The sequence below is a fragment of the Mustela putorius genome, unplaced genomic scaffold, assembly GCF_011764305.1.
Source record: "Mustela putorius furo isolate JIRA1106 unplaced genomic scaffold, ASM1176430v1.1 tig00003859_pilon_pilon_pilon, whole genome shotgun sequence".
In the NCBI taxonomy this organism is placed as follows: Eukaryota; Metazoa; Chordata; class Mammalia; order Carnivora; family Mustelidae; genus Mustela; species Mustela putorius.
The window spans coordinates 11029583-11173761 of record NW_025422011.1 but is presented as its reverse complement, the minus strand read 5'-3'; the positions used below and the strand labels follow the sequence as shown (position 1 = coordinate 11173761).

The 144179-nt window shown below is 43.2% G+C and overlaps 2 protein-coding genes and 1 long non-coding RNA gene across 4 annotated transcripts; 1 reads left to right on the top strand and 2 right to left on the bottom strand.

Annotated features, from left to right (window-relative positions):
• Positions 1 to 29042: 29042 nt before the first annotated feature.
• Positions 29043 to 46561, bottom strand: LOC101682891. Its single transcript, XR_199697.3, has 4 exons — positions 46453 to 46561; positions 44325 to 44417; positions 33419 to 33576; positions 29043 to 29709 (listed from the first exon to the last, which is right to left on the bottom strand). It is a non-coding gene; the product is annotated as an uncharacterized LOC101682891 (long non-coding RNA).
• Positions 46562 to 46632: 71 nt separating this feature from the next.
• On the top strand, positions 46633 to 85399 carry CAT (catalase). Its single transcript, XM_004755965.3, has 13 exons — positions 46633 to 46818; positions 62239 to 62410; positions 63465 to 63575; positions 64792 to 64922; positions 65379 to 65483; positions 66070 to 66195; positions 69168 to 69359; positions 70252 to 70404; positions 74015 to 74153; positions 76966 to 77096; positions 82722 to 82829; positions 84294 to 84377; positions 84703 to 85399. Exons 1-13 carry the CDS (start codon positions 46753 to 46755, stop codon positions 84766 to 84768), a joined length of 1584 nt encoding a protein of 527 aa, XP_004756022.1. The 5' UTR covers positions 46633 to 46752; the 3' UTR covers positions 84769 to 85399.
• Positions 85400 to 91839: 6440 nt separating this feature from the next.
• Positions 91840 to 122964, bottom strand: ELF5 (E74 like ETS transcription factor 5). Of its 2 annotated transcripts, none has more exons than XM_004755967.3 (7): positions 122845 to 122964; positions 115916 to 116040; positions 105645 to 105878; positions 102595 to 102645; positions 95271 to 95339; positions 93738 to 93933; positions 91840 to 93292 (listed from the first exon to the last, which is right to left on the bottom strand). In XM_004755967.3, exons 2-7 carry the CDS (start codon positions 116034 to 116036, stop codon positions 93196 to 93198), a joined length of 768 nt encoding a protein of 255 aa, XP_004756024.1. In that variant the 5' UTR covers positions 116037 to 116040; positions 122845 to 122964; the 3' UTR covers positions 91840 to 93195. The 2 variants fall into 2 exon arrangements, with proteins under 2 accessions (XP_004756024.1, XP_004756025.1); XM_004755968.3 differs by lacking the exon at positions 122845 to 122964 and adding an exon at positions 120816 to 121002.
• Positions 122965 to 144179: the final 21215 nt, after the last annotated feature.

Genomic DNA, 144179 nt, shown 5'->3' with positions numbered 1-144179 from the left:
TGTGTTCTCACCCTCTCTCTCAAATAAATAAACTCTTTTAAAAGTGGGGGGCACCTGGGTGGCTCAGTTGGTTAAGTGACTGCCTTTAGCTCAGGTTATGATCCTGGAGTCCCAGGATCAAGTCCTGCATTAGGCTCCTTACTGAGCAAGGAATCTGCTTCTCCCTCTGACCCTCCCTTCTCATACTCTCTCTCTCAAATAAGTAAATAAAATCTTAAAAAAGAAAAAAAGGACCTTGACTGATCCAAAATAGACACCAGTATATTGTCCAAAATAGTAGCTAACTGCTTCATGTGGCTATTTAAATCTTCACTTCAGTGGGGGGAAAAAAAAAAGGAAATAAAATTAAAATCCAGCACACAGCTCCTTGGTCACACCAGCTACATTTCAGGTGCTGAGTAGCAACATATGACTACAGGGGTCCCAGTGTTGGCTGGGTCAGATATGGAAAATTTCCATCACCCCAGAAAATTCTACTGGATAGCACTGATAGAATATTGACCATCCCTGGACATCCCTTTCTCCATCGGGCTGCTTCTTGCTTTTTTTTTTTTTTTTTTTTTTAAATCATTTTACCACCTTGGTAAGCACACAAAACAGTATGTTTTAAGTTCTGCCTATATTGAACTTTAAGATGTAACTTTGCAGTGTGTGTTTCTGCTATCTTGGTTCTAGGCTGTTTCGCACACCCACTCATATTTAACTAATGCGTGGTCACCATCATTGCTATCTAGTGTTCCCTCACATGGATATAATCCCAGCACAGGAAGAAACCCTTCTACGGCTGCTGGAGCCCAGCTTCCGGTCATGACAAACCACGTATATGCTTTGTTCTGAATTTGCGCGTAGGCGTATTCCTGGAGCAGAACTGGATTTCTGGGGCATAGAGTGTGCATTTCTTCCCCTTTAATAAATCATGTCAACCTGTCTTCCAGAGCAATCGAGCCAATTTACACTCCCATCAGCTGTGTGTGAAAATGCCTATTGCCTCACACCCTCAAACCACTTGGTATTTCAGGTGTCCTGATGTGCGCAGTGATATCTCCCTACGATTTTTAAATTGCATGCGCCTGTTTATCGATGAGGTCAGTACCTTTTAGGTCCAGTTTCATTTTTTCCCACATATATAGTTAAGTATCTTGGCATTATTAAAAAAACAAAACCAACAAACAAACAAAAACCTGTCCTTTCCCCATGCCCTGTGCTACTTGTGTCTAAATCAAAGTCCATAAAGGCATGGGTCCTTTTTTAGGATATGCTTTTCTTATCTGTTGGTTTCTTTATTGCTGTATCAGTTTCACACAGATTTAATTACTGTAGCTTTGATATCAACATATCTTGGTATCTGTTGGAGAAAATCCTCTGCCATTGTGCTTACGTGTGTGTGTGTGTGTGTTTGTGTTTCTTATTTAAGACTGTCTTGGACAAGGGTGCCTTGGATAAGTATGGCTTGGTTGGTTAAGTGTCTGTCTTCAATTCAAGTCGTGATCCCAGGTTCCTCAGATCGAGCCCCACGTTGGGCCCTGGCTCAGTGGAGAGTCTGCTTCTCTCTCTCCCTCTTCCCCCCTCTATTCATGTTTTTCTCACTTGCTCTGCTCTCTTTCTCTAAAAATAAATAATCTTTTAAAAAAAGATCACCTTTGATATATTTTGCCCTTTGTATTACCATATATGTACATTTTAAATTCAGCTTGTCAAATTCTAAAACAAAACAATACAGAACAAAACCCCCAAATTCTGTTGAGTGTTTTGGCCAATGAATATGGTATATCTTCCCATTTAACCAGGTCTTCTGTAATATACCTCAATATAATTTTATAATTTTCTCTGTAGAAATCTTGTATAATTTTAAAACCATTTGTTTCTAGGTACTTAGTAGTAACAATGTAATTGGTTATAGTATCACCTTTTCAGATTTTATTTTCTATTTGTTTTTGGTACAGAAATGTTGTTTATTTTTCTTTATTGACTTTGTATCCTAGCAACCTTGCTAAAATCTCTACCCTCCCTTGTAATATAAAATAGATTCTTTTGGATTTTTTAATGCCATTATTATATAATCTGTAAATGACTTTTTCTTTCTTCTTTCCTAATTGCTGTGTCTTTTCTTTATTTCTCTTGCTTTATCACACTATCTAGGGCCTCTAGTATACCCAACAACATTAAGTAGAGGTTATGATTAAAACTGTCTTTTTCTTATTTCCAGTCTCCAAGGGGAAGTCTTTAATGATACACTCAGCTGATTATTTGCTGGGGTTTTTTCCAGATACCATTTATTCGATTAAGATTAAGGAAGGTCCCTTTTATTCCTGATTTTTTGAGTTCTTTTTTTATTTAAATTATCAATGGATACTGAATTTTATCAAATCTCTTTTTTGTATTCATTGAGATGATCGTACATTTCCCCCGCCCCCACCATTACTTATGTACCAGCCTCAGAAAATTAGCTGGAGACTTTCTAGGTCTACTTTCTAATAAAAGTATGTTACAACGTGCATCTGTGGGCATATCAGTTTAGGCTCTCTCTTTTTTTTTTTTTAAGATTTTATTTATTTATTTGACAGAGAGACAGTGAGAAAGGGAACATAAGCAGGCAGAGTGGGAGAGGGAAAAGCAGGCTTCTTGCTGAGTAGGGAGCCTGATGCGGGCTTGACCCCAGGACCCTTGGACCATGACCCAAGCCAAAGGCAGACGATTAATGACTGAACCACCCAGGTGCCCCAGTTTAGGCTCTTTAGATTGCAAAAATAATGCAGGCCAAAAAGGGAGCTTACTGTCTCATTTAACCAAAACTTTGGCACAGGTGAATTTAAGCATCAAATTATGTCATCAGGACTCTTTCTCTTCATCACTGAGCTCTGCTCTTCTCTGTGTTGGCTTCCTTGCATCTCCTCTTCCCCCATCTGGGGCAAACAACTGCCAAAAGCCATGGGCAACTTCAAGCTTCAAGTTCAAGAGAATAAAGTTAGGTTTCTCTCAGCTTTCCCAGCAAAATTGTCATTGGTTGCAACTGGGTCATGTTCTCATGCCTAAAGCCATTACAATGGCGGTGTCATGTAATGACCTGACCCATCAGGCTTTAGTCATGAATCTGGGGGTGGCATCAACTCATCCGTAAGCATATGGATTGGGGGAGGGGCAGGCTGTAGGTGACTTCTGAGAGAAAAACTGGAGTGTGGTTATCAGAAAGAGAATAAAAAGATTTCTTACACTAACCTAGATCTTTGCTACTACCAGTATACTGGCTACATTTATTATAATCTTAACTTGCTGATTAGATTTTTGGTTTATGTGTTATTTGGGTTATTAAGTGCTTGGGCATTGTACTAAATGCTTTAGATGAGTTGCTCCTATTATTCTCACAATAACCTTAAGAAGTAAGTACAAATATCACCAACATTTATGAAATAAGGCCCAAGTGACAGAATTGAATGGACAGAACTGGGATTAAAACTCAAATCTATTTATCTTCAGGGTCTGGGCTTTTTACATCACCCAACACTGCTTTTCAAATCATCTAACTCTAAAATACAAGGATGCTGAAATTGGTAAACCTAATTTTCTAAATTTAAGCCCCTTTATCTGATTCCAACAGAATTTTGAAATATTTATCCCTGAAAAATGTTTTGTAATATAACATACCCCAGAGGAACATACAAATGGAAGGATATATGATTTGTCACAAAGGATGTGCTTCAACCAGAAAACTAAAGAAAACAAGGATCAGTACCAGCTTGCCCTGTTGCCCAGCCTTCATCGGTGGCATGGGGCCATTTCTGAATTTAGGTTTTCTTATGAATCAGCCGCCTATTTCCAGAACATCATCTTAAGGAAGTATTATCTGGTTGACAACAATGGCATAACAAGGGAAAAAGTCCTTAGGGCCATATAAACTGTTCCTGCCCTCACTTTCTCCATGTTGCTGCCTGAAGGGTGAGATTTTGTGGCGTCTAGTGCCTTGTGGTCCCCCATGCGCTGGAGCTCTTTATGTCTCACCATGACCCACCTTCTCTATGCCCTGGTTATCAGTGTCTGCTGCAGAGAAGCTGCCCTCTGATAATCAGCATAATTAGAGAATGAAACTCTACTGCTGTATTGCTGTACTACTGTACTGCTCTTTTCATCAAGAAAGTCTTATATTTAAAAAAAAAAGCTTATATTCTAACTAAAGTGGACTATATATCGTTCTGCTGTATTTCCTATCTAACTCAATGTTTCCTTTATTCTCTGTACCTAGAATGATGGGAAACTGGGTTAATTTAGGTTTTCTAGGACAAATTTTGCAAGGGCATAGGTTTTGGGGTTTTGTTTTTACTCATTTTACTGATGCACAGGTGTGAAGAACTGTTCCTGGCACATAATAGGTACTGAAAAAAAAATTAGCTCAAATACTGTACTGAGTGTCACAATTGATCTGGATTCTGGAATGAGCTCCTTACCTCATTACAGAGCAGTAACAAACAATTCATAAATGGGCACATGTCCTTGGCCCTCAATTTCAGTAGCCCCGATCTTATCCAGTGTTTCTCTATGTGTGACCCTCAGAAAAAACATAAGATGCCTAGCATGGGGGCTTCGAATGGGCAGTTTTTATGAGTAACCTGGGAAATTTTTATGCATATAAACATCTGAGATTCCTGGTCCAATATCTTATTTGATATCCAACATCTTATTTGATAAGGGAAGGGAAGTCCAATATCTTATTTGATACGGGAAGGGAAGTAACTCACCCCAAAGCACACATTTTAGGCTGTATTAGCCCTTGTTCCCTCTTCCTCTCTTCTGAATGGTATCCAGGATTTTATTGGAGCATACATCTCACTCACAGCCTGTGTGCTTTGGAGGAAGGTGAATAACATCCAGCTCAACTTCAAGGTTGTGCCCTGAATGGCATATTTAATCCCCCTGGACATAGAAAGGCTTAGAAGTAAACACATGACCCAAGCCAGTCCAATCAAGGTGAGTGTTAGCATTCTCACGTGGCACGCTGACATGTCAGCACTCTTTCTTTCTGGATAGCCTGGGATGGTCTTCAAGTCTGGAATAGTTGCAGCCATTCTGCATCATAGGGAAGCCAGGGACAAGAAAAAACTGATGAGGAGGCAAATAGGAGAGACAGGACGTGATGACATCACTGAGCTGCTGTTGAATCAGTCCAGCCGGGACATAGGCCTTTCTGTTAGCTATGTGACTGATTATTTGCCTTTATTATTTAAGCCAGTTAATTTGGATTTTCTGTTACTTGCAACCAAGTATGTCCTAACAGATATTATTAAGATGTTCAAAGCAGAGAATTTAAGAACTTCGGCTCTTTGTGATTCAGTTTTATAATTTGTAAATTAATAGATTGGAACACATCAGTGGCTTTTAAATATTTTTAGCCATCAAGCCCATTTATTTCAAGCAAAGTTTTACACAGAACATACAAATACGTAAACTAAATTTCAAAAAATCAAAAAATGGACTCCTTACTCAGTAATTCTCATTACTGATGGCAGATATTTCATAGTTTCTGGAATCCATGGAAACTTTTATTTTCCTTGGAGCACAATTCAAAGTCCATTAGCATAGACAATAAAATATGTATAATATATTATATATAATAATATATATATCTAAATAGCTGATATTTATTGCTCTAACTTTGTGCCAGGGATTGTGCTGGATGCTTTTTTTAATGCATGGCTTTATTTTAAATTCAACACAAATCCATGAAGTAGGTACTTGTATTTAATAAAGGGGAATCATGATACCTGCCTTGTGGAACTGTAGGGAAATTCAAACATGAGCCTAGACTGCAGGGTGAGTGACTTTTCATTGAACTTGAACCTAGGAGAATGAACACCTGAAAACCTTGCCTATTCATGGGACTTTTAACTTCAAATCAATAAATTTCCCTTGTATATGTGAGCCTTAACTGGCACAGATTCTTTCTGAACTTGAGCCTTGATATTCTCAGCAGCAAAAATGAGACTCGGGGTGCCTGGGTGGCTCAGTGGGTTAAAGCCTCTGCCTTTGGCTCAGGTCATGGGATCCAGCCCCGCATCAGGCTCTCTGCTCAGCAGGGAGCCTGCTTCCCTTCCTCTCTCTCTGGCTGCCTCTCTGCCTACCTGTGATCTCTGTCTGTCAAATAAATAAATAAAATCTTTAAAAAAAAAATGAGACTCAACTTGTTTCCTCTTTGACTCTGTCATGTGTGTCAGTTCTTTTGGCAGCAGAAAATCATACCATCAGCAGCAATACCTGAAGAGTGAAAACAATAATATTTTCATAGACACCACAGAATGCCAAAGCCCTCATAGTCATGTTAGTTTTAAGAGGAGTCACAGAGAGGTTTAACAGCTTCCCTGTGTTGCATAGTTCATTAGATTCGGAGTTGAGATTAAAATCCAGTGGTCTGGGGTGCCTGGGTGGCTCAGTGGGTTAAAGCCTCTGCCTTCGGCTCAGGTCATGATCCTGGGGCCCCTGGGATCGAGCCCCGCATTGGGCTCTCTGCTCAGCGGGGAGCCTGCTTCCCCCTCTCTCTCTGCCTGCCTCTCTGCCTACTTGTGATCTCTGTCAAATAAATGATAAAATCTTAAAAAAAAAAAATCCAGTGGTCTCTGACTTCTGTGCCAAGGCTCCTCACACCTGATACTGCTCCTAATTGACCTGGCCAGTCTTGGTCTCTAATAGCCACTGCATTTAGCCAATAAGAAAGAAACTCTGGTGGGTATTAACAGCAAGTATGTTCCAAATTTGATTTGTCAGGACTTTCAATGATTTTGCGAAGAAAAGAACATTTTGCACTCTGGTTTTCTGTGTACACAGAGGTGTGACTGAGGTTTTGGAATCTTGTTGCAAACCTTCACGTTGAAAGCTCAAGTACAGATCCACTCAAATAATACTTGGTAATTCTTTCTAGTTTTTGCCATTTCTCTATTAGGTAGAAAACTAATGTAATGCCCTCAACAGTTTAGACGTTATTTAACTTGCTTGAGTGTTCAATAGGTCCTCACAGTGTGTGTGTGTGTGTGTGTGTGTATTCAATGTATCAGAAAAATTGTTGCTAAGGTATTACTTATCTTTGATTAAATCCTCTCTAATGTGATTGTAAACTTTCTGAGGATGAGGCCATCTTTTTATCAAGTACATACAGTCTTATCATATTTTGCCTTATCATATTTTGATATTTTCCAAATATTTAAATATCATCCAGATGTTAGGTTAAGGCTCCCACTGCACATCTTTGCCAGAATTTCTGCACATTCCTAGTGAAATTTTGTTCTGGCCAGTTCCACCTCCCACAGGATTCTTGGTCTGACTTGAAGCTAATCTTTGTAGGGACCTGCCCCTAAACTGCATGGCCCAAGTCAGGACAGGCAATAAGAAGGGAGGCTCAAATACTATTTGCCTAAATATTTAACAAACTATTAAACTATTACATATTAAACTATAAAATAAAATTTATACTGTCCTCCTACCTTGACGAAGTTGCCTTCATAACAAACTATAAGGCCAGGTTGAAACAGAATTCTTGGACTTCTAGTTCCCTACTGGAATTTAGCAGCGTGGGGAGAGCCAGACCCTGCCCACCCATCTCCCACCGACTCCTAGTACACCTCCTTCTTTTCTTCCTATAGCCCTTCTTTCATCATCTCACACCATGGGAATTTTCATATGCAATCATGGACATCCCTGCGTGTCTAAGCTCTGTCACCTCACCCTCAAATAGCCACTCCTTGGAGTGGACCTCAGGCTTGGTGGTATGCATACCAGTAATGTGGTAGATTAGTCAGGAAGATGGACCTAGGGACAAAGCTTGTGCTATGCAACCCTTTGAGCATGATGCCCAGTGTATGGTCTAGAAAGGGAGAGAGTATGGTCCTCAGACCAGAAGCATCAACTCTACCTGGAAGCTTGTTGGATTTGCAGAATCTCAGATCCATCAATGCATTACAAATGGCAAGATTTCAGTCCCTATTTGTGGTTGAATAACATTCTAATATATATATTAGATATATACATATATCTAATATATATAAAAAATATATATATCAAAGATACCTATATATATACATCAAAGAGATATATATATCAAAGATATCTATGTGTGTATATATCTATATATATACACATAATCTATCAAAGAGATATATATTTCTTTGATATATATTAGATATATATATAGGAATGTTATTCAACCACAAATATATATCTATATCTTTGTATATATATATTAGAATGTTATTCAACCACAAAAAGAATGAAATCTTGCCATTTGCAACACATTGAAATATATATATATATATCTCACACAGTACTTGTTTATTTATTTATTTATTACTCTCTATACCCAGCATGGGGCTCAAATTCATGACCCTGAGATCAAGTGTTGGATGCTCTTTTGACTGAACCAGTCAGGCGCCCCTATATATACACCACACTTTCTTTATCCATTCATCCGTCAATGGATACTCAGGTTGTTTCCATATCTTGGCTATTATAAATAATGTTGCAGTAAAAATGAGGGGGGGGGCGTCTATATCTTTTTGATTTAGTGTTTTCATTTTATTTGGATGAGGACCCAGAGGTGGAATTATTAGATCAGATGGTAGTTCTGTTTTAATTTTTTGAGGAAGCTCCACACTATTTTCCATAGTGGCTGTACCAATTTATATTCTCACCAAGAGTACATAAGAGCTCCTTTTCTCCACAGTCTCATCAACATTTGTTATTTCTAGTGTTTTTGATAATAGCCATTCTAATAGGTGTGAGATGATATCTCCTTGTGGTTTGATTTGCATTTCCCTGACGATTAATGATGTAGAGCAACTTTTCATGTACGAGCTCACTGTCTGTATGTCTTTTCTGAAAAAATGTCTGTTCAGATCTGCCCACTTTTAATCAGGGCTTTTTTTTTTTTTTTTTGCAACTGAGTTGTAGGCATTCTTTATATATATGAATACTAATCCTTTATCAGATATATATACTTTACAAATATCTTCTTTCATTCAGTAGTTTGCCTTTTCATTTTGTTGATGTTTTACTTCATTGTGCAAAAGTTTTTTAGTTTGATGTAGTTCCACTTGTTTATTTTTGCTTTTGTTGCCTTTTCATTTGGTGTCGGATTAAAAAAATCATCACCGAGTCCTATGCCAAAGAGCTTACTGCCTATCTTTTCTTCTAAGAGGCTTTATGGCTTCATGTCTTATGTTCAAGTCTTTAATCTATTTTGAGTTAATTTTTGTGAATGGTATAAGATAGTGGTCCTGTTTCATTCCTTTGTATGTCATAAATAAGCTATAGATAGATGCATGGATTTATTTCTGAGCTTTCTATTCTGTTACATTAATCTAAGTCTCTGTTTCATTGAGCTGCATGTCTATTTTTATGCCAATACCATACTGTTTTAATTACTAAATCTTTGTAATAAAGTTTGAAATCGGGGAGTGCAATGCCTCCAGCTTTGTTCTTTCTCCAGACTTCTTGGACTATTCAGGATCTTTTATGGTTCCATAAAAATTTTAAGATTGTTTTTTCTAGTTCTGTGAAATAGAAATTTGGAATTTTGATAGTGATTGCACTCAATCTGTAGATAGCTTTGGGTAGTATGGACATTTCAATAATATTAATTCTTCCAATCCATGAGCATGGAATATATTTTTACTTATTTGTGTAGTCTTCAATTTCTTTCATTAATGTTTTATATTTTTCAATATATTGGTCTTCACTTCCTTGGTTAAATTGATTTGTAGGCTTTTTATTCTTTTTGATGCAATTGTAAATGGGATTGCTTTCTTAATTTCTCTTTATGATAGTTCTTTATTAGTGTATAGAAACAACAGATATTTGTGTATTGACTTTGTGTCCTATAACTTTCCTGAATTCATCTTTTTCTAACACTTTTTTAGGGTTTACTATGTATAATACCATGTCATCTGCAAATAGTGGCAGTTTTACTTCTTACTTTCCAGTAAGGATGCCTTCTATTTCTTTTTCTGGCTTAATTGCTGTGGCTAGGACTTTCAATACTATGCTGGATGAAAGTGCTGAGAATAGGCATCTTTACCTTGTTACTGATCTCATCTGCCTTAGGGTGAAGCTCAGAGGGAGCTGACTGCACCCAGGGTTAAAGTGAAAGAGGCTCACCTGCTTATATTAAAACACCAACCTGAGTGCAGGTATCTAATTTCACACACACACATCTAGGAGCCTGCTGGAAAACATGGGGATGGAGATTGGTGAGCATCATCTTTGTGCTCTCTTTGCCATGGTCTAGAGTACCAGCATCTCCCAGATGGGAGCTTTGACACATTTCTGGTTCTCTGAATTTTGTGGTTGCCATCTAGGGGCCCCTTCTGATTGCTTGGTTCTGGTGGCCAGGAGTGCTTTGCTTGCAGTTCCACAGGACTGTATCTATTTGTATATTTTAAAATTTGATGTCTGAGGGTCTGGCTTCTGGTCAGCCTGATCTAGGCACAGAGGTCTTTTGGGACAGTGACAGGTCTTAGCACACCCACAGCTATGGGATCTATTAGAAGTATAATAGGCTGCTTGGACAAGCACAAAGTTTTGAGAGACAACAAAGAGCTAGAGCAGGGTTGAAACACAGGGTTCATCTCTTAAATGAGTGCACTCCTTCTAAGACTAGGAGACATAGTTGTTTCATTTCCTGTATAGAAACACGTAAAGTCAACACATAAAGTCAAGCAAAATGAGGAAACAGGAATATATTCTAAATGAAGAGAAAACTTCAGGAAAAAAACTTAATGAAATGGAGGTGAGTAATTTACTCAATAAAGAGTTCAAAGTTATGGTCATAAAGATGTTCACCACTGGAAGAATGCAGTACAAACTATAACAAAGAGATGGGAAACATAAGAAGTATCAAATAGGGTGCCTGGATGACTCAGTCAGTTAAGCATCTGCCTTTGGCTCAGGTCATGATCCCAGGGTCCTGGGATCAAGTCCTGCATTAGGCTTCCTGCTCAGTAGGCAGTCTGCTTCTCCCTCTCTCTTTACCCCTCCCCCTGCTTGTGCTCCCTCTCCTTCTCAAATAAATAAATAAATAAATAAATAAATAAAATCTTTAAAAAAGAAGAAAAAAAGAGAAAGTATCAAATAGAAGTCACAGAGCTAAAGAATTTTAAACTAAACTGAAAAATATACTAGAGAAGTTCAATAGCAGACTAGATGAAGCAGAAGAAAGGATCAGTCAACTCATAGATATAGCAGTGAAACTCACCCAATCAGAGCAATAAAAAGAAAAAAGAATGAAAAAAGTTAGGATAGCTTAAGGGACCTATGGGACATATCAAACAGACTATCATTCAGATAAGGAAAAAGAAAAAAAAAGATAAGGAAAAAGAATGACAGAAAGTAGCAGAAATCTTATTTGAATAAATAATGAATGAAAGTTTTCTTAACTTGGGGAAGGAAAAAGATATCCACATACAGGAGCCCAGAGAGTTGTAAATAGAGAAACCCAAGGAAACCTATACCAAGATACATTATAATTAAAATGCCAAAGTCAAAAACAAGCAGAGAATATTAAAAGCAGCAAAAGAAAAACAACCTGTTACATGCAAGGGAACCTGATAAGACCATCAACAGATTTTTTCAACAGAAACTTTACATACCAGAAGAGAGTGGCATGTTATTTTCAAAATATTGAAAGAAAAAAAAACTTCCAACCAAGAATGGTAGCAAAGTTATCATTCAGAAGTAAAGGATAGATAAAGAATTTTCCAAGCAGGAAAGGGCTAAAGGAATTCATCACCACTAAACTGGCCTTACAAAAAATGTAAAGGGACTTTTCTAATTTGAAAATAAAGGGTGCTAAATAGTAATATAAACAAATATGGAAAGATAAATATCACTGGGAAGGTAAATATATAGTAAAGTTAGCGGATTGATCACTTGTAAAACTAGTATAAAGGATAAAAGACAAAAGTAGTAAAAATAACTATAATTACAATAATTAGTTAAGGATACACAAGATAAAAGGATAAAATGTGACATCAAAATCATAAAATGTGTGTGTGTGTGTGTGTGCGAGAGAGAGAGAGAGAGGGAGGGAGAGAGAGAGAGAGAATAATACAGTTGAACCCCTATTTTAAAATCGATAACTTGAGGGGTTGGGGTGGATTGTTCCTTCCAGCTTAGTCAATTGCCCTTTGGGAATGGATAATCTCCTAATTTCTGGAATGATGATATTGCTAACTGGAGAAAGAGTAGGTGTTAAGGTCTGTTGGGCAAAGACCATGACTATTTACTAACTGTTGAACCTGCATTGTCTGCATATGCAGATGCTCAATAAGTGTTTTGAATGCTGAACAACTGATGTCAGGCTAGCCACAAAATTCAATTTTCAGTTCAGAGCTAGCTCAACTTACAGCACTTAAGCTATGACTCAAAATGTTCATGATCAGTGTGCATTTGGAGAAACCACAAAGAAAAACAAATTCAATTACCAGTTTCCACTGGTGTTAAGGGCGAGGATTCCAATACTCCATCCTACTATCAACAGGTTAGATCACTTTATGACATACCCAAAGAGCATGACTTACACCGAAAACTCCATATGTTAAACAAAAGTCTTTTCTCAATGGAACAGATGTCTATTATATTGATGTTGCCCTAACTACCTAACCATAACTGACTTCCTCAATGGATCCATTTTTTCTTTCCCCCTTACCCGTGGTCTCTACCATCATCACTCTTCCCATATGCCATTTTCTGTGGGTCCAGATGTGAGATCAAACCCCAGGAAAAATTAAGGAGAAGCAGGGATTGTGTTATTGGTGCACATTGCTCTCACACTGATGCAGTACAACTTCAGCTCCACCCCGAGATCCAGTTTAACTAGATGTTCCATAACAAGGCTGCTCAGTGGGCTGGACACATCCCAGGAAGGGTGGGGAGAGTTACGAAAGCCATCTCTGCCCTTTGTCCAATCCAGCCAGTCAGCAGCAGAGGATACTGTTTTTCCTAAACTTCAGTTCTTAAAATAGGAGCACTTCTACCCTCAGAATTTAATAATATTGTTTAGCCCACAAACAATTATTAAACAATATGGCGGGGAGTCACAAGATTTATGCCAAGTATCTTTGAGGTTGGCCACATATTTGCCACTTAATTCTTTAAGTTCCTAACTCATGGGAATCATTATTGTAATTTTCTAAGGCAGTTTTATGTTTCATCATAACCACATTGTATCTAATGATTGATTGGCTATGTTGAGATTGAGAGTTCCAATATGCATTTCTCAACAAAATAAATCATAATTAGATATGTTTTCTTTATTTTTCTGATGCTGCCTTCAGAAATGAAGCTCAACATTATGGTATTTGACTCCCATTAACATTTGGATGAACCATACTGACATCTCATTAGGTAACTTCCAAAGTGACTCAAAGACAATTAATACTTCTTTAAGTAAACATTTAATTATGTTAAAGAATTAAAGAATTTTAGTATTACTAATATTTTAAGTTCTGCTTGCATGCTTCACTTAGTATATGTGGAAACTATGTTTTAAAAAAGTTAAATAATTTATTGCAGACCACATTGCTGGGAAATGGCAGAATTAGGACCAAAATGTAAGGATCTTGACTCTCAAATCAGTCTCTTCTGTATACCAGTGATTGATTCTCAAAGTGTTGTTCCCAAGTCCTTTTCAGGGGGCCTACGAGGTAAAGATTATCTTAGTAATACTAAGATATTATTTGCCTTTTTTGCTTTCGTTCTTTCAAAGGTATACGGTGGAGTCTCCCAAGAGTTACATGACATGATATTGCAAGAGATGGAATTCCAAGATCGGTATGAGAATCCGATTGCCCTTTGTTATGTTAGGCATAAAAGGATTTGCTAAAATGTAAAATGATATCATTATTCTCACTAATTATCTTGAAAATAGTTCTTTTTCATAACAATATATCATTTATATTAACATATATTAGGTTTATTGGTTTTATTTTAAAATAAAATAAATTTCTAAAAATTTTATCTGTGTGTGTGTATGTATGTGTGTGTATATATGTAATTCCAATATTAATAAAAGCCAACTCTTTGGAGTTCTCAATAATTTTTCAGGGTGTAAATGGGGTCTAAGTCCAAAAGTTTGAGAACTCCTGCCCTATATACCATGTTGGTTGGAGATAAATATGGATCAAGATAGGCCTATAATAGCTCCAGAAAATTTTCCTTAAAATGCATCACATTATTTTGCTTTTTTACAAGTTGTATCAGTCAGGATCACAGCAGGAGATAGCACATTCTGATGGGATCACTAAGGGAATTTTCATGAAGGACCTATACAAAAAGTGTGATTAGAGTTAAAGGAAAGCAAGGGGGGGAGATTAAACCACCTGTGATTATCAGGTAGGCTTTACCACCCTGGGTTAGAAGAGGCAAAGACAAAAAGTGGTTCCTGAAAATAATTACACTTGTAGCTGTAGGAAATGACTGCCCTGAGGAGCTGTGAGCCTGGAATGGTGTGTACAGACTTCCGGGGATCTAACACTTACATAATTTGCAGTACCTTTTAGGGAAAAGAAAACAAAACAGCCTTTATTTCTTTAAAAGAAATCACCAATTACAAACTTTGATAATCTGGTAAGTACCATAAACATCACAAAATCCTGCAAAATCACATATTTTACATGATAATATAAAACATATTTTTGATAACGACATTTAAAATTTATGAACTGTCAAATTGAGGAAAGCAACTTTATTTTATGTAGGATTTGTAAGATTTCAGGACATTTTAAATTGTTTTGTATCATGGCTAATTCCAAGTACTCCTTGGATTGATGATGTGTAATAACCGTTCTTGCTGTGATATTGCATTTTGAATTTTATGCCATCTTTAAGCTAGCAAGAAGTTAATAAGAACCTAAGTGATTGTGATTGAGGAAAATTATTTCAAGCCAAGGGAAGGCATGGGCAATGTGAGCAAGCTTCAGCAAAAACAAGAATTCTAGCTTGGTAGAGTGAAGAGTACAGGTAGACAGTAGTGGGAGATAAAACCCAGTAACAAGACCACAAAAGCATGCTGGAGTCTGAAGGGAGGTGGGAAAAGAGTGTCAAATGTTGGCAAGAGGCTGAGGAATCAAAGGCTCATTAATGATCACCAGACATGGGAAAGGCAATACAGATCCCTAGTATTAGAATCAGATGTAACTCTGCCACTTTTTAGCCTGTGAAGCCTTATGAACAATAACCTAACTATACAGGGAAGAGACTATGAACCACCATAATTAAATTCCACTAAACCCAATAAATCGAGTCTCCAGCTCAGTGTCTCCTTACCTGGATGCTAAAAATAACCAGAGCCCCTCCAATGACACCTGATAAAAGGATAGCATGATGGAAGGGAATTCAGGACGGAAAGAGACAATGGTTACATTCAATTGTGACTAAAGTATCTTGCTCTTTCTAATTTGATGAAAACACATTACATGTAAACACATCATGAGGACTCCTTCCAGAAGTTTGGCAGGAACATGCACACATGAGGAAGTTTAAGAATCATCACCTTTAGCTCTGCAGCTGAGGTATGAATGTCTTGGACTCTCCCTCCTACTAACCTTTCAACTCATGCCAGCCCCCTCCCCAACCAATGGCTGAACTCAGCAAGAGAACTCATGGGGCCAAGTGGATGATGAGGTCAAGATTCCTGAGTATAAATAGAGAAGGGTGGAGAGTGGATCTGGAGGAGCAAACGGAGAATGTCTACTTTCCAAGTGAAGCAGAGAAGCTAACTGATGACCTGGAGAAATATTGCAATTAATCCAACTTACAGTGGGAACTAAAAAGAACCAAAAGTCCTACTGCTGAACAGCAGAGGTCTGGGGAAACAAAGAGACGTGACGTATGCAGCAGTGGGTTCAGGAAATGGGAATTTATAAGGAACAACTGGAGAAACCATGTACATTATTGGATACTTGATAGTTCTTTATGGGCACTGTTTTTCTCTTTCTTCTTTAGATTCTCGAACAAGTCTGGTGATCACTGTGACTTGGCCAAAGTCTCTGGTCACTCTCAATGGCAACTTTCACTTATATGAACTTGAAATACTTTCTCATGACATCTATTTATTATTATTTTGGCCAAAAGTTGAAAAGTTTGGGAGGAACCCAGGAGAAATGACAGACGACAGGAGAGAGAGAAGTAGAGAAATGAGACAAAGCAGCAGCCAGCACTACGGAGCGGTCAGTGCATAGATCAGACATATCAGTGTGTTGCTACGCATAGCACTGGACTCAGGTGGTGGTAAACCATTGGCATATCACTCAGCCTACACTGAAGTGTAAAGAACCATTTTATAACGTGAGAACCACTTGAGCCATATGTTATGTTACAGTCCTCCATCATCTGTGATGGTTATAGTCAGATGGCAGAGCAGAATATTGCCTTCGAGAGACAAATCATCCTGAGAAATGGATTCAAAATCTCCACCCCTGAAAAGTGAGTCATAAGTATTAAAAAAAAAGTTTGTGTCAAATCTTAGAAGGCAAAATGTACTTGAAAAAGAAAATGTGGGTGGTTTAATCTATTTCTATCCAATGTGACCCTGTCACACAGCAGTAAATCAAGTACCTTTGGGTGCCTGCTATAAGATAATAGATTTTTTCCACCTCTATTTGTGTGCCCATTAATGCTACTGATGCTGAGAACATGGATATAATGAGGTACCTGGTGGGGCCAATGGTTTTTGTAAGACAGTGAAATGTCATTTGAAAGATGCAACCATTATACGTTTTCAGAAGTAAAAATTTTCATTTACTTCGGGTTAGATGTTTTGGGAAGGCTTTTGAATGGACTCCTTTATTTATACAATGACCTAAGTGGTAATACTCTAGATTAAGATGTCAAATGCTGTATTTAGGAGTATAATTTGAGTCCATCTTTAAAACAATGCTACTACAGACATGTTTTTTCCCTTAAAGCTTGAATTTTAATGCTCTATGCCAGAAAATGACCTCTTAGAAGATGTGTATTTCTTCTTGTCTAAACTGATAGGAGCTTAAACCTGATTAGGACCTGAGACCAGACCATGTGAGGACAAGGCACACAGCCTGATTGTCTCTTTGCCTCACACTGGAGGAAAGACCACAGTAAAGACCTGGCTGTCCTGGAGAGCTCACCCTACACTGAATAAAGGGGATCCTACACGGAATATCAAGACTAGCAACTTTGGGAAAATCACTATATCTTATTATCGTTTCTTGTCTGAGTTGTAAGTTAGCTTATACTCCTTGTGGGGAGGAGGAAACAATTTTCCCCTTAAGGAAATATTTTTATTCCCCCACCATTGATCATCCTGGAGTAGAAAAGGAGACTTGGATCATGGGAGGGAAGGATTTTTCTCCCCTTTTTGGGAAGCCAGGACATCAAGAAGAAAAGAGACCTTCTCATGTAGTTTGAGTGGGCCCCTTGCTACATGGAGGGCTTGTGGGTCCTAGGCAGGACTAGTAGGTTTATTTTCGATCTGGGGCTCCAACTTGGAGCAGTACTTGAAATTACTGTCACCAGTTTATGAACCAGGGTATAATAGTAAAGGCAACTTTATTTTTGTTTCTCTAAACCTAGGTGTAGTCCTTCCCCACTCCTGAATGAAAACTTGGACAATCAATAGTTATAGATAATAAAATGTTATGGTCACTTTAAGTTGTAAATTCAGCCTCAGTGTGGTATTTACGTTTTTTCTCTTCTCCCAGCTAGGGCCTACTGCAGATAAGAACATACCATCTAGGAGAGATAGAAGTTTCTTCTCTCTTTCTTCCTCCTTATCCTCTAGCTGTTCCACTAACCCCATTTGTGTGGAAGCAAGGGGAGGGAGGACAGGTCATGGGGATCAGAAAGGTCTTTCTTGGCCAGTATTATTGTAAGAATGCTTTGGGCATTCTGAACCTGGCAGACGTTTAAACACAGATTTTTCTCTCATGGGCACTTTTATAGGTTCTTCTTGCTTCCTTTCAAGATCCCTTTGAATGTTGCTCCATTGACATAGCTCTTCCAGATTCCCACCCAGCCCCTAGCATTCATGCAGTCAGTTTTATGGTTGGTGGTGGGTCCATTACTTCCTAGACACAGCCTTTACTCCACTGCCACAGGTTGCTTTCTCATATGTGAGTCACATATCTGTGTCTTGTGTCCCTGAACTTGATGGAACACATATGAAGTTCTCTGCTAAGGCCCCCTGGAGTCTCTCTCACAGACTTTACTTGTTTATTGAGATGCTCCCCAGCCCTTCTCTCTCATCACTTAGTATGCACTTAAAAAAAAAAAAAAGATCTACTTATTTGAGAGAGAAAGAGAGAGCAAGAGAGCACACAGGGAGTAGGGGCAGAAGGACAGGGACAGAATTCCAAACAGACTCCCTGCTAAGCATAGAGCTAGACTCGGGACTCTATCTCACAGCCCAAGATCATGACCTACGCAGACATCAAGAGTCGAATCCTCAACCAACTGAGCCACCCAGGTGCCCCAATTAATATGCACTTTTTAAAAAACCATTGATTTATTTCTTTTAGACAGAGAGAGCGAGCACAAGCAGTAAGGGCAGCGGGAGAGAGACTCTGAAGCCAACCCACACTGAACCCAGCGCCTGACTCGGGGATTGATCTGATGAGACTGAGATCACGACCTGAGCAGAAACCAAAAGTCAGTTGCTCAATCAACTGTGCCACCCAAGTGTCCCTTAATATGCACTTTAAAAAAAATCTGAAAACGAACATTTTTCTTCAATTATTGACCCTTTAACATTCTTTCTATTCCGTTCTATTCCTCTAGAGCCTAAAAAAAGGTATTTAGAGTGCCCTAAACTAGCCCCTATGTCTCTTAGTTTTCCATTCATGTTTTGATATCTTTATTTGTCTGTGTTATACTATCAGTAAATTTTTGCACTAGCTTCCAATATTTATGAACTCTTTCTTTGACTTTGTTCAGCCTAGGATCCAAGCCATCCTTGCCTTGCATGGTATCATGTTAAGAAATTTGTGCATATCTAACTGTGTCCTCAATGATCACAGAAGAATGCAAGTGAGGACACAGTTCTGATGTGCATATGTTGGGTTAACACTACACTGTGCAAAGTGAGGACTGCCTGTATATCCATTTCACCATGTTTCTCTTTCCAGGACTATTTCTAATTGGTTCTTTTCCATGCCCATTAGTTTTGAATTTAAGCTGCCCCTTTCTTACATTTTCTTATTTTTTTAAAAGTATATTATTGCTTCACATATTTTCTTGAATTTATGATATGCACTTATTTTAAAGTAATTTTGATAGCAGAATACCAGTTGCATTTTATAAGCAGTGAATTAATTTCTCCAATATACAGAATTCATTGGCTGATTATTTCCACGCATTCTCATTACATGCTCTAAAAATTTTATTTGAACATTTATCTTGAGTAGAAGTTTCTTCTCTCCTTTGCTCTGTCCTAAGTCTATCCTGTTCATGAATTTCTGAAGCTGCCTTCCACTAGTTTCAGGACCTGAAATCAAGAACTAGGAGTGCAATAGTAAGTTCAGGGCTCCTGTCCTATATAGTGATAGGATTCAGTCATTCAGCCAATGCAGAATTTGTCAGCTCTTTTCCACATAGCATTTTCTCCCTCCTCCAACAAACACATGTAGTTTACAACAACTCCTTTCCCTGTGGGTAAGCCCTGCTTCAGCTCCCATTTCATACCATGAGGCTGGATATGAATTTCTTCTGTGCATGGGGTGCTTTTGGTTCCTGTTATCCAGCTCTGCCTCTCTACTCAAAGGAGATCATCCAAAGCCTTATCAAGTCGCTTGATCTAATTTTGACACAAGGACCCCTCATGATGTTCAGTTCTCTCAGGTATAGCTCTGTGTGGTTAGATGAATTGCTGCTAATAGATGTTTGATCATCCCAATACCCCAACACAGAATGGTAGAGAAGGAAAGAATAACTATAATAAAAACAATTTAAACTCATTTAGAATAAGGCAGCATAGGAAACATTACACAATGGCCTCTGTTCCATAGCATGCATATCTTAATGGACAGGAATTACAAGATTTCGTTTTCTTGAGCAAGCTCATCTGGTTACCAATGGTGTCTTTTCTGAAGGGCACCCCTTGTCCATTGACAAATGTGGCCATATCTAAAAAGGACTTTGGAGGGGTGCCACAAGTGTGAGCAGTCCTGATAGGGGCCAGTGCCACCCCAAAGTGACTCCTGCCCCAGAGAAAGGGGAAGATAACCACACGCACGAGTTTGACTGTAGCCCCAGAAGTGGGCTGGGGGCAGACAGAAGGTCTAGTTGTGGGCCACACCCACCAATGAAAGCCCCCCAAGTGGATAACACACGCAGAGAACCCTACAGTTCAATGTAACCATAGCTCTGGCAAATGCCTGGTCTCACCCAAGTCAAGCTAAGATGGCCCTGGACTGGCCCATTAACAAAACAAGGACCAAATCCTGCCCACAACAGGTGAAGAGAGTCACTGAAGATGACTGGAAGGAAAAAGTAGCTCAGCCACAGCAGCAAGGTGCATGCCACATACATAGGAGACACCTCTGAAGCACCAGGTTCTGGTGAACAAGGGACATTGCATTGTGGGGCACCACAGGACCTCTTCTTCATAAGGCCACTACTTGCAAGAGCAGGAGACAGCTGACTTTCCTAACACAGAGAAACAGAGACAGACAGACAAAATGAGGCCACCGAGGAATATATCTCAAATAAAAGAGCAGAACAAAATCTCAACAAGAGAGCCAAATGGAGCAAAGATAAGTAATATGCCTGATAGAGAATTTAAAGTAATGATCATAAAAATACTCACTGGAGGGATGCCTGGGTGCTCAGTTAGTCAAGTGTCTGCCTTCAGCTCAGGTCATGATCTCTGGGTCCTGGCATTGAGCCCTGCACTGGGCTTCCTGCTCAACAGGGAGTCTGTTTCACCTTTCTCCCTCCCTCTCTCCACTCTCCCTGGCCATTATTCATTCTTAAGGTCTCTAATAAATTAAATCTTTTTTAAAAAGATAGTCACTGGACATGAGAAAAGAGTGAAGGATCTCAATGAGAACCTCTATAAAGAGATAGAAAACATAAAAAAGAACCAACCAAAGATGAAGAACTCAATAACTGACATTAAAGATGCATCAGATGGAATAAATAGTAGACTAGAGGAAACAGAAGAATGGATCAGTGCCTCAGAGGACAAAGTAATGGAAAGCAACCAAGCTGAACCTGAGAAAGAAAAACAATTAATAAAAAATGAGAATAGGTTAAAGGAACACAGTGACACCATCACACATAACAACATTCATATTATAGGAATCCCAGAAGGAGAAGAGAGAAAAGGGAACAGAAAATTTATTTAAGAAAATAATAGCTGAAAACTTCCCTACTCTGGGAAATAAAACAGAAATCCAGATCAAGGAGATGTAGAGAGACCCCAACAAACTAACCCAAAGAGGTCCACACCAAGACACATAGTAACTGAAATGCAGTGATAAGGAGCAAGAGAAAAGAAAATAGTTATATACAAGGGAAACCTCATAAGGCTATCAGCTGATTTTTCAGCAGAAACTTTGCAGGCCAGAAGAAAGTGGCATGATATATTCAAAGTGCTGAAAGAAAAAAAAAAAAAAAAACAAATACAAAACAAAACAAAAAAACCCTGCAATCAAGAATATCCTATCGAGCAAGCCTATTGTTCAAACTAGAAGGAGAGATAGAGTTTTCTAGACAATCAAATTTAAAGGAATTCATCAGAACTAAATCTGCCTTACAGGAAATGTTAAAGGCGACTCTTTGAATGGAAAGACCATAAGCAGGAGTAAGAAAACTAGGAACCACAAAAGTGGTAAAAAGTATATCCAGGGACACCTGGGTGGCCTAGTCAGTTAAGCTTCTGACTCTTAATCTCAGCTCAGGTCTTGATCCCAGGGTCATGAGTTCAAGCCCCATGTTGGTTTCCACAGCCAATTTACTTATTTAAAAAAAATTAAATTAAATTAAGTATATCTATAAAAGTCAAGGGAGTCACAAAATATAAGGATATAAAGTATGACACAATATACCTAAAATGTGGCAGGAGAAGAGTAAAAATTTAGTGTTTTTAGAATGGATTCACAGGTGCCTGCCTGGCTCAGTTGGTAGAGCATATGACTCAGTCTCAGGGTTGTGAGTTCAAGCCCCATGTTGGATGTAGAGATTACTTAAAAATTAAATCTTTTTAAAAAAAGTATCAATTCAAACTTAATAGACCATCAAATTAATATAGATTGTTTTTGCATAAGATGTTATATGTAAACCTAATGGTAACCACAAATTTAAAAAAGTGGTAATAGATATAGCAAAAAATAAAGTAAAGGAATCTAAGTATATCACTAAAGAAATCCAGCAAACCATGGGAAAAAACAGCAAGAGAAGAAAGGAACGGAGAAAAATAAAATCAGCAGTAAAACAAGTAACAAAATAGCAATAAGTATGTACCTATCAATAATTATTTTGTATGTAAATGAACTAAACACTCTGATCAAAAGTCACAGGTTAATGGAATGGATAAAAAAGCAAGGCCCATCTATTTCCTGCCTAAGATACTTATTTCAGAACTGAAGACACATGAAGATTGAAAGTGAAGGGTAGAAATATTTCTATTAGATAAAATAGACTTTAAAACAAAGACTATAACAAGAAACAAAGAAGGATACTACATAATCCAAAGGGAACAATCCAATAAGAAGATATAACAACTGTAAAAAATTCTATACCCAACATGGGAGCATCCAGATACATAAAACACCTACTAACAAACATAAAGGAAGTAAATGATAGTATGACAATAATAGTAGGGGACGTTAACACCCTACTTACATCAAAGGATGGATCCTCCAAACAGAATATCAATAAAGAAAGAGTGGCTTTGAATGACACATTGGAATAGATGGATCTAACAGATCAGAACATTCCATTCAGAACATTCCATCCTGAAACAGCAGAGAATGCATTCTTTTCAAGTGCAAATGGAACATTCTCCAGATTACATCACATGTTAGGCCACAAAACAAGTCTCAAAAAATTCAAAAAGACCAAAAACATACCATGCCTCTTTTCTGACCAGAGCACTATGAAACTAGAAATCAACCACAAGAAAAGAATCAGAAAAGAACCCAAATACATGGAAGTTAAATAATATGGTACTAAACAGTGAGTGGGCCAAGCAAGAAATCAAAGGGGAAATTTAAAAAAATACATGGAGACAAATAAAACTGAAAACACAACTGTCCAATTTTGGGATGCAGCAAAAGCTATTTTAAGAGGGAAATTTATAGCATACAGGCTTACCTCAAGAAACAAGAAAAATCTCAAATAAACAACCTTTTATTATTATTATTATTCTGTTACATTAGTCACCATACAGTACGTCATTGTTTTTGATGTAGCATTCCATGATTCATTGTTGGTGTATAACAACTTAACCTTACACCTAAAGGTGGTAGAAAAAGAACAAACAAAACCCAAATCAGTATAAGGAATGAAATAATAAAGATTAGAGCAGAAATAAACAAATCAGAAACTAAAAAAACAAAGAACAGATCAATGAAACCAGTAGCTGGTTCTTTGAAAACAGCAATAAAATTGATATGCTTTTAGCTAGACTCAGAAAAAGAAAGAGTGCACCTGGGTGGCTTAGTTAAGTGTCTGACTCTTGATTTTGGCTCAGATCATGATCTCAGAATCATAAGATTGAGCCCTGAGTTGGGCTCTATGCTCAGTGCAGAGTCTGCTTGGGATTCTCTCTTTCTCTTTCCCTCTTCTCCTCCCCCTGCTCTCTCTCTCTTTCTCTCAAATAAAATAAATAAATAAAATATTTTTTAAAAAATGGAAAAAGAGAGAGGATGCAAACAAAATCAGAAATGAAGGAGGAGAAATACAACTGACACCTCAGAAATATACCTCAGAAATATACAAAGAGAATATTATGAAAAATTATATGCCAAAAAATTGGACAATATAGAAGAAAAATGGATAAATTCCTAGAAACATATAACCTCTTAAAATTGAATCAGAAAAAAACAGAATAATTGAGCTGACCAATTACTGACAATGATATTGAATCAGTAATCAAAAAACTCCCTACAGGGGCACCTGGGTGGCTCGGTGGGTTAAAGCCTCTGGATTAGGCTCAGGTCATGATTCCAGGGTCCTTGGATCAAGCCCCGCATCGGGCCCTCTGCTCAGCAGGGAGCCTGCTTCCTCCTCTCTCTCTGCCTGCCTCTCTACCTACTTGTGATCTCTGTCAAATAAATAAATAAAATCTTTAAAAAACTCCCTACAAACAAAAGTCCAAGACCAGATGGCTTCACAGGTGAATTCCACTGCACATTTATTTTTATATTTATATATATATTTATTTATTAAAGATTAACTTTATTTATTTGAGAGAGAAGCATGTGAAAGTAGGGGGAGGGGCATAGGGAGAGGAAGAAGCAGACTCCCTGCTGAGCAGGGAGCCTGATGTAGGACTCAATCCCAGAACCCTGAGATCATGACCTGAGCTAAAGGCAAATGCTTAACCGACTCAGCCATTCAGGTGCCCTGAATTCTACCAAACACTTAAAGAAGAGTTAATACCTATTCTTCTCAGAAATAGAAGAGGAAGGAAATCTTACAAATTCATTCTATGAAGCCACCATTAGTCTAATACCAAACCAGATTAAAACAGTACAAAAAAAGGAGTACTACAGGTCAATATTTCTGATGAACATAGATGCAAAAATTCTCAACCATTAGCAAACCAAATCCAAAAGTACATTAAAAAAATCATTTACCATGATCAAGTAGTACTTATTCCTGGGATGTAAGTGTGGCTCAGTATTTGAAAATCAATCATTCTGAGAAATCACACCAACAGGAGAAAGGATAAAAACCATGTGATCATTTTGATAGATGCAAACAAAGCATTTGACAAAGTACAACATCCATTCATGATAAAAATCCTCAAAAAAGTAGGTTTAGAAGGAACATACCTTAACAAAATAAAACCATATATGAAAAGCCCATGGCTAACATCATCCTCAATGATGAAAAACTGGAAGCTTTCCCCCTAAGATCTGAACAAGATAAGGAAGTCCTCTCTCACCACTTTCATTCAGCGTAGTACTGGAAGTTCTAGCCATAGCACCAGACAAGAAAAAGAAAGGCTTCCACATTGGTAAGGAAGACATAAAACTTTCACTATTTACAGATGACAGGATACTATATATAGAAAACCCTAACAACTCCACCAAAACTGACTAGAACTGGTAAAACTGAATTCAGTAAAGTCATAGGACACAAAATCAATATACAGATATATGTTGCATTTCCATACACTAATAATGAAGTAGCAGAAAAAGAAATTAAGAAAACAATCCCAGTTACAATTGCACCAAAAAATAAACTTAACCAAGAAGATAGATGAAAGGTTTGTACTCTGAAAACAATAAAATACTGATGAAAGAAATTAAAGATGACACAAGCAAATGGAAAGATATTCCTTGCTTGTGGCTTGGAAGAACAGATAATATTAAAATGTCCATACTACCCAAAGCCATCTACAGACTTAATGCAATTCCTACCATAATACAAACAGCATTTTTCACAGAACTAGAACAAATAATCCTGAAGTTTATATGGAAGACCCCAAATAGCCAAACAAATCTTGAAAAAGAACAAAACTGAGGTATCACAGATTTCAAGATATACTACAAAGCTGTAGTAATCAAAACAATATGGTACTGGCACAAAAACAGACAAGCAGATCAACAGAACAGAATAGAGCCCAGAAATATACCTATGATTTGATTGTCAATCAATCTTTGACAAAGGAGGCAAAAATATGCAATGGGAAAAAGACTGTCTCTTCAACAAATGGTACTGGGAAAACTGGACAGCTTATATGCAAAAGAATAAAACTGAGCTACTTTCTTACACCATACAAAAAATAAAGTCAAAATGGATTGAAGACCTACATGTGAGACCTGAAACCATAAAAATCCTTGAGAAGACCATAGGCAGTAATGTCTCTAACATCAGCTATAGCAACATTTTTCTAGATATGTCTCCCGAGGCAAGGGAAACAAAAGCAAAAATAAATTATTGGGACTAGAAAATAAAAGCTTCTGCACAGCAAAGGAAATCATCAACAACACAAAAAGATAATCTACTGAATGGGAGAATATATTTGCAAATGATATATCTGCAAAGTGGTTACTATCCAAAATATATAAAGAACTTATACAACCTAACACCAAAAAGCCAAATAAACCAATTAAAAAATAGGCAGGAACCATGAACAGACATTACTTTGAAGAAGACATCCAGATGGCCAACAGACACATGGAAAGATGCTCAACATCACTAATCATCAGAGAAATGCAAATCAAAAGCATAATATCACCTCACACCTGTCAGAACAACCAAATCAAAAACACAAGAAACGGTAAGTGTTGGTGAAGGTGTGGAGAAAAAATAACCTTTGTGCACTGTTAGTGGGAATGCAAACTGGTGCAACCACTGCAGAAAACAGTCTGGAGTTTCCTTAAAGACTATGGACTCTGAAAAACAATCTGAGGGGTTTGAAGTGGTGGGGGTGTGGAAGGTTGGGGTACCAGGTGGTGGGTATTATAGAGGGCACGGATTGCATGGAGCACTGGGTGTGGTGAAAAAATAATGAATACTGTTATGCTGAAAATAAATAAATTAATAATAAATTTTTTAAAAAGTAAAAATAGAAATATCACATAATCCAGTAATTCTGCTACTGGCTATTTACTCAAAGAATATAAAACACTATTTTGAAAAAGTATATGCACTCTATGTTTATTGCAGCATTATTTACATTAACCAAAATATAGAAGGAATCCAAATGTCCACTGATAGATGAATGGGTACAGAAAATGTGGAGTGTTTATATATATATATATACGTATATATACATATATATATATCTAGTGTGTGTGTGTGTGTATACATGTATATATATATATAAATAATATCTGAATATTATTCAGTCATAAAAAAGAACAAAATCTTGCCATTTCCAGTAACATGGATGGATGTAGAGGGTAAATGCTACAGGAAATAAGTCAAGCCAGAAGAAGATGAACACCATAAAATTTCACTCATATGTGGAAACAAAACAAACAAAGCAAAAAGAGACAAAAAAACAGACTCTCAAACATAGAGAACAAACCAGCGGTTGCCAGAGGGGAGGCACCTGGGTGGGGGGGTTAGGTGAAATAGATCAAGGGGATTAACAGTACACTTACCATGATGAACAACTGAGTAATGTACAGAATTGGTGAATCAGTGTATTGTATACCTGAAACTAATATAATAGTGTACATTAATTATATTGGAATTAAAAATAATAAAAATAAAAAAGCTTTGGAGAAAAAGCTCTTGGTGGAGGGACGTGTATGAATTACAAGATCATTTTATACCTTATGGATTTAAGAGTTTGTGGATTGCCTTAATGACCAAGTAATTACAGGCTTTTATTGCTTGCAAGGCATGAATTTCTCTAGAAATACACATCTTTAAAAAAAAATAAATTTCAACCTCTTTCCATTTGCTTTATTCCAAGGTCAAGTAACCAAAGATTAGTCAGTCTTCAACTCTATGATCTGTGAGAATTTCTTTTTCCTAAGAATAGGTGGTGCTTTGCCCATCCCTCAGTCCTCAGTTGAACTTGGGTTCTGCCTTCATGTTCTATCACATGCTGTAAGGAGTAAAGGACTTTTAGAGACAAAGCTGTATCTTACTCAGTCTCTACTTTCCCATGGGCCAATTTCAACTGAAGGTTTTCTGTTGCTTACTGAAATTTTATCTAAGGATGGAAGACAAAAATAATTCAAGAAATAAATGCAAACAACAGACCATGAGTCCAACTCAGCAGAAACTGATTTTCTCTTTCTGATCCTAGGGAGGAGGTGAATTTGTATAAGGAGATCGTTTAACCACTTATCTAGAAGAAATGGTCTGGAGTAAGACTACAACAAATTTCTCAAATAGCGAAAGAAACCTGGGCTTTGGTGTCAGGGTGACCTGTCTCAGAACCCTGAGCTTCACTCACTGGCCGGGCAAGTCACCTCCTCATTGCTGGGCCCCTCTCATTGTCCCTACCCTTCCTAGGATGGTTGCAGGAACTAAATGACATATGGCTTACAAAGGAACCTTGCAACATGCATCACCAACTGTTGGCACCAGCCCGTCTGCCTCTCCTGGCACAAGCTGCCTAATGAAGGAGATATTGGTTAGGGAAGAGAATCTACTAAAATACTCAGAAATGCTTCCTACCCAGCACTGAGATGGGGAGTCAAAAATAAGGACTATTGGGGACTCCAAGAAGACAGTCTAGTTTATGACCTCAAAGTACCCACTTCCTTATCCACTATTTCTCAGTAGGCTCTTTCTCAGACCATCATTTTGAAAGTGTGTTTTATATTAACGACATGAATTCTTGCTTCTTTTTGCCTGGGCAGATCCCCTGAGCACAAAACAAAGTGGCCTGCTTCCAGTGAAACCAGCGAGGGGCAGCATGTAGATGAAAAATGGAAGCAGATGTGAATGGGGGAGAAGGACCATGGAGGTCTGACTTTGAAGACTGGTGTGACGGATACTTGGCCAGTGTGGGAGTTCTGTGTGTAGGAGGGAGGAGTTTTGCCATTCAACTTCTAAGAATTTCTCCTACAGGAAGACTTATGAAAGTATACAAAAGTGTACCGTTACGAGATAGACTTACGACAGTATTGTTTATAAAAATGAACATTGGAGACTACCTAATGCCTGTTACTCAGGGAATGGTTAAGTATATGATGGTGTGTGTATCCTATAGAACGTTATGTGGGGACCTAGAAGAACAAGGTGTAGTTGTCCATATTGACACAAAAGCACAGTCCCAAGGTATTTTTGAGTAACATAAGCAATTTTCAGATTAGTGTGCACCATATGATGGGGGGGTGGGAGAGAGAGAGAACATGAGCTTGGCAAAAGAGTGGGTCACGAAGGGGAAGGACTCTCACTTTTTGTACATTTTTATTTTGTTGCATCTTGTTTTATAAGAAGCACAGGTTATTCTTCTAAAGTAAACAAACAAAAAAACCCTCTTGGCTGATGTATAAATGTATTAAAGTTCAAACAAGTTAAAGGAGTAAGTTAAAAGAGTTGTCCCCACCCTGTACCTTGCCACATGTTCTTTTTACTCACACACGACAATCCGGGGGCACAGGATAGAGGGGTGCTGGATCAGCAAGCGGGCGCCCATCATTCGGTTAAGATTTGGTGGTTGTTTTCCAACAGGAGAGGAGTTGCTGGAATGGGGTCGTTCCTGGAGAGGTCGCTTTCTCCTTCATTTCTTTTGGAATCGCTTAGAATGAACCATTCAATCAATGTATAAATCTGTTTTCTGTGAACGGGGCACACCACCATCTCAAAATAGAGCTCATGGCTCTCTTGTCAGGAAGGTGCTAGGCATGATCTCCGCTCATAGCCCACTCACAGGGCCATAGGTGCCCAGCCAGCACAGAAAGCAGTCCCCTTCCCTGCAGCGCTGTGGGACAGCACTTCTGACTGCGGAAGTCAGTGTCCGGTAGGCATGTGATCAGGGACCCCCCAGAAATCTCACTCAAATCGCCAACATGCACAGTCTGGATGGAGACATGACACTTGAAGTCTGGCTTCTCAGATTCTCTAGAATAAAGCACAGCATAATTTTCAGATTTCTCTTCACACAACCAGGCTAGCAATCTGAAGCTCTGGAAAACTGACATGTTCCTGTCTCTCTTTCTAGGACATTTTTTCCTTTACGTAAATAAAAAGGGAAAGATATGGGATGTATGTGAAGAATGCACTTATCTGTTAGGGGTTTTGTACTAGAGTTACAACAACACTGACATTCCACAGTGACGTATTTTCTAGGTGTCATTGTGGTTTCACTTTCAAAGGCATTTAACTTCAGCAAGTTTCATATATATTTGAGTTGTATTGTTTATCGTGTTTTGCAAACATCATTAAATGATGTGTTAGATGTAATGCCCGGTCCTCATCGATTCTGCTTAATGGTCGCTCTAGAATCTGTCCCACTGCCGCTACTCTTCCTTCATTTTATCTGGACTCTTCTAGTGATCTTACGACTGCTCTTCTGATCTCTACTCTCCCCATTTTATCACCTCTTTTTATATGCTGACAAATTAATCTTCCTACAACACAGTGGCTGGGCATGTTTGTAAAAACATGGGTCCCACAGAACTTGAAAGAAGCCTTGTTTTCCAGACACCCTCCAATAACTTCCAGAGATCCTAAGTTTCAGGTAAACTGAATTCTCCCTGCATTCCCCATGCAGTACCTTACTTCTACCCTGGATTATGGGCTAATACAGTTATAACTGGACATTTCCTCAGACTTCACCAGCCTGAAGACGAATATGGAAGCACATTAGCATCAATGTCCCTGGTCTCAGTAGCTTCTCAGATACAGGAAGTCCCATATATTGAAAGGAGAATTGAGCTGACAGCCAGGCATGCTGCTGCTTCACTTTGCTGGGTTCCAGAGAAGCTCTCTGTGTTTCTGTCAGTGACACTGTCTTCCCCATGTCCTTCTGCTGGGCATCTTGAGCCGTCCTGAGGCCACGGTTGACCTTGGCAGAGTGAGAAGGAATGGCAGAAAGAATGGCTCTCTCTCTCTTTTGTCACAGTCTGTTGGCGGTATGTTAAAACTGTTGTCTGGGTTCTAGTATATTACAGAATATAGAGGAAGAATAATCTTTTATTTTGCAGTACTGTTGGAATTCAACTTGCACCCAAAGTCTGCCTGACGGCCCCCAGGCGATATTTAGAATTCCTACTTCTCTTTGATAATTCAGGTTTTTTTGTTCCTGGATCCTGCAGTTCATGCCTGGATTTCCTTCTCGTAGGAGGAGTGGTTCTGTAAGAGGTCTCTCAGGACCTCTGCAAAGAGATTTGGGCTGGACCTTGCTACCAGCCCATGACTGTGCACTCAACTGTGGTTCTGAATAGGAGACATTTTAGCCTCCAAGCAGGAGACTTCCTTTTTGCCTGCCCCAATACTCTGGCAGACATACCTACATCCCAAGTCCTACAGATGGACTCAGCTTGGGCAGTTTTCATGTTTACAAAAAAACCGCATACACTGTGGTATCATTTACATAAAGTTAAAAAATATGTGGGACCTGTTCCCCAAATACTTATAGAACATAGGTGTTTGGTTGAACTTAAAGACAAGCAAAGGGGAGGAGGGAAGTGTCAGGGATGGATGTATAAAAGACATTACCCATATTAGTAATGTTTGATTCTTTAGGCTAAGTGGTGGGTCCATGCTGTTTGATTTTGTTATTATTTATAATAATGTATATCCATTACATATATATGAATTATATCACATCCAAAATTTTAAATATGAATTGTGTCATAATTAAAAGTTTGTTCCGATTTAAGAAAACATCTAAGTATTGATTTGTACTTTGCACTGCTTTCTTATCCCTTTGCTTTGCTTTTTAGTACTCCTCCTCTTTGTTGTCTACAGTAATCTTCAAGTTCTGGAATGTTCTTTCATTTTTGCCGTCTTTTTCTTATCTTAAGGACTGACCTTCTGTTTTCTGCTATGATTTTTACCTCTGCTCCCATCATGACTGCTGGCTTCTTCATTTAGATTTTATCAATTTGTTTTCCACCTCTTGGGGCTATACTGCCAGTGGTGAGCAGGTGAATTACTTACTCCTCTCAGTTTTTGTTTTCTGGAACAGTTTTCTGTCTACATTACATGAGTCATTGTCTGTTAGAACAGACTTCTGGGTTTTCTATCCGCCCCCCCCCCTTTTTTTGCTGATGTTTGATAAAGATACACTTTTAGATATTTTATGGACTTTTATGGACTACTCTGTAAACATTTTTGGGAATTGGAGTTATGGCAGATTTTTAAGAGGTGCCAACAGTACAATGAAATGGAGATAGCCCCTAAGAAAAATCCTTTCTTAACAGTTTCTCCTTGGGAAATTTGTTTACTCCCTACTCCAGCTAAAGAACACCTAGAGTGGATACTCTCTGTAGCCATTAAAAATGATCATGTATATTATTATTTATTGACAAGGAAAGATGTTCATGACATATTAATGAAAAGAAATATAGCATGCACAATATTTATACATAACCTATATATAATTTCATTTTTATTTAAAGCCTTCTATATCTAAGTGCATATATAAGCATAGATAGAAGGACATAAACAACATTAATGTATCTAATTGATAAAAATATTAATAATGCTTATCTTTAGAGTGGTGGGATTTGGGATTATATTTTTGGTTAAGTTTATATGATTTTCTCTGTTTTCTAAAGCACTTGAAATGAGCCTATGTGGCTTTTATAAAAACTGGCCAATTAATTCCCATTTTGATTTAAAAAAAAAGGTTTTGATGAGATTAAGAAATTTCTCTTCAAAAGATTTCAGGTTTGTTTGTCTGTTTGTTTGTTTTAAATCTGCAAGTATACCTATCTGGAAGTATCCCTACTCTGTACTATTTAGCATAACATATTAGCATCTTAAAGTGGAAAAAAAAAAGAGTGAGAAATCCACATGGTATCTCACTGTACACATACTAAAAATGACAGTAAGTTATAGGTACAGGCCACATCACTCTGGTTGTGAGGGTAGGTCCTTCCCAAAGATAAGGGCACTGGGGGGAGAGCAGGATGGAGAGAGAGTGGACTGCACAGAGGAAGGGCAGCTTCCTAGGGTTGCAGAGTTCCATCTAGGGAAATGGAGGTGTGTGAGCTTCTCCAGAAGACCCAGCAGAGTGCCCTCAGGGTGGAGGAAAAATCTCCCCCAGTAGTTTTGCTTAGGGCAGAAGTATGCTTCTGATTCCATTCTTCCCACCTTGAATTCTCAGACACAAGCCAGCGGCCATGGCAGTTGTGACCACAAGTGGTGTGGGATGCCAATCGAGTCTGCTTTGCCTGGGACTTTCCTGTTTCAGCAGTGAGAGTCCTACATCCCTGGAAACCCCTTGGTCCCAGACAAAACGGGGACGTTGGTCTCCCTGTATGGTGGGAACATCAGCAGGGTTCAGGAGATGTACTTGGCAGAGCCACAAAAGGTTTTTAGAGGTCATGACAATCAGAAAAGAGAAGGTGGCAGTTGCCGTAGTGACTGTGAAGGGGTCTGTTAGAAGTGATGCCAAGATATGGTGGTGCCGTTGGCAGCAGCAGTAATCTGAGCTGCAAGAGAAGAGCTGTGCGGACAGCTCCAGAAGGAAATTGTTGTTACAACAACAATTTGTTGTTGTAATGAGGAAATCATTACAGCATGATTTGTTGGGATGGAGGAGGAGGACCAGGTGTGGTGGCGAGGACCCAAGAACTACATTGACAAAGATCACACTTACCTTACCATTCTTATCTCTCCAAAGCTCTTCAGTTGCCCTGCCCCAACACTTGGGACTAGGAAACACAAGTGGGTTCTTCCCAGACTTCATCTAGTTTTGGGGCCTAGAGTCACCTTTTGCTCATTTACACATCATCACTTATCTTTCTTGTTCACGTTCTGTTTAAAAAAAAAAAAAAAGTCAAGTATTTCTTGATTCACCAGGCACTGGAACATATATTACAGAAGAAATTCACTGAGTGGTTTTGCCAAGGGAAAAAGTCAGGAGTTGTTACCTGCTCCAAATCAAGGATTGAAAACTAGCACATGGATAGGAAAGAGTAAGTCCACAGACCTATATGCTGGTTGAACAGGAACTGTGGTTCCTGGGTCAAGAAATACTTTGCAGTCTGATGCCCTGAGGTCAAGTTTACAGTCCTAACCAGTTGTAGCTGCTGAGAACCAGTTATGATGAAACACGCAATGTTCCTCTCTGCTCTCCTAGGCAAGTGGTGCTTTAAATAGGACGTTTTCTAAGTGAAAACGTCTCTTGGAGCCAGACTTTGCTTCCTCCACCTCTCCATTTTAATTCCTGCTTTAGCCACCATTCCCAGGACCTTGCTGGAACACATTTTTATCTTTTTATTCCCACCATTCCCAGGACCTTGCTGGAACAAATTTTTATCTTTTTATTCTGGACAAATAGTACTTTCCAAGTTGAGTCTTGATTGCTGTTTATGTTCCCAAATTTTCTTTCTTCCCTCCTTCCTTCCTTTCTGTCTTTCCCCCACCCTCCTTCCTTCTGTCCTTCCTTTTTTTCTCTGATGAGGACAGCCTATTTAATCTCCATCAACTCACCCTTATCTCTTTAGTTCCTCCTAAGCTTCCTTTGCAGCAAGCTTCCCATAGCTACACTTGTTGTCCACCTGTGTGGCTTGGACTCTCAGGAAGGCACTAGCTTTGACCCCCAGGTCATCACTGCTTTTAGATCCACAAGAGTGTTAAATAATGACACATCTGCATTGAATTATGATTCAGCCTTCCTGGCCCCACAACCACAAATCTGTAATGCCCTGGAGGGAAGGAGAGTCTGCTACAAATATTGGCTGCAGTGACAATGTTTTGATCTGCTTTTCATTTTCTAGATGTAGTCATAAACTAGAGGGTGGCTAAAATGGTTGGAAGTGGAGTTTTTGGAGGATCTGACACGGTTTATTTTTTTAATTTTAATTTTTTAAAGATTTTATTTATTTATTTGACAGAGAGAGAGACAGCAAGAGAGGGAACACGAGCAGGAGGAGTGGGAGGGGGAGAAGCAGGCTTCCCGCTGAACAAGGAGCCTGATGTGGGGCTCCATCCCAGGGCTCTGGGATCAGGACTTGAGCCAAAGGCAGACACTTAACAACTGAGCCACCCTGGTGCCCCTGACATGGTTTAGACGGGGCTCTTCAGGGCTGCATACACAATTCCTTTTTTTTTTTTTTTAATTTGATCTTATTTTTTCAGTGTTCCGAGATTCATTGTTTATGCACCACACCCAGCAATCCATGCAATATGTGCCTTCCTTAATACCCACCACCAGGCTCACCCAACCCCTACGCTTCACTCTCCTCCAAAACCCTCAGTTTGTTTCTCAGAGTCCACAGTCTCTCATGGTTCATCTTCCCCTCTGATTTCCCCCAACTCACTTCTCTTCTCCATCTCCCAATGTCCTCCGTGTTATTCCTTAAGCTCCACAAGTAAGTGAAAACATATGATAATTGACTCTCTCTGCTTGACTTTTTTCCATTCAACATAATCTCTCCCAGTCCCATCCATGTTGATACAAAATTGGGTATTCATCCTTTCTAATGGAGGCATAAAACTCCATTGTACATATGGACCATATCTTTATCCATTCGCCTGTTGAAGGGCATCTTGGTCCTTTCCACAGTTTGGCTATTGTGGACCCTGCTGCTATGAACATTGGAGTACATATGACCCTTCATTTCACCACATCTGTATCTCTGGGGTAAATACCCAGTAGTGCTATTGCAGGGTCATCAGGTAGCTCTATTTTTAATTTTTTGAGGAATTTCCACAGTTTTCCAAAGTGGCTGCACCAACTTGCATTCCCACCAACAGTGTAAGAGGCTTCCCCTTTCTCCACATCCTCTCCAACGTTTTTTGCTTCCTGTCTTATTAATCTTGGCCATTCTAACTGGTGTAAGGTGGTATCTCAATGTGGTTTTGATTTGAATTTCCCTGATGGCTAATGATGATGAACATTTTTTCATGTGTCTGTTAGCCATTCCTGTGTCTTCTTTGGAGAAGTGACTGTTCATGTCTTCTGTCCATTTTTTGGCACAATTATCTGTTTTACACAATACTTTTTGTTATTCAGTTTCTTTCTTTACAGATATACTCCCCATCTCCACCCCCACCCCTGCCTTTCTTTTATACACTGGTACAGAACAACTAGAACTTTGACTTTGTTTCACAATTTATGTGGCTAATTTCTTTCTTTCTTTCTTTTTTTTATTTAAGATTATTTATTTATTTATTTGACAGAGAAAGATCACAAGTAGGCAGAAAGGCAGGCAGAGAGAGAGGGGGAAGAAGGCTCCCTGCTGAGCAGAGAGCCTGATGCCGGGCTGGATCCCAGGACCCTGGGATCATGACCTGAGCCGAAGGCAGAGGCTTTAACCCACTGAGCCATCCAGGCGTTCCTATGTCCCTATGTGGCTAATTCCATAAACTATTGTGTTCCATGTCATAGAGCATTTCTGAGAGTTACAAATAATTTTTTTTTTTTTTAATTTCAGGGCATAGGGCTTTGTGTGGGTATGTTTGGAAGGGACAAAGAGTAATAACATGGCAGAATACGATATAAGGAGGGCATATACTTTTCCTGGTACAGGCCATATACCTCCTGTGTCCCCAGCCCAAAGCCCTGCTTCTGTCCATAGTTTATGTTAAATTCCCTGTCCATGCAGCCTGTGATTAGCTACTGTTAGATCCTTCTTTCATCTGTGAGTTTCCCTGTGCTGTGAAGAGGAGTCTTGGTGACTGACATTTTGGCACCCTTTGCTTATTGTGGACTTCAGCTGACTGAACCTCTTTCCAATATCATGATACTTTGCTCTGCTCAAGATTTACTTTATGATTGATTTTTACTATAGACACTTGGATATCAGAAGTGAGACTGTTTAAGGAGTGCATGTTGCTAGAAGTAGGGTGAATCTCCCACACAATTAACTTCACACAGGACTTGTATTGCCAGGGTTCCTGTTAACAGAACAATATACAGAATAATCTCTAAACTTCAAGTGTGATCATATAGCAATATAGGTCATTTTCCAAACACCAACAAAGGTGGCCATAAAATCAGGGCCTGTTTTGAAGATAATAGTTGATATTCACTAAAATAATCAACTAAGTACACAATAATGAGAAGTCAAAAACAAATGTTCACTGGCAAGTAATTCCTTACCTCAGGATAATCACGTAAGCTAAGCTTACAGTACTTAAGGTTGGATGATCTCAGGGTTTTATAAGTACGAATATATTATATTTTATGATATATATAAGCATTGAGAAAATCGTATGGCCATTTCTCTGTGTAGCTTGATTGTCTGTGTTTATATTTTCTTACTTTTTAACTTATGTCTTTGTGTCTTAAATTGTTCCTACAAAAAAATCACTAGGTCCAAGGCAAAACTGTGACCTAGGTAAAGTTTGAATTCAGTGGCTTCTGCTTCCTCCTCATTTTCCTTTTTTTTCCCTTTTTTTTTTGTTCTTGATATGTCTTCACCCCCACATAAGGCCTAAACTGGGCCCCATTTTGGGCCTTGGTCAGCTACTACATTACTTATAATTAAGGTATTACCTGAGGAAATATTTATATATGACCTCTCTGAGGAATGTATTTACATTTCTTTGGTAAATATTTACTTTGATATATTAAAATTGCAGAAAGTTACAAAAATACTACAAATAACCCCAGTTTACCATTTACCAGAGTCAATAATTGTGTACATTTTCCTCTATTTGTTTTATCATTTGCTTGCTTCCTTTATTTGTATTTATGTATGTATGTATTTTTTCCTGAGCCATCTGATAGTGATTTGCAGACATCAAGCCTCTTTACCACTAAGGGCTTCAATATGTTATTTTCCAAGAACAAAACATCCTCTTCCGTAACCACAGTGCAATGATCAAAACCAGGAAATGTAACAGTGATACAATGTTATCATTCATACTAAATTTATAGTTTATATTAGGTCTCATAAATTATCCCAATAATATTCTTTAAGCCTTTCCACTCATTCCAGATGCAATCCAAGAACACACTTCCTACTTAATTGGCATAAAGAAGTCGCTTTAGTCTTCTTTAAATTGGGATAGCCTTAGAGTCTTTCTCTTTCATTTTCTTGATATTTTAAAAAAGTCTAGACCAGTGATTTTGTAGAATGTCCTTCAATCTGAGTTTGTTGGATGTTTCCTCCTGATTAGATTCAGGTTACGCGTGTTTGGTAGAAGTATCACACAAGTGATGTGTTCCTTTTGGTACAGCATATCAGAAGGCTCAGGATGGGTAGAACACATTTCTTTTTTAAAAGAGCACTCTTGAACATGAGAAAGCTTTCATATCCTGAAGGAAAATATATTTAAAAAGGAAATGAGAGGGTATAATGTATTTGAACTATTTCCCATTCTTCCTTTCAAAGATGCTCTCGAATGGAATGTCATTTTTTTGTGGTCTTTCTCAATTATGTGGGCTTCACAAGTGGTTTGATATGTCCTTCCCAAAAAGCCAGGTCTGCAGGTAGGTGGGAGGTGGTATGTTGCTTCAGTTGTGTTCTAAGAATGTGGGACACTCACCCCAGATCTTTCTGTATTCCTACTTGTTTTGTGGCAGGCAGGATCATGTCAGAGTTGAGATATGGCCTCCGGCCTGGTTTGAATCCTGGCCCTGCCACTAACTAGCTATGTGACTTTGGGAGGTTACTTTACCTTTCTGTATCTCAGTGTCCTCATATGTAGAGTGAAGATAATAAGAGTTCATACTTTATGGGGTTGTTGTAAAGATTCTGTGGGTTAATATCGGGAGATGCTTTTAGAGTAGAACATAGGACATTGTAGGAATCATATACCTGCCTATTAAATAAATACATAAAACAGGTTTGAGGTGACGGTTGTTGGAACAGGAAGGTTTGGTTTAGGGCAGTGGCTGGTTCTTGTCCATCACCATGTGGACCAGGAGCTACACTTGCAGTGGCCAGAGGCAGTCTCTTCACTCCACCACACTCTACAGGGGTGGGCTGTGATATAATACCTTAATGCCAAGTTTGCTGTATTTCCTCAACAGCTGTAGCCATCCATGAAAGAACCATGTGTGGCTCAAGAGCAATACTGGGAAATGCGAGGCACTAAGGCCCACTGTGTGCTCTATCTCTCTTGATCCTCGCAACAATCCAATGACATCAGTGAGGCAGATCCTGTCGGTTGACCACCAATCTCAATCTTCCCTTTCTTCTATTATCACAGAAGGCCTGAGTTTTGCCAAGCACATTGTTGCACAGCTGGTGTCTATATTCCCCAGCTTCCTGAATGGCTAAGCATGGCCATGTGACCAAATTCCAGCCAAGGGACTGTGAGCGGAAATCAAGTGTGCCGTTTCTAGGTCGTGCCTTCAAAAGGAACAGGCATATACTCCTTTTGTTCCTCTGTTCCCTTCTCATTGGTTGGCATACAGCTATGGCTGAAAGAGGGGGACTCAGAGAAAAAAGCTGCACATTGAGGATGGCTGAACTGCCTAACTAGCCATGCCATCTAGGTCTGAGATGTTTTGTGTGTGAGAAATACATTTTTACATTGTTTAAACCATGGTATTTTGAAAACAAACAAACAAACAAACAAACCAACCATGGTATTTTGGGGGGTTTCTTTTCATTTAGCAGCCTAGGTTAAACCTAATACAGAAGGTGTGACTACCTCCATCTCAAAAGTGAGAAGTGGAAGCTTAGAAAGATTAAGTGACCCAGTTTGTAAGAAGCTGTAGTGGGATTCAAACCCAAGTGCTCTGATGTTAGAGCTGAGACTTTTAACTATACCATGTTGTTTTGCCCCTTGGAGCCCTACTGGTCTATGATCTGGGCTCATGGGAGAAATAGGGGGAGAGAGACACCAGTCCCAGTTCTCCTGGTCTACATCCCATAGTTACACGCAACGTGTACAATTTATAACTATTATTTTCTTCACAGATACATAATTGTGTGGTCTCAACCATACTGATTGTGTTGATTTATCTATGAGGTTTTTGTCATTTTTCAAATTGTCAAAGCTTAACCAAGTCTGGTTTCTGCATACAGATTTAAGATCAGAGTAACGCACAAATGCAACAATTCATAGTTTACACCAAGGAGACCATTAAAATACCTCAAGGACAGCAGCCCTGGAAAATAACTCAAGCCAGACAAAATAATTCCAGTAGTTAACATGATGGACTTGCACAGCCCTTGCAAGGGAGGGAAAGATGAGGAAGCAGAGTGGATAAACAGCAGGAGCCAAAGCCAGTCTGAGTCAGATACAGCAGCTGGCGTGCTTGGGCAAACTTGAGAAAGGCTGAACCGCAGGTGCAAATGTTTGCTTGCTCTTCTCATACTAGACAAGGTGTCACAACACCATCACTGATGAAGTCAAGCTTTTAAGAAAGAACGGAAGAGATCTCTTTAGATTTCTGTGGCCACAGCGGGGCTAACAGAATGCTTATCTTGGCACTATACCTAATGCCCGTTGATCCTTCAAGATTCATTTGGCCATTATTTCCTCAAGGAAGCCTCCCATGATCTCTCAAGTTCAGGTTAGGTGACCTTCTTTGGTACCAACGCAGCAGCTCTATTTCCTTTCTCAGAACACTCTTCGCATAGTGTTATTTCCTGGCAGTTTTTTGAAAAAGATTATTTATTTATTTGACAGAGAGAGAGCGAGAGTGAGCACACAAGTAGGGGGAGCAGGAGAGGGAGAGAGAAGCAGGCTTTCTGTTGAGCAGGGAGCCCGACGCAGGGCTCAATCCCAGAGCCACCCAGGCGCCCCTCCTCATGGTTTTATTGTTTGTTTGTTTGTTTTTTTCTTTGCCCATGCCTATCTCCTTTAGTGCTATGTTTTTAAAGTCAAGCACACAGAGCACAAAGGACACTGCAGAGGTTCCCTAGACTAAATCCCATGGGGGTGGTGGTAATGGTTGAACAGAATACAAGAGGTGTTGTTCTTTCTCAACAATCTAAGAAGATATGCACTGTATAGGCATCTACAATCTAACTACTTACCTATCCTAAAATTTAATTTCCAGTCCTTACTCTCAGTGTTGATGAGTGTCAACCAGCTCAGTTTTGCAGAACACAATAGACCATATGTCAGGGGACTTCAAATGTTCATATGATTTGAACCAAAGTTACTTCTAGAAACACGTCCTCAGGAAGTAAATACAAATACAGAAGAAGGATGTTCACTGTACTATTATTTTTATTTTTTTTTAAAGATTTTATTTATTTATCAGAGGGAGAGAGAGTGAGCACAGGCAGACAGAGTGGCAGGCAGAGGGAGAAGCAGGCTCCCTGCTGAGCAAGGAGCCTGATGTGGGACTCGATCCCAGGACGCTGGGATCATGACCTGAGCCGAAGGCAGCTGCTTAACCAACTGAGCCACCCAGGCGTCCCTGTACTATTATTTATACCAGAAAAAAATTAAATGTTTCCAGTAAAGGAATGTGTAAATAAGGGATCAGTGTTTTGATTGCACATTGTGCAACTATGAAAAAACACATACACACACTTTCAGAGAATAATTAATTTTTAATGAATATTTAATTCAGGGAGAATTTAATCACATAAGGTTAAGCAAAAAAAAGCAGGACATAGGACATGGTTGCTCTGTCATGGTGCTGGAGAGGCTGGCAGGAACGTGGTGGACAGAGAGTTTGGGGATACATGGCAAGGGGGTTTCTCATCAGATTCAGGAATGAGAAATTTAAACCACAGTTGTGGTGACCTAACAATTCCAGGAGGAGCGTTCCCGACGGACAGGCTTTGCATTTGAAGAAAAAAGGAAGATTCAGCAAAATTACAAGAGGTTGCTATGGAAGAAGGCTCAAAGCTCATAAGAATTCCTGGTCGCAGGAGAGATGCCCTGACAACCTGGAACATCTCTAATTAGCTGAAGAAGGTAGGCTCAGGAAGTGATTTAGAAAAGTTAAGCAGCCTCTATCAGCAGAACAAGGTGTTTGTCCACTGCCGGGTGCACGGACCAGATTTTGTATGAAGAACAACGCAGGGTTGACCAGCCTCAGCCACGAGAGTGTAGCAAAAGCGTAGACTTCATTACCATTCCAAACAAACAAAAAAAATCATCAAATGAAAAGGCACAAGGAGGGGCGCCTGGGTGGCTCAGTGGGTTAAGCCGCTGCCTTCGGCTCAGGTCATAATCTCAGGGTCCTGGAATTGAGTCCCGCATCGGGCTCTCTGCTCAGCGGGGAGCCCGCTTCCCTCTCTCTCTCTCTGCCTGCCTCTCCATCTACTTGTGATTTCTCTCTGTCAAATAAATAAATAAAATCTTTAAAAAAAAAAAAAAGAAAAGGCACAAGGAAAACGTGAACAAGTACAAGCTAAGTGTGCTGCTAAGAAACAAGAATATGAGAGGAGAAAATGAGAGAGACAAAGTTCAAAAGCTCTACAAAATGAAAACAATGCAAGTGTTCAAAAGACTGAGCAAAAAGACTAAAAAGGGCCAAACCCGAATTTACAAATGGCATTATCTTTTAAGAAAAAAACTATAAAAAAACTGTCAGATGCTTTGTCCTTAATCAAGGATTAAGCTTTCTGCTGTCTATTGAGTTCTTTTTATGTATTTAATGTACTGCCTAACAATTAATTAAATTTATCAATATACACTGGGATGCTAAGCTACACTAAATATCATGTGCTTAGATATTTTTCTTCTTGTAAACAAAAATCTTCCATACATGATCTATAGAACACGCTTTTTTTCTTATTTATTTGCCTCTGAGGAAAGCTGGCTTGAAGAACAGAAAGAGCCTTCTATTTTGATGATAGGTTTAAGCCTGTAATACTTTTGTATCACGTGAAATTCAGGGGAAATGAAACGTTTTGAAAGTTTTGAAAAAGGGCAGCTTGTGGGCAAAGGCAGTGCCACTTTTGTGGTCCTGCAAATTTCCACTGTGGCCTAGGTGGGTGGGTAGGTGGGGGTCTTCACACCAAACATGTCTCCACTCTGCTTCTTGTCCATTTGCCACTTTAATGACCCCCCCTCCCCCAATAATTCAGCTTCTTGTGTCTCAGCCAGTGAGGGGAGGGCCCTTCCCCAGTACTAATGAGCAACATGAGAAGTGCTCTGTGCTAGTCTTTTTGGGCAGAGGGTGGCAGTAATACTTCAGCTTTCATCTCCCTGAGGGGCAAGGGGGTGGAGGAGGACCCAGGGTCTTTGGATGTGGGGGAAGGGCTCCAAGTGCCCGTAGGGCCTCCCTGTCTCTGATGGTGTATCCAACACTCAGACTGTTGTAAGCTGTTGTTGTTTGGTATGAATGAAATTGTCCTTACCAAACAGATTTAATGGTTGAAAAAAAAAAAAAAGCACACAAAATGCTCTATTATTAGTATGATCCATTATTAGTCTTTCTCTCTTTCTCACTCTCTCTCTCACACACACACATTACATACACGAGAGAAAATATAAGTAAAAAAGATATCTATTTATTACCACCCATAGAAAAGTGTTTATTTTACACATTATATTTCCAAGCCCCCATTAGTAGGCAGTCGTTACTTTTAAAATCAGAAAAAAAAGAAGTTAGGGTAATAATAAATTCCAAATTCTTATTTCTGTGTTTCCTTTTGCTCAAACACCCAGATCAATACATGGAACACGTGGCCTGGGGGAGAGAGAGCACATGGATTTTTTTCCCTCAGGATAGTTCCAACTATGGCCACTACCAGACGCCAAAGGACAGAGGGGCTACGTCCTCCAAAATAATTATTCTTATTAAAGCAGGAGTCAGGTGTGGTAAAGCAAAATAGGCAGAGTAGAGGGTGCATGTCACTGCCACATATAAAATCACTGGCACTTTTTGCAGATTCGGCTTGCCCGTCCTGTTTGCTCAGGCCTAGCCCACAGTGGGCTAGAAACACGCAGCTGTGATAGAGTTCACCATCCTTCCCTCCCAGGGCACTCTGGATTGCAAAACACCTCTTTTCTTTTACACTCTGGTCCTTCTGCCTCCTCCTCTATCCCCAAGTTACTCCATAAGACCATTGTGAAAAAAATGAAATAAAAATATGTGGAACATTCTCAGCTCCTAAGAGGGAAGCTGGAATCAGAACAGAAATAACAACCTTGGTGTGTGTTACTGTTCATGCTGCCCTGTGTACCTGTCTGTCAGCCAAGAAAACAGAATTCATCCTCTCCATTCTCTCCCTTCAAGTAAGTGATGAAAGAAAATTGATCAATAAAGGTGCCTAGCTGCATGGTCAGCCTTTTCACTTCAGCGTTTATTGTATGGCCTACTTTGTAAGCTTGGTTTTAGATTTGATTATCTAAGGATTCACAACATTCTGTTTTGTGCCAGGACATTTTTTTTCATTGGGTTCTGAATAATCAGAGAACAGCATTTTCTAAATAACAATTGTATTTAATACCCACGAAAATACTCCTATGTTTATGTTAATAAAATATACAAATCTGGTTTGTTTACAGAGCCAATCACTTGGAATTACCTTTAGGAATCACATAGATGTAATGTATTTTTTAACTAGGGCTGATTTTTAGAAGTATTTTCACTTAATCTGTATTAAGATTATAGTTGTGAGGTCAATGAATATAATACTAGGCATGTAACCAAAATAAATTCATTGTCATTACTTGAAAGCACGTACCTTATTTTAATGTACAAGATATGACATGATCTGAAAGTGTCTTGTTTCTCCATTTCTTTTTCTCTAGAAATTCCTTAGGAATCCAAACCAACACTAAAGGAAACAGAGGGAAAAAAAATAAAATAAACAGAGCAATGTTCACATAAAGAACAAAGGTTAACACATGAGGTCTCTTTTTATTTACTTTGTTGAAATTTGGTCACTGAAGAAAATGATTAATTTATTTTTTCAACATTTATTTACTCAACAAGCCATTAGCTCAGGAGATGATCAGGGCTAGACTCCTGACTCTCTGTCTTAATAACGGTGTAATCTTGGACAAGTTACTTATTTTAACCTCTCTATGCCTCAGATTCCTGAGTTGTGGGTAGTGAAAGACATCACACAAATCACACAGCGAAGAGCATCTTCACAGTTAAGTGTAATGAAGGAAAAATACAGGGAACTGAAGATTGATTTGGGGGCTGCTTTTTTTTTTTTTTTTTTAAGATTTTATTTATTTATTTGAGAGAGAGACAGTGAGAGAGAGCATGAGTGAGGAGAAGGTCAGAGGGAGAAGCAGACTCCCCATGGAGCTGGGAGCCGGATGTGGGACTCGATCCCAGAAATCCAGGATCATGACCTGAGCTGAAGGCAGTCGTCCAACCAACTGAGCCACCCAGGCGTCCCTGGGGGCTGCTTTTCAAAGAACTGCAAAAGTTAAACTTTTATGACAGATTCTTGATACCGCGCTTTTGTAAAATCATGATCTTCTGAAATTTCCATAGTCACATGCCCACCTATTATTTGTAGCTTTATTGAAAAAAGTCAAACTTAAAAGTTGAGCACTCTTGGGGCACCTGGGTGGCTTAGTGGGTTAAAGCCTCTGCCTTCGGCTCAGGTCATGATCCCAGGGTCCTGGGATCGAGCCCTGCATCCGGCTCTCTGCTCATCAGGGAGCCTGCTTCCCCCTTTCTCTCTGCCTGCGCCTCTGCCTACTTGGGATCTCTCTCTCTCTGTGTCAAATAAGTAAATAAAATCTTAAAAAAAAAAAAAAAGTTGAGCACTCTTGATCTGAAGATTATGGCAGGTTTATATGTATTAAGGTGTTTAAAGAGAAATCCTAGCACCTGAAGGGGAGAATAATTCAGTCCATTTGATTACAATGACAGACGAGTCAATAACTTACTAAGCATTTAATTTTCCAACACGGCTCTTTAAAAACACAGAGCCAAAGTTCCTGGGATTTTTCAAAATTCTTAATTCTTAGGAAGGCGGGATAGCCCAGGGGTTCAGGGCACAGGCTTTGAAAGCGGAAGACTCAGGATCTAGGCTCTGACATTCTGCGAGTATTTAAGCTTTGGGCAAGTTCCACCACCTCTCTTCAGCCTCGGAGCCTTCATATTTAAAGGGGGGGAGGGTAACTAGATTTTCATCACGAGGTTGTTGTAAGGATTAAATGACACAGTCTGGCAAACATCGAGCTGCATCTAGCATCTAGACACTCCAAAAAGGGCAGCCTGCTCAGCCAAAAGGGAACCTAAAAGGCTGAATGAACTTCCTTCTTAATGCATTTGAGACTATGACGAGTATTAAGAACCTGCCCGTGTTTCATTTTTCCAGTTTGACTATAAGGAGTATTAAGAACCTGTCAGTGTCTCATTTTTCCGGCTTGAGTATTAAGAGTATTAAGAACCTGTCAGAGTTTCATTTTTCTGGTTTGACTATTATGGATAGAGTCTGGGTCCAGGAAAACTGACGCGATATTTGAGAGTAAGATAAGTGGTTCAAACTTAACTGCGGAAGCAGCGTTTGCATTTATTCCAAATTCCCATCCGTCCCTCAGTGGCAGACGATTCGAACACTAGGTTAAGTCAAAAATTCGTTTTCCACAGAGGAATTCAACCCAGGATTTCTGACTTACTAGGAGCTGAGATCGCGTTTAAAGTGCAAAGCCCCACCCCTGCAGCGCCTCAACGTTCCCTCCTCAAAAACAGCCGGCCACCCGCCGGCGCGTCGCGGGGCAGCGTGAGGGATGCTGGTAACCCGAGGCGAGAGTCAGAGCCCCAGAGGTAGGGCCCAGCTCTGGGTTCATAAACCCCAGCCTGGCGGGGTCGGAGGGGCCGGGCTTCCCAACCTTTTCACCCACCTTTCTGGCCTCTCTCAGTCCCGAGGTTTCGTCTCCCCCGCAGAGGGGACACAGCGCCTTGTCCATCTCCTCCCGCCCGTATTTGGCTTCCAATCCCATCCTGCTTGGCGCTGGAGCGGCCAATCAGGAGACAGTCTCCCTGCAGGGGCGGGACAAGGGGCGGAGCTGAGGGGCGGAGTGACAGGCGGAGGCAGAAGTCGCCTACTTTATGTCGCGCGGCGGTAGTCGGCGTCGTCCGCTGAGGGTGGAGACGTGAGAACCGAGGCCACCTGCAACGTTCTGCAAAGCCAGTCACACACGATGGCGGACAGCCGGGATCCAGCCAGCGACCAGATGAAGTTCTGGAAGGAGCAGCGGGCCGCGCAGGTACAGCCCGCGTCCCCCGAGCGGGCCAGAAGGTTTGCGCAGGAAGCTGGGCGTCGGCGAGTAACGGCCCAGGCTTCGCCTACGCAGCGGCCGTGCGGGGGGCTGCACCACTGATCGCGGGCCGGGGTGGGCGCCGCTTTTCAGCCCCGGTGGACTGGTCCATTCTCGGGAGGAGGGGGAGAGGGTTCTGGGTTAGGGGGAAAGGCTGCTGCTGGTTTTGTCGTGGGCCGCAGAGCGTGGGTGATTGGCTCCAAGTTTTGCAGTTTTGCCAGCTGGGACAGAGGTCGCAGCTTGAGGGAGGAATGAAGCCTCACGGGGGAAAGAGGCAGAGAGCTACAGCTGCAAGAAAGGAAGTGAGGGAGGAAATGGGAACGGGGCTCCAGCCTTGACCTTGCTCAAGCACTTACTCCAAGGTTCCATATTTGCGGGGTGCCATGTGGGCAGGGGTCCTGTTTTTATCATCTCGGTAGCCCCAACAGCAGTCACAAGTACTCCGTATGCATGGCAGTCAACGACGAAATAAAGAATTTTTAGGGCCGTCATTCCATTTGCATTTTAAAAACACCATGCCTAGCATTTTGGAGCTAGAAGCGACATCAGGGCTTGCTTAATGCGTTTATTCACACGTATTCTTGGAGTGCCGGTCTGTGCTAGTCACCGTGCCGAGACGGGGTGTACAGATGCCAGTGAGGCAAGAACTAGAGCGTAGGGGAGCTCAAAGTCTAGTCAGGGAGACTGCACAGATAAACAGGTGATTACCATACAGCGTGGTGAGGGCTCTATTATAGGTTATCTGTAAGTGTGAAGGGAGTGACTGGACTTGGCTGGAAAGCTTCCCAAAGCACGTGACATCTGAACAAGAACTTTAAAGATGAGAAAGGAGTTCAGCTCCGTGGTGGTGGGTGAGGCGTTCCTGGCCTGTATCCAGGGGCGCAGAGTCTCAAAGAGCATCTTTGAGCAGGTTGGGTTAGTTGGGAGTGCTTCTGATCTCAGTCTTCTCTTGTCCTATTGGACCAGAGAGTCTTGAGGGACTTGCCCAGTTCCCATGGCAGAGAGAGGGCCAGAGCCATGCTTCTTCTCATCTTAATGCTCTTTCTCAAAATTGAGTTAGTTATTCATGAACTGGAGTATTAATGCTAACTGTGCTGTGGATCGCTTTATAATTCCCTGCTCTTGAGAAGGTTTTCGTGCCCCTCTTAGGGCCTAGCACTTCTCTCTCCTTGTATTGTCCTTTATTATATGCCAGGAGGGTAATTCAGTTTTTCATGATTTCCTAAAGAGAACCAGAGAGACTTGGAGTCTTAATCAAGGATGGGCAGCCAATTAGGGGCAGAGTCAGGATTAGAAATTACCTGCTGGGGGCCAGGATTCTTTCTGTATCTAGTGGTCTCTAAATCCTGATTCACAGGATTGTCCATATTGAGATTGTCCATATTGAGAGCAATATGGACAATGTAGTGAGTGTTTCATAAAGCACAATTTATTCATTTTTAAAGGACCCCTTTAAATTTTGTTCTGAAACTAGCTTACCTCTGTATTTTGAGAATCATTAACTATTGTTAAATCATTACAGCACTAATGGCGATTTACCCTATGTGGTTGCCCATGTGTGAAACATTGGGCTTACAAGAACACATCTATAATGGGGGGCTTATAGTTGAAATACTGTTGTCTTCTCTGCCGATGGCATGTCTGTGCGCTGTGTGGACGGTCCTGATTGGCAGTCACTTTAATGTCTTGTTCTTCATTTTTAGCTGCTCTTGGTGAAAATCCCTTATTTCTTTGAGATGACCTCCTCCTCCGGATCCTCCAAAGGGAATTTTGCATATGTCCCATAGCCTTTCTTATTCTCCAGTGCTTTTTTGGAAAATTTCATACATTCAGAAAAGTTGAAGGAATCCTGCTGTGTATACTTACATATATTCACCACATTTTGCTATGTATCCTTTATTACATGTTTTTTTAATTACATGTTATTGTAACTGTCCATTCCTTTGTATATCCCAGAGTAGGTTATAGCCATCAGTAGACTTTACCCCTAAACACTAAACATGCAAAACAGAATTCAGTATTTGTTTGTGTGTTTAAGTTAATATGTACAGTGAAATATACAAATATTCAGTGTACCATTCCATGATTTTTTAAAAAAGATTTTATTTATTTATTTGACAGAGAGAGGGAACACAGCAAAGGGAGTGTGAGAGGGAGAAGCAGGCTTCCCGCTGAGCAGGAAGCGGGGATTCCCAGGACCCTTGACCCTGGGCTCATTACCAGGGCTGAAGGCAGATGCTTAGTGGCTGAGCCACCCAGGCATCCCTCAGTGATATTTTGATACATATATACCAGTGAATCCTATTCCGTCCTCAAGGTACAGAGACAATTATTGTCACCCTGGAAAGTTCTCTCATGCTGTTTCCCAGTGATTTACTGCAACCTTTGCAGTCTTGCCCCAGGCAGCCTTCCTTTTTGATTTCTTTTTAGCCTTTCGCTTATGTGCTTTTTTTGTGTTAACACTTCCTTAATTCAGCAAAAATTTTTTGAGATTAAAACAAGAAAAAAGTGTTTTAAGATTCATTCATGATGGTGTTTGTATCAGCACTTTGTTATTTTTTATCTATTTATTTATTTATTTTAATTATTTATTTGACAGAGATCACAAGCAGGCAGAGAGGCAGGCAGAGAGAGAGAGGAGGAAGCAGGCTCCCTGCTGAGCAGAGAGCCTGATACGGGGCTTGATCCCAGGACCCTGAGATCGTGACCTGAGCCAAAGGCAGAGGCTTAACCCTCTGAGCCACCCAGGTGCCCCAGCACTTTGTTATTTTTATTGTGGACTAGTATTCCATTGCATGAATACAGCACCATTTGTATACACTGTTGCTGGGCATGTGGGCTATTTCCACTGTTTGGCTGTTAGAATAGAGCTGCAATGAAAAGTCTTAAACAGATGTTTTGTGCACATATGCTTTCATTTCTCTTAGGAAATGCCTGCAGTAGAGTTGTTGGGTCATAGGGTAAGTGAGTATTTTATAAGAAATGCTAAGACTTTTTCCAAAGCATTTATATCATTTAACACTTCTGTCAGCTGTGTGTGAGAGTGCCAGTTGCTCCATATTCTGTCAACTTTGGTGTTGTCAGTCTTTTAATTTTAGCCATTCTTGTGGGTACAAAGTGGTGTCTCACTGTGGTTGTAATTTGCACTATTCTCATGATCAGTGCAAATGAAGAGTCTTTCCATGTGCTTATTAACCATTGGGTTATGTTCTTCTGACATAGCTGTTCAACTATGTCCTTTAAAAAACTACTAGATTGTCTTTTTATTATTGATCCATAGCTCATCTTTGAAGTCATACGTGGGCTAAGGGCTGTAGTAATTCCGAAATGTATTATGGCATAAACATAATAGAAATTTATTTCTTACATGATGGGCCAAAGTGTTTTGGGATGAGTACCCTATGGCCTATAGTTATGGAGGGAGGGTTCCAGGCTTAGCTTTCAAGGTTGCCCTGGGCATCACTGCCCATCTGTAGAAGGTTAAGAACATGGAGAAGGGTATGTGGGGGGTTTAGGGACCAGGATAAAAGTGGTATAGGTCATTTCTACTCATTTTCCATTGGCTACATTGGCTCCAATGGCCTGTTACATGACCACACCTAATAGAGAGGGCAGCTGGGAAATGTAGTCTATCCCAATCTAGGTAACCGACTTACTATGTTATCCAAACCATACATTCCATGTGAAAATCTATGTAGTCATTTCCTGTGATATAGTGATAGGCAGGTGTAATCTTTTTTTTTTTTAAAATGTTATGTCATTTTTCTGTGTAAGTGGGCAGCTTTTTATCAACATCCTCCCTCCCACTCTCTGTTTTTTTCTTTTTCTATTCTTTCTCTCTCTCTCTCTCTCTCTCTTTTTTTTTTTTTTTGTGAGTAGGCTCCACACCCAGCGTAGAGCCCAACAGAGGGCCCGAAATCACGACCCTGAGATCAGGAGTCAGATACTCAACCAACTGAGCCACCAGGTGCCCTTTCAGTTTTTATTTTTATTTTTATTTTAAGGTTTCATTCTTGATAAGATTATTTTAAATATTTGCTAATGATTAAAAACCCATAGCAATGTTTTGACCATTTCTTGCTGGAAGCCTTGATAACTCATCAAGAAGAGGAAAAAAAAAAAAACCATTAACAACTGTTGTGACACAGGTACTAATATAAAACAGCCTGGCTTGAAAAACAAACTTTTCCTATTTGGGTGAAGGAGGGGGTGTTTTCAGTCTGTGTGTGCTCAGAGATACAGTGATATGACCTTTAAGTCTGACATTTATTTTCCTTGTAAAATGTAACTTTTATTTTATTTTTTTCTGGATTAAAACACCCACTAGTTCTGTTTCTGGCATCTTTCTTACTTTCTTGTGTCATTTGCTCCTTCTCCCTTCCCCCACTCAGTGCAACAGCATGGACAGGCAATTCTCTGCGTGCCTGATAGCACTTCTTGTTCTTGCTTAGGGCACTGTTGTTGGTCTAAGGCCATAAACGTTGCAGTTCTGGTAGCAGTTACTATGCTGAAAAGGCCTGTTTAGAAGCTTTCAATATACCCTATTTAGTACCAATAGGATCTTTTTTTTTTTTTTTTAAAGATTTTATTTATTTGACAGAGAGAGACACAGTAAGAAAGGGAACACAAGCAGGGGAAGTGGGAGAGGGAGAAGCAGGCTTCTCGCTGAGCAAGGAGCCCGCTGCGGGACTCAATCCCAGGACCCTGGGATCATGACCTGAGCTGAAGACAGACGCTTAGTGAATGACTGAGCCACTCAAGTGCCCCCATTTGTGTTCTTTATTAAGAACACAGTTTGAATATTATAGGAAAATAGTATGGTGACAGATGGTGACTACACTTATTTTGATGAACACTGAATATAGAATTGTGAAATCAGTATGTTGTATGAGTATGTTAATTAAAATTTTAAAAAAAGACTTGATTTTTTTTTACCCTTTTTGAAAAGATTTGACATTTTCCATGATATGTTATTTATTTATTTATTTTTTTGAGTGACCATACCCTAGGTGGAGGGAACAGGATAACTTAGACAATGAGTAAAGTAGAATGAAAATCAGTCTTGCTTCTCAAGCTTAGAATGACCTGTTGGCATTGACCTATACAAGGCACCTGGTGGCTTAACCATGATGAAGTTTGCTTACAGGACAAAGTGCATCCCAGTGAGAAGTCTCTGCGTGTAGCCCAGGAGGCATCCTTTTTGGTCATGAAGGCAATCAGAAACTTTTCCCAGTGTTACCACTTCATGTATTTTGATCTTGTGAATCGCCCTGGTGTGATGGGCCCTTAATTAAGGTCGGGCACCTTCTGATGCTTAGAATGTCTAAGGTTAATAATAACAATAACAATAATAAAAATAATAATAAAGCCCATCCAACTACATTTGGGATTTAGTATTAAATGGTCGTGGTAGTTAGGGTTTTCACATTTTCTCGTGATGGTAAGTGCTCTCTGGGCAGGAGCTGGCATTAACCATCTGGTCGATTGCGTAGTGTGTATTTTGTGTGCAGAGCTGAATTCAGCTCTTTGTTGTGACTCTAGGTGTCTGTAGGGAAAGAATTCAGTATGGAGTGGGGTCACAATGAGCACTCACTTGTTAGAGTTACTGATGCAGCCTGCCCTTTCTCTCCCTTCACCTTCTTCCCTGTTTCTTTTATTAGACATTTCTCCTTGATTCTTGATGTAAAAAAAAAACAAAAACAAAACAAAAAAAAAACACCCTGAGACTTTATATTGTGGAAAATTTGAAACCAGAACTGAAGTAGAGAGGATCATATAATGAACCTCATAAGTGCCTTTATCTCAAAAGATAATAACTCTGTAAGAATACCACTGTGACATCTACAACCTGAGCAGTAATCGCTTACCTCTCTCAGCCAGTCAGTGTGTTCACTTTCCCTGATTGTGCAGAAAAGCATTCACCTACAGACCAAAGTTGACTGTAGAAAAGCCTACTTGCAAGAGTGGCCCCTGGCTGGTGTCTAGAAGTTGGATTTCGGGAAGGCTCCCCTACCTGGGCTGGTAAGAGCGACTGACTCCCAGAGCTGTGCAAACAATGTAGTGTTTACTGAGTCCCTGCTTTCCTGCTGGGAGCCAGAGGGCACCTCCACCATTAGCTCCTTATATAAACTTCGTGTGCTGAGTCTCTAATGAGCTTCCCTGCTAGACAACATTTCACAGGTGTTGCCACATCTTGCTGGAGGGTTGAGTGTGTCCTGTGTGACCCCCCCCCCCCCCGCCCCCATCCCGGGAGAGGACTCTGGAAGCTTGCGATCTTTTCTTCCAGACTTCACTCCACATGGCTTTCTCCTTGCTGGGGTTTTGCTTTGTATTAAAATGCTATAATAAATTACAGCCTGAGTATGACTCAGTGCTGGGTCCCATGACTCCTCCTAGGGAATCACCTGGAGGTAGATGGTCTTGGGGACTCTTGGCACGTCTGTCTGTCTCTCTGTCTGCTTTTTAATGCTTTGTTTAAATGCAGTCTGAATAAGGTTCACATGTTGCATCGGTTGATATGTCTTTTAAGCCCTTCTTCTGGTAGTTATAAACACAGTTCTTAGTGGTTTTGTGAAGCAGTGAAGAGTCAGGCTTTACAGTCAGATAGGAGTCCGATTGTCACTTGACTCCTGGGCAGGTTGCTTCACCTCCCTCCCCCATGGTTTCTCCATATTAAATTTGGGCTAATAATCCTCCTTACCTTAAAGGATTATTGAGGACTCATTTATGTAATACATGCGTGTAAATTAATATATGTCAATTACCCAGCACATAGAATGCATACAGGACATGTTAGCTCTGTTGTTTTAAGAAATGCTATAGTATTGTGGTTAAGAGTTTGCATTCTTTTTTTTTTTAAAGATTTTATTTTATTTTTTATTTACTTATATGACAGACAGAGATCACAAGTAGGCAGAGAGGCAGGCAGAGAGAGAGGGAAGCAAGCTTCCTGCTGAGCCTAATGTGGGGCTCTATCCCAGGACTCTGGGATCATGACCTGAGCTGAAGGCAGAGGCTTAACCCACTGAGCCACAAGAGTTTGCATTCTTGAGCCAGTTTGCTTGGGTTCAGATTCTGATTCTGACCTTTTCTGTGTGGGTGACCTGGAGTAAATTGCATAACTTCTCTGTGCCTCAGTTTCCTCTTCTTTATAACGAAGGTATACTCATACTTCACACAGCTGGATTAAATGTGATAACCCAAGTAGAGTTTAGAATAATGCCTATATACTAAGCTGTTTTTGTTATTATGAGGTTTGAGAAAGTCCTGTAGGTGAGACCTCTCATACAAATTCCATACCCAAGCTGAAGCAATAATCAGCAGGATGAGTGAGTTCCAAGTGTTATTTTCATTACTGGTAGAGGCTTCGTTGGAGAATGTGGCTTAGGCGTTTTGGCCAAGAGGACTTGCTGAAATAACCCCTGTGTTGAATTTACCCCTTGCATTTAGGCAGTGGAGATTACCAGAGCAGCCCCTGGGAGAGCAGGATGTGTGCTGCCTGTGGTCACTGGCTTCCAAAGGGGAGAAGGGTGGGGACCTTGTGAGGCCTGGGTTCTTTTCCCAAATTGCCTAGTCCCTTGGAATGGGTCGGGAGGCTTGGAGCACTCTGGTCTCTCCCCTTCCCCCCAACGAAATTTGAGGGCCAAGACAGTCTTTGGGTTTCTGTACATGGGTGTGTACATTGTGCATATTTGATGAATCTTTGTTGAATAAATGTAGAATATTATAATTTACTAAAAAATACCGTATATTCTGTGTTGATCTCTGAGAATGACAAGATGTCCTTATGACTCCTTTGAGACTGAAAGTTAGGGATGGGCTGTATTACCATTCTTTGTCAATTAAAACATAGAAGAATGATGTTTAGTAAGTTCTTGGAACTTCTGTAAGCAGAGGGCACTAATAAATGGAAACTGTTGATAGAATATTTTATCAGAGAAAGCCAACCTTACTCCTCCCAGGAAAATTTCTTCATTCGTGTCTTAACTCCAGCCAAAAATAAGAAAGAGCAAAGCCAAAATGGAATTTTACTTTGAGTCCTTACTTTTGATCACGGTGTCAGTTTTTAGAAAAGTCAAAGTCCTTCTTTGCCAATTTCTGCAGCAGTTTTCATAACTTTTGTCTAAAGGTGTTTGATTGAATTTGAAGTTATAAATTCAAACATTTCCCATTTATTTTTGAGAGGGGAGATGCAGGGGGAGAGAGAGAGAGACTTTTGTTGCTTCTTTCTTCTACTTAGAAATAATCTTTCTTGGCCATTTTGTGTTGGTCCATAGCTTAATTTATTCACATGTTGAATCCACAAGCCTTTTTATCAGCACCACGCTAACCAACTGAGCTAACCGGCCAACCACTCCACAAGCCTTTTTAAAAAGATTTTTTTTTTAAAGATTTTTGTTTATTCGACAGACAGAGATCACAAGTATGCAGAGAGGCAGACGGGGGTGGGGGGTGGGAGTGGGGGTGGGGAAAGCAGGCTCCCCGCCAAGCACAGAGCCCGATGCGGGGCTCGATCCTACGGCCCTGGGATCATGACCTGAGCCAAACGCAGAGGCTTTAACCCACTGAGCCACCCAGGCGCCCCTAAAAAAATTTTATTTATTTATTTGAGAGAGAGAGAGAGAGAGAGAGAGCAAGGAGAGGAGCAGAGGGAGAAGGATAAGCAGACTCTGCGCTGAGCATGGAGGCTGAAGCAGGGCTCAATCCCATGACCCCGAGACCATGACCTGAGCCAAAATCAAAAGTCAGATGCTTAACTGATGAAGCCACGCAGGAGTCCCACACAAGCCTTTCTTTGTATACTTGTTGATAACGGCATCGTGTCAGGTGTCAGGGATATAGATGTAAAATGAGTATATTGTCTAGAGAGGAAAAACAGTGAAGCAAATAGGGAATTATAAATATTTTGTTCTGTGGGGAACAAGCAGATGCCCTTGGCCTACCTTGAGGGATGGCATGGGGTGGGGGCAGGAAGGGCCGGTTCAGGAGAAGCATAGATGAATGTCATGGATAGTTGTCAGCCAGAAAGACATAAATACCTTAACAAATACAAATGCTGCTTTCCCTGAGAGAGAGCGAGCTCCTAGAATTCCCCACCAATGAAAAGCTTTTCTGTCATTAAAAAATTCTAATCCTAAAGAGAATCCTAAAATTATAATCCTAAAAACTTTAAAGAGTTTTTCAACTCAGTGATCTGAGTTTAAAACAATAATAACAACAGCAACATAATAGTCAGCAAGTTGGAAGAAATCTCCTTTGCCCATCATACTTGTTATATAGAACAGGTAGACCTGTGCCCCAACATTGAAATCTGTGTAAAATCACTGAAATTCTCCAATCATACAGTATTACTCATTAAACGGAAATAACCCGTCTCTCACTAGATTATTGGTGGCTTAAGGGAGATGATTTATGTAAGGGTAGGTTCGATAAAGTCTCGCATATGGCAGGTGGCTCAGAAATGGTTGTTAGGAAGAGAAATTCTGTACAGTTCTGTCAGTTGCATCGATCCTCTGTCCTTCCTGGTTAGCGTTGGACCAGAAATGGCTGTCCTCCATCCTCTTACCAGAGAAGGCCCAGAGCTGGCATTCTGGGGTGTTGTTTCTTTGGTCTGTAGCTGGCAAGAACCAGAGGGCACAGGCTGCGGGGCATGTCTGTGGTCTGGTTTATCAAACACACTGTCCTGCAGGGGCCCCCTGCCCTCCCTCCTCCAAGACTGCAGCCTGTCCTGTTGTTTGTGCAGAACATAGAGATTCCTCTTGCCTCGCAACCTCTGTGGTCTGTGGGGATGGGGGGCGGCGGGGAAGGGAAGGGACAGGGGCAAGGTCAGTGGAATGAATGAGTGAGTGTTGAACTGGGTGTGCCTGAGAGGCCCTTGTTCTCAATGCCGCACCCTCTGGATGGTACCATGAGTCCATGTTGGGATGGTTGAGCTTCTCATGTGGCCCAGGTGCCCTATGGCTGCTTTTTATGACCTTGACCTGCAGACAGGCTCAGACTTGTTTTCTCCTCCAGCCGTTTCTGCCCTAGCATCTTTATAAAGCCTGCCACCCCTTTGTTGCCCTTAGCCTCGTCCTGAGGCTGCTGGCTCCACCATTTGTAGGCTTTTTGTTCCCCCTTCTCTCCTTTCATCCACTCCTGACCCGACTCTGCCCTTCTCAGCTGGTGCAGAGAGTGGCTTGGCTTCACCTGACTGGGCTCCCTAACCAGGCAACCTCTTCTAAGTGTCCCGTTCCTGGCTATTTTTGTGGTTGTTTTTAGCCCCGAAGGGCTGGTTTTCATTGCTCTCCGCTTACTTGTTCAGAAGTATTTGAAATGCTGGAGATTGCTGCAAGTTTGCCCTAAACCAGAACAAAAACAAATTGTATTTAGACTGGGGTTGATTGCAGTGCTCCGTGCATGGTGCTGACCCTGGAATTGGACACGGGGCGCTCACTGCCTTCTGAGCCACCACCTCTCCCCTCTTCCTTTTGTCACTGTCGTTCTGGACACTCCATTCATCGTCTCTGCTTCCTTCCCTCCTCTGCATTCCTGGGCCGGCCCGCTGAAATTTACACCTCCAGGGTCACTGATTTAAAGTCAAAGACGATGGTCACAATCCTTTATTACAGGACTTCGGATGCACCCCGTCAGAGTCATTTTTCCTTGGCTCAAGTCACACCATCAATAGTAGTCAGTGGCTGGCTCTCTCTCGTTTTATTTTATTTACCCTTGAAACTGTCATGGGACTGGTCACCAGAGGCCCCATGTTTCCAAGACCAGAATCCCCTTTTCAGTCCTCAATTCCATTGGTCTTTGTGCAGCAAGTGCCTCTGTTGGCTTCTGTCCTGAAATTCTCTGTCCCGGAGTTTGGAGTCTGTGACAAGCTTCCATGAATTCTTTCTCCTTTGCTGCCTCTTCCCTTCCTTGTGAGGGGATGGTGCTGTACCTCAGTGCTCTGTCCTGTTCTCTTCTGTCTCACCCTACCCCCTCTTCCATGTCTGGCTCCCTCATGGTCACGGGCACACACAGATTCTTTTGCCGCTGCCTCTCTTCTGTCAGCATTTAGTGGCTATAGTTTCGGTGTATCAATCTTGACAAAGGAATTTACACACTAAATATAGCTGCTTTTGAGTCGGATTTTAAGACTGTGCTTTCCCAGCCTCGAGCGAACGTCCTATTTCATTGAGTCTCAGACGGGTACTGTGAAATGTACTAGCGCCCTATACACTACTCAGGAGAAAACCCTGCCTGGCCAAACCAGGACACATTGCTAAGATGCCACAGATGGTAGGACTTACCCAGCTTTAAAGATCTTAAACTATTAAAAAATTGTGTATGTTACCATCAATGAACTATGATAGGTAACATTTGTTTAAGAGCCTGTGCTCAGCAGCGGCCCCTTCTCTGAAGAATTTTCTCTCTACGTTGTAATTATTTCTCTGAAGAAAGAAAGAACTTATTTAGGGTCTTTCCTCATAAAAATGATTACATATCTATCGTATGCTTCTTTGTTCTCTTTGCAGTCATTTTAAGCTGAAGATGTAACTCCAAATGGAGATTTCAGGTTTTTAGATTTACATGGGCAAGTGAAAATAAAGCATAATTTAGGGAGTTATTTTAGAAAGTAATTAGGTGATTAGAAGTGGACACTTGTGGTGTCTTCATTAAAAATGTTTTTAAGGATTCACAGACCTGTACCCCTGAAGCAAATACTACATTATATGTTAATAATAATTAAAAAAAAAACAAAAAATGTTTTTAAGGGAGCGCCCGTGTGACTCTGTTGTTTAGGTGTCTCTGTCCCGCTAAGGTCATGATCCCAAGATCCTGGGATGGAGCCCTGAGTCAGAGTCCCTGCTCAGTGGGAAGTCTGTTTCTCCCTCTTCCTCTGTCCCTCCCAGTCATCTGCACTCTCTCTCTCTCTGAAATAAATAAAATAGGATCTTAAAACATGTTTTTAGGAACTGTATGACATGAGGATATATACATTGCCTTCATTAAGTCAATACAAAATACAGATAATTTGGAAAAACTTCTGATATTTGATTAGATGTAGGTAGACTTTCTGACTTAAAAATTATTTTAGGAAAAAAAATAGAAGTCTAAAGAAAATTAAAATGACCTATAATGATATCACCTAAATGTTATGATAGTTTTATTGTTACTTAAAATTTTTGTGGATGAGATTCTTTTTTTTTTTTAAAGATTTTATTTATTTATTTGATAGAGATTAAAAGTAGTCAGAGAGGCAAGTAGAGAGAGAGAGAGAGAGGAGGAAGCAGGCTCCCTGCTGAGCAGAGAGCCTGATGTGGGGTCGATCCCAGGACTCTGAGACCATGACCTGAGCCGAAGGCAGAGGCTTTAACCCACTGAGCCACCCTGGCGCCCCTGTGGATGAGATTCTTAATGGTGGCATAATATTTCATTAACTGTGCCTCTATTTTTGGATATTTAAGTTACATGTCAGCTTTTGCTGCTGTAGGTAATATGACACTGAACAACCCCTGTAGACTGTAAGTTCCATGAGAGCAGGAATGTTGATGTTTGCTGCTGTGGTCCCGAACACTAACACACCATAGGCACCCCCTACACACTTTTGGAATGCTGTTGGGTAAATTTACTGTAAATCTTATTGCACACATTCTTCCTGACTCTGAATATACCTAGGGAGTAGAAAAGGGAAGCTAGGGAGATGATTTAATTGCTTATTTTGTAGTATTTTGGGAGATGTATTTGGAATATAGTGTCCCTCAATGCAAGCAGATGCATTTAATAACTGCTTTTCATTCTTTTTTGTCTTGGGTTCTGTAAGGAGGAACCTTTAACCTCGGAGTGTCCATTGTCACTTCCTCATAACATAGAGATGAGAAAAGAGGGTATTTTGAGGCAAGACTGCTGCTCACACCAAGCTACTGTTATCTTCTAGAAATCTCTCTAAAGCCTTGCACTTTTTTTTTCATAAATCATGTTTAAAAACTCGTTTTCCATGGTCCATTCCCCTGCCCCACTTCTCATTTTATTTAATACAGCTTCATTTCCTTAGGTCTTTTCTTAGCAAATATATGGCATCCTTCTCACCTTCTAAGATACACTCTCTTCTCTTTAGTTCAGGTCAGTTTCTCTCATCGAGTGTTGCCCTAAACAGCCCCTGAAGTCAGGGATCTTTTTCTTCTAGTCTTTGCCCTCCCTTTGGACTCCCTTCTGCATTGCGACCCGGTTGAAGCTTTTTCTGGCACACTTTTTTGGAAAGCAGATTACGTACACACGAGCATGTGTGAGGAAAGCTGTTAAAAATTAGGACTGATGATCTATTAGAGCAAGGAAGAGAGTCTGGATGCTACATTTGTGGTGGAGAAACCCAGGTTCACTTCTTAGTGGATTGGTATTGCAGAGGACATTCCTGCATCGGGTGAGAGGGAAGCCCCTTGGTGCAAAATTCCCGCATTCTCACTCCCCACTTGCATGAGTCTGGGCCATCAGGTGAGACCATCTCATTTTTTAGTTCTTCATTCAGCCGTCCATTTATCCGCCTTGCTATGCATATGCCTTCTCTGGTCCTGGTTTTTATTCTTGACCATATCGCTCCTACCTAGTGGTCCAGAGGGGGTGTGTGATGTGCTTTTACTGGTTTCATGAGTGATGTAAATGACAACTCGGACCTGTTTACCTTTCCCTTTCCTGAGCCTCTTGGTATCCTCTGTCATACTTCTCTCCTTTATGCCATATCCCCTTGACTGATTATTATTATTTTTTTTTAGATTTCCTTTAGTGCTGTGTTTATGTGTTGAGAAGGAGAAGAGCATGGTATGGTGTGGGCAGATTTTTGCTCAGACAGAGTCTGAATGGATGCCACACACATGTCATGGTGGTTAGAAAAGAAAACCTAAAATGCTTTGCTTCTGCTATCAGATCACTCCACATGACCAGTAAAACGGTAGTATGTGTGTGCCTAGTGTGGCGCCCTCATTTTGCATGAATTTAGTGCTTTCAATCCCCATATTAACTCTGGGAGATCATTGTTTCTTGCCCATTTTGCACATGCAAAGTTGGGACTCAGAAATGGTAAGTAACATGCCAGCACATAGACATCTGATGACTGGCAGAGCTGGAGGTTGGACCCAGACTCTGACGCCAGCACTTACGGTTTTTCTAAGGTTCCATGTTGGCTTCTTTGCCTTTCAATGCGAGGAGAACTCTAGTGGGAGTCTTCTTTATTAATTGGAGTCTTCTTTATTAATTCTGGAGATTCCAAGATCTCTCTTGTGTAGTGCATTTTCCCAAAGAGCTCATGGTATTTTTATAGGCTTTTAAAGTGACCCCCCCCAATATCCCCTTCTAGGGAAAAGACAGGTATTGACCTTCTTTTAATATTCAGAGCAGGTGTACCTGCAGAGGAAAAGTTATACACTCCATTCCAGGTTTGTGAAAATTCTAGGCACATGAAGTTGGTACCATGGACTTCCATCACTAGACTTTTTTGAGTTGTTCTCGATGATCATGGCTGGGCTTTGCTTCCCCCACACATCTCCTCTGGTTTCCCAGTGGCCCGGGAGGACATTGGAGAGGCAATTGTCCCTGGTCAGGAGTACAGGGTAGGGGTCAAGATGATTCCAAGAGATGCTTAGGATCATTTATTAAAAAATGCTGGGGCTCCCATCCTAGAGAAGGGACAGCTAGGAGCTTCCAAAGTATTTACTGATATTGCAGAATTGGGTGGATTAAAAAAAGAATTCTTTGTTATGGTAAAATAACCCGTCCCATTTCGGGGACATTTGACATCTTTAGACAATTAATACTACAACCTATCTTAGCAGCAACAGTTTATTTTCAGTGACAATAAAAGCCATGACTTTTTTTGGCTTTTTTGGTTTGGAATTGGAAAGCGATATTACAGGAAGCTGGCATCTGCTGCTCAAGAGAGGGGAGTGCTCTCTGGGATGACCCACCTGAACAGCGGTAGCGCTCAGAAAGCAGCTGAAAGTTGACCGATGACCAGCATGGCTCCTCCGGAGACCGTCTTCTCACGATCAGCTCAGACATTCCATGTGGGGAGCTTCCTTTCCGGGGCTTTCCTGTGTGGAGCTCGAGGGCTATGTCAAGAGCAGGGGCCAAGAGGGCTGGCAGCTTCCTTAGCCCTCTTTCTGCTCTTCAGAGCATACCGCCAGATTGGTGTTGATGAGATTTTTCAAGGATTTCCGAGACCCGACTCTGCACTTCAGGCAGTGGCATATCTTGCAGCATTTCAGCATTTCGGACCCAGGAAATTTAAAAAGACTTTGAGCAGAAGGTCTAAAAATTGGGAAACAGTGTGTTCTCTGACAGCACGAATAATGGGTTTATTGTACCAACTCTCCTGCTCTCTTTGTCCTTTTCTGTTTACTCACTTAGAAACCCGATGTCCTGACCACTGGTGCCGGTAATCCAGTCGGAGACAAACTCAATGTTATGACATCAGGGCCCCGGGGTCCCCTTCTCGTTCAGGATGTGGTATTCACCGATGAAATGGCTCACTTTGACCGGGAAAGAATCCCTGAGAGAGTCGTGCACGCCAAAGGAGCAGGTGAGAGCCATGTTTGTTTGTCGTGAAAGGATTGTTGCACAACACCTGGGTTAAAAATTCCTTCTCACAGGCTTGGAGCTCCTTTAATAGAAGTGGCAAATCTCCATTCCTGGAAGAAAGGGAAAAAAAAAATGTCCATCGGGAGAGGAGCTCGTAATTAAATGATGATTATTTCTCCGGATTGAACATGAGATATTAAATATTTTAGTAAAAATGACAGTGATCTTCCTTTTCTTCCCTCCTGCGCTATTTTTTTCCATGTGCACTTTTGTGAAGAAATAAAAATATGAAAATGCAGAACACGGCATGCTGAAATCATAGCTAGATTTAGATGGTGCACTGACTGGATACATACTGGAGTGAACAGTGCAAAGTTGAGGATAATTGTGTTAGGGGGTGGGTTTGTGGTGATTTTTCCTTTTTTGTCCAAAAGTTGTGTAAAACTTTTTATCTTGCTTTTATTGCAGAAACGCAACATAGGGTAATGTTTAAAAGAAAGCTGAAAACTCAGTTGGACAAGAAAGCTTGATAGAAAGAAAGAACACGTTTGTCTCCTAGCTCCTTGCTCTGACTCCCAGTTAGAACTTTCTAGTTTCTTTATTTTTTCCTTCCATCTTCTCCAGCTTTTTCTGTGTGGCTTTTCTATCAAGGCTTTGGTATGCTGTTCAGTTTGTAGTTTGGCCTGTGGTGTCTTCTTGAGTCTTTTATCGTTCTTTTCATTCCCTGTGTTTTCTCTTCTTCCCCCTGTTCTTCTCTTTCCCTCCCGGCTCCTCCCTGTGATTCCAGACCACCTCAGGCCCTGTGTCTTTGGCCAGCCTTGACCCACTACTTCTAGCCCCACTCATCTCTCCTTCTTCTTGGTTCCAGCTGCATAGCACTCAGTGTAGCACTGAGGGCTTTGCATTTTGCCTCCATCATTTTCTCCGGTCATCTTGGAAGCTCCCAGAAGGCCAGTGCTGCACCATCCATTTCTCATCTCCCAGATGCCCAATGAGGGCCTATCTAGTGGTCTGCCTTCGTCTCATGATGAGGATTTCTGTGTCTTTCTCATTAGGGGCTTTTGGCTACTTCGAGGTCACTCATGACATTACCAGATACTCCAAAGCGAAGGTGTTTGAGCATATTGGAAAGAGGACTCCCATTGCTGTTCGATTCTCCACTGTCGGTAAGTCTGTCTGTCTGCGTGACTGGCATTGCGATCACTCAACCGTGTACCTTCTTCAGGGCATTTATAACTACATTGCAAGGAAGGCATATTAGAAGATAGAAAAAAAACATTTCTCCAAATGATAGCCAGGTTTTACAGTAGAAAAATAAAATCTGAGACATGCCGAAAGTTCCTTTAAATTCTGTTTGTTTGAGGTCTTAGGAAATCACACCAGGCACAGGCCAGCACTGCAGTTCTGTGACATTTGGAAAGAATTTTCCTACAAGTGGTTGCCTCAGATGGAAACGTGGAGTGGGGCACTTACTCAGCAACCGCAATAGCTGCCCTTTATCAGGAATTAACTCTGTGCCATGTGTGATTAAGTGCTTTATAGACATTAGCTGTAATCTCATCTGTAGATCTACTTTGCAAGGTGGGGTTTATTCTATTTCAGAAGTGCAGAGATTTTTTTAGTAGTGCTAGTATGAGTTAGATCTATCATGCCACCTCTCAACACCCGACAATGCACAATTAATGCTGTTTCTCTTCCGTCTGTGCATTTTTAAAATACTGTGGATTCAAAAGTAAATGACATTAAGAATAAGAATCTATATTTTCCCTCATTTTCTTAACCTTAACCTCACAATTTCCACTACTCACTGATTCTCCTTGTTTGTTAACTTTATCTTTATAAGTATTTTCTTTATTTTCATTAATTACCTTTTAAACAAACCTATCTAATGTTAAATGGATAATTCTTTTAGCTTTTACAGTTACGTACTCTTTTATTACTCTCAATGAATTCTTTTGTTTAATTGGTAGACTTGGATTAGCTAGTAAGTGGTAGAAATAATAACCCAGGCACTTAACTACATGATTTCCCTTTTTATTTTTTTTAATTTTTATTTATTTATTTATTAAAAGATTTTATTTATTTATTTGACAGAGAGAGAGAGAGAGATCATAAGTAGGCAGAGAGGCAGGCAGAGGGGGGTGGGGGAAGTAGGCTCCCCGCTTAGCAGAGAGCCCGATGTGGGGCTCGATCCCAGGACCCTGAGATCATGACCTGAGCCAAGGGCAGAGGCTTAACCCACTGAGCCACCCAGGTGCCCCTGGTTTCCCTTTTTAGAAGTAGATTGGAGAGGATAGATCCCAGTGTTTCTTCATTACTTTAGGTTTCTTGGATGGCAAGTACTCTGGCTTATCCTTCATTTTTCCCATTTGAATTTTCTAGCTGGAGAGTCAGGCTCAGCGGACACAGTTCGGGACCCTCGTGGGTTTGCTGTGAAATTTTACACAGAGGATGGTAATTGGGATCTTGTTGGAAATAACACCCCCATTTTCTTCATCAGGGATGCCATATTGGTAGGTGATAAATTATATTGCACTCCACAAATGTTTGATTTAAATTGATTTCAAACATTCTGTATTGACTGGCATTTAAAGAGAAGCCCCAGGAAAAGCAGGAGGAGAATTTGGGTTGGCTGGATTGCCTTTTTAAGCACATTTTTCTGTATTTAATAACTTTTTATAAAATCTAATAATGGTTACCATTGGTCTTCAGTTTGGCATTTCAAGATTCACTGACTCATGGGAATAGTCCAGTTTTCTTTGTAGAGCCTGGAAGATTAACAAAAAGAGGCACTTTGCCATGGAAACATGTAGAGGGTAAATTTCATTTTAGGGTTTGGCAGTGTAAAGTTCTAGGATTATCTTGTTCTGAGTTACAATCTGCGGACCTAGTCATAGGCAATGTATAATGTAAGATACCATAATTCCTATAAACTTAGTTTTGGGACTTTTTTCTCTTTTTCTGTTTAGTTTCCATCCTTTATCCATAGTCAAAAGAGAAACCCTCAAACACACCTGAAGGATCCCGACATGGTCTGGGACTTCTGGAGCCTGCGCCCCGAGTCTCTGCATCAGGTGGGAACTCTTCTTTTTCACTCTGCTGTAATGTTTCACCTGAACATGTGGTTCTCCAGTGTTGGCTCTCTCATTGGACTTAATTTCTGACTTTCTCTTTGGGAGGCTTTCTCGGATTTCTTGGCCCCAAAGAGTTTTATGATGACTGATTTTGTTAATCTTCCCCCGTTCATAGACCTTAAGTTATGCTAGAAACATTATCAGTTGATATTTAGCAATATTAAGGATTAAAGTCTCTAGTACGAAGTAAAGCTCTTATAGTAGTGAAAGAAGGGAAGAGTGTTACCAAACGTATTTACTGTGAAAACAGATTTTGAATAATAAGTTAGGCTACTTTTTCAGATTTGTTTTTCCTTGTCTTCACTGAATTCTGAGCCATGAGGTTAATGATTGACATGTCATTCTGCTTTAAAATTCTTGTTATTTTGTGTAAATGATACTAATGATAACCTTTCCTATGGGAACTTGCTTAGTGAGTTCCATGGCATCTAGAGATTCTTGGAAAACTTAGGAATATCTTTAAAAAAATCTAGGATGTTTTGATTGAAACTGAGAAATGTTAGGCTTTATTTTCCTGTTCCTTTAGGTTTCCTTCCTGTTCAGTGATCGAGGGATTCCAGATGGACACAGGCACATGAACGGATACGGATCACATACTTTTAAGCTGATCAATGCGAAGGGAGAGGCAGTTTATTGCAAATTCCATTATAAGGTACATGTTGCCTTTGGGGGAGACGGTACAAAGCTTCTACCACCCATGTTTCTTTACTCCTGAGGATTGGAAGAAGAACAAGGCCCCTTCTCGCCTTTCCCTTACCTCCACTCTGAAGACCGAGAGGTACTGGTCCAGGTGACTTGGACCAGGACTCCAATGTTGGCTCTGCCCAAGTGAACAGATGCCCGCTGCCCAGTTAAGGGAACCGTGTGGGCTCTCTTTGGTCTCCTTTTTCCATGTGGCCGGAGGGTAGGAGTACTCAGCTACTACCAATGGTTAAGCTTTCTTCTCCTTCAGGACCCCGGGAGCAATGCGTAAATATTTGGGAAAATGCTCATTTAATGCTGGTTCTCTGGCTTAATGTTCTGGTGCTGGCAGGTGAATATCCACTCTCCCTGAAGAGGGAAGACCTAAGGTTTTGGCTCCTCAAATGAGAGGAGATAGTATAGGCCTCTAGGCTATGTGAAAGATTTCTACCAGGTTTAGCCTAGCTTTCTAGACTTCTTTGTGGGCATTTAGAATCAAGCCTTAGCAGAGTAAAGCAAATCTTGCTGCTAGCTAGAGAGACTCGAGATTTCTATGCTTTGTGTTTCCTAGCCCTGAGTCATTGCGCTGAACATAGACATCTTCTGTGGTCCCGGAGGGGACTATGGCAGAAATGGGGCCTTCCTTTCTCTAGTATCAACCTCACCATCACTTTCAGTCTGATGTTATCTTTCCAGAAACATTTCTCCTAACTTTTTTTAAACTTATCCATCCATTTATTTAGCATTTATTGAGGGTGTATTATGAACAGGGCAAAAAAAAGTAAAATCAGTTACAAATGTAAAATAATAAAAATTGTTTTTTTCATTTCCTTTCATATAATCATATCAAATAAGTTACCTTTGGGGGAAGTTTTGAGAACATTTTAATTAATTGAAGTGTTTTAAAGAGCTCTCTCATAATGATCTTGTCATTTGTTACAATAAGTAATAGTCTCAGAGAACTCTAGAAGGTATTTTAAAAAGTATCTGGTTGCCTAAGAACATGTTTCCAAATACTACTGCTAAAATAAGCACAGAGCAGTCATGGACTTGGGACAAATATAGTCTCCTTAATGGTATCTATCCCAAGACCTGTTTCCTTCTGTCTTGTCTTAATCTTTATCTGAACAACTTATATAGGTATATCAAACAGGAAAACTGTCTCCCTTCTTTATACTTATAACTTGGATATATAAGCTTTGGCGGGTGACAGTTTTAAGCAACAGTTGTCCCATTGGCTTGTAGCTGCCAAAGGGAGCAGTGTTGTGTCACTGAGACCAAGGGCTAAATGACTATGTCTGGGGCACCTATGTGGTGGTAGCTTTGCAGGCAGACCAGTTGTGAATTCAGATCTTCCCTTTTCTAGGTAATGCTGACCTGGTCATATTATTAAAAGGTCTCTGTGCTCCAGCTTTATCACTGGGAAATTGGGATAATAATAGTACCTGTCCATGACCCTGGAAGGATTGGGTTGCTTATGGGCCTGTTGAGCAGAGGGCCCTGGGGTAGCCCAAGACCTACTTGGATAGTTCAATCTGGATTATTCTGACCTATGACTAGTCTTTTCTAAGCCCAAGGGATTCAGTTAAAATCAGAAAGGTATTGCAATATTATTGCACAATTTAATGTATTAGCTCTCTGGATGATCTGCAGATGGTGACCTCCATTTTTTTTTTTTTTAAAGATTTTATTTATTTATTTGACAGAGAGAGAGATCACAAGCAGGCAGAGAGGCAGGCAGAGAGAGAGAGAAGGAAGCAGGCTCCCGGCTGAGCAGAGAGCCCGATGCGGGGCTCGGTCCCAGGACCCTGGGATCATGACCTGAGCCGAAGGCAGCGGCTTAACCCACTGAGCCACCCAGGTGCCCCGTGACCTCCATTTTTAAATCTGGAAGGTGACTGTACTTCTGGTCCTCCTGTAGAAAGAAGGGTTCCAATCTTGCCACCAGCTAGAGAGACTCGAGATTTCTGTGGTAGAGATTCAGAGTTGACTTTGCTGAGGAAATCTTTCCATGCTTGGCTTGTGGGGATCTCTCAGAATAAGATACAGGAGAGAATCTGTTGAAAAGGCAGTATGGTGTGATAGTAGGAGCATTAGTGAAAGTGACTAAGTTAGTTGGCTCTTCATGGCTTGCTTGGGAAGTCAGAATACTAATTTTGTCTGCTCGTAGGTAGAGAACTGGTTCAGAGTGGTTCTATTGAAGTTCTTTTCAGCTCTGTGAACTATGATCCTATGATTTCTGAAAAAAATAAAAGGAAGAAAGTAGGGGTGGAGGGTTGCTGGCTAGCACAATCTCAATAATTGATCTGAGCTATTACAAAACAGGAATTAAAAAATTACTTCCTGCAAAATATTTGCTTATTTTAAAAATATTTTTTTATTTTATTTTTTTCTGATTTGAAAAGTAACATGAGTGTAAAAATTCAAATAACCACTCTGGAAAACAGTTTTGAAATTTCTCAAGAAATTAAATGTAGAATTACCATGTGACCTGGCCACTGTATTTTGAGATAAATACTAAAAAAATCCACTGAACTGGACACTTTAAAATGGTTAAAGTGGTACATTTTATGTTGTGTGTATTTTATGCCAAAAATTTCTTGGCTTTTCTGAAGACAGTAGTACAACATTCCTTATATGGGTGAGAAATTGAAAATAAATTAAATGTTAATAGTTAAAAAAATTCAAATGATACAGGATACAGAAAGGGAAAGATAGGACTAATTTTAAATGTGAAATGTATAATACAGATTCCCTGGGCATTTAAAAGAATCAGGATAACCAAATGGAATTTCTTATTGGTGAATTCCCATTTGTATCAGATTTGAACAAGGAAAATCCATTCTGAGTTGTGTTCCTTGTCATCCTTCAGTGCATAACTGATGAAAGTTCTATAAGTTTGCCAGGACATTTCAGTTTGAGCTGCTTTCTTTCATTCCGTAGACTGACCAGGGCATCAAAAACCTTTCTGTGGAAGACGCTGCAAGACTTTCTCAGGAAGATCCTGACTACAGCCTGCGGGATCTTTTCAATGCCATTGCCACGGGCAACTACCCCTCCTGGACATTTTACATCCAGGTCATGACTTTTAATCAGGCAGAAACCTTTCCATTTAATCCATTTGATCTTACCAAGGTGAGTATGTTAACAACTAAATTGTTTTCTTTCTTTCTTTTTTTAAAAAATATTTTATTTATTTATTTGACAGAGAAAGAGAGATCACAAGTAGGCAGAGAGGCAGGCAGAGAGAGAGGGGGAAGCAAGCTCCCTGCTGAGCAGAGAGCCGGATGCAGGGCTAGATCCCAGGACCCTGAGGTCATGACCTGAGGTGAAGGCAGAGGCTTATACACTGAGCCACCCAGACGCTCCTCAATTGTTTTCTTTTTTAACTCTCTTTGTACCTAATTTTACAAATTCCAGTCAAGTATTTGTAACAATAGAGAAGTTATGTACGAAATACAGTGCAGCCGCTTTGCAGTTTCCTGGCCTGTGCATCTCACTTCTAATTCCTTTTTGCTGAGTTCATTGAGTTCCTTGAAGTGGATTGATCTTTCATTATCAGCAGGGAATAGAGCTGGAAAAGCTGATGTCCTTTTGCCTGGGGAAGATGTCCATGTTTACTGTTTACGGTTGTGAAAGATGTAACCAGTGCACTCACCTGAAGTTCTTTTCACTTTACTAGATTAAAAATTATTTTCACTTATTATTGTTGGCTTCATTATATTAGAAAGTTGTTTTTTGTTGTTGTTAAGATTTTATTTATTTATTTGAGAGTGAGTAAGCAAGTGCGCATAAGACGGGTGAGGGTAAGGACATAGAGAGAGGGAGAAGTTGACTCCCTGCTGAGCAGGGAGCTTGATGTGGGTGGGGCTCAATCCCAGGATCTGGGGATCATGACCTGAGCCAAAGGCAGATGCTTAACCAACTTGAGCCACCCAGGCACCTCAAAAACTGGTATTTTTTAATAAGTATGTTAATTTCATTTAGTTGGTTGTTTGGTAATTGTGAATATGACATTTATTTTTAGATTTGGCCTCACCAGGACTATCCTCTTATCCCAGTTGGTAAACTGGTCTTAAACCGGAATCCAGTTAATTACTTTGCTGAGGTTGAACAGTTGGCATTTGACCCAAGCAACATGCCACCTGGCATTGAGCCCAGTCCTGACAAAATGCTTCAGGTAAGCTTGGTGGAGTGAGATCTTCTGAGACAGGTGTGCAGGTGTGTGCATGGGTGATTGTGCAGATGCGTGTGCACACGCACATACATACGCTCTAATTTGGCATGACCTATATATAAAGAATTAACTAGAACATCACTTAAATGTTATTCAGTCTGGGTCCTTAGTTCCTGTGAGTCTGATGGAAGCATCCTGATGTTACAGTATTACAGAATAAAGCAAATTTCATAGTATGCTAAGACTTTGATATTTAGTCTTTTAATTTAAAAGAAGAGAAATGCCTCAGATATTTGTAGAGTAAAGCACTCTTCATTCAGTCTGTCATTGATGGGAGGAAATATCATTAACTGGTTAGTATAACTCGATTTATTTCCTCTCCCATGGTGATGCTTGAAATTTTCCATCTGTAAAAAGAGACTGGAGATGGTTTTTATGAACTGAACGTATGTCACCAGTGATTGAAGGCAGTGGGTTAATTTAGCTGTTTGTCTCAGTCATGTTTCTACGCATTCACTCTTTTTTCCATCATTCTCCATTAGGCTCTTCAAGAGTAGAAAGAGTGAAAAATACTTTTTTTGGACCAGAAATCAGTAGGAAAATAATTGGCTTAATAATTATTGAGTAAATCAATCTCTTGTGTTTTTGGACTCTGACCGTGAAGCAGAGGTGAAGGATTATTACCGAAGATCAGGCCACAGTGGCTGATGGCTACTTCTTATGTAAGCATCTGACTCTGGTTCAGGTGTCACTCTCCATGGAGACAAGCTAATATTCCATTATTTTTTTAAGATTTTGTTTTTATTTATTTGACAGAGAGAGCTCACAAGCAGGGGGAGTGGCAGGCAGAGGGAGAAACAGGCTTCCTGCTAAGCAGGGAGCTGGATATGGGGCTGGATCCCAGGACCCTGGGATCATGACCTGAGCCGAAGACTGTTGCCTAACCAACCCGAGCCACCCAGGTGCCCCTCCGTTATTATTATTATTATTTTTAAAATTTTTATTAACATATAATATAGTATTAGCCTCAGGGGTACAGGCCTGTGAATCGTCAGGCTTACAAACTTTACAGTATTATTTTTTTTTAATAGTAACTTTTCTGCTTTGACATTAGGAACATCTAAGGCTTTTAAAGAAAATAAGCTTCTCATTAGCTTTTAGTTCAGTTTAACTAACGTATGGATCTGTATCACACACACATATATACACACACACACACACACACACATTTTTATTTATTTATTTATCTATTTATTTATTTGTTTTAGAGAGAGAGAGAGAGATAACTCACATGTGAGGGGAAGGAGCAGAGGGTGAGGGAGCGAGAATCTTCAGCAGCCTCCATTTCCCAGAGTGGAGCCTGATGTGGGGCTCGATCTCACAACCTCGAGATCATGACGTGAGCCAGAATCAAGAGTTGGATGCTTAACTGAGCCACGCAGGTGCCCCTTAACTAAAAGAAATTGAATACCTCTCTGCATATGATAGACTGCTGTGGCTGCGATAACATATAAAAACATAAGATAACTATAATATAAAGCAGAATGTCATGTGAGTTAGGAGAAATCTTGTCTGTTAGGAGGATGATGACAAAGTTTCAAGAATGAGGTAGCATTTGAGATGGCTTTTAAAGAATGAGTAGGATTTCAGTTTTCAGCAGAGATAAAATGGGGCAGGAGAGAGGCCTGAGTACAGGTGGACCATGTTGAGTGTGTTTCAACTGTAAACAGTCACTTTTTCCTAGAGTGGAAGAAGTAAGATTAGGTGCATTGAGCATCAGTCAGAGGGGACTTCAGTGCTTGAGTAGAAGTTTGTACAATTGTCCCTTTCGGTTTTGAGAAATGTGATGTGTGCATATTGAGTAGAATCAGTCCAGTTGGTGAACGGGAGGTCAGGGCATAGAGAAAGAGAGCCAAGCAGCTCACAGAGCACAGGAAGGAGCGCTGGTATGAAAGGAGTAAAGGAGGCCAAGCCCTGAGACCCTGCGCATCCAACTTGCCCTGCCTTGGGGTTGGAAGAGAGCTGAACCTGAAGGAGGTTACTGGGATTTGCCAAGGCATGAACTTGTCATGGTAGAGCTTGTCAGGGTAGAACTTGTCAGGGTAAAGCTAAGCCTATATAACCCTGGTATTGAGGGAATAGGTTGAAGAACAAATATTATCCAAATTCTCTTCATGATCCAGGTCACCATGGCTCTCTGGGGCCACAGTGAGACATGGAGACAGTTAACAACACTGAGTCATACAGTTAGAAGACCTGAGAAGCATTGGGTGGAGGCCTCGGCCCAGGGCAAAGGACCACAGATCATATCCATGTTCTCTGCAACAACAAAAACCAAGCGTCTGAGACATTTCATTTGAAACTGTTGGGAAGAGGGTCCTGAGAAAAGATGATAAACTGAAATCATGCAATTCTATTAGTGAATTGAATTGTATGAATGAATCCTATAATTTCTGTCAGTATTAACTTGGCTGTGGCAAACATATTTTAAATTTATGTGCTGTCTTCTTGTTGGTTTTTTTTTTTTTTTTTTTTAAGTGTGTTTAAAAAGTGAAAGGGCTTTATTTAGTAGGTGTGGTCAAGATATCAGTCCCTGCGTGGCCTCCTGGTCTTCGCGGGCCTCCCGCAGCCGGGGGCCGCCGAGTACTTGGGCAGTTACCGGCGGGCGGGCGCAGCTCTCGGCCGGCAGCCGCAGCACATCCCCTCACGTGTGACTTTGAATCTGGTTTCTGCGGTTGGGAGCCATTTCTCACAGAAGATTCGCAATGGGAAATCATGAAAGGACTGGCCAGTGGAGAGAGCCACCTTCCTGGTGATGATCATACAGCAAACACAAGTCATGCTATAGGCTACAAACATGGAGCTCTGGTTTGTTTCGCTTGAAACTTCCTGATCAACATCATAATTTGAGTTGAGTTTCTGAAAATAATACTGTTTTCATAACCCAAAAAAAAAAAAAATATCAGTCCCTGGCTCAGTTGTTTTAGAACATACGTCATTTAGCTGTGAGTTCCGACGCCAGGGAAGATGTGAGAAGCCATACGTACAGTGCGGAAGGACTGCTGGGCTTACTTAGCTGAAAGTGGGCAGCCAGGTGGGGGACTTTGAAATCACTCTGATGGGAACTAAAGAGCATCTGAGGGTGACAGTGGCTGTATGGTCATGAACAATGTTCTCCATTACCTTTCAACAAGATCATGTTATTAAACTTTAAAGTGTTACCCAAAGTGGTAAGCCAGATCGCAGTGGAAAGGACATGGATTCCAATCAGTGGAGTGCTAGCAAATATATTTTACAATATGAATACATCCTTAAGAATGGGAAATAATATAAGGCAGGGCACTAATTTGTTATTTGAGGAGAAAAAAAAAGAGTTCTCTTCTGGAACAGGTGTGAAGATTCGTGGCTGTTTGGCTGTGTGACGGGGAAGATTAAGGACTGTTCAGTTCGGGAGAACTCAGGAGATTGAAACTTTGCTCTTTTGCGGGGCTCCGCAGGGTTTGGTGGTAACACTCTAGAGAGTGCTTCGTGCTTGATGTTTGAGAAGCATGTGTGAAGACCATTCTGTTGTGTATGTGACCGCACACAGCGCCTGTTTCATTTTTAACTGTAGGGCCGCCTTTTTGCCTATCCTGATACTCACCGCCACCGCCTGGGACCCAACTATCTTCAGATACCTGTGAACTGTCCTTTCCGTGCTCGAGTGGCCAACTACCAGCGTGACGGCCCCATGTGCATGCTGGACAATCAGGGTAGGCCTCAGATGTCTGGGAGACGGGGTGGGGAGCCTGAGGGTGCCGCTGAGCATAGGGTGGGGGAGGCCCTGCCAGGCCCATGGTCTTCGGGCTCCTCCTCTGCGAAGACGACCAAGGGAACCTTCTACTCCCTGAAGCAAGGATGGTTTAAACTGCCCGAAGACTCTGTATTTTTTACCTGTTTGATATGTTTAATCAAGAGTTCCCATCTCAGATTTTCCTTGCCGTCCATCAGATCATGGATGGTGGGAGAAAGGTCTTTCATGGCTGTTGAAGAGTAGCATTCAGCTTTAGGGGTTAGGTTTCAAAGACTTTTCACAAAGTGGACAGTTCCTTATCACTCTTGGATCACTAGGACTTAAGACTTTTGGAAGTGCAAAGGCAAGAGATCCTGTTTCTTGTTTTCCGTTGTAATTGGCTGGGGCCAAAGAGGAAGAAACGTAGGTGGGGTTTTGAGGGCATGGGGCAGGTTAGAATAAAGGAGACAGAGTAAATCAAGGAATTCTCCCTCACTTTTTTTTTTTTTTTCAAAGTGGATATAGTTGAATTCATGTAAATCAAATGGTGAGATGAGATGCTACTGCATTTTGTTCTTTGGAGCCCATTCATAAAATTTATGATTTTTTTCTGTTAACTACTCTCTTTGGTGCCCATGTACAAACAGCCTCTATTTTTTATTACTTGTTCTAATTAGAGAATGTTTGATTAATGTTTTTTCCTTTTAATGCTCTCTAGTTTAATATCGATCTTAATTTTCTTTCTCCTCCCCCCCCCCCATTTAGGGCACATTTGTTTTAGTAATAGCCTGCTTACAGTGATCCCTTCAGAAAATGTACTAATGATTTATATTTATAGCCATAGATGTCTGTATTCAAACAAATTTGGAGAAGAGAAGGGGAGAATAAACCCACTTACAGCCCCAACACTCAGAGGCCATAACTGTTGCCTTTTGCTTTATTTCCTGCCAGTTTTCTCTGGGACTATTTTTCAGAGACTTAAGATTATTTTGTTTATATGATTTTGTGCTTTGCTTTTGTTACCATTTTGACTAAGCCTTTTTATGTATTTAATGAGTTTACTTGTTCACTAACTGATTACATCAGGAATTTGCAGTACTTCTCCCTGAGGTTTGCAGAGCTCAGGGGATGTGCTGTTGCCCAAAGTAACTGATATTTCCTGTGTGGGTCTTCCACAGTTTTACTCTAAAGTGATTTCTTTCTTTCATATTCTGCAGTCCTTTCATTCCCGAGATTGGCTGTATTGGAGAGGTTCATGTATATTCTGGAACTTCATTAATAAGTACTTGCTTCACGTTTATCCTTCTTGTTCACCATTATGGTGGCATATGTGTGAAAAAAACTATTCAGAGATACATTGTGACACACCCTTTGCCTACTTTTAAAAGTCAACCATTTGGGTTGTGCTCTTGAAGTTGAATGACAGAGCTTAATTGTTCCCAGTAGTCAGTGACTTGAAGACAACTTCCACTTTGAGGAAAGGTCAGAACTCATTTGGAGGTAGAATTTTAAAATTACTCAAATTGGCACATTTCAAAAAGTTAATTCTTAGTGTGGAAGACCATTGTGGTGGCTGGTTGTTGGAGCACTTTGCCTTCCAGATAGGTAACGCTGACCTGGAATGAATCTCCAGGGCTAATGATCAGGCCCCATAATAGTATGGGGCCTTCCTTCTTCCTACATGCCCTTGATGCCTTGATGGGTGTGATCTGTAGGCACCTTGATTATCCACTCTGCATAATCTGTCCTGGCAGTGAGCTGGTTAAAATTCCAACCTCAGACTGGTTTGTTCAAAACACTCAAGAGGTTTCTAGGCCACTCCTGCTTAGGCAGCATGTGCTCAGGCAATTCAACCTTCAACCAACATCAGCTGAAGCAGTTAGGAAAATAAATATGCCAGAATTTAAAAAAAAAAAAAAAAAAGGCCTTTTAATTTATTCCAGAAGTCAGAAAATATGTTTTGATTGCATTTGTCATAACTTCTTCTGTAAGTCCAGATAAATGAGTGCAGCCATACTAGAAATATCAAATTAAAGGACTAAAGTCCTTTTTTATTTACTTGTGGAAGGAAGTGAAAGTGAAGCTAGAATTGAATAAAGTCGTAGTCAATAAAGGAAAGATATTCTGAGAATCTTAATAACCTTGAAGAAATAGTGAAATAGAGTTCTGTAATAGGAGTGTAGTCTGTGCTGGAATGGAAGAGAGCAGACAGATCCCAGATCCCAGCTCTACCACTAACCACCACATGACCATGCCCAGGCAGTTAGCATCTCAGGGCTCGGTTTATCCATGTCTGTATATTGAAGGAGCAGAGCTAGAACTTTCAGTTGCTCCCCAAGATTCTGTGATTCAGTGTTTGAATTGAGCCCAATCCCAAATGAAATGCTCAGATTTGAAATGTATCTTTGGGTCTCATCTTCTGTGGGGGCCAAATCAAACCTGTATAAATGTATTTGTACCAGTAAGCAGCGAAAGATTTTCAAGATCAGATCACTTGAAGTATTCAAGAAAACTTAAGATCTCTTCATTAAAACTCAGAGTGAGACTGCCAATGAGAGCATTTGGAAGGTGGCATTATTCTCTAGGAATCTGAGTCCTGCCTATAGCTAAATAGGAGATGTTAAAAATGGCACGTGCGTGCATATGGATTGTGTGTGTAAACGCATGCATGTGTGTCGGGATATACATGTAGATGTGATCGCCACTTGAATTATATCTTACTACATTGACTGCTTGTAGACTTAATTCCTTCTTCACCTCTCCAAGTGAATCTGTATGCTTTTCTTTTGAAGGTGGTGCTCCAAATTACTACCCCAATAGTTTTAGTGCTCCAGAACAGCAGCCTTCTGCCCTGGAACATAGCAGCCAGTGCTCTCCAGACGTGCAGCGCTTCAACAGTGCCAACGAAGATAATGTCACTCAGGTAAGAGAGAATCGCAAGCAGACTCCACACTGAGCACAGAGCCCGATGTGGGGCTTGATCTCACAACCCTGAGATCATGACCTGAGCCGAAATCCAGAGGCAGACGCTTAACTGATTGAGCCACCCAGGCTGCCCCAATTTTCCCCTCTTAAGGTGTCTAATATGTCTTAAATTGAATTCACAGAAGACATCTCTAATCATAAGTCAGTGCCTTTATTAGATGGAGTTGAAGTGTTGTGTTTCTGTGCTCTTTCAGTATAAGGTATGGAGACTTCTTTCGGTTCCCCCAAATTTTGTTGAAGGTATTATAGGTGGGGCCACTGGGAAAGCAGTGATGATGCATGGAAATGTAAGAAATGTGTAAATAAAGCTTAAGTAAAACCGCTTCTGAGAAGCCAGGCAGGACAGCCCAGATTTAAGGGACTAGAACAGGATTCACAGTAGCACTAGGAGCCTCCATAGCAAGAGTGTGGCTGTGTCCACTGGAGGGTGCACTGGTCACCAGCACTGTTCTGGGGACGGAACCACTCTCCACCTGTCGGCTTCTATTTTTCAGTACCAGTTGCTTATTCTTACCTTGTCCTCCTGACTTCCTCCTCGCTTCCTCATAGCTTCTGTTTTAACATTGCTGTGGCTTTGCTGTGACCTTGGCCTAACTCTTCTCTATGGCTTCTTTTTCCATATATTACTTTTTCGGGGGACCTTTTTTCACTGTCTCTCTCTCTCTCTCAGTATTTCCTTGTTAGATTCTAGAGAGAGGGAGTCGAATTGATTTGACTGATGTTTTCACTCTAGGCTGCATCATTGACCTTTGACCAGCCTGTGGCTACCCGCCCAGGTCAAGTGCCCACCCTCTTTCTGATCACCAATAGCTGTCTGAGTGAGGTTCTCTCCGTGGGTGCACTGAAAAAGACCCTGTCACTTTAAAGAGGAGCCTCCTCATTAATGTGTCCAGTACAACTTAGACCCCACACAAGAGAAAAAGGAGATTTAAAAGTCCTGTTGTCCTAGAGCTCGGTTTGGGTGGTTGGTGTTAAACTTATTATTTAAATTAGAATAGGAACTGTATTTACTTTTTCAATTTATAAATGTGGGTTCTAAGTAAAAGATATTTAAATACATGAATTAATTCACCGTGAAGACATCTTTATTTGAAAGGGATGCTTGCATAGTAGGATATAAACCAGATTTAGATGAAATGAAGCATCTTCTAAAAGCCTTTTGTAGTTACTGCATTATTTTTAGTGATGCTGATGATACCAATATATTGTACTACAGTTCCTACCTTTCAAAGAATTTTGCCTGCATGAGGCTTGCTCTGGTGTTAAACTAGCTAATACTACCTCTGAAAAAATTAATTTAGATAATATATAGCTTAAAGAGTGAGAGAACATATATGCAGTTTATCTCAGCGACCCATGTCCAGAATATGTAATGAACTCCTACAGAGCAATGAGAAAAAGACCAAAGAATAGAAGATAGGCAGAGACTTGAGTAGGCACTTCACAGAAGACAATTTCCAAATGACTGAAAAACATACAGGAAAGTGGTTTATCTCTATAGTTAGCAGGGATGTACAAAATGAAACCACAAAGAGATAGCACTACTGAGGCACCAGAGTGGCTAGAATTAGGACTGGCCACGCCAAGTGTTGAGAGAATGAGAAACAACCCTCTCTTTCCTGTGAGTGCAAATTAGTTTAGCTGTTTTGGGAAGCTGTGTCTCAGTATCCAATCAAGCTAAACACGTGTGTGTCTTTTGACCCTGGTAAAGTACACTGTTATGTAGGAACCCAATAGAAATGAAGACATGTGAGCACCGGAACACATGTGCAAGACTGTTCCTGTTATGCAGATGTTCAGCGAGAGCTTAGATAAGCACATTTGCCAGAACACATTGAAAATATGAGAAGTCAAAAGAATTGCATTTGGGGATGCAGTTGGAGAAAGGGGGATAATGATCGGGAGGAGGGTCTGGTGGGGAGATTTCTGAGGTGTAAGTGATGTTCCTTCTTTATCTGGGTGGTGGTTGCGTAGTATGTTCACTGGGAAATCATTGAACCTGCACTTAGGGTTGGTGCCCTTTACTGTAGGGCTGTAACACTTAAATTAAAAAGCTTACGGAAGAAGAAAAATCACTCTCTCAATTTGCGTATGCTAGTAAAAATATCATGTTTCCTTTGAAAAGAATTTGGTCCTGCGATCAAAGTTCTATGGTTAGGTGTTGGAGCTGATAAAACCGTTTAGAATCTTTATCGGGTCAATGAAATTGAACAGCTGTCCTGTGTGTGGAGTCCATGCCCCTCTGCATTGAGCTGCTGAGCTGTGTGTACAGATGGTGGTTGCTAGCTAGGTGTAAGGCTGTGCAGACCAGAGCTCCCTAGAGACTTCCCCAGTTCGACTTCCAAGTCCCGCCTGCCTTTTGCCCGAGCAGTGTGACTGCGGAAGCCAGGCTCAGATGGGTAAGGAGAACGTACTACTTCTGTTGCAGCCACCGGCTGAGCTGTCCACCTGCTGAGGGAGGGGCCCTCTTTCTCTCTGTGTGTGTACATGTGCTTTTTTATTACTCTCTTGGAGCTAGATTAACCAGATCTCTGGGAGAGAGTATTTTATGTGAGTTTTATTGAGTGGTGTGTTGATAAATATTAACAGTTGTGTACAGGGGGCAAAGCCCTGGTTTATAGTGTTTGTCAGTTTTCCTTTTTTTTTTTAAGATTTAATTTATCTGAGAGAGAGAGAGCGAGAGCGTGCACAAGCAGGGAGAGGGGCAGAGGGAGAGGCAGAAGCAGACTCCTTGCTGAGCAAGGAGCCTGGGAAAGCCTCTGTCCCAGAACCCTTGAGATCATAACCTGAGCTAAAGGCAGCGGCTTAACGAACTGAGCCACCCAGATACCCGACAGTGTTTGTCAATCTTCTTGGTGACAATATTCCCTAGAGCTGATTCCAAGCTAGGAACATGGCATCACTATATCTGTGGCATTGGGACATGAGGTTCAGTATCACACTATTTTGTTCTATTTCTACCGTAGTAATACAGTAGACACAAATAATCTCAGGAACATAGGTAATAGTGTATTAGTTGGGAGAGCATACATTTTGAAGGTTTATTATTTTTGTTTATAATGTAGTTTAACTGTAAGTATGTAAATTATACATATACATATAATTGAGTTTTTAATAACAACTGTGTTTTAACAACTCACAAAATTCTTAAAAAGATAACAATCCGCTCTCATAAGCAGGTGGGCTCCAGCACACCACTGAAACTGCAGGACCAATTTCATTTTAGTTTGATGATAGATTGATGGAACATAGGAGGCCACACTTCTGTTTGTCATACATGGACATGCTAGATTAAAAAATAAAAAGAAAAGTAGTTGAGCTAACAAACAAAATTAAATCTCTGGGTTCTAGAAATGAAAAAGGAATCATAATAGTGCATGAACATCAAAGGTATATATATCATGGTGGGTAACCAGATTTGATTTACATCTTTATCAAGATTTTATGACTCCAAGGGGCTTGGAGTTTAGGCTGCAGACTCCCTGTGTGGCAGAAAGCTAGAACTGGCCTCGACCTGTGACATAATGATGAGAGTCAGGAACCGGCACTCCATGGGAAAAACTACCCACAAGACTGAGGCTACAGCTTGCCAGCCTGTGGGCTCTAGACTTCCTGAGAAACTGGGCATCCCTTCCTCTACTCTCCTCCTCTTAGGTGAGGTCTCTGCAGTGTTGTTCCACTTAGAACCACCTAGAAGTCCTGACCTGAGAAGCAATGAGTCAGCGAACCCTTTAGGCCCCTTTGCAGAAATGGTGAAAAAAATCACAAGACCCCTTAACAATTTGGATGCAGGTGATGGTTTTGTAGAAGATAACTCCTGTTGGAGATGAGTCCCAGGGAAGAATTATAATACAAGTGGGGAAATCCAGTGCCCTGAGAGATTGCACGTACCATAGGTGGAAGAATCATGTACATGATAGAATAATATAAAAGGACTTTAAAATAAGCATGTATACTGTATTCAAGGAGATAGAGACTGGGATATGATCCACAAGATAAAAATAAGATATGGAAAAACAAAAATGAATAGATTTAAGAAAGAACCAAATAGATGTTTTTAGAAACAAAAAGTACAATCTTTTGAATAAAAATTTAATGGACTAAAGTATCTCAGTGGATGGTTAAGCAGTGTATTAGATACAGCTGAAGAGAGAATTAGTGAATTGGGGGATAGATCTGAGAAAATCCCCATAATGCAGTACTGTGATTGGATTGTGGTCATGTCCGAAGTTTGATTTTTTTAGTTTTTTATTTTTATTTTTTTAATATTTTACTTATTTGACACAGAGAGAGATCACAAGTAGGCAGAGCAGCAGACAGAGAGAGGGGGAAGCAGGCTCCCCACTGAGCAGAGAGCCAGCCCAATGCAGGGCTTGATCCCAGGACCCTGAGATCATGACCCTAGCTGAAGGCAGAGGCCCAACCCACTCAGCCACCCAGGCACCCCCAAAGTTTGATTTTTTAAACCTTGGTTTCAAGTGTAAACTTTGTTCACATTTTTAAAAAATGTTTTTATGGCTTTGTATTTGATAACACACTTAGAAAAGCTATGAACATTTTGACATTGTATGAATTTGATACTTTGGATAATTGGGTATTTTTGGACTTTATAAACATTAGTAGAACAGGATATAGGATGGTGCCTGGTATATTATAGGGACTTTATAAATAAATAGTGGTTGAATGAGGGGCGCCTGTGTGGCTCGGTGGGTTAAGGCCTCTGCCTTCGGCTCAGGTCAGAATCCCAGTGTCCTGGGATCGAGCCCCGCATCGGGCTGTCTGCTCCGCAGAAAGCCTGCTTCCTCCTCTCTCTCTCTCTGCCTGCCTCTCTGCCTACTTGTGATCTCTGTCTGTCAAATAAATAAATAAAATCTTTAAAAAAAAAATAGTGGTTGAATGAATGAATGAATGACATGTTAGAATAAAAATCATAGCTGTTACTTAGAAATGGTTGATTTCAGAAGTGAGCAAAGCCCTTAGGACTCATCTACCTTACTTGTAATTTGCTATTTCTAATTTTAATCGATTGATATTCACGTTAGAGGCAAGCTTAATTGTACAGAGTTTCACTATTCACATGTGCCTTCTCCAAGAAAGTTTGGCTTCTGAAAAACTAAGGTATATATTAATGAATTAGGGTTTCTTCCTCTATGGTTCTGGATAAATTGAACAAAGGTTGTATCATGCTAAGTTTCCGTTGATGACGGCTTGCTGGCTCTGGACATGTCTGTAGCGAGACGTGGTGGGATTCTTAATTGTAGGCTCTACTGTGTCTTTAGCTTGTAAGAGACATCTAAACACTGACTGCAAAGGACATTACTCCAAGAAACAGTTATGAGAGCTGTTGTCAACTGAATTCTCCCTGTTCCACAAAACAAAAAGTGAGGAACTCCATACAAATGACAGTTTTCGCTAGAATTATAACTTATCCTTCAATTCTAAACACTTTCTTATTACACCAATGAGAAGTTATTTTTTCATTTCAAAGGTGGCACATTGGGTGAGTTTTGTTCACAACAGACTGGTTATTTGAGTCTCTGCATCGTGCATTTTCCCTGCGCAGGTGCGGACGTTCTACACGAAGGTGCTGAATGAGGAGGAGAGGAAACGCCTGTGCAAGAACATTGCGGGCCACCTGAAGGATGCACAGCTTTTCATCCAGAAGAAAGCGGTGAGTGATACTTCAGCCGGCGGGTGACATCTGCTGGCCAGAGGAGAGAGTGCAGCTGTGTGAGAGAACCCTTAAGTGAATGTTGCTTCTGTTCTGCTTGAGCTAATTGGACTTAAAAAAAAAATAGCACTAATCTCCAGCCCACCTCCGATTTTTTGCTCTGCATGTTTTTTTCTTCAGGGAATGTGGCATAGCCTCTGATCCTTCAGTTTTTTGTCCAGTGTGTAATAATTGAGTTGAATTCAGGGTGAATTCTGTCCTACGCTCTTCATAGACTGCCACCAAGTTCTGTGCCAGAGTCAGGTGCAATATAAAAATGTGGGTCCTGCCCCAATTTTGCTTCAACTTTAGACGATAAGAAATACGGATTGCTTTTTGTGTGTGTGTGTTGCGAAGCCTATCTAACCACTTGATATCATGACACCTGACCCTCCTTCAGAAGCAGCTAGAAACTTGGACTGCCTCTGGGGAGCAGTGAGTCACTGCCACATCAGGCTGAACTCCTGAGCAGAGGGGCCAGGGTATTTCTGATGGCAGCTCACTGTGCTGCGTGGAGCCTTCCTGCTCACAGTTTTTGGGGCCTGCCACAGGAGTAAGCTTCTTGGAAGTTGAGACAACCCTGCAGTTGCCTTCTGTCTTGGTCGCTGCTTCTCTGTTCAAAGGGACAGCTGGACCGGCATCTCTCTGGGATGTGTTCAAAGGCCTGGAGACAAGTACCAGCAGGCTGGGCACTTTCTCTGTAGGCAACGTTCTGTGTCTTTAACTGTCTCTCACAAGTGCGTGTCTAAAAATAACCTTTTAAACTGCGGAGATACTATTTATGTGTTTCCCTCTGCAGCCAAGAGCTGGACGCTTGTTCTCTGAGGTAGGCGGGGGTGGGTTTTATCTCACTGTTGAGAACGAGTGGGACAGTGTGGAAGTAGCAGAACTGGCCTTGAACCCTTGGTCTTCTTCTCTTGCCTGTGCTGAAACTGTAAGGCTTCCTGGGGGTTCACAGTGCCGCCCTCCTGCTGTCCGCTCAGGATCAGCCCGTGGTTGGGAACTCCTGCTCGAAGTATGTGGAGTTGCCCAGCACGGGCCACCGTCTTTGTACACCTCACTTTAAAGTTAGGTGGTGTCTGGGCCCATCTCGTTCTACAAATCACTGTGACTTGTTGAGTCACCTTGAGGCCGGCTCCTTATGGGCAGCAAGTGCCACTCACCTCGTTCTCTGAGGTAGGTTTCATTATGTCACTCGTTTTGTGGGGAATGGACACTGACGCTCAGAGGAATGACTTCTCCAAGGTTGCTCAGCCGGTCTGTGCCAGGGTTTCCCCGAATCCTCTCAGTCTTACTCTGTGGTGTCATACGCTGCGTTGCTGTGCCTTCCTTCCTCTCCTACAGGGTAAACACTGTGCCACGCGTGCCGGAGGCCAGCCTAAGAGGGGGCTAGGGGCAGTTTACATTTTTGTCGTTTGGTTTTAGGTCAAGAACTTCAGTGATGTCCATCCTGACTATGGAGCACGCATCCAGGCTCTTTTGGACGAATACAATGCTCAGAAACCCAAGGTGAGCCCAGAGCAGCCCGGCGGGGGTAAAGGAAGGGTGTCCTGGATCAGACTGGGTTAGAAAGTTTGGTTTCCTTAGTGATGATTCTTCCCAGGGACAACTGTTAGATTTTCCAAGGTGTTCAGACACTCCCTTGCCAGGTAAAGAACTCACCTGCACAGCACACCCTCTTTGCTTTAGCTCCGGACCACATAAGGTCATGTAGGTAAATGCAGTTCCCAATGGTTATTATCTTGATGTGAGCACAAATTAAAGCCAAGAAGAACACCAGGCTGCTGCTGCTGAGCGAGTTAATTAACCTGCTGGTCTTGTTCTTTTAAAACAGAATGCGATTCACACCTTTATGCAGCATGGGTCCCACCTGGCGGCAAGGGAGAAAGCCAACCTGTGAGTCGGGGCCCCGGGCCTGCCCCAAGTTGCTCTCCATCTGAGAAGCAAACCATGGTGTTCACACACCTACCCACTCTTTGCCAGATAGAAGATTCTCCTGGGCTAGTTGCACAATCGCAAGCCATGTCTTTCAAATAATAATCCAGGTTTCTATCGCAAATAACGTAGCAGTGGCGTTTAGCGCTATTTCCCTGGGGGGGAATAAGGGTAGGGCTTAATAGTGGTAAAAAAGAAAACGTACTTGCTTTTGACAGTTGATTGGATTATTCACTTAACATGACTAGAATGACAGTTTCTGGCAGAAATATGATTTTATTTGATGAGAAGAAAATCTTGGTGAAATTAGTATGTTTACATATCATCTCATGGCCTTATTGTATAAAAATATGGCTGTAATTGTATAAGAAGAAAAGATCACCTACTCAGTAATTTTCATTTCTCTCAGTTCTGTATAGGAAAAACACATTTAATGCATTGATGTCTTTTGAAAATAATTTCACTGACATAATAGCTTAATGCTTACTCCTACCTGGAACTGAACTTGGAATTACATCTATGCTCATATAGCATTGATTTTGCAACAGACTGATTTGTAATTGCTACATTTTTACAATAAAATAATCTGCACATAAGAAGAATGGCATTTGATTTCTTTGGGCTCCATATATAACTTGGACTCTTAGTCTGAATATCATGTATTTTCAGATGCTTACCCTTAAAACTGAGAATACCAATATTACAGGGATACCATATTATTTGTTTAAACCAGTAGCCTTTACACACAGTTTTCTAAGACACTCTGGACCAGAACTTTTCATCCTACTGGGAAAATAGCAAATTTTCCAACTTTGAAAGTTACTTAGATCTCTTGTCCATTAGTTCACTTCCTTATCTGTCTATGAATTTTTAAAATAAGAACCTCTGGTTCTTTTCTTTTTTTCTTGCCTATCATCTTTGCCTATCATGCTTAAATGGAATACTCTAGACTTGAGCTCTTGAGTACTGAATGAAACCTTTTTTCTTTGAAAATCCTTATTCCCGTCACCTCAGCTCTTCAAAACCAGTTTTACTCACTCTCAGAAATTGCCCGAGATCTTGGGCTACAGTTAACTGTTGGACCCCTAATAGATACAAATTTGCAGTCCTTCAGCTCAAACTTTTTTTTGCTCCCCCGCCAAATTCTCCTGCCTAAATCCTTCCTATATTTGAGTGTGATTGGAAACTGTTCTGTTTGCCAACATAGAGAGGAAAATTGTCCATTTGTGCCTACTGGTGAATACTTTCAATTTAGTGACTTTACTGTAGTTCTGGCTTTTTATATGATTAAATATATAAGATAAACTCATAAAAATTAATGTAATTTGACATGGGGGAAGGAGTTTATTTGAAAATTGGTTATAAACACAAAGATGGGTTTTTGAGATAATTTTCTGCTTTGGTCTATTCTGTCCTCTAGAAATAAGTTAGTAGTTAAAAATCACATATATCTAACATGTTTCTGGTATGTAACAATCTGACACCTATAAGTGTCTCCACTTTTGTCCCCTGGAGACCTCTTTTTGTAATTTTCAAAGATAAATATTGATGAGGTTAACTTCCTCAGGTTTTGCTTCTGGGCAGCAGTACCCAATTATATTCCTTTTAGGTGACATTAAAATATATCCTGAGAGTTTCTGAACCAAATTCATAAGGAGAATAAAATTAGTAAGAGGTAGTATGTTACAAAGGCTTTAGAACCACAAGAGACCAAGATTCAGATTCGTGCTCTGCTGTTTTCCACCTGTGGTATTTGAGCAAGTTGCTTTACCTCTCAGTATTAGTTCCCTCATCGCTAAGTGGGACCATTAATTGTTCTATCTCCATAGGATTGTATGGTCATTATTCAAAATACTGATTTTGAACACCCCTTCTTTCCAGCTCAATACCCCAGGGCCTCATCTTGGTCAGCTTCTGCCTTGTAACAAAGCACTTCACAACTCAGTGACTTGAAACAATAATCATATATCACTCATGTCTCCAAGTCAGCTAGGGGTTGGCTGATCTAGGCTGGGCTCAGCTGTGGCAGCTTGTTGATGTGGCTCTGTGTCACACGTCTCTCATCCTTCTGAGACGCATAGTGATGGCTAGTTCCTAGTGATGGCAGAAGTGCAAGAATGCAAGAAAGGGAAACCTACTCTTTTTTCTTTCTTGGGAAATTGAGATTGCACGAGTGAAATCCCAGTTGCACAAGTGTTTTCTTTGTTTGTGTTATAGCCACTAATACTTCACGGGCCAAAGCAGGTCATGTGGCTAAACCCAAAATCCAAGTGTGAGAAATTGTACTCCATCCATGGAGGTGACTCTGTGTGTGTGTGTGTGTGTGTGTGTGTGTGTGACTCTATCTGAACATTAATCTACCATAGACTTCCCCTCCCATTAGTTCTTCCATCCTATTGGGATTTCTAATCAATTCTCAATGGTCATCATCCTCTTTGTGTCCTTATTTCCCTTCTTACTTTGTTTACATTTGATCTAGTTCTAAATAATAACTACTCCAGAACCCAGCCTTGGTCAAGGATGCCTCTCAATGACTCAATTTCTGCACTGGAAATGACCAGGACTGAAGCAAACCACAGCTCTTTTGACGGGGCTTTTAAACATTTGACCACAAACCTCAAGTGGGCCCCCAGTGCTGCCTGGAAATCTGTTTTTCTCTCTTTGGTAAACCCTTCTTCTTGGCTCCCCCTCTCCCTTCAGCTCCTTATTCTGCCAAGGATAAAATAGCTTCCTTATCTTTTCCTCCACCAGAGTCTTCCAACTTGCCAGCATCGACATCACCATGCTCTCCTTTCCTTCCTGTTGACAGAGATGAACTCTGTTCCTGCTGAAGGCCAGACCTCATGTGTGCACTGACCCCATGCCTTCCCTCCTGCTCTTGGATCCCCCTTCCTCTCCTACCTCATCCCTGTTAGCTTGCAAACCTGCTCTTCCAAATCTCATCAAATCCTCTCTTGTCCTCATAGGGCTCTCCTGTTATTGCCTCCTTTGTTGAAAAATACTTTAAAAGAATTTCCTTTACTTACTTGCTATACTTCCTGTCTTCTGTCCTCCCTTGAAACTACTACAATCATGCTGCCCTCGCCAAGGTCACCAGTGGCTTCCATGCCACTAAAATCCAATACTCTCATGCAGTAGTGCCATTTCTGGGTATATATACCCCAAAGGAGTGAAAGCAGTGACTTGAAGAGATTTGCACCCAGTGTTCATAGCTACATTACTCACAATGTCCAAAAGGTGGAAAAAAACGTAAGTGTCCATTATGGATGAATGAATAAACAAAATTTGGTATATCCAGACAATGAAATATTATTCAGGCTTAAAAAGGAAGGAAGTTCTAACACAGGATAGAATATGGATGACCCTTGAAGACATGACACAAGGGAAATAAGCCAGATGCAGATGGGCTAATATAGTATCATTCCACTTACATGAGGTTTCTATGGTGGGGAGGAGGAAACACTTAGTGTTTAATAGTTACAGTGTTTTAGTTTGGCAACAGGAAAAAGTTCTGGAGATGGATAGTGTGGTAATGTTTGCACAACAATGTGAATGTATTTAATGCCACTGAATTGTATACTTAACAATGGTTAAAATAGGGGTGCTTGGGTGGCATAGTTGGTTAAGAAAGTGACTCTTGGTTTCAGCTCAGGTCATGGTCTCAGGGTCATGAGATTGAACCCCATGTCCAGCTTCACACTTAGCATGAAGTCTGCTTAAGACTCTCCCTCTGTTTCTGCTCTCCCCTCTGTTCTCACTCTCAAATAAATACATATTTTTAAAAAGTTTAAGATAATAAATTTTGTATATATATATATTTTAGCACAACAAGAAAAATCCAATGGTCCATTCTCATTCTTCACTCATGTGGTCTCTTAGCAGTGTTTGACACAGTGGGTCACTGGAAACTCACTCTCTCTCTGTCTCTCTCTCTCTCTCTTTTTTTTTTTTTTTTGCATAAGAGCTTTTTTGAGATATAATCTACATGCCATAAAATCCAAACAAAGTATATAATTCAGGGGTTTTTAGTGTATACAGAGAGTTGTGTAGTCATCACAATTGATTTTAGGACATTTTTGGCACTCCCCCTGCCCCCTAGAAACCTTATACAATTAGCAATCACTCACCATTCCCCCACCTGAATCCTGCCCCAGCCCTTGGCCATCACCCATCCAGCTGCTGTGTGAGATTGGCCTCCTCTGCACATTTCACTTACATGGAGTCCTACAGTGTATGGTCTTTTCGACTGGCTTCTTTCACTTACTGTAATGTTTCCAAGGTTCTTACATGTTGTAGCATGTAAGTACTACATGTACTTCATTTCCTTTTATTGCCAAATAATGTTGCATTGTATAGATATGCTGTGTCTTATTTGCCCGTTCATCAGTTGATAGACTTGTGGGTGTCTCCACCTGTTGGCCACTATGATATGAATAATGCAGCGGAAAATGTTCACATGCGTGCTTTTGTGGGGACACATGTTTTCATCTCTCATATCCTTTTAAAGGCATTTTCACTTAACCTCTGGCACACCACTGTCTAAAGATCAGCTCCTGGCATTATGTTATGTTACGTTATGTTACGTTACATTATGTTATATTACTTATTTTTAAGATTTATTTATTTGAGAGAGAGTCTGTGCACGAGTGGGAGAGGCAGAGGAAGAGGAACAGAGAAACTCAAGCAGACTCCGTGCTGAGCGTGGAGCCAATGCAGGGCTCAATCTCACAACCCTGAGATCATGACCTGAGCTGAAACCATGAGTCAGACTCTCAATTAACCATGCCCCCCAGGTGCCCCTCAACTCCTGGTATTTTAAAATTGATTGCTTGCTCTTCTGAGAAGAGGACTAGGTCTGGGCTTTTAAGCTCTGGGAAGGATCTTGTTCTTTTCAAAATCAATGTTGGAATTTTGGTTTAAAAATATGTTAATTTGGGGGCACCTGGGTGGCTCAGTGGGTTAGGCCTCTGCCTTTGGCTCAGGTCATGATCTTGGGCTCCTAGGATCGAGCCCTACATCGGGCTCTCTGCTAAGCAGGGAGCCTGCTTCCCACTCTTTCTCTGCCTGCCTCTCTGCCTACTTGTGATCACTCTCTCTCTCTGTCAAATAAATAAATAAAACCTTTAAAAAATATGTTAATTTTGTGTTTCCCTGATAAAGGAGTATCCTTTTAACTGATCTACTAAGGAAATGAGTTTTAAGAACTTAGCACGTGCTTTTCTGAGAGGAACATGGCCAAGTTGCTTGGCCATTTCTTAGCCTCTTAGTTCATGGGACTGCAAATCAAGTGGCCGAATTTCACTTTAAATGAGCTGATAAGACAAATTGAAGGCTTTAAAATCCTTACCAGAACTTTTAAAGATGTGAAAGGTTGGTAGAGGTGAACTCAAAAAGTTCTGTATACTTTTGAATTTTGGACAATTTAAAACACATAGGAATATACTGAAAGTTTTCTGTGGAAAGCTGTATTGTAATCTTTTTTATAAAGGATCTTAGTCCCTCATTTGGCTGCTTGAGAAGTGAATTTTACCTTGTTTTAGGTTTTTGTTTTGCTTCAGTATTGTTTGCTGAAAGTGGGGTATTTTAAGCAGCTCTTTGTATTTTCCATTCTTCAGTGAATTGTGTCATGAAGCTATATGTTTAAGTAAAGTTCACAGTTTAAAGAGTATAGTGGGCTGAATGATGTCCTCCAGTAGGATGGCCCATGTCCCCCTCTGGAACCTGTGAAGGTGACCTTATTTGGAGAAGAGTTTACAGGTGTCATTAAGTGGAGGGTCTCAGGATAGGATCCTCCTGGATTATTCAGATGGTTTCTAAATCCGGTGATGAGTATTCTTCTAAGAGACCAAAGGGGAGAAGGAGGGGCAGGTCACATGCAGATGGAGGCAGAGATTGGAATCTTGTAGCCATAAGCAAAGGAGGCCTGGAGCCACCAGAAGCTGAAGGAGAGAAGGAAGGATTCTGTCCTAGAGCCTAGGGAAGGGCATGGCCATGCCAACACCTTGATTTCAGACTTCCAGCCTCCAGAACTGGGAGAGAATGAATTCCTCTTGTTGTAAGCCTCCAAATTTTAAGCCTTCCATTAATTTGTCACGGGCAGTACTAGGAACCTAATTAGAAAGAGGATGCTGATTCATGGTTTTGTAAAGGGAACACTTCTTGAGTGGCTGAGGGAGAAATGCTTTTGTTCTGTGAATTGCTTGAGGCCCCTGTTACTCCCCCACCCCAGCTGCTCTGCCCCCACTTCATTTCCCTCCGTCCCCTTGCCTCAGCTTCTTGGTTCTGCTCCTTCCAAGCTCTGCCCAGAAGTTCCTCGTTACTTCCTGTTAGAATATTTCCAATTTTCTGGACAATCTCTTCTTTTAGTGGGACTGTGGGTTTTGATTTCCATTGACATGGTACTTAACCTCTTTAGATGGCCAGGACAGGGGTCCCAAATTCAAAATGTACAAGCATTCTGGATGTATGAAAATCAAAACCAAAACCAACCATAATGATGCAAGAACAAAGCTGAATGTCTGGAAAGAGGTATGACTGGTGACCAAATGCTGTGCCTCAAGGGGCTGTTTCTACTTAGCTCCAGGAAATTATTGCCACAATGTATTGAGGAACTAGTGTTGACAGATTTGATTTTTTAAAAGAAGCTGGAAATCTGGATTTTTCTGTAAATCCCCTGATTTTTAGATAAGGTAACTATTCATAGTAAGAAACAAAACCAAACCTCAAAACAGTTAGCAAAAAAAAAAAAAAAAAAAAAAAAAGTGCATGTGTGTGCAATTTTGTATGTGTGTACCAAACAAAAATATATCTCTAAGGTCCTACTGGCCCATATATTCCATTTTGCAAGGGGACCCTCTGTCTTAGGATGTAGAGGTGGTGGGTAGGATCATTGCATATATTTCTTGCATCTTTGGGGGCTTTTTAAAAATCTCCATCTCCAAAATGCTAAGCAACAGAAGTGTCCTCAAAGGTTTTATAGGTCGCTATCGCTTTCCTGAGCCTGCCTTGCCGAAATTAACAACACGGGGACACTTGAACATGTTAAATATTTTATTCACATTGTTTACAAACTATATCCACCTGGAAAACACATGAGTCCAAAAATAGATTATTTTACAGTAATTCACATTTTTTTAAAAACAAATTGCTACGAAGTGAAGCTCTAAGCACGGAGGTCCTCAGCCTGTCTCGTGGTTCAGTGCCTGGTTGCACAGAGCCCCCCAGCTCTACTGGGGTAGCAGTCCTCAGGGCAGACAGCCTCATTGCACGTCACCAGTGGCTTCCCTACCAGTGAGCGATGAGGAGATGTCAGTGCACACTTTAACCCGTGAACATTTACTGATAGCAATTCACCGTTCCTTCTTTTGTCAAGGAACTAGTTTTAGAGCTTGAGTACATGCCAGGAAGACAAAACAAAGGAGACTTTTCACGTAATCAGCCATTACAGAGTTATCAGGACCTGGCCCGTTCTATAAAGGTTGAACGTCTGGGCTGCAGACAGAATGAACCAGCTACAGTTTTGTGGTGTTGACGGCTTGGATCAGAAACAGCAGTGATTTGGAAATTGGTGCGAGGATCTGTGGACTAACTCAGCTACCCTCCCTTCCCACCACCACCAGGAGAAGAGGGGAAACAAACTCAGTAGGAATTAATAATGTGCCTAATTTTAAGTGTGTGGCCCTAGAAAGATAGCCGTGGGAGTTGGCTGAATGCCCCCAAAGATACCGTGGTTCAGAAGCTTATTATTTCCCTATGCTAAATCCAATCATGCCCTCCAGAATGGGGTCCAAAAAAAAAAAACAAAATCAAAATCAACAAAGCATGTCCCCTTTTCTTTTATTAATTAAGAAACTTTTCTATGGCATTTGGCTTTAATGATTTAAAATCTACAGTAGGTCTGTCTTACCCATATCTCACTCCCTCCTACCAAACTAACTACCAGAGAGTCACTTTTCCTGTTTTTCCTTTGCGAGCTGCCACAGTTAAATATGAGAAAACTTTTGAGCCTTTGGAAGGGGAGGCCCTGGTTGAGTTTCAAATGGCAGAAGTGGGTCCTTTTTCTCAGAGTAGCACCAACAGCACGGGCTATCGTGTTTCTGCAACTCTCGATTAGGGAAGGAATGTTTGATCAGGGAACCACAAAAGACGTTCCTTCCTTCCCTTGGATAAGAAAACACAGAATTCCTTAAAGGGTGGCTTCACCGTGGGAGCAGACAACAATAACTCTGAATCCGAATGAAAGCTGAGAGGTGGAGAAATGTTAGCACATTTGCAGGTTAACACAACGACACAACAACAACAAACAACAACAACGAGACTTTCAAATGTCTATTGCGATGCGATTGTTTGAGAAGACAAGAAATCCGTAGAAGGAGCTCGATGATGGAGCAGATCATAGCTTGTCTTCCTGCCACCCGTGTGCATTTTTTCCAAACTTGTACACTAGCCTTCGGTCAACCCGTTCCAAAATTCCCGTTTTGTAGTAGTACCTGAGAAAGTCAGCAGAAGAGAAATGTGGGGAGACACGCACCCCGGGAAGACAACAGAACAGAAACACTCTCCTCATTCCTCTCGGGTGACCAGGCTGGTTTTTGGTAACCCTGGTATTTCCACACCCCGTTATCAGCTTACACTTAAACCTTTCCCAGACACCTTGAAGGCTAAGCCTCACCACACTCAGATCAAAACGCATTTTGTGTGTGTATGTGTGGGACGGCCGGCATTCAGAGTGATCCCCAGGGCCACTGCCAAGAATGAGAAGGATGGCGTGTCCGTTTACAAACTATAATCCCACCTGTAACTAAGAACCAGAGTGTTGTCTCATGACCTTTCGATTATCAAGGAAAAAGCTGCAAAAACAGTTTAATTTTCTATGGCTGGCAGTTTTGTATAACTCTGCCCGAAGGCTTGTGGTGTTTCACGCTATTAACTCACCTCAGAGCTCGGCTCAACTTTTCATACGTCATTCTGTCATTTTTCTTCCTTTGTCCCCACATCTTTGCCAGGGCTTCTGACTTTACTACCCGAAAAATACCTTGTTCCCTATCTTCCCATTCCAGAATACCGCAGTTTTCTTCAGGAGAGAGAAGCAGGTCTCGCACAAATTCCCATAGATGAGAACTTTGGAGGCCTTTTGAGAAAGAAAATAAAAGTTACTTAACAGTTCAAAAAAAAACTCTAAGAGTTGTACCATTTCTCCTTTAACTCCGAGAATTGCTACTTTTTAAATGGGGATATTTTCCATATTATGACCAGGTGCTCTACTTGGACCTGCATTGGGCTATGAAATGTTTTTCTTCTATGAAAGCAATTGTAAGGGACACCTGGCTGGCTCAGGCAGTTAAGTGTCAGACTTCAGCTCAGGTTATGATCCCAGGGTCCTGGGATGGAGCCCCGCATTGGGCTCCCTGTTCAATGGAGAGTCTGCTTTCCTTTCTACTTCTACCGTCTCTCTCTCTCTCAAATAAATAGAATCTTTAAAAAAATAAAGCAATCATAAAACACACATACAGGGACAGCAAATTTATACCAACTAGAAATACCGTGGCTCCCAGCCTGTCCTTGCTCTGTGGAACTATGGAATAATTCTTAGGAATTAATAAAATGACAGTCATATGATCTTTCTGACAGACAGTATGATGGTACTAATATCCCACAGCCATGCCAGTCTGGCAGACTGATCCTACAATGAATTTTTTCATGAGAAGCTGGTGTTTCTCTTGGTCCATTAGAGTTGTCATTAAGACCGGTTCTAGTGTCCAACCACCTGGGTTTGGGGCCTGAATCCACTTCTTTGTAGCTCTGTAATCGTAATCTCTCCAGTTATCTGTAAAATGGGACCCGAGGGTTACCTACCTCATGGGAGAAGTTGGAGGATTATGGTTTAACAATAAAGTGACTGGCACCAAGTGGGGCAGACTTGATTCGGCCCTGGGTAGGTCTGTCTTAGGGCCAGGAAAGGCTATGAGAATTGCCAACATACGACATTTACTATCGTCCCTGAGGACTTAAGAGAGAAGGACCCTTGGGGCGCCTGGGTGGCTCAATGGGTTAAGCCTCTGCTTCGGCTCAGGTCATGATCTCAGGGTCATGGGATCGGCCCCGCATGGGGCTCTCTGCTCAAAACGGAGCCTGCTTCCCCCTCTCTCTGCCTGCCTCTCTGCCTACTTGTGATCTCTGTCTGTCAAATAAATAAATAGAGAGAGAAGGACCCTTAGCAGACCGGGAGAAATAAACCCTTATTCAGAAATTCACCATGGTTAGACAATTTCTTCGCTTCGCCATTTTAATTCTCACAACACCATGTCCAAGTGAAAAGAAATGTAATTCTGATAACAGTTTATCTGCTGTTTTCTTTGGGGAACCCCTGGTCCCCTTCAAATGTTCAGTGTCCAAACTTATTAGAGTGCTTTGTCTCCTGAACGGTTTTAGGAAATTAGAAATGAGGAAGGGCATCGCTACACTTACTTGTTCTACTATGACTGTGACAGTCTTGACTTTTGATGCCACTTGTTTTCAAGCAGTTAGAATCAGCATCTGCAATAGAACGAGTTACAGCAGTAGAACGAGTTCAGACCTCCAATCACACCAGAATGAGCCACTATGAACTGGACACCTTTGTGGTAGGAGATCCCACAGGAGGCGCTTTGGGGGTCATTAGGAAGTCGGAGGGGTTTGCCTTTGAAAGGGGCGTCATTTGCATTCAAATACAAGGGACCTGCCTGGTGCCAGGTTCTGGGCTCTGTGCTGGGAAAAAGCGAGAACGAGACAGTTCTGGTCCCCATGCACTTGGAATTCAAGGACTCGTGGGCAAGGTACAATACAAGTCAATCAAGTCACCCATAGTGAGTGTTATGAAAGCAGCAAGACATGGGGTAGAGAATGAAGGGTTGGTGGGGGCTGCCCGCTTAGAGTGTCCAAGGAGGGCCTCATGTGCAGGAGGCATCTACGCTGATGTGAGAGGGTGGGAGAGGCATCCAGAGGGAAGGAGCAGCACAGAGAACCAGTGAGGCATGTGATGTTCCCAGGGGTGGGGGGCAGGTGGTTAGATGATGGTGCTGGGGAAGCCAGCTGCCCAGAGAGCCCACGGGGCCTTCCTTGCCAGCCCACAGTAAGCACTTGGGATTTTGTTCAAAGAATAAAGTGAAGACTTGGGAGTTTGACAAGATACACATTTTAAGAGAACTCCTCTGACTAGTGTGTGGGGAACACACAAAAGGGACACGAGTAAAAGCAAAGAGACCAGAGCTTAGGAATAGCAGGAAGCAAGGCATCAACTCAATACAGAACTCCGTCTAAGTAACAATCTGAGACATGTGCACAGCATTATTTCAAAGGAGTATATGATTCCAAAAAAAAAAAAAAAAAAAGAGGTAGTGCCCAATCTCCCCAGCCTTGCCGCTCCCCTGGCTCACTTTGCTCTGGCCAACTGACCTCCTGCCTCTTTCTGAGACTCCCCCTCACCTTCTACCCCAGGGTCTTTGCACGTGCCCTCCCTCTGCCCTAAGGCCCCTTTCTTTGGATATCCATGGGTTGGGCCCTCCTCTCAATCTTCACTCCAAGTCACCTTCTCAGTGGAATCACACACACTTACTCCTACCCAGCGTTCTGTGTCTACTTCCCTTATTATTTTTTTGGCCACAATACTTATCATCATCGAACATAGGATATTGTGTGTTTATTTATTTAGTTCACTCTCTGTTCCCATCAGAAGTCAGGGATTGATGTTTCCAGAGGTATCCCCCAAACACGTAGCCCTGAGCACAGCACATAGTAGGTGCTCAGTAACATCCTGGGCAGCCGCTAGACCAGATGCTAGTCTATAGCAACCATATACATGGTATAGTCTAGTAGGTATATTATGTCATAATCTGGATGAAAGAATAAGTATGTTGTCAAGGAAGGGAATGGTGTCTCATGTACCACACTGCTGCCCAGGGCAATCTCAGTGCCACTGGCTCATGTCATTCACTGGCTTACCGTCCTGCGGTTACTTCCCCATTGTCTCCCAGATGAAGGCCGCCATACTTGTTAGGACTTTCACAGACTGCTCCCCTTCTCTGCTGCTGCTGCCCAACTTCTTCCCTTCTGTTGGTTTAGAGGGTCCCAGTGCTGCTTGGCTTTCTCCTGCCTCAGGGCCTTTGCATGGCTCCCTGCTCCCTAGTTCCACTGAGCTAACTTGTACTCTCCGGACCTCTTCAGAAAGTCTTCTCTGAACTTTCCATCTGGGTTAGATCCCCTCTCTGTTCCACACACTAGTGTGTTCCTTAGTATCACAGCACTAGTCCACACCAATAAGGACAGACCTCATCTCTTCTCTACTATAGAGCACTTTCTAAATGCCACGTGCCTGTAAAGTGCTTCACATACATTATCTGTTTCAGTCCCTGCAGCCACCCTATATGGGACTAGAACTACTTCTATTTTATGGAGGAGGAAATTGGAGCCCAGAGAGTCTAAGAATTTTATCCAGAGTCGTGGAGGCAGGGCTTGAACCAGAGCAGGTCTGTTCTCAGAATTACTACTCTATCTTGTCTTTCATAGTAGGTGTTCAGTGCATACTTGGTGAATAATTATTAGCTGTGTTTGGTGAGTGTTTAGCATCGCCAGGCACTCAATTTCACCTGTCCTTGTGATGAACTTCTATTTCTGTGCCCATTTTACAGAGAAGTAAATGAATGCACAGTGAGGCTCACCGCAGCTCATGCACTCATTCGCTTATCCATTCATGAGCGTTGAGCCACAGTGTGCTCACTGGTGCCGGAGGCACAGGCCAAAGCAAGTCACTCTTCTTAGGGACTTACATGCAAGTGGGTACAAACATCTAATGAACAAGCAGTAACTGTGGAGAATTCTGAAGCAGGGTTAGGGTAGGGAGACCTCGGGGGTAGGAGAAGGGGGGTAAGCAACCTTGCACTCTTAATTAGAGCCAGTGGACAAGACTCCTAACCAGGAGTGGGCAAGCAGCGAGCCCCGGGGAAGTTTGCAGGACACAGTTCTGGTCACGTGCCTGGCCAGGGGCAGAGCCCAACTTTGCACTCAGGCCCGCTGGCCTTAAGCCCTCGGCTTTAGTAGCCTCGGCGCATGTCCGGTGGAACGAACAATGACAGGAACGCGGGCCTTCAGCTTTCAAGGTGCCCTCTGCACCTTTCACGGGGTATGGGCTGATAGCGCATCGATGGGGAACACCAGGTCCATGCACCCAGGCAGGGATGTGCAAAGCCCAAATGGAGGCCCCGGCGGACTCAGCTGACAGAGCCGCCGGGCGGAGGGGGTGCGAGCGCTTGCGCAGGGCCGGAGGGGGTGCAAGCACGTGGGCAGGGCCGGCAGGGCCGTGACCGGACGAGCGGGCGGCCCTTCTGTCCGCGGAGCGCCGTGCTGCCTGGCGCCACCTGCAGGGCGCACCGAGCGCTGCTTCACCTTCGTCTTGGAAGAGCAGAGAACGCCAGCAGAGGCACGGGATAAACCCAGGTGAATTCTGAAGCAGTGAAGAAGACCGAAAGCTTGCCCTCAAATGCCAAAATGGCAAGAAGAGGGAGGGAAACCTCGTCCTTTTCATGTGTGGGATTTCTCCCGTGTGCCGCGGATGAGGGATCTTTGGCTTGGCTGGCGAAGCCCAGGACAGGTGAGTGTGACGTGGAGTTGTGTGGCCCGTGGAGGGTTTCTCCTTGTGGGTCTTGTCAGAGATGTCCCTATGTTGTCGGCTCCCAGTTCCCAGTGGTGGCTTTGATGCTACTCCCGGGTCCAGCTCACTCTCCTGGGGGTGGCCGTGGGGGCAAAGGCATAGTAGCCGTCACCAGCACAGCCGGGGTGAGAGGGGTCACCAAGTCACAACCTCCATGGCAGCCCAGGGTCCCCACTGAACTCCCCTGCAGATGTCCCCTGCGCACTGGCGACAGTCCCCCTGACTCTGAACTATCTTCCTGTCAGAGGGGTCCCCGCAGCTGGGCGGTGCCTGGTGTGGGGCAACACAGCCTGGGCTCTCTGCTCTCTGTGTGACTTGGAGAGGTTCGGTGCCTTGAGACTGGAGACTGTTGAAAAGTGGCCACAGGATATATTCTTGGTCATTGACTGAAGTCCCGAAGCAGAGACGGGGGCTGGAGGGTCAGTTTCCAAAGCCAGCTCTTGATGTCCCCCAGGCCATGAGGGCTGCTAGAGAGCCCCCGCTCCGTGCCAGGAGGAGAAGACCTAAGCCTCAGAACAGAAGGCTCCTGGGGCAACCCGAGGCCTGCAGGCTTGGTTTTCTGGCATTTCGGCAGAGGGGGTGGGAAAAGGGTCCAGGGTTGGGGGGGAGCAGAGACAAGTGGCAAGTGGCTGGGGGGTATCACTTGGGCCAGCCTGATGGCTTCAGAGCTTGTCGGGGCTGGGCCCTTACCACAGGTACTGAGTTAAAAATCATCTTGTTCTCTGGGTCACTGCAGACCTGGGCGCAGACCCAGAAGAGTCTGGAGCCTTGGATCTCAGCTGAGGTGGGCAGTGGAATGACGGGAAGGGTTTGGAGGCATGTGCACCTGTGTGTGCGTATGTATGTGTATGTGTGTACATATGTACATGTCTATGTGTCCATAAGTGCATATGTGTGTGCATGTGTACATGGGAGTGCATACGTGTGTGCATGTGTGTGCATTTGGTGAATGGCCCAATGTATAGAAGCACAGACTTCGAGAAAATGAGTTGGAATCTCATCTGTACACTTCTTTGCAAGTTCCCGCTCTTCTTGTTTCCTCAGATGTAAATGGGGGCAAGCATCCTACCTCAAGGAGTTAGAATGAGGATTCAGTGAGTTAGAGCAGGTAAAACCCTCTGCCAGGCGGTGCCCGGGGCACAGGGCTCCATAGGTGGTCAGGGTAGATGTTCATCTTTGCTGCAGACTGATGGGAACGCTGCTGCAGCCCTAGGATGTCAGCTGTCCTTGTTGGCCCGGCCTTGGCCTCTGGCCAGCACATCTCCTTTCTGCGTTGGGGGTGACCGAGATCACGAAACAACAGCCGGGCCATAGGCATCGTGATCATACATCCTGGATTTTCTAGAACAGGCTCATTGGATAAACTGTCAGTCCGTTGTCTTCATTCTTATTAAACCACATGTTGGGGGCTCTGCTTTGGGAGAGCTGTTGGGGAGCCAGAGATGGGCCTCAGGGGCCCCATGGGAAGACCACGGTTTCCTGGCTGTGGCAGTGGAGGCCGCAATTTGGCAGAGCTGTGGTGCTGCTTTTTGGTGTGCTCACGGACCACTTAGCCCTGAATTTGGTCTAGAAAAGGTGCCTCTCTCCTTAATAAGCCTGGCAGGGCCTACATGGGGCAGAGCCTGAGGCAGCTGCCATCATGAAGGGTTTGTCTCCATAGAGATGCCAGTTCAGAGCCTGTGTCTTATCACCACCTTTATCTCCAGAAAATTCTCTCTGTCTCTCCCATCACCTGGTCTGGGCCTCCACCATCACTCTGCCTCTTGGATAGCAGCCTCCTGGCTGGGCTCCTTCCTGACCAGATACAGCAATCTGGAGGGAACCTCTTAAAATACAGATAAGGTTTTATTGTTTTCATGTTTCACTGGCTTCCAAGTCTGCTCAGAATGAAATCCAAACTCAAAAGCTGTATGTGACCTGCTCCTGCCCTGCTCTTGGCCTCAGCTTCCATCCTTCCTCCTCTTGTTATTGCTGGTGATCTACAGGGTGCTATCCAAGAGAACCATGAAGCTGGAAATCTGAGCAGTCCCAAATGGTAGCCACTAGCTGCCTGTGCTATTGAGCACTTGGAATGTGACTCAGCAGCTGAATTTTCACTTTATTTAATTTTAATTAAACGTCATGGCCGCCTGTGGCTACTGCTTACTGCATCGAGCCTCCTGGTATGAGTTTTTTGATTCTTCCTCAAGGACTCCAAACCCGTTCTTGCCTCAGGGCCTTTGCACTTGCTGCTCATACCCTGTACCCTTTTCTTCCCTCTTCCTGGCTAACTTCTGCTCATCCTTTAGGCTTAATTTAAATAGCTCTTCCTCCAGTTCTTCCCTTGTCCCCAGTTGAAATGTAATCTGTCCCCCATCACACAACACGTCACCCTGTCCTTTTCTTTTGTAGTATCATCATACTTAGCCATTGCAAACTTACGACAGGGATTATTTGTTTGATGTCTTTCTCTCTCTCTGCTTGCTTTATGAGGGAAAGACCAAGGTTGCACTCATTGGTGTGGTCGTGGCAGGTGCCTGCGCCTGGCTCGTGGTAAGTGTATACTACATGTTTGCTGAATGAATGAAAAGGGAAAGGCAGGGATGCATGAGGGGAAGAAGTGCTTCGGATTTAGCCTCACCTGGGTTATTGGTCACCTTCCTAACCTTGTCACCTTTAATCTCTAAGCCTTAGTTGCTCTGTGGTACAAGGACTTGTCTTACAGGGTTATGAGAAAGATTACCTGAACTTTACCAAGATTCTAGCATGGGGCCTGGCTCATTAGAAGCACTTGGTGAATGCTAGCTGCCATCATTATTATTACTGTTATGTTATTTATTATTATTATTATTATTGCCATGACTCTAGTTGGGGTTAGGTCTATACTCAGGTAACAGCTTTTAAAGAACTTATGGGACACACTATCTCTGCAGAGCTGTGAGGGAGGCAGGCTGGCAAAAAGACACCCATTTATAGGCAGAGACACTGGTCAAACTCTCTGCTGTTCAGGAGTACGGCAGGTGCCTGCCCTGGGCTCGAGCCCCTAGACAGAATCAGTGATGGCCCCTGGGTCTCAGTGGGCTCCTTTCTTTCTGGGGGGGCTTTGCCTGGACTGGGCTGGGTAGTTCAGCAGGGTTTGTACGCCACAGACCACTGTGGATGGATGGGAAGGGGTTCCAGGAAACTCCATGGGAGCTTTGCTTACAGGCAGGAGGAGAGGCTCTGCCCTCTGGCCTGAGAGTGGGGAAACCTCACGTTGAAGGCAGAGCTGCTCCTGGGAGGGCCGTGAGGGTCTGTGGGGCATGGCGGGCCTCTCTAAGTCTGCAGCGTGGGCTTGATGGACCTAACTATTCCTGTGCTAAAACTCTGAATGAGATAACCTGCTTTAACCAGATAACCTGAATCCTCAGTTGATTGCTTGGGACTCTCAGGACAGGAAAAATAAGTTATAAGAAACCATCCTTCCATGTTGGCCCCTCTGAGGCCTCGGGAGTCCCCCCCACCCCAATACTCTGTCCTCCCTCTGCCGTTAAAGGGACTGAAGTCCACAGAGGGAAGGGGCCTGCCCAGGACCCACGTCTCCCAGTGACCCCGAGGCCAGGGCCATCGTGTGGCACTCAGGAACCAAAAGCAACAACATCATCCTGTTTAAAACAATGAAAGCCTAAACCTCCACCTGCAAAAGCGAGACAGTGTTAATTCTCAGAATCAACAGGCTGCTGGAGGGCCTCCATCACCTTAGAATTAAAAAGCTTGGTGAGCTCGTATGGAGACATTGTCCACTGCAGAGCCCCCTGGGGTTAGTCATTATGGTAATTGTTGTTCACAGAGAGCCGTACTTGGAGCGTCTGGGTCACGGACACTTCATATGTACTGTTTCTCTAACTCACCACAACCGGGGAGGGTCGCTCCGTTTTACAGACGGGAAACTGAGTCTAGGGGAGGACGAGGAATCCGTACACCCAGACCCCACGCTCTGCCCTCCACATTTCCCCTGCTGTCTTCTCCTGGTCTGTGACTGTTTTAGGTCATCAACTTCTTGGTTGTGGTAAAAAAAGAACCGTCAAGCCCATGCGCCCACCGGCGGCCTTGGGCACCGCCTTGGGCCGCGTGAACCTAGTTACTTACAGTCTTTGATGGCAGCCTTGGTCTCTTCAGTGTCAGTAAAGAAGGAGTAACCTGGGAAGGAAAAAGAAGTCCACAAACTGTACCAGACGATCCTGGTTTCCCCACCTGGAGAGGGGCTGCCTGGGAGAAGGGGGACACTTAACTATCCCCTCTGCTGGGTAGTTTTATTTCAGAAAGAACCTTCGAGAACACCTGGCTCTTACTAGGTCATGTTGAAGGCACCTTTGAGAGAGGACAATCTCCTAGTTTTTAAAGGGCTCCCGCAGCAGGGCCCGGGGCCAGGCAATCCAGCAGGGGGACCTGGGCCCTGCTGAAGTGGGCTGTGTCACTGTCCGCAGTGTGACCTCACTCAGTCTCTGGGCAGCATGTGACAAGACTCCCACTGAGTGAGTTCCCCTTCCGCTTCAGCTCACAGGGTCTGTGGTCTTCCATGGGGCTTCCGATCCCTTGGGGGTTTGAATGCCATTATTATCCGTCAGAGGGGCAGACGGACATAGGAGGCTTAAAGGTGTGCAAGAATCACTGAGAGGCTATAATAAGAATTTGGGAGATTATGTTGGGGCCTTGGTTTGCTCCTCTGAAGAATGGGGTGGGTTGGGTGGGGGGATTAAGAGTCTCACATCAAGTTACCACAAGGAGGCACAGGCCAAGGGACACGTCTTTTAGCTTGGTATCCAATAGGAGTAACTTCCACTGACTGAGGAAATATATATATATATACAGTTTTATTCAGAAAATGTGCCATTTTCTGATGGGTTCCGGTCAGCCAGGGCTCCTGGGTGCACTCTGCCTGGAGGGCTGCCCAAGAACAGGTTGGAGGACTGACTGATGAGGGACCCATTCCACTCCCACTGTGGAAGCCACCCATGGTCCCCTGTGCTCCCTGCTGGCCTCACCCTCCAGTGACCAGTGTCCCCTCGTTTCTGGGCCCTCGAATTCTATTGAGATGCCTCCTGAGCCAGATATCACACTGGGCCCTACCCCCGTGTAACTCCTTCTGCTGTCCGAACTGCTGGAGTCCTAATCCAGGTAGTAAAAAAAGGCCTAGGTAATAATCAGATTACCATCTAATTTATTGTACAAATGCAGATGCTTTTGAGAATGAAGCGCTGGTAATAAATAGTCTGTGGTAACAGGTGAGACAGCGTGTCCCAGGAACACCGAGATGCTGTAAACTCTGGTCTCAACACATGTATTATGATCGCGATACACAGTGTACATTCCTGCTTGAGGAACATTGAAGGAGGAATTTCCGTGTGGAGCGGAGTGGTGTGTAGGTAGATCTACTCCACACGGTAAGGACCCTGGCCTGAAATTCCTCCACTGGAGTTGGCCTAGTGACCCCAGGGATGCCTCAGAATAAGAAGAGGCAAAATACGGCCTGTTGGAAAAACAATTGTGTTTGGCTTATTTTGTGTGGGTCCTGAGGTGACGGTGCCCAGAATAGGGATTCGGGCATGTAACAGTGTCAGGGAAGGGAGGCGCCCCGGCTGAGAGACCCCAGCACAGGGGCTGCAGGGGTCTGGAGACAAACTTGTTTGGCAAAGGCTGGCGATGCCAAGCTGCATCCCCTTTCAGGATAGAACACGTCCCTCTCTGTGGCCCGGGGATTCTCCGGCAAAGCGGTTCCTTCAGAAGGTTCTGAGTGGAGCCCCTCCCTGAGCTGCTGTGATTTATTCAGACTTTCTCCTTTTTGCGGAGGGCCCACTCTATGCTCTGGGCCACTGCTCCTGGCACGGCACTGTCACTGGCTGTAACAAAGCCAAGACTGGACAACGATGGACAGCAGGTATGTTGGTCCCTTCCTCACCCCTGGTGGGTCATGGTTCCCAGGTCAGAAGCTGAGAAGTAAGTGGCCCAGGGCCAACATCTATAGCTTTCCTGCCCTTGGGTACCCATGATGGGGGAGAGCAAAGGGAAAGCAAAGAATTTTAGAGTTGGAAGATTCTCTGTGCTTTTCTGGCCAAACAGGAATCCCTGCCTCAGCATGCCATCAATCAGGGGGCTATTAGTCTGCTTGATTATCTCTAGTGATGGGGAGCTTCTTATCTTTAGTATCTTCCTGAAGCAATCTTTAAAAAAAAAAAAAAAAAAGAGGCTAACTTTTAGAAAAGTCTTTCTTAAAATTGAACTGAGATGTATTTCCTTTATTTTTTAAAATATCTTTCCCCTTGGTTATATTCATAATGACAAAAACAGCTGCCATTTACTACATTTGCATCTTTATGTGCTGCTTCGGGTCCTGTTTGACAGAGTCCTGTCACCTGTGAAGGTGTGTGTCATTATCCCACTGTCCAGACGAGACAGAGGACCTGTGACTTCAGAGAGCTGGAGTCAGGGTTACAACCCAGATCCTTCCAAACTGAAAGCCCTTCCTTTGTGTTGACTTTCCATAAAGCAGCTGTGTGTGCTGTGTGACCTTGAAGAAGTCACCTGATCGCCTGGGGCCTTAGTTCCTTTATCTGTGACATGGGGACACAGAATTACATGTTCTCAAAGAAACCCTTCCAGTCTGAAAACACCTGTTCATCCACATTCTGGTCTTGTGGGGCCTGATGAAATATTAACTAATCCCACTGGCGCCACCTTCCGGCCATTTGATCCTTGACCATTAGGCAAGCGCCGATGAAATGTCAATTAATGGTCTCTTCTGGAAACGGAAAGAGAAAGGGTCTAGTTCATTTTCTTCTCCTCCTGCCTAATGAAAAGTCAAGCAGGAACCCCCTGTCCCCCCATGTCTTCTGGTGGCAAATCTTAACAGAATACATTTTTTTTGTTGTATCTGCCTGGTTCCTGAATGTCTCTTTAGGTTTTCTTTTCTTGCTAAGAAAGTACTCAACTTGCTTCCTTGTAACTTGCTCCCTCTGACCTACAGTCTCTAATTCTAGCAAACAAGCACTCCAGGGATTGAGAGATGTGGGTTGAGGGGCTTTCCAGTTCCTGAGATCCCCGGTGTGAGTGTCAAGGTGGGGAAGGGCCACCTGCGATCACGTGGCCCCACCCCCACCCCTCTCCCCCCAAGACCCGGTCCCCGGTCCCCGGACACTGACCTTGCGAGCGGATGTTCTGGAGGATGAAGTAGAGGTACTCCCCGCAGACGCCGGCTGCCTCGATGAACTCGTCCTGTGTCATGCTGCACAGCTGCGGGCCACTGACGTTGAAGTGGCAGAAGGAGATGCAGTTGGCATCCAGCTTGTACTGGTCGCAGCAGAACTGGAGCCATTCCCAGACATGGCGCTTGGTCCAGTACTCGGGGTGGACGGACGTCCAGTAGGAGTCGCAGGCTATGGCAGGAGAGAGAGACAAGTGAGGGATTGCGGTCCCCAGGAAAGTGTCCGGGGGCCCCCTGAAGGAGGCTCCCGTTAGGTTACCATCCACATCCTTGCCTGTGAGTTAAAAGGGCCTCTGGCTTAGGGGTGTTCTTCGGGGGCCCAGGTTTATCTACTCTACTGCAAAACCCAGAAGAGTCTGGATCTTCTGGGTGCGCCTTGGGCCAGTAGTGAGACGGACCCGTGAGAAAACCTGTCATGGCTTGGGAGTGCTGGGGCCTAGTTTTGGTACTTGGAAAGGGGGACTAGAGGAGAAAGGGAAGAACGAGGCCCTTCAGTGTGGTTGGGTTTCAAACAAGCCTGGGTTCCAACCCAAGCTGGGTTGCTTTTGATCTGGGCAAGGCCATAGACAGTCAAGCCTCAGTTTCCTCATCTGTGCAATGGGTATAATATGCCCAACTCACAGGGCTGTTACACGGTTTGGAGTGGACCTGTGTAGGCTGTGTAGTGCCCAGAAAACGATCAACCAGTTTGAGAGTTACTAAATGCCTACTGTGTGCCAGGCACAATTTGAAGCCGATTTGATTCCCTCGGCTCTTAGGCAAAGTTGCCAACACCAGCTGCCGGTTTGTGCACTGCCTCTGGTCCTCTTGGGCCGAGGGCCTCAAGCTGGTGAGACGTTGCCCAGAGGCCAGGGAGCTGTGGTTGTATCATTGCTTTTGTGGTTTTGATGATGTTTTGAGGAATTTCCATCCCAAAGCTGAGACACTTTACTCCTTCAAGGGAGCCCCATACAAACCCAAACAGAGGTGGGCACCATTTTGTCTGGGAGGCTGAGAAGTGGCCATGGGCCTGGCTTGGAACAGAGATTGGGTGTACCACGGTTCTGTCCCAATGCAAGGAGAAACAGAAAGGGTGGCATACAAGGGGTGTGGAGGAAGTGAGATACCAGGCACTTGGTTAGGCCCTTTGACACACAAGTCTTGTGGCTGCCATGGTGCTCATTCCTTTATTCATTCATTCATTCATTCATTCAATAAATGAGCTTTAGTCTCCTCATTGGCAAGATGGGATAATGATAGCACCTATGTCATAGAGTTGTTCTGTGGATTAAATGAGCTACTATATGCGGAAGTATTTAGAACAGAGCATGGAATATTCTAATGCTATTACTAAGATTGTCACTGAACACCTGTTACGTGTGAAGCAACAAATTGTGAGCTAAAGATTCATGGTAAGAAGTTTGGTCCTTGTCCCCTGGAAGATAACAGATTATGAACCTGAGGGTCACAGAGGACTTGCCCTAAAACCCACAGCTAGTGTGTGGCAGAGCTGGGATTTAAACCCTAGTCAGAACTTGAAAGCCATCGCTCTTCCCATTCCATCATTACTGGTCCTCAGAGCGTCAGGGCAGAGAAGAGATAAAACATGGAGAGGCAGGGGCAGACAGAGAACTAGAGAGAGTGAGAAGGCATGAGGAGAATGGTGGAGAGGAGAGTGTGGCTCAGGCTATGTGAATGACAGAAAAGGTCACTCATGAGCTAGACACCACAGCAAATATCAACCAGGCTATTCTGATTCTCCCATAATGTTGCACATACTGCCACTGTCCCCAGTGAGTCTGTGGCACTTCCAGTCCCAGGGAAGAGAGATGTTCTCTGCCCTGTTCTCACCTCTTTCCTTTGAAGCTCACCCTGTCAGGGGTATTGCTCCCTTGGGAGCAACTCCTGTGTGTCAGCTGCTTAAGTTCCTGAAATCCTCCCAAACAGGTATGATTTCACAAAGGAGGAAACTGAGGCTCGCCCTAAAACTCAGAGCCCTCCTGGAAATCTCCTTTCCCACCGTGGAGTGGATTGAGGGGTTATCAACTTAAACAACAGATTTGTTTTAATTTATCTTACTTTCTAATCAGAATTTTATATGCATGTGAGTAAAGATTTGGTACTCTGCCAGGATGGTTGAGGTCAAAGTTGTTCCCTGTCCCTGGTGGGTAAGAAAATTAGGGGGCTGGCTCTCTCCTTACTTGCTGGTTGCTGCCTAGCGCTGGCCTAGTAGCCTGCGGGGGGGCCCCTTGCGGCCAATAGGGTCTCCTGAGAAAATAGGGCAGCCATTCTCCAGTCTGGTCTGCACTTTCATCTACTGATTTCTGGCTTGAGTAAACCTAGGGGGCCTTTGACATTCCTGGTATTCTGATGAGGGATGTTTATGAGCCTTGAAATTCTACCGTCCTCGGTCCTGAGCTGAGCCCCCAACAGAGATGGCTATCGGTGTGCAGCACTTGGAGGACACACTTTATTTCTTTTCATGGAAAGATTTCGCCAAGTCTCCATTTCCTCCTCTCTCTACTTCCACCCTCTTGTTATTTTCTTTGGCACGTGAAGAGGGCCATGTTGTTTCTGGAAGCCAATGGGCCTAGAGGATTCGGAGAAACGCCCGGGTGGGGGTGGGCACTGCCATGAGGAGGTGTTGCTGGCAGGCTCACCTTCCCTTCAGCTCTTTCCTTTGAAGCTCACCCACAGAGCAGGCTTTGTGTGTGGCTCCTTCTGGAAGGAAGCCAGAGCCAGAGCCAAGCATGGCGGGTTCTCCTCACCAGGAAAGGCTTTCCACCAGCCTTGGGAGCTGAGAGGAAAATGGTTGTTCTCACTACATGGAGGGGAAAGAGAGCCAGCATCATGGGGTGCTTTCTGGTTGTGGTGTGTTTCTATGGTCCTGTCCTCACTAGAGGGGTGCAGAGGTGAGACCAACAGAGGTGAGCAAAGCCTGCTTCATCTGGCCTCTGCTTCATCTGGCCCCATCATTCCCTCAGGATTGCTCCTGGCCCAGAACAAGGGCTCCATCTACCTTCTCCTAACTGGTTCCTACTCATCCTCAAGACCACAGCTCACGCCCCCATCTCAGAGTGACCTCCCATGCCCACACAGCCTCCTCGGGTGTCCTTCTCAGAAGGATTCATGTCTCACCACCCCCGTACCCACCCCCCACCCCCCTGCCAGCCATGAACTCCACACAGCTGGCCAGATCTGCTTTGCTCACCCTGAATCAGCAATGCTTGGGGACGGGTCTGCCCTGCTGTGGGTGCCCAGTGAGTGTAACTGACTGGCCGAATGACAAAGGCTCATTATCCCCACTTTATAGGTGAGGAAGAGGAGGTTCTGGGGGATTATGTGACTCGATGAGGGCCATATGGCTAGTCAGAAAGGAAGTTAGGTCTAACACAATTCTTATCTCTTTAAATGTGAGAATTTTGTGTCATATCATGGCCTCACTATTCTTGGTTGAGGAGGACCAAGTTGGACATACATCTCCAAGAATGACTAAAAAAGATTTGGACAAGGCATATGTACACATTACATATATATATTAATATATATGTAATATATATGTATATATATTACACATTACATATATATAAAATAAATATATATATAATAAATATATATAAATGTAGAAGAGATATATATATATATATCTTTTACATATATATAAATTTAGGTTACAAGAGGTTTAAAAAATCAGAAAAAGGATGAGACACTGATAATGACAAGGTTTGCAACCTCTGTGGTGATATGAAGACCCTATTGCCACTTGGAAGAGATAAACTCAGGGTAAATAAAAGAAGGGTTATGCGCCCACAGGATATGTTATCTTTAACGAATTGTGTTGTCTGGAAATACAAAGTGTTTTTCTCAGTGCATCTAGCATTTATGAAATAACCAAAACCCTTTGGAGAAGCTGAGCATTGAAACCTTTCTGCCTGTGTGGACGGGGTTGGGGATGAACCACTTCCCCTACCTGGTGCCCTTAATCTAAATGTCCACAGGCCACTATTAAGCATGGTCTCAGTCAGCTCCTTTGAAGCTGGAAGTAGGTCAGGACATTTGTTCAAGGGCCAGCTACACTGGGAGGAAGAACTGAGCCGCTAAGGGGGTTTTCAGCAATTCTGGGGGAGGGGGTGGAATTCTCACAAGTGATGCTATAACTTGGGATGTGTTTAAATTCAGAGGGAGCACTTAAGCCGGTAGAGCATGCGAGGCACACCCAAATGCCCACACAGTCAGCAGGGAATGTCCCCAGAAGGTGCTTAGAACAGAGTCAGGCATGCAGTAAGTGCTCATTAAATACCATTCATGTATGCTTGTTAATATTGGGGCTAGCCATATAACTACTTTATACTTTCTCAAATACTTCTAATATGTTTGTGTGTGTGTGTGTGTGTGTGTGTGTGTGTGTGTGTCTGTGTAGGTCAGCCACTTTGTTCCTTTCTAGAGATTTGGGTTTATTTTCTTTACAAAAACTGAGGAAGTTATATTATAAACGAAGCTAATTTGTCCTTGAATGGCCAGCGTGAGTGAGGTGGCCAATGCTGCTCAAAATGTGGGGATACTGGCCAGTCTGTGTGATTGTGTAAAATGCTTGATGCTCAGGTCACACATGAGACCCATGCTTCTGACACTGGGGTGAAGGGGCAGGGGCTAATTCCCATCCCCCTCACCTTCAGTGGACAGAGGGTGACAAGGGTAACTGTACCCACATGATTAATGCCTGTGCATCTCCCGTGGAAATGCCAGGGAGTAGGTCCAGTAATCCACGACTTTCATTCTTTGTTACAGACACCTGTGGTCTTCTGAAAGTGCTCTTAAAAAAATTCTAGATCAGTCCCTTTGCCATCTCTTCCAAATGGATTGCTGCCCCTGAGCCCTTTCTACATTGAGCAGCACTGTTCATTTTGGGGGGAGCCTCCCTTGAAGCAAAAATGTGGGGGAGAGTTTGACTTTTCTTCTTACAACAAAATAGATATGCAGCAGAATGCAAAATCGGTGGGACTGGAGATTGTGAGAGTTGTTTGAGCTTAGAGCTCTGAGTTAGGTCCCCAGACCTTCTGCAGGAGAACTCGGTTTTTCTCCTCTGCTGATCGGGGAGCCTCGATGAGAAGCTCTGTGAAGCCCAATGAACCTGCCAGCTCCCGGAATTCCATTAGACTCTCATTCCCATCCTCCATTCCATGGTTCCATCAGATGACCTGAAGAGGATGGGACCCGCAGGGAGGAGCCTGGAAGAGAGCTGAGGATTGTGTGGATTAAACTGAGTGTGGGCTGGAGGCTGGACCTCCCTGATTTGCAGTTCTGCCTCCTCCTCATATTAGCTGTGAAATCCTAAAGGAGTTTCTTAACCTCCCTGGACCTCAGCTTCCTTCTACAAGACAAGAACAGTAGTGCATACCTTGTAGGAAGTTTGTTGTGAAAAGGAAAAGAAATGGTACATGTAAAGAACATAGCCCAGTTGTCTGGAGGACAGTAAGCCTTCAATACAAGTCACCTGTAATTCATTACTATTTTGGGACTGCGTTTGTTCTCCAGGGAAATGAGGCCTTCCTCCCTCTGAAGCCTTGGTCTAGCTGAGGGACAAGCAGAACAAAGCAAGCCCAGGGCTCGGCGTGGGGAGGCAGACAGTCTGGGTCAGAGGAGGCCCGAGTTAGACAGCCTGGACCATAATTAGTATGATTTATTAGCATAGGGAGTTGGGAAAGTTTTCTGCCTGGGGCCGCACTGGAGAGAGCCAGCGAGTGGACTGGGTAGCACGGGACATCATCAATTGTGGCTTTGTCACCGAAAGGAAGGAATTTATGGGCAAGGGGAGCCTGAAATGAAAAATTGCTTCCAGGTTTCCTCCCAGAGATGGTTGAGCTCCATCCAATAGCCTTCTTGGCATTCATTCCAAGCCTGTGGAATGATTTAGACCATGAGATGGTGGAATGGGAGGGAAGTCCAGAGTAGCTTAAGGAACTGGATGGAGAAGAGACTAGAAGGGCAGGTGGGGGTCAGCACAGAGCTATGGCCTGGGGCATGTGGGGTTCGGAAGGCACAGGGGTTGGGAAGAGCACCACGCCCTGGGTGGTCCCGAAGCCCCAGCTGCCCAGAAGGCTCAGGCGTGTGGAGGGTGGGTTGCTGGTGGCGAGTGCTGAGGTCTCTCTCGGGGGCTGCTCCCAGGACAGGATCATGACCATGGGCCCACCTCACGTTCTTCAATGATTTTGTTTTGATTTAGAAATTCTTAGACTCTTGCATGAGCTTTTGGACTTCTATACCCAGCACATGAATCTTGCTGAGAAAAGCCCATGTAGCACCCAAATGCCTTGTCCCCTGATCTTCTGGATGTTAATACCCGGAAGGCTTTGCACCTTTTCAAATAAAATTCCTTCTTTAAATAAAATTTCCCAAGGTATAGCAACAGCTGACACATTTTTCGAGCACCTAGGATGCAGCAGTTAGCATGCTGTCCTCTGTGCTCATGTGAACCCTCCCCCCCACATGCCACCAAGTCCTCTGAGGAAGTGGCAGGGCCGGAAGTAGGTCATGTAAGTGTTCTCCAGCTCCTGCTGCTGGAACTTAGTGCCTTTGAGGTGCAAGAGCTTTGCTTGACGGCGGGGATGGAGAGCGGAAGCTAGAGCCCGGCCTCCTGAACCATCACCCAGGGCCCTGAGGGACCTCTCAGGAACCCCTGGAATGGCCCTAATCTAGAAAGTTCTGCTACAGACAAAGTGGAAACCAGAATCCAAAGCAGAGGGGCACCGCATGTCGGCGTGGTCACCTCAGCAAACAGGAGAAGGGTGGGTGGGTGTGTGGAGGTTCACGGCGGAGAGCCAGACACAAGGTGTGAGGCCAGGGTACCCCATGACTTGTCAGAACTTCAGCGGAGAAATCATCTTTAAAAAGTATCATACGCTTGTCAAGGTCAGACAGCCGGCCCTGCACACTTCAATCAACTTTTCCTGTATCACTAGTTCTTTATTTTAAGAGAGCAGAAGGGAAGCCCCGAGGGCGTTAATGAAATTCTAGAGTATTTTGCAATCTGTGATGGTCCACTCCAGGGTCTTGCAGGGAGGCCAGGCAGAAGGCCTGCTTCAAAGAGCAGGTCTGATCCTTTGTGGTTAGCGCATGGCAGGCCCGGAATCGGCTGCTGTCTGCTAAAGCCATTGGAAAGGTTGTGAAGACATCTGGTTTTCTGGACTAAGCTGATTATTCCTCCCTGTCCTCCTGTAGACATTGTTCTTCTAGTGGACACATCATTCCGTTCTCCCTTTCTTTTCCCTTTGGTCTCGAAGTACCTAAGCTGTCACATCCTGAATTGGAAAAGATGAGACCGGGCCCTTTGCTGCTTTGGTTCAGTAGGAAAAATGAAGATGGGAGAGAGACCCAGCTGTTTTTCCACTAGCGGGGGGAGTCGTGAGATGTTCCTGGCAATGGTGGGCACCTACTGAGTGCCTGGCATGTCATGAAACACTTCATCTGTGACATAGCAGGCCTCACAGCCCAAGGCGGCTGATGTTTTTCCAGTTGGGAAAGTATATCTCCAAGTCATTAGGAAAAACCTGCCAAGGTCATGGCGTCAGTGGTTCTTGGCTGTGTCGGCTTGGGGAGCCTGGACGTGGACAGAAAGCTGCCACGGGGACAACTGTGAATTCAAGATGGGATCTCCTATGGGGCTGGGGGATGTCTCACTGGCCACAGACCACGGGGAGTTTGCAGAGCAGTGTAGAGAGGAGAGTCTGTTGTCTCCTGCTGCCTCCCTCTCAGAGAGGACTCGGACGGAGGGGTCATCTCTCTCGGAAGGAAAACACAGAGGCCAGACCAGATATTCTTTCCCATGGGGCGTGTTGGCTCTGAGGACAGCCACGGCCTACAGGGCCTACCCAGTGTCCAGGCAGCTCTCAACTATCCTGTCACATCCAACTTCTCTCCAACTTTAGGAGGTCAGAGACAGTCAGCTCCTTCGGGAATCCAGAGAGCCATATGGCCATTCAAAAGCTGGGTCCCCCCACCCAGGGAGGGTGACTCCTGCGGGATATTCATGCCTTGGTGGGACTTAGTCTTCTCTCAATGGGTGGTGGGAGAAGAGGGCTACAGCTGTGATGCAGGAATCAGAGAAGCTTCTGGAAGGGGTCTTAGCAATGACCAAGTCCAACTTCTCATTAGACTGTTGGAAATGCAGAGGCCTCACACAGGAGAAGGCTGTGTCTTTATGTCTGAGACTGTCAGGTATCAGCCCCATTGGCAAGCCTACTGGTGATCACTTCTGTTAACCCTTCATTTTTGTTGTTTTTTTACTGTGGTAAAATAGATCTAGAACTTAACATTTTAACTCTTTTTTAAGTGTAGAGTTTGGTGGCATTAAGTCAATTCACAAGATTGGGCCAACCATCACCTCTGTCTGTCTCCGTGACCTTTTCATCTTCCCAAACTGAAACGAGTCCTTCATTTTTAAACGCCCGTTGTCCTGCACCTGACTGTGGCCCAAACACCTCCCACATATTAACAAACACCCTGGTAACAATTCTATGAGGTAGGCGTTCTTGCTGTCTCCTTTCACAGATGAGAAAACGAAGGCACGAGAAGCTGCGGTGCTACAGTTAACAAATCTCAAAGCCAGACTTTGCCTTTAGGCGGCCCGGCTCCGAAGTCTGAGCTCTGGATGACTATAGAAACTGCTCCAAGGCCTGGAACTCCTCCCTGGGGCAGGCAGTCCACCCCCTCCCGCCACCTCTCCAGCTGGCAGAATGGGCAGGAAGAGAGGGCCCCCGGGATGGCAAGTCCCTGCTATGCACGTGTGGACAGAAGGACCTTCTCCCTGGACCCCGCCATCATGGGACCCAGGGGAGACAATGGGGACACAAAAGCTTTCGTTTTCCTCCTTCAAACTTAGCCTCAGCCCAATATTGAGGGTCAGAAATAGAAGACATTCTTCATTATCTTTCTGGGGATCAAAGAGTTTCTTAGGCCTAAAGGAGATTTGGACTGTGTATCTGGCTGACTCAGAACCCTTCAGAGAGGGTGAGAGACACACTGTGCGTGTGCGTGCTCCTGCATTGGTGGTGCGAGCAGGAGTGGGGCTGGATTATGGAGGGAAGCACCCCAAGTGTGTCTGTGATGCCCTAGCCTCTGGTCAGAGGCAGGGGCTTCCTTCTGATGGGGGCCTTTGCACAGCATCCTCAGAGGCTTGGTCTCTCCTGGACCCAACTGCCTCCTGCCCCCGAGTGTGGGCCATGCCGAGCCAGAATGCCCAGGGTTAAAGCCTGGGAGGACTGACAACTCAGTGAGGACTTACCTCACAAACCTCGGGCCATGCACCTGCCAGGTTTGCTGGGTTGTGCAGTCACCTGAGCACCGGGGGACAGAGGCCCTCAGGGAGATGCTGGGGCCAAGTCAGCAGGCCCTCCTCTGGCACGGGATCTGCACAAGGCCCCATGCTTCCTTTGTAGGCGGAGGAGACCCGCCAAGAGAGGAGGAAAGGTGGGAAGGCAGGCCTGGTGGACAGCGTGGGGATTCATGTCTACCGAGCGCATGCTTTGGGCCGAGCCGTATATTTTACGCAGTTAGGCTCCCTTACTTCTCACAGTGATTCTCGTCATCCCTGCTTGAGGGATAAGGAAACAGAAGCTCCGAGAAAAACTGTCATATTCATGTCAATAGCCGCAGGGTAACGTGGTTAGAAGATGATTTAGAACATGACTGTGTAGGATAGTTGAGAGTCCAGGTGCTCAAGTCAACTTACATGAAACCTAAAGAGCTGTAACACCTTGGATACGTCATTGACCTCTCTGTGCCTCCGTGTCTTCACTCATAAAATGGAAATAATAACCGTTCATTTCTCATAGGGCTGCGGTAAGGATGAGATGGGTGCTTGGCACAGGGCCTGAACCACAGCTACTGTTCTGCAAATGTTAGCTAAATCCATGATATCAAGAAATCACAGTGTACTCGGCTCTGGGCTAAGGTTTTTGCTTAAATATAATAACTCCAAGAAATTGATTCAAAAGCGCTTGTAGAGTCCCCCAAAGGCCACAGAGCTGGGAAGAGGTTGGAGGATTCTGGTGCTTTTCTCCCTGCAGAAGCTTCCTCTCCTGCTGCCCACATCTCTTCCAGTCCTCTGCCCTGAACACCGGTGAGAGCTGGCACGTTCCAGCTCCCAGCATGGCCTTGCTGCCTCCTAGAGGTCAGCACCACCTCCCGCCCCGGGTCTTCCCAGCTCAGATGGGCTTCTCCGGGTTTACGCACCTGTCTGATGCTCAAAGGTCGGGTAGTACTCTTCATTGCTGAACAGATCAGTCCACGACATCAGAGGGTCGCAGAAGGACGTGTTGGGCAGGAAGGTACTGTGTGTCACCGAGTCCAACATCACCCTACAAAGGCAGGAGAGGGCTGAGAGGAGGCAGACAAGGGCCGCCCCCCACCGCCTTGGTTTTTATTAACAAACATGCAGCCATCTAGGAACCGGGCAGCCCTTTAAGTGCTTGCCATAACGACGTTACTCAATCCTTGCCCCATCCTGTGAGGTTTGTACATCTGCCCCCATCTTATATACAAGAAAATCTAGATAGTGGGGTTGCAGCAGTTGCCCACGTAACATGGCCCGTAAATGGTTAAGTTCAGGGTTTGACATGGAGATTCTTAGGACGCAATGCTGCCTCTTTCTTTACTTTTTCTATTGGCTCACATGTGACCCCTGAATGCCGGGTTATAAGGTTCAGCCATATGCTTCTGAAGGCTGGGCAAGTGTGGCTATATGTTAATACACCCCAAAACCCTTACCCCCAATTCTGAAATCCACAAGCTCTGAAAAGGAAAGTATGTGTGTGTGTTTACAGACTCATTTCCCACAAAACACAAAACAAAACGAAAACCAGTCCTAAATTAGTTATTTAGTTTTATATATTGTTACATATATATTACATCCATAAATCTATATTCAGGCATATAAACCACGTACTAAACATAGATACACACACACACACACACACACACACGTATATGTATATAAGCAACATATTGTAACAGTGTACATTATACATATGCGATATAGTTTTGTAATTGTAGTTATAATTTTGTTTATTCTACTAGATGAATATTTATAAGATACATAAAATACATATGCTTCCTGGAAGAAATACCCTGACAAGAGGATTCTGTATCCTGCAGCATATACATACTGTATAACCTTCCTAGTACCTGAGGAATCCTAAACTCTGCAGCACATCTAGTCCCAGGGTTTGGGTTCAGAGAGCAAGAACCTGTGATAGTTGGAATATACACTTACTACGCTTTGGGCTCTGTTCTGAGCACTTTACATCTGTGTATTGATGACTCATGGTCTCCTCGGAACACACTCTGAGACAGGTTCTTTCTCGGTGATGAGGACAGATGCGCTAAGATTTTAGGTCATATACCGCAAACCATCCAGTGGGCATATGGTAGAGTTTGGGTAACAACTCAGGTTTATCCACTTAAGAAGTCCCTCCTTTTTTTTTTTTTTAAAGATTTTATTTATTTATTTGACAGAGATCACAAGTAGGCAGAGAGGCAGGCAGAGAGAGGGAAACAGACTCCCTGCTGAGCAGAGAGCCTGATACGGGGCTCAATCCCAGGACCCTGAGATCATGACCTGAGCCAACGGCAGAGGCTTTAACCCATGAGCCACCCAGGCGCCCCAAAAAGTCACTCTCTTTATCGTAGGGCTCTCCCGCCTGCATACACTGGCGAGGAGGAAGATTTGGGAGAAGGTGTCTGGTTGAGGCTGAAAAGATGGCAGAATGGAATGGCCAAGGCTGCTTTCGTCTTTCAAGTTTGCTTTTTCCCATATTCTCACAATTCAGGGAAAAAAATGAATTCATATTTGGTAGATTAGAAAAATTGGTTTGCCCAAATTCTCTCTTCTTATCATCACAATCATGTTGATGAGATAGGGTGTTTCTACCCCCATTTTGCGAAGGGGAGCCTACAGCTCAAGGTCACACAGCTGGTAGGTTAAATGTCAGAACAAAGATTGGATTCTGGATCTTGAGATATTAAGCATATAGAATTTTCAGATGGCCGGGGTCTTAGTAATCACCTAGTTCAGTGTTTTGCAAACTTGATAATCATTTGCCTACCATCCCGATAATTTACTTAACATGCTAAAAAAAAAAAAAAAAAATCCACTTTTTTTTTTTTTAAACACAACTACATTTATTTAAAAGGAAGACTTTTTATCACCACTATAGATGGAAAGTCTGTCTCCTTTCAACATGCAGAAAAATAAAGATGGGATTTAAATAAAAACTGTTGGTCCATGCATCACCTAAATCAGAGGTTAGCAGACTACAACTCACAGGCCCAATCCAGCCCACCACCTATGTTTGAAATGGGCTGCAACTGAAAATGATTTTACATTAGTAAATAGTTACATAGGAAATGGTTATATATGTACCCACTTACTATAATCAGTTTTGCTTTTTGGTCTGTATATCCTAAAATACTAACTACCTGGCCCTTGAAATAAAAGTTTGCCTACCCCTGACCTGATCTATTTCCTGTATCACACGAGTGGTGTGAGTGCCACGTGTTGGTGTGAGTGCCAGAGTTAGTCCAGTCTTTCCCTTCACTCCATTGTTGTATAGCTGAGACAAGTAAGGCCCAGAGACTGTGCAACTCACTCAAGGTCACACAGCCAATGGATGTCAACATTATGTTGTAGCAAGTTCTTAAGGTTTCTGAATTTTGGATCATCTGCATCCTTTTCTAGAAACACTCACAGTCACTGGGTGTGGTGCAAAAACAATAAATACTGTTACGCTGAAAATAAATTTAAAAATTAAAAAAAAAACACTCACAGTCACATCTGCCTACAGACTTTTCCCTAACACACTTACATATTAAATGGAACCCCAGTACTGAGAAAGGCAGGGGTTGTGTGATTCCAGAATCAAAGGGCAGTTTTTTGAGGGTGCTTACAAATCTACCATCATTAGCTTCCTCAACTGTGCATGAGAACTGCTCTCCTGTGATAGAGAAATAACCAAGTTCAGATTCTCATACTCTGGTACCCTTTCTGGGCTGTCACTGGAGAGTCACCAGACCCTACTGGGAAGCCTCCTTTCTGGTGCCCAGAGAGGGTTAACCAGCCCAGTGGATTATCATGTTCATGGATCTCCCCCTGGGAGCCGTATCAAACAGAAGTCAAGGCTGCCTGAGTTTAGACTCTGATTTTCCCACGGATTGGCTGGTTTTATATCCTGAGCGGGAGGTAGGATGAAGAGGAATGGGGGTGGGAGTTTTTGAGGGAGGGAAGGGCCCCTGGAGCCCAAAGCCCCTCTTCTGCATTTTGGACTTGACCTCAGAAAAGCTCCCGTAAGTGAGGGCTAAAGGTAAAATCTCAGAAAACTGAGGGAGAAGAGGTCTGAACTCTGACATGACCTTCCTGGGGGTGTTTGGAGAAAGGAGGGGTGTAGTCCACATGGAAGGAAACAGAACTGTTTCCAGGTCTTCCCCTTCATTTAGAAATCCTCCAGGTAAAAAAACACTATAGTAGGAGTGGGCACTTTCTTGCTTAACACCTGACATGAATAGTTCTCAAAAGTCATTTGGTAACTTGAATTTGATCACCAAACATTAGGAGTATTTCTGATCAATAGGCTGTTTACCTCTTTTAAGGATTTCTCTTCCTCTTTACACCAGCCTGCTCACTTGACCTGCAAGCTCCCTACTGCTGTACACAGCGTCCGATCTGATTCCCCTTGGTAATCTCTTCTATGAGGAATTATATCCATTGAGTTTTCTTAAAGGACTCTCTCAGGTGTACCAAGGGCTATTTTTTTTCCCCTGTAATTATTTCTTGCTTCTTGGAAGAAATTTTTTTAATAAAAGCTGCAGATTTCTTTTTTATTTTATGCTGTTACAGTAGGAGAGCGTATTATTAACTCTGGGCTTTCCACAAAAGCCCTTGGCCACTTAGCCAGCATGCGCTAGGTGTGAGTTCAGGAATAATGGCTGCTTTGTCTTCACTTAGTTTCCTAGGCCCTTGAAAGTCCTTGCAATAATTGAACATTTTAGCTCTTAAGAGTTCCTTAATGTAGGTGGAACAGGGTGAGGCTGATGGGGGGAGAAGGGGAAGAATCAGCTGTTTGGGGCCCATTTCTCAGCTAGTACATTGAGGTCCAGGAATATGTAGACCCAGGCTCAAAGTTTGACTGGCATTCCCAGGTAGGTGATGTGGACCTTAGAGGGGAAAAAATTGGTTCTTGGGAGTCAAAATATCTTAGCCATTATTATGTCTCAAGACCCTCTAAAGGGCCACCGTGCATAAATGGTAGGGGGTAGTGACTATGATAAAGTTATTTAAAAAGCCTCCTTAGTTGGGAACGACAATGAAAAAATGGTTGAGAAGCACTGGATTAGACCTAGAGTTAGCAGCAGGACAAGAAGGGAGATTCGGCGTGTGTGTGTGTGTGTGTGTGTGTCCCAGGCCTGCTATCCTAGGCCTATGTTTTGGGGTTTTGAGGGGCACCTGGTTTGTCATCCTATAAAGAGCACTGGCTGGGAGTTATGATTCTGCCTCATGTGCCTCTGCTCTTGACCACACTGGTGAGGGGGACTCTGAGACGTGCCCTGGCTCCATGATTTTCTCCAGACGTCCACCTGAATGGCCCAGCACATCCAAACACGGGCGCGCACTCATACACATATATGTCGGTTATACTGGATATTGTGGTCGAGCAAGCTATCTAAATTGGAGTCAAATCCAGCCACTACAAACGGAGATTTAACTTTAGTTCTCCAAAGTCCCCTGATTTCCTCTTCCCCTTTCCCTCCCATGTCCACTACTTGCAGCAGTGGGCCCCGGGCATTCTTTGCCTGGGCTAGCCCGGTCCCTTAGGTGCTTCAAACCCTCACTCACCCCCTGCCCATCCACACACCCACTGCTGTTAGAATCAGTTTCCCCCAAACACCACCATAGCTGCTTAGTGAGCAAGGAAGTTTCAAGCACAATCCACACAAGGGAAAGGAAGCCGGTGGGTTCCGTTCCACGTGCAAGAAAGCCTGACTGCAGGGACCTGTTGGAATGAGACAGTGATGGTGGAGAAGCTTGGGTCCCCCATGGCTCCACTGGCTTCCTAACCCCTCTGGGAGCCGGCTCACTCACCAGGTGTGCACAGGGAAGCGTCCACACAGTCAGAGGGACAGGCCTGTGGGCTTCTTGCCCCTACACGAGTCAGAGGCAGCAATCACAGGTGTGGTGCCCATGGCCTGATTAACCAGGCACCTCTGCTCAGCCTTCCAGAGAGAGGGGAAGGAGCAAACCAGCCAGGCTTGGCCAGTTTGCCAGAGAAGGAAAATTCCTTCCTGACCCTGGCAGAGATCATCAGCTTCACTCTGGGCATGTGACCAAAAATCCACCCAATTAAGCATCTACACATTGGCTGTTTATGCACTAAAACATCACCAGACAGAACAAGGCCATGAGGGTAGAAACCATGGAATGGGAGGCTAAGAAGGGCCTTTCCTGATCCCGCCATCTGGGCAGTCCCATGGGGAAGAAGTTTTTCCTCTTCCAAAGCCTCAGCGAAATCTAAGTGTCCACAGGGTCCCGATTCCTGGGAGCAAAGCAGGGTCAATTTCCTACGCTTTGGACCTCCCGAAGGAAGGACACATGGGGGGAAGTCTCGGTGGGTTATTTTGACACTTGCAGTTAAAGAATTGGGGTGCTTGCATATTTTTCTTCTGAGAGAAAGCAGAACAGCTGCGAGAATGGACTTGCTCTTGTCTTACTGAGGGGACTCCTCATCTTCCTCTAGCTTGTGTAGGGAGCTTGCTAGTTTGTCCTTAGTTGTTTCTCCAAAGGTGTGGCAAAGATCCACAGAAGGTAAGCCACACGGTTTACCGGGGGTTCTGATGCAGAGCTCATCAGCTTTGGATGAAATCCTTGAGGGGTTAAATCTTACCTCTGCCACCCACCCACAAGGGCAAGGGACATGGGAACATCTAGATGTTTTATTAGTCAGCCTGTCAGAATTCTTTATTTTTGTTTCACACAAGGGGCGGTCTATAAAAACCCATGCTCTTCTCTGAGCTCATCTTTAAAATGGGATTTTAACATGCCATCCTCAGGATGTCCTGCGGATTTATTAAAATCAGATCATATATGCAAGAGGGTGTAATATCTTGATGTCTGAGCCAAGGCAGGGGAGAATCAACTGTCATCAATATATCAAAAAGGCTCTTATTCTGGTGACTTCTGAGAAAGAAAGACAACCAAACTCTGAAAGTGCCTGCCTAGAACACCTTGAGTCACGAAAACCATTCTCAGCGACAACATGAGGGCAAAGAATTACATCTTCACTCAGAGGACCAAATGATTCCTCTCCCAGGATCTTTAAACTAGACTAAAACACAAAGCTGTTTCCCTAAATCACTTGACCTTAATGACCTCTGACATCCTTTCTTGTTTGTAAAAGTTTTAGTCCATCCGTGGGTCCCCTTCTTCAGGTGGAGAAGGGGGCATGTGATACCGGTGGCGGCCAGCAGGGGGCAGGTGCCCACAAACCCCACGTCCTGCAGAGTCTTTGAGAAGATCTGAGAATACAGTGGAAAAACCCTAACCATTGCTTTTCTGGAAGCCGTCTACACTGAGGTGGTGTAGGAGGGCAAAAAAAAAAAAAAAAGGGTTTCTTTTAAGCTATTATGTATGGACAAATTCCTGAAAAAGGCCCCAAACTGTAACAAGGCAGCTCTCTTCTCTGTATCAAGGGGGAGCCGTGGGCAGGGCCAACGGCAGAAGTGGGAGTTTCAGCCAGGGGGCTGGTGGGCTTTCCTTGAAGCTGACTATTTTGGGTGCAAAATCGAGCTCCCCTTCCTACAGACAGGTTTAGGAACGGGTAGAGAATTGAGTACCTGTACATATTCTCTGCGAGTTGCCCTTGGTTTAGCGCATGGGGGTTCCGGGGAAGGGGTGGCTAGGCAGCCTGAGGAGGAAAAATGACTGTCCCAGGCGAGCACTTAAATCCCCGTCAAAGAGCTCCCAGGAGGCGTTGTGACTGATGAAACTGGCATTTGGGGGGGTGGGTGGTGATCCGGAGGTGCAGACCAGATGAACAGACCCAGGACCCAGCCCGGGGCTCTAAGCCCTGACGCCCCCTACAATTCATCGAAAAGAGCAAAGAAAAGGTGCTTACTTGAGGACAGCGGTGGGTGACTAGGTCCAAAGAGGAGGCTCTCAAGGCAAGAGAAGGCGGGCGCTCCCAGCACCAGCGTACGGTGGAAATAAAGGCACCTGTAGCTTTGTGATATAAGTAACACCTACAGACAGGTCCGTTTGGTTTTTCAGGTTTACGCACAGCCCCTTTGATGACGGTGTCATACAGTGTGACAGGACTCCTTGGAGGGGGGGAATGGTTCTCACATGCAGAAAGTTTACCTTTATCCTGTTTTTGTACCCAGCTCACCCTCCCTGCCCCCCGCCCCCCCACCTCCGTCGGCCCCCACCCACCCTCCCCCACTTTCCAGTGGACTCAGTAAACAAGATGAGAATTCTTGCCTCTGGGAGCTTTGCTGGAAATGCCCTGCGTTTGCTGGGAACTCTCGTTGGTGCAAGCTGGAGAGGAAAGCAATCCAGCCCTGTTGCCTGTCTCTGCCGCCTCCCTCCTGGGCTGGCGGAGTCCTGTGGTTGTGGAAATCATGTCATTCTCTCAGTTTCCCCTCCGCGAGGCAAAGAGCAGGGGCAGGCTGGGGCAGGGGTTAAGCACACAGGCTCGGCTGCTAGGTGGTTGGTTTGGGATTCAAATTCTAGGTCTGTCATTTTCTAGCTTGTCACCTTGAATAACTTAACCAGCTAGCTAATAACTTAACCAGCTCTAATGCCAACAAGAGTGCCTACCCACTGGGCTGCTGCGGGTGGAGGGGTCACATGAGTTCATGCGAGGGCAGCCCCTTGTGAGCTGTTTTCCTCGAGGGAGCACATCAATAAGAAACCCCCTTCTCTACCACTCCTCCAGCCTGTGCCTTGCTACTTGATGAAGGTGACAGCCAGCTTGTAGGGACAATGTGGGGCCTTTCTTCTCCTTTGTCTCTCAAAGCCATCATTTACCTGTTTAACTTCTAACATTAACCTGTTTAACTTCTAGCATCTTCAGATGCAATGAGCCACGGGAAGGCATTCTCCCTTCCCCTCCCTATGGATGGAGACACAGAAAAGTTTAGTGGCCCAGGCAGGTGTCTGCATGAGGCTGGGGGCCTGACTTGCTGTGAACTACCTGCTTTGTAGTATCCACGCGCCCCCCTCCTGCCCCAGAGCAGAAACTCAACCTAATTTAGGCTGTGAAATGCAGTGTCCCCGGTTGCCTGCGGACAGCTGTTTATAGCGCTGTGCCTCTTCGCAATGTGCTTCCAGCTCTCTTGAGCAGCCAAGACACTGTGTCCAAATGGCAGACTCCAAGCTTTAAAGTGAGAGCAGGGACTTGTTTGTTGGGTTTTCTTGGGAACTCTGGGCACAGCTACAAACACACAAATACAAACCACATGGTCTGCAGAAACAAAAGGCAGTTCATTGGAGGACTCGGGGTGTCATGGAAAAGTTGCTGGAGGAAGATAAGGCCACCCTAACTTGCTGTGTAACCTCAGGCAAGTCCAGCAGCCTCTCTGGGTGTATTTCCTCTCCGATTGAAAGGTGGAGTTTGGATTAGAAGCGCGATCTTCAAATTCACAGGGACAAATCCTGGAAAACTCCAGGGGGTTCTGGGAGTCCCCAGGGGGCATGCTGGGGATGGAAGGCCAGGAGCCCAGGAGGTCAAGCTCTAGACCTTTCCTCCCTCATTCAATAAGATCACCTCAGCTTTTATATAAATCTCCAGGGTAGGATTTCCTTGGAACAAAAGAATCTGCGATGAAAGGGAGTCTGCACAGAACTGGATTAGATGGTCTTTGCGATCCTTTAAGCTCTAAAATTCTGTGGTTTGCCTCTTGCTCCTTGGTGTCTAGGGAACCAACCCGGTTCTATACATCACATCCCCTGTGCTGGGCACTTCCCATCTTGTCACTGGTTTCTGAAATGATTCTTATGTTTGGATCTGCACATACGCTCCTCTTGGTAGAGAGGTTTGCGAGGAAAGCATCGTATTCTGCTATTGTATTTGGAAAACAGTCTTGGAGATATGACACCTTTTCCCCCTTATGCTGTCTCAGCCCAACTACTTCAGAGTGAAAACTTTTCTGGCAGTCAGTGCGTGTGACAACAAACTCTGTTTGTCTCCTGGTCCTGAATGCATAATATGGCATCTCTGAGGGCCTATGCGGGAAATTACAGGCTTCTGGACCGGTGGATAAAAGGGGTGATTAAGATAAAACCAAAATAAAAGAGGAATTTGACTCTAATTAAGTCTAACTATCACATTGAACCTAAATTTGATTGGAGTGGAGATCTTCGACAACATCAAACACTTAGTTTATAATGACCATATTATGAATGTTGATAGGAGGCAAGAGATGGGGTGGGGGATGGGGGAGAGGAAGGCCGAAGAAGGTAGGGAGCATTTTAGAATTTCCAGCCTGTCCTCCTGATGTCTCAACTGCACAGTAATAACAGGTAACGCTTAATTAGGCTCATCAGAGCAACGTAGTGACTAAGACTAGATTCTGGAAGGATCTGGTCTCCTGTTCGAATCCCTACTTGGCCACCTGCCAGCAAGGTGAGCCTGGGAAGCTTATTGGACGTCCTTACCTCCTAGTTCCCTCATCTGTCAAGTGGGGAAGAAGGGTACATCTCTTACGGGGTTGTGGGGGGAACTAAATGGAGTAAAACATGGAGGGAGTGAGGGGAGCGCTACGTAAGTGGGAAGTGTGAGCTCTGTTACCCACGCGCTGTTAGATTCGTCTTTACACGAGGAGGCCACTAGACTTTGGTCGCTTTAATGTCTTGGGAGCCTGCACACACAAGCCACAACCCAGGCCAGACTCCATCATGAATGCATTGATATTCCAAAAAATGAAATTTAAAAACCACAATCACGAACTGCCAAGTAGCCTTTCCCAAATAAGGCAAGAGCCTAAGCTCTAGCCTATCAAATAATTCCCTTACTTTGCTTCTGTGCTTCCATTCTGCTCTGTAAAAGGCCTTCCCTTAGCTCTTGTCAGTGGAGGGCCACTAACCCCTTTCAGTCTGGCGACGCCCAGCTGGGGATGATGTTTGCTCAAATAAACACTTAAAAATCTTTACAAATGCCTCAGCTTATCTTTTAATATATTTGTGCTATTAAATTCTCACAACTCTTTGATGAGGGAGTTACTTATTATCTCTGTTTTACAGATAAAGGAACTGAGGCACAGAGAGGTTAGGTAACTTGCCCATGGTCACACAGCTCATAAATGGGAGAACAAGGGTGTTAGTCCAGGCTGCCTGCCTCCAGAGCCTGTCCTCTTAACTACCATGATAACCAATCTGTGATTGCTCCTGGTGTCGTTGTGTGTGGTCAGCGAAGAAACAATCGTATACACACGGGGCGTCTACCATGTACCAAGCATTGTGCTAGAATGCTCTTCTGGCTCACCTTGGTTATTTTTCACAATAACCCTGGGAATTAGCTATCACTACCTTCTTTTTTGCTTGAAGAAACAGAGGCTCCAGTCCTGTTGGGTGTCACCCAACTGGGTGGTGGCCAAACCTGGGCTCAAGTCAGGCCTGCCTAGTGTTAACAACACTGCAGACACAGGAGCTCAGGTTGCCCTGAGCCTCTGTCCTTTGGCTCTGGCCTCAGCACTGCCTTCTGAGGGGATCCTTCCCTCTCTTGGTTCAAGATCTCTAGGTCTTATCATTATTGAAGGCATAGTCTATCTCTCACTGTGGAGTGGAAATTCTGGTACCTCATTGATCCCCAGTCTCCAGGGTGTCCCATGGTTCTTGGGACAAAGAAGACACTCAACACATATATGTACCATAGAGTACCCTGCCCTCTTTAACCTGGGCCAATGTTTCTGGAGTCATATCTTCTCCCCTTCTATGTGCCACTCTCACCACCAGCCCAACCAGCAGCAGAGGCTGAAAACACAAGGAGGTTAAAAAACCACATTTAGGTAAATTCACAGATGATGTCATTAGCATCAGGGTGATGGTGGAATGCATAAGTTTGGGATCAGGATCCCTGTCTGTATTATCTTGATGCCATTTTTAGAAAAGAATCTGCTGGAGAAATTCTACTTTTTAATGCTCTCTTGGCTCCAACATTGAAGAATGAAAAGTGTTTGGGGCGCCTGGGTGGCTCAGTGGGTTAAAGCCTCTGCCTTCGGCTCAGGTCATGATCCCAGGGTCCTGGGATTGAGCCCCACATCGGGCTCTGTGCTTGGCAGGGAGCCTGCTTTCTCCTCTCTCTCTCTGCCCACCTCTCTGCCTACTTGTGGTCTCTGTCTGTCAAATAAATAAATAAAATCTTAAAAAAAAAAATGAAAAGTGTTCTGTCAGTGAGTGTGTATGACAATGAACTCCGGGGATCTGCCACCTTGAGAACATTCAATGAGGCACAGACTTTTCGTTCCTCAGTGAGACCTCATTGAGGCCTCGGGTTCCTCATCTGGAAGTACTTACTGTGATTTCTGGAACATAGTCAGTTCTCGCCAAATGGCGGCCATTGTGGTCTCTGGAGAGAAGTGCGGATGGTGGTCGAGATTGCTGCTGACCTTTGAGCATTACCATACAGAGAAGGATACTGTTGCCCTTCTGCAGTGAATAAAGGTAATCACTTCCATTTCTCAGCCCTTAACTAGGTGCCAGGAAGTGTCTAGGCATGCTACAGGTATTAAACCATTGAATTCTTACATCATTCTTCCAACACAGGTGCCATTATTATTATTATCCAAACTTTTCTAATGAGGAGATAGGATTTGGTACCTTTGGAGGAGGCAGAATCGAAGTTGAAGAGATACCAGTTTTCTTAGGCATCCTCTTTTGCTGGAAGGATTCTTGAAAGGAAGGACAAGAATTGTAAACCCATTGTCCCCTAAAACACCCAGCATGGACTTAACCACAAGAAGGTGCTCAAGAAGTTCTGGTTGGTTGATTATGTATTTGCTTTACTTCCTCTTGAAGTATCTTTCCCCAGCCCCTTATATCCATCTCATCCTTCAGCTCTTCATGCTGGCCTGACCAGGAGCTGGTCAGTAGATGGAAACAGTGAGGTAGCTCCCCTGACAGTCCCTCCTTGGCTATGAGCCTCATGAAGGCAATGGATCTTTGTGTGATTTCTAGCACTGAAGGCATTAGGGAGGTTAAACAGTGGCAAAGTCAATGGTTGGCAGATGCGTAATGAAAATGAAGATAAGAATACTGATTTTGGAGCAGCTCTTTCTGCCCACGGGTCCCATCCCTATGCTTTAATAAACTACTATTTGCACAAAAAAAAAAAAAAAAAAAGAAAGAAAAGAAAAGAAAAAAATAATACTGATTTTGTTTTCATTAGGTTGAATTATTATGATAATTTTTATGAAACAGCTATCACACCTGCATGACTGTATTTCTAGTCTCTCTTTGTGCTAGAAGGACACTAGATAGTCAAACTAATCAAAATTGCCATGTTTTGGGTCAGCTTGAATATATCTGAGGCAATAACAACTTTTTAAGGCTCAGATCTGAGAGGTCCAGCCAGGGGAAGCCTTCTCAAAGGCAGGGCTCATAAAGACAGACTTTTCTTTCGTTGTCTTCCTACCAAACATCAGTTCCCTGGTAGGTAGGATGGCTTGATTTCTGAAAGAGTTATTGAGGGTGACAATTTGAGAAATGGCTTCATCCATTTCTCAAATTGTTCTCCATGCTGTTGCTTGGAGGACATAGTGCTGATGGTACTGCCATTGAAATCTTGGCAGAATGGACCAGTGCCTCCAGCAATGGCTAAATAGTTTGGTTAATCCAGGCACCCCATTAATGAAGTTCAACTTTCAGTAGAAAATCAAGCAGTTCCATCTTTAAGGACTTACTCTTCCCACAGTGAGCTGACAGCAGATTTCCCGGATAAAGTTAACTATTTGAACCTCAGTTTCCTTGCCTGTTAAGTGGGAGTGATCACACATGTAGTTTGATAACGTGTGGGACCACGCTGTCTTGCATGTCTCCAGACTGAACTCCCTCATGCCGGTTGTCATCCAAAGGCATGTCTTTGGTCAAGGAATGGGGGCTGGAAAGGGTGTGAGGATGGAGAGTGGAGGGTAAGGAGCGTTGCTAGGGGAAATCTGTGGCCAGACTCATGCTGATCTATCCTCATCAATCAGCCGAGTCTTACTTCTAAGACACTGTTGATTATAGTGTACATCATTGATTTAGATCATCATCTTGGGGAAAAAAGCATTGTGTTAAAGGTGCAGATAGATTCTAAAGCCTATCCTGATTTCAGAAATATTAAAATGTGAATGTGATAAACATAGTAATTAAATGTATATGTATTTATATTTATTCAATATCTATTCAAAAATATATATTTGTGTATTTAATATATATACTTATAAATATATATAAAAATACTCTACTCTCTCTCTCTCTGTATATATATATTTATTTGTTTTAAATGGGCTAGTATGCTGAGGATTATTAAAAAGAAACTAAGACCCAGTTGTGTCACTAACAGAGAATTCATGAGGAAACACTTAGAGGAAGTACATAATTCCAAGCCAAACTTTGAATTTGGGACTGTAGGATTTCAGAGCGAGTGTGGTCAGCAAGGGCTGCCGCCATCAGAAAAGGCTTCCTGTGGGTTGTGACATTTGAGTTGGGCCATGAAAATTGGAATGACTAGCTAAAAATGGTTGCTTATTATGTGCCAAGCACAACAACTGAAGGAGTAGGGCTGTTATTATCCTCATTTTACAGAACGGCAAACTGAGGCTCAAAGATCTTCAGTAATTTGCCCAAGGTCATAGAGCTAACAAGTAGCAGAGCCAGGATTCAATCCTTGCATGGCCTGGCCACTGGGGTCTGGGATGTGTGGGATGACCAGAAGGAGAGGGTCTTTCTGATAAGAGGAAGCCTGCAGGTGAGTAGGAAGAGAGCACGAGGCAGGGATCCCCCAACACTGCTCGTGCAAGGTTGGCCCGGATTTTGAATCCTGGCTATGAATGAGGGGAGTCTCTGGCCAGTTGCTGAGGACTTTGAATTTGAGGAGGCTCCCCAGATCCTGACTGCTCTTCTGGGGCAATTTTGTGCAGGTCGGCAATGAGACCTTGTCAAAAGCCTTGATTTTTCTCCTGCTCATTGTCCATGTATTTTTTCTAGGATTACACTGTTATTTCTTAAAGGATTCTGTTGCTGGGTTTTCTCCTTCCATCAAATGTGAACTAATATTGTTTCCACATAGCTGTTTCCTTGCAATCCTTTACAACTTTCTACAGTTCAATTTGCCATTAAAAAGTACAGTGGTCTGAATTATACTGATATTTCCTGAGTTTGGTTTTTTCCAGGAGCTCATTTAGAGATACAGTCTCAGTTATAAACAGAGAATGTATAAGAATTTTGGCATTATGCATTTTCTAAAATTTCAGTCTATCAATCGTATAAATTTTCCTGATTTATCCCTTTATCAGAATATGTCATCATACCGTAACAGAAATCCAGTGATTCTCAGTACCTATAAATTGGAGGGGAGAGCCCTCAAATTTAAGAAGACGCCCAGGCTCACCAAGAGGCTCATATCAGCACTAACTCCCCTGAACCTTGACCTTGTAAATCTGGGGAGGTTCCAATTGGAAACTTGTCGTTCCCCAGGGCGCACATCCGGGAAGCACATTACTGGGGAGGAAATGAAGAAGGGTTTCTTCTTTGGTTCTTACCCACATCTCTTTTCATGAAACAATGTTTCTATTTCTTTTCCATGTGTGGGAAGACCCCACAGGTAGGATTCAGTTTCATTTTGAGTCAACAGTTGTCCCTTTTGTTCTAAAGAGCCAGTGAGATATGGCACACGGCTGAACATTTTCAGGTGATATAGCAACTAAATGTGGTGTTGCTTGAAGCAAAAACCAAATGAGAAAGCAGCAAAGGAAAAACCAGCACTAGAAGAAGTGGGTAGATGTGGGTTGAAATCTCAGAGCTACCACTTGGTAGCCAGTAACATATCTCCTTGAGCCACGATTTCCTTATCTAAAAGCCTGGGTGAATAAACTGTTACTTTCTAGAGTTTGGGTGAGGAATAAATGATATAATGTAAGTAATACTTCTCTCAATGTCTGGCATATATTAAATAATAACTTATGGCTATACTACTACTACTATAGATTATTATTACTTTTACTATTAAACTTATCAAAGCCTCAGTTTCCTGATCAGCCAAATGAGAATAATATTAGCTACTCACTAGATTAATTGAAATAATACGGGTGGGTGCATCTGGCTCACAGCAGATATTCATCCATCCATCCATTTTCAGTCCTTTATCTGGTATCCATCAAAAGTTTATGGGGCACCTGGGTGGCTCAGTGGGTCAAAGCCTCTGCCTTCAGCTCAGGTCATGATCCCACGGTCCTGGGATTGAGCCCCACATCGGGCTCTCTGCTCAGCAGGGAGCCTGCTTCCCTTCCTCTCTCTCTGCCTGCCTCTCTGCCTACTTGTGATCTCTGTCTTCAAATAAATAAATAAAATCTTTAAAAAAGAAAAAAAAAGTTTATCAACCTTGGGAGTTAGGAGAAGGCTACGGTATTTGGCAAGAGTTCTTAATTATCTTAAATACAGCAGTACTTTTTAGAAGATGTTTATTTCCTCATCCAAACCTTGTTTCCTGAGCTCCAATAGGCCTCTCTGGGTCTCTAATGCTGCAAACAGAGTGGAGCGAAGGGTGGAGAGGGCCAGGTTGGCCCTCTGTGGTCAGTGGCTCTCCCTCGTAGACGGGGATCCAGGCCTGGGAGTGTTACCTGACACACTCCTGGCTGCTGACTGTTTAACCAAGTTTAAACCAGAACGGAGACTGTATGCGGCACCAAGGAGGTCATTTCTCCCGCCCTGAGGTGGGTGGAGTTGACTTCAGGTCAGGCCAAGCAATATTCAGGAGGAGCCCGGCTCTTTGGGGATCTTTTGCAATTGACAAACTGGTTTGAGGTAATGGACATTAAAGGCATGCCAAGATAGGTCTGGAGATAAGATTTGAAAACGGCTGACAATTAGGAGCTAAAGAGGGCACGTGCCGGTGGAATCTCATTGGGGGAACTCTATAGACAAGTGCAAATAAGGAAAAGCCTGTTTTTTGGGGCGAACGGAGTTCTGGCCAATGCAAGGTATAGTAGAGGAACAGACACAATTTCAAGTCCAGTTGTGTGAACCTGAGCAAACACGGAAACACGCAGACACACACACACACACAGGCCATTAATCCTACCACATGTACTCCCATCCTTCATGTAGAGAGCACACATAACACTGAGATGCCACTTCTAGCCACACGCCCCAAATCCACCATGCCTCCCCGACATCCTGTCCTCCCCATAGACCAACCCCACGCAGCACAGAACACCCCCCAAAGCCATGCACACATTACACACACAGCCATCAGATAAACATAGTCTCCTTAGGAAGCCGATTAATAAAACTATGTTATCTTTAATTACACTTGACTGATAATAATGTCCTCAGAGCTGCACGGTTAGATTGGCTCAGATCGTAACATCCAGATTAGGGCTGAACTCCCTTTGAACTCTCGCCACTCTGCTGGGCTCTCTACCTCAGAGATTATAAATGGCTTCAGCTGGATTCGCCCCATGGCACTAGGAGGGTAAGTAGAATTCCAGCTCTCCTTGGTTCTCTTTTCTTTCCGACACTGGACAGATGATATCTCTAAAAAAAACCCCACATGGCCAAGACTGGGAGGAAGGCCCAATTCAAATGGCCGCCTCCTGTTCACCACTGTGAGACCTGGTGGGTCTACTTTCAAATCCAAGTCCGTCTTCCCCAGAAGAATTCACTGTGAATGCTGTCTTGAGGACTGACACTTGAAAGCAAACAGTGTAATTCCTGGATCTTGGGCTCTTAGGGACAGGCTCTCGTGAGCCATAATTAACTCTTTAAAGTCTTCACTGTGTCCTGCAAATAGTAAAGTATCTGGTTCTTTATGATGTAACGCTGAATGGAGGCAGCAGGGAGGCCTCTTAGGCTAATTACACGTTGGAATGAGGTTAACGACATGCCAGAGATTCTTTGCACGGCTCCCCTGACATTGACAAGTCACTTGGTAACACGCTAGGGCTAAAGACGGTGATGACTTTTAAAGAGGGTGGGGGCTGGAAACTGAACCAGACGGGCTGCTGACGTCATTCCCCAATCTTGTTTCTCCCCTGAGATGAACCTGCTTTCCCCACACCCCCATTTCCAGGAGCTAAGAGATCTGGATTTTAAACTGGCATTCAGCACCCTGTGCCCAGAGAGGTGCCGTGACTTCTGCAAATGTCTCAGCTCTCTCTCACCCATTTTATAGCAGCTGAATTTAGCCAGGGATGAAAGCTAAAGCCCACCATCTGATGGGATGTTTGGGGCTGAGTAGAAGGTACGTCGGTACAAATAAGGTGTACATCAAAAAGAACAGCTGGATGCCAGGAAAATGCCCAATTCACAGGAATGAGAGTTGGTGCCAGCCACGGAAAGATCTTCACGTTATTATGATCCCATTCTTCCGGTGAGCACACAGGCAATTCAAAGTCATACAGGGACCACCTGGCAACTGCTCTTTCTCCATCCTTCTACTCGTGGCCAGCCATTGTTTTAGTCACCTGCAGGGCTGTCCCAGCAGTCTCCAGTCTGGATCTGAGGGTGCCACATCCTGCACTGCCCATTCCCCAGCATTCCGTAGCTGGATGAAATGGACTAAAAACGAGTCCTCTCTGTAGACCCGAGAGGGAGACAGAGCTATAAAATACCATGGCGCTTCATAAGGAGACTTGTCCTATCCCTTAGCAGTGGTGGTGAGGGGCTGGTTCACGGGTTAGAATGGATGGAGAGGAGCCTCAAAGTTTCCTTGAAACTTGAGAGAAGACACTCTCTTTTCCTCCCTGGAAAAGGAGCCATTCCCTTTTCCTCCAGGTGGAAGCACTGGGGCAAGGCTAGCTCTGCCCACTGCACCCCCCCCCCCACCTTTCCTCTCCCTGCACACGCGGACACGCAGCACCCACCTCAGATCACTCGTCCCGCCCGGCTGGGCTGGGCTCGGGTCCTCCAACGTTGTCATCACCTGGTCCCGAGAGGGCCCCGGTGGGGTGGGCCCCTCTTCAGCGAGGACATCGCATGGCTGCCTCCAGGCAGGGGCTGCCTCCGCTGGGTCTCCCAGCCCCACGCAGCCTCCCAGGTGCAGCAGGGTCCCGGAATGGTGGGTAGGTTGTCTACCTCCGCCAAGCGCAGGTGTTAGCAGGGGGGTAGGCAGGTCTCTCGTGTTGACGGAAGCTACAAACACAGGGAGACCGGCCCCAGCAGAGAGGCACCTGCTCACGTGCAGAGCGCCGTTGAGGTCTGGGCACGGCTGCAGGGGGCTGTCCACGGCCGTGGTCTCCAGGGGAGGCGACGTGTGGCGACCGGAGGAGCCAAGGAGAAATGTGTCAGACGGAGTTTGTCAGCACCTCAGCACCCTGCCAAATGGTAATTACTGGAGCCTCGTGCCACCCAGGAGAGGGAGGGCCGTACTTTATCCCCAGTTTATGGAAGGGTAAGTGGAGGCCCAGGGAGGTCAGGCAACCACTTTAGCCAGTCAGTCAGAGGCTAAACTTGGCCCTGAGGGGGGCTGACTCAGAGGTTACCAGGGGAGCTTGGGTGAAGCCAGGCCTGGGGGAACAGTCATAGGCAGGTCTGCCTCATGGCCGCCATGGGCCCCAACAGTTCTGTCTTCTTCTGTCCTGCTGGGGGCTCCCTTATCTCTGGCAGCTCTGCTTCCTCTTCAGCTCTCATCTGACCCGGCTCTCTCTGCTGGCCCATTTAGCATTTGTATAGAACACAAGGGAAAATGCTAGTCTCCTAAAGCACTGTATGAAGAAAAATATTCCCAGCCAGCTCAGTTAGGTCAGGCACGTGAGCCTCTTAAAGCTCTGAGAAGTCTTCCAGAAAAGAAACCTGTTTAATTTTTCTTAACCCAGCATTTCCCAAACTGATTTGAACAACTTTTTCTAGTAACACCCATTAACATATCACCCAGCTAGTGTTTCACCAGATGCACGTTGGGAAATCCTAATGGAGCCCGTCAGCTCCCCAGGAGAAGGGACTGTGTCTCTTTCTCTGGGGTGTTCCCTGCACCACCCACTGGTGGCAGGCTCAGGAAATTGGGCAGAATTGAGCGGTACAGTCATTTCCCTAGTTCCTCAGACATGAAAGTCTGAGGTCATCATTCCTCAGAGCCTCTGCGTAAAGCCAGCCACCATGTCATGTTGAGTCGACCGCTCTGCGCCCCTACCATGATACTTCTGCACGGTTCCCTCTTATGATCAGTCCCCATGATCTACCACCTCCACAGTGAGGCCTTTCCTGACCACCCTTTCTAAAATGCGGCACTTCCTCTCGGGGCGGCCATGTTGCTCAATCCCAAGGGGTGCGCTTTCTAGTAGACCATCACACCGGTGGTACCTGATGGAATTATGAAATATGACATCCCCCGATTCTCAGTTGCCTTATTCATGTTCATTTTCTTCCCAGTACTTTGTACTATTTAACATGTATTTACTTATATATATATATTTTTTTAATTTTTAATTTTTATTAACATATAATGTATTATTAACCCCAGGGGTACAGGTCTCTGAATCACCAGGTTTACACACTTCACAGCACTCACCATAGCACATACCTTCCCTAATGTCCATATACTTATATATTGATTTACTTAGTGATCATCCTGAGGAAATCAACTAATTGTACAGGTTGCTCGCTGCTCGAGGGGACTGGGCCAGGCATTGCCTTGGGTCCTTTGTATTATTCCCAAGTCCACAATGAAATAGCAAACTCCTGCATACAATAAGGGAGAAAATTGCCTTGAATCATTTGTATGAGAGGGATATCTGTTTGTCCAGATGTGTACCTGGGCGCTATGTCCACTCAGCTGGGGACCCTTTGTCTCATTTACACAAAGGTGTAAGGCGGGTCTCATGGTCTATGAGGGTAGGGTAGTCTCATGGTCTATTCCATGTCACCTCCATGACCATGGGTGATCTTTTTTTTTTTTTTAAATTATCCAAACCAGGGCAATTTTGAGGAGAAATATGGCACCATTTAATCTTTACTTGGGGACAACAGACAAAAATTAGGACTATCCTGGACAAATCAGAAGATAGGGTCACCCTGATTGTGTGGAGCAGATTTTATCCTTATTGTCTATAGAGTATAAGGCACATCATGTTTGTGGAAAATGACTGAGAATGACTCCTGCTGTACTCCCCAAACTGGGCTCCTTGCTTCAAGTCTCTCCCTCTTCTGATCCATCCTGCCAGATTAATTCTCCTAAAATACCACTGCATGTGCACATGTCTCCCACTTCAGCAGCGCCAAAGCTTCTGCAGCTCTGTTTCCCAAAGTGTTCTCAGAGAAGCACTGAATCCGGTTACGTGACTGACTCGTCCCAAGGAGCACGTGACTCTTGATCTCAAGGTTGTAAGTTTGAGCCCCATGTTGGGCATAGAGCCTACTTTAAAAAAAGAAACACTACATCTAGTGAGATGTGTTTAAAAAAAAAAAAAGAAACAAAAAAACAAGAGGGCTAAGAGTTAATACGTTAATACTTGGGAACATTAGGATATCCACGATGACATGATAATGGTGAAAGAAAGAATTATAGAAAGGAAACTTGCTGACCTTTGTTTAGCTCAGTGATCCCAAAATGCATTTGAACCTGGAATTTCTGTTAATGACTTACTGCATCCAGTGGACTTGGATGGGAAATTCTGGAATACTTTTCAATAGGCCAAAACCCTTGGTTGGATATTCAAAGACAATCACATCTGAGCCCATATATTTTTCACATGGAGCTCCTGCAAATTCTCCTACAGGAAACCTTGGTCCATTCATTCATCTAGTAAATGTTTCCTGAACACCTGCAATGTGCCAGGCCCGTTCTAGTTGCTGGGAACACAGAGTTGAACAAAGCAACCAAGGTCCCTGTCCTAGAGCTCATAGTCCAGATGACAATGAAGGAAATTAGGGAAGGCCTATCCAAGGAGGTGACAGTTGAGCTGAATGTCAGTTGAATGACTTTAGTGTTAGCTACATTGGTTTGCTTTTGGTTCCCTGAAGACTTCCAGTACATCTTATGTGACTCTGAGTGTTGGATCACACTCTCTTTTAAAGTTGGACTTTTCCTCTCTATTCTCTACTTTTCTTGAGTGGAGGATTATTTTTCCTTGAGTGGTTCCCTGTAGTATAACTTCCTCCAGGAGTCTTCTTGGAGACATCTGAATTCCCCCAACATGTTGACCTGTCGCACATTTCACCCTTAGCACAGGCTACCTGGTATTGCCTTGTATCTCTTTTTTGTGTTTTCCGAGTTGGTGACCTAGACTGTAAACCTTCGTATACATTAGGAGCTCAGTAAATGTTTGTTGATGATGAAGATATATTCTCTAACACAGGCTAGGTAAGAAATGGGTGGTGACTTTTATGTCCCAAGTCAAATTGGACTAATGGCAATGACTGCCCTTGGAACTGTTTGGAAGGGTCCCGATGCTATGTGTAAAGAGTGCCATGATCTGTTAGAGATGTTTTCCATGTGTGTGCATATGTGCATGTGGCAGGCAGAGCATAGGGACACCTATTTGCTATTCCTGAACTAGACGTTGCAGAGGTTCAATGTTATCAGCTCAAAGGATACTCAGTGAGTGTAAGACTGAAGGAATTCTTAGGTAAAAGTCTCCGTAATATAGCCAACTCTCAGCCCAGCCTCTGGGTGTGGTTCTTTTTTTTTTTTTTTTTCTGGATGTGATTCTTGCCAATGTTCTCTTTCCAGAAGAAAGAAGGGAAACTGATAGGACAGTCATTATGATTATTATTATTGTATTATTATTATTATTATTTTTAGAGAGGGAGAGAGAGAGAGAGAGAGAATCTCATGCAGGCTCCATGACCAGGGCAGAGTCCAATGTGAGGCTCAATCTCACGACCCTGACATTGCAACCTGAGCTGAAATCATGAGCCTGATGCTCAACCAAGTGACTGACACAGGTGCCCCATATATGTTCTTATAAGAGAAACACGCCATTTAGAGACAGGTGCACAGAAGAGGCGAGGTAATGTGGAGATGGGAGCGGAGACCAGATGATGCGGACTCAAGCCAGAGACTGCTGTCAGCCAGCTGAAGCTGAAAGAGGCTGTGCTTGGAACGCCTCAGAGCCCTTGGGGGGAGCACGGCCCCACTCACTCCTGATTTCAGACTTCCAACCTTCAGAGCTGCGAGAGAAGAAATCTGTGTTGTTGTAAGCCACTAAGTTTGTGGCAACTTATTAAGGCTGCCCTAGGAGTGCAATATACAAAGTCCTATATACTCTCTGCAGAAAATGCAGGCAAAATCCCCAAAGAAGAAAGGTCCCAGCAATTCCACAGTTAAGTAATTCTGTGGTTAAGGAACACACACACACTATGGGATTATTCTAAACAACTTTCCATGTCTTATTGTTCGTTAGTATGATGTTAATGACTTACATCCTATTCGTTCTTCTCCAAGTGGTATAACCAAACCGATAATCCTCCTGTTTGATGTTTTGGTTGTCTCTGCTGCCAACACCATTGCAGATCTTTCTGATGGTAGCAGCTGGGGCTAGGGCAGGGTAGGCACCTTTCCAGTGGCTCGAGTGTCCTGAGCTTCCCAAAGCTGTGCCAGGGAACCTGCAAGTGGCAGGAGCCTGGGCGGGGTGGGGGCAGGGAGGGGAGGGTGCACAGGATGGGCCAAGATTACTAGCAGGAGGGAGTGGCTTCAAACCCACAACAATACTTTTTTTTTTTTTTTTTAATGAATAGGATTAAGAAAAGATTTATGACCCTAGTGCGAAGAGCAGAAGGGTGTTTTCAACTTTGGATTCAGAGAAATGAATGTAGATTGTAGATTTATGGGCAAATATAGATTTATGGCTATGCCATAAATATTGGTTAGAGGCTGCCTGTTGCTTCAGCCCTGCTCTCACCCCATGGGATGCAAAGCTTCACAAAGCCATTTCCTGCATGAAACACACCCCTGCCTGAAAGGGCAATGGGTGGCCATGGGGCCTTCAGAAGAATCTGGAGCTATCACAAAACATTTACTGGGAAGAATACTCATTACACTTGTAATTGGGAAAAAAAAACCAAAACAGTTTGTGTTTCTTCAGTATGTAGTCATAGTCTCATGCATTATCATGTCTCCCTATCTCCATTTGGGAGGAGTGTGACCTAAATTGGTGGTGGAAACAAGGAACGAGCTTAGAAGGAAGTGGTCCGAGAGGGAAGTTCTGACCCATGGTACCGCCATGAGACTTAAAGTGAAGCCTGAGGACATTATGCTAGGTGAAATAAGCCAGTCACAAAAGGACAAATGCTGTTTGAGTCCACTTGGATGGGATAGTCAGGTTTATAGAGAGAGAGAGCAGAATGGGGGTGGTGGGAGAGGCGGAAGGAGGAGTTCTTAACTAATGAGAATTTCAGTGTGGGAAGATAAAGTCTGGTGATGGGTGGTGGTGATGGTGACGCAACATTGGGAACATGTTTAATGTCATTCAACTGTATACCTAAAAATCGTCCAGGTGGGAAATTTTATTAGATATATGACCAAAAAAAAAAAAAAAGCTCTTGTAGGAGTCCTAGACAAGAAGGTGCAAAATACCCAGAGGGTCACAGGAAGACAAAGGGCCCCGTATACTGGGGAACAACTCCCTGAATTTACACATCAAGGCTATACCAAGCACTTTCTGTACCCATCTCATGAATTATCTAGGAGGTAGGAGATGATTTTCCCCATTTTACAGACGTGGGGACTGTGAGGTTTAGTGGCTTCCCAAGGGGGTTCTCGGATAGACCAGCTTTTAAATTCCCAAAGGAATTTGAACCCAGGCCTGACATGTGCAGAGCCCACTTTCATTTTATGTATGGAGTCTTGACCTCCACAAGACGTGCTTTGCATATTTGTTTCACTGAATTCACATAGCAACGGGGCCAATTTGTTATGCTCGTCTTGTTTTATAGATGAAGAAACCAAAGACTTGGATGTTAAGAGGTTTGCCAAATTTTGCAACGAGGGAATAGCAGGGCCTGGATTTGAACCCAGGTCTGCTGGGATTTGGTACCCATGTGAGGTTTTTCTATGGCTTGCTGGTTTAGACCAAGCTCCAGGGTAGACTTTCTTCTCCGTTCTCCTTTCAGTCTGGCTGTCTGGTGCCGCAGGAGTGGGGAAGTTTCTTTGCTTAGATTAAAGATGGTCCCTGGTTTATAGGGTCTTTTCTCCAGCTACAAAAGTTGGGGCAAGTCCTAACTGGACTGTCTTCATTATTTTTCTACAAACTCCTGATACCAACATGCTTGACTCTGAGACAGTGTATTACAACGAGGTATTGACTCATCTGTCTCGTATACCAGGTTAGAGGCTCTAAGGGACTAGGGGATCTGACTTCCTTGGTGCCCAGTACTGTACTCAGCGTAGGAAGGACTCATGAAATGTTTGTTGAAAGAATGAACAAATTAAACCAGGGGGCCGATGAACGATTTTTATGAACTCTCCACCATAAGCCTGATCTGGTCCATACATAAAATAATCTATGAAGAATGCTAGTCTCCTTTTGCCCCTGACCTTGGTGTTCACTTCTATTTATCCGAGAGATACTGACTGAACCCTTGCTAGGTGGGCTGGGAAAACAGAAATTAATATGATAAACCCCTGCTTTTAAGAAGCTTAGAGTCTAGAAGAGTGGTGCAAAGTTACATACAAATCCTTAGAATAGTCACAAGGTAAACAGTGTTGAGTGTCCCAAAGAGAGATGGGATTTCTGGAGAAGAACAAGAATGGGGACGAAATGAAGTTGTTAAGATTCCAGGCCTTTGCATTCAGGCAGGTTACAAGCTGCGTGACTCTGGCAAATTATATAAATTCCCTCAGGTTCAGTTTTCTCCTGTAAAAAAAAAAAAAAAAAAAAATGGTGGGGGGAGATGGGCAGTTAATCAGTCGAATTGTGTTTCTCCACAAGATGTTGAAGTCCTAGCCCCCCGTACCTGTGAATGTGACTGTATTTGGATATAAGGCATTTATTGATGATCAACTTAAGATGACATCATTGGGCTGGGTCCTAATCCAATATGACTGGTGTCCTTATAAAAACGGTAAGTTTAGGGACGCCTGAGTGGCTGGGTCAGTTAAGTGTCTGCCTTTGGCTGAGGTCATGATCTCAGGGTCCTGGAATCATGTCCTTCACTGGGCTCCTTGCTCAGCGAGGAGCCTGCTTCTCCCTCTGCCTGGTGCTCCCCCTGCTTGTGCTTTCTCCCTCTTTCCCTCTTTCTGACACATAAATAAATAAAATCTACAAAAAAAAAATTAAGTGTATGTTTAGACTCAGAGACAGACACATACAGAGGGAAGAGGATATGAAGACACAAGGAGAATGCCACCTACAAGCCAAGGGAGGCCTGGGGCTACCCGAAGTTAGAACAGATTCTCACTAAGCATTTCAACATCTTGATTTCAAACTTCTAGCCTCCAGAGCCATAAGATAATAAATTTCTGTCATTTAAGCCACCCAATCTGCAGCACCTTGTTATGGCAACTCTAGCAAACTAATACAGGGCCGATGCTTATCTCACGGAGATGTGGGGATTAGATGAGATAATATGACAAAGTGCTTAGCACAGTTCTCAGTATAGTAAGGGCTGGATAACTGTGGGTAAGATGAAGGTCCTGGGGGTGGGGGAATCAGGCAAGGCCTCCCAGGGGCGGGGGGACTCAGATCAGGGCTGAAGGGCTGCACAGACTGTGGGCATTGAGAAAGTGTAGGAGGTGGGATTCATGGGACTGTCATTTGCAATGAAATCTTGCTCCCAGTAAGAACGGAGGCTGAGCTCTGAGGTACTTGCCTTCTGGCCCACGAGCAAGTAGCCATTGGGGAAGGGGGAGGATTCCTGTTATTTTTGCATTCCTTTTGATAACGACCATTCCAGTTTTCCTTTTGAAAAGTCACCCTCCTCAGCTCTAGTCATGGCTCTGTCCCTCCTTGGACTGGCCAGATGGCCTCGTGATGAGTACAGGAGGTGGCAAGTGCCCCAGACAGGGCCAGTCAGAGTTCCCATTGATAGGACTGGACACTGAGAGAGGGAGAATTTCTGTTCTTCCGGCATGGGGAACATGCTGGACATGTTCTAAGGACAACGAATCTGGTGCATCTTGGGGCTGTGTTTCCTGACTGAGTGGAAGAAGCTGTCTTGGGATGAGGGATGCAGGCTTCTGTGCAAATGGAAGTAAATCTGAGAGTTGGAAAATGGTGGAGTTGGATGGATAGAGTGAGTGAGAGAGAGAGAAAGAGAGAGATCTGAAGACAGTGAGATAGTGTTTGTGGCCCAGGATCCAGCATTCCTGAATCCATGTGTTCATGAAACTTTAAGTTTGTTTGTTTTTCTACTTACAGTAATTTGTGTTGGTGTTGATCGCATGTGTCTGGGAGAATCCTGACATAGTCATGTTTTTAGGGGCTGAACTTTCCCCTGGGGAAGCAGCTCCTGGGTGTGAACTTCTAAGAGGGTGGTGAAGGTGGTCATGGTGGTGATGGTGGTGACAGTGGTAATGGTGGTCATGGTGGTAATGGTGGTGAAGGTGGTCATTGTGTGAAGGTGGTGTTGGTGGTGACCGTGGTGACGGTGGTCATGGTGGTCATGGTGGTGAATGTGATCATGGTGGTGACAGTCATAATGTTGCTCATGGTGGTAATGGTGGTGAAGGTAGTCATTGTGAAGGTGGTGATGGTGGTGATGGTGATGATGGTGATGGTGGTGATGGTGGTGAAGGTGATGGTGGTGATGATGGTGAAGGTGGTGATGGTAGTAATGGTGGTGACGGTGGTGATGGTGGTGAAGGTTGTCAGGGTGGTGAAGGTTGTTAGGGTGGTGATGGTGGTGAAGGTGGTCAGAGTGGTGATGATGGTGAGGGTAATGAATGTGGTTATGGCAGTGATGGTGGTCTGTCACAGCCTGGTAGATCACAGAGGACAGAACAAGCCTCCCCTGCAATTTCACGCTGGGATTGGTGTCTGTCTGTGACTTTCCCTCACATGTCCTCATCATGCTTTGACAGGTATTTGTGTCTTTCTTTTTGGACCCAACTCCTCTGTGGAGAATAAGACCAGTCCTGTGAAGAATTCAGAGGGTTTAGGAAGGCAGGGTCCTTATTTCTCACATTGAATGGAGACTTCAAGGGGTCTGAGTTGAGAGACCTTTGGGCCCCTCAGAATGTCTCTGGAGAGGCATTTCTTTTCTCTTGAGGTGTCAGAGAGCTAGATCTGCTTGGCATTTCCACTCAAGCTTTACGTCTAGTGCCCTTCATGTGTCTACCTCCGTGCTGATTGAGTTGTTTTCCTCATCCAAAGGGATCACAAGAAGCCCTAATGTCCAGATTTCAGTCTGTTGACCTTCGCTTGATCATGCACAAGAACTCCTATGCAGATAGAACTTAACTTACACTTACATTGATCAATTCCGTGCCAGGAGGCTTGAGGGAATGAGGAGAACACTGTGGCTGCATTTCTTTATTTCTTTCTTTTTTTTTTAAAAGATATTATTTATTTGACAGAGGAACTTGTGGGGGGGGGAGGTAGAAGTGGTTGTTGTACAATTTAACGAGAAAGTGACAGGTGAGCAGGTAACTCCCACTCCTCCTTCAGGTCCTCCCTGAGTTCTAGACTGGGTGAGCACCACCCCCCCCATTTCAGGTTCCCAGATTATCTTTGTCATTACAGTCTTCCTAGCTGCAATGATTTTATGGAAATGTTTCCCTGCTGGATTGAGCTTTACAAAATTAGGGCCCATGTTGTCTTATTTACCACTCTGTTCCTGCTGCCTGGGACTGCCTTGCCCTCGACAGACATTCTGTGAATGTTTACTGGGTGAACAGACAAATGAAAATGGGACATCATTTAGAAAACATCCTATGTTTTCCTATTCACTATGTATTCCATATAAATGATGTATTGACTCTTTGATTGTTGTACATATTAGGAACTTTGGAAAGCAAAGTATCAAATAAGTAGTGAGCCTAATATTAGTGTAGTGCAGGGCTTCTTAAACTTGAATGTGCATACGAGGCACCTGCAGACCATACTGTCTAGAGATGGCTGCCCAGAGATCCCAGCCCAGGTGTTCCTCTTATGGTAACTTCTTATGGTAATATTGACTTTCTGCCATTGAGAACTGGGGTCTCTCTCTCTCCTTTCCAGTCTTGGTGGAACCATGACCAGTCGAAGTGACCCTATGAGACTTTTTGAAATGTTTCCTTTTGGAAATCAGCCACCAGGCTGTGAAGAGACTTAATGTCAGGATCTTTCTTGGAGCTATTGAAAATAATTTCTTTTTCTTATGGATTTGTAAGCCTGGAAC

Excerpts from the sequence above, each read along its gene's own strand:
- ELF5 (XM_004755967.3), bottom strand. The coding sequence starts at position 116,036 with ATGTTGGACTCGGTGACACACAGTACCTTCCTGCCCAACACGTCCTTC. Across the intron at positions 105,879-115,915 it reads GACCTTTGAGCATCAGACAG|CCTGCGACTCCTACTGGACG; the intron begins GTGCGTAAACCC and ends CTCCTGCCATAG. Across the intron at positions 102,646-105,644 it reads CCAGAACATCCGCTCGCAAG|GTTACTCCTTCTTTACTGAC; the intron begins GTCAGTGTCCGG and ends TTTCCTTCCCAG.
- CAT (XM_004755965.3), top strand. The coding sequence starts at position 46,753 with ATGGCGGACAGCCGGGATCCAGCCAGCGACCAGATGAAGTTCTGGAAG. Across the intron at positions 63,576-64,791 it reads TGTTCGATTCTCCACTGTCG|CTGGAGAGTCAGGCTCAGCG; the intron begins GTAAGTCTGTCT and ends TGAATTTTCTAG. Across the intron at positions 65,484-66,069 it reads GCCCCGAGTCTCTGCATCAG|GTTTCCTTCCTGTTCAGTGA; the intron begins GTGGGAACTCTT and ends CTGTTCCTTTAG.